At 38.2% G+C, this 144,179-nt stretch overlaps 9 protein-coding genes and 3 pseudogenes across 11 annotated transcripts; 4 read left to right on the top strand and 8 right to left on the bottom strand.

Annotated features, from left to right (window-relative positions):
• Positions 1 to 853: 853 nt before the first annotated feature.
• On the bottom strand, positions 854 to 42,138 carry LOC131975401 (NACHT, LRR and PYD domains-containing protein 12-like). The gene is made up of 4 exons (XM_059338065.1): positions 41,995 to 42,138; positions 3,069 to 3,242; positions 2,335 to 2,508; positions 854 to 1,587 (listed from the first exon to the last, which is right to left on the bottom strand). The coding sequence occupies exons 2-4, from the start codon at positions 3,197 to 3,199 to the stop codon at positions 1,575 to 1,577; spliced, it is 318 nt and encodes a 105-aa protein (XP_059194048.1). The 5' UTR covers positions 3,200 to 3,242; positions 41,995 to 42,138; the 3' UTR covers positions 854 to 1,574.
• Positions 6,247 to 9,023, bottom strand: LOC131975396 (NLR family CARD domain-containing protein 3-like). The gene is made up of 2 exons (XM_059338061.1): positions 8,806 to 9,023; positions 6,247 to 8,039 (listed from the first exon to the last, which is right to left on the bottom strand). Coding segments are annotated over exons 1-2 (1,794 nt in total). The 5' UTR covers positions 8,807 to 9,023.
• Positions 18,934 to 40,209, bottom strand: LOC131975402 (NACHT, LRR and PYD domains-containing protein 12-like). 2 transcript variants are annotated; one of them, XM_059338066.1, is made up of 3 exons: positions 21,808 to 22,225; positions 21,072 to 21,245; positions 18,934 to 19,689 (listed from the first exon to the last, which is right to left on the bottom strand). In XM_059338066.1, exons 1-3 carry the CDS (start codon positions 21,861 to 21,863, stop codon positions 19,677 to 19,679), a joined length of 243 nt encoding a protein of 80 aa, XP_059194049.1. In that variant the 5' UTR covers positions 21,864 to 22,225; the 3' UTR covers positions 18,934 to 19,676. The 2 variants fall into 2 exon arrangements, with proteins under 2 accessions (XP_059194049.1, XP_059194051.1); XM_059338068.1 differs by lacking the exons at positions 21,072 to 21,245; positions 21,808 to 22,225 and adding an exon at positions 39,859 to 40,209.
• Positions 24,572 to 28,993, bottom strand: LOC131975394 (protein NLRC3-like). Its single transcript, XM_059338060.1, has 3 exons — positions 28,883 to 28,993; positions 27,144 to 27,373; positions 24,572 to 26,361 (listed from the first exon to the last, which is right to left on the bottom strand). The coding sequence occupies exons 1-3, from the start codon at positions 28,948 to 28,950 to the stop codon at positions 24,572 to 24,574; spliced, it is 2,088 nt and encodes a 695-aa protein (XP_059194043.1). The 5' UTR covers positions 28,951 to 28,993.
• Positions 42,139 to 46,259: 4,121 nt separating the features above from the next.
• LOC131974947 (NLR family CARD domain-containing protein 3-like) lies at positions 46,260 to 60,995 on the bottom strand. The gene is made up of 7 exons (XM_059337458.1): positions 60,982 to 60,995; positions 60,696 to 60,826; positions 51,770 to 51,908; positions 49,634 to 49,750; positions 48,810 to 49,073; positions 48,650 to 48,690; positions 46,260 to 48,058 (listed from the first exon to the last, which is right to left on the bottom strand). Exons 1-7 carry the CDS (start codon positions 60,993 to 60,995, stop codon positions 46,260 to 46,262), a joined length of 2,505 nt encoding a protein of 834 aa, XP_059193441.1.
• Positions 60,996 to 63,314: 2,319 nt separating this feature from the next.
• LOC131975393 (NLR family CARD domain-containing protein 3-like) lies at positions 63,315 to 74,332 on the bottom strand. Of its 2 annotated transcripts, XM_059338058.1 has the most exons (4): positions 74,196 to 74,332; positions 67,826 to 67,942; positions 65,894 to 66,123; positions 63,315 to 65,107 (listed from the first exon to the last, which is right to left on the bottom strand). In XM_059338058.1, the coding sequence occupies exons 1-4, from the start codon at positions 74,324 to 74,326 to the stop codon at positions 63,315 to 63,317; spliced, it is 2,271 nt and encodes a 756-aa protein (XP_059194041.1). In that variant the 5' UTR covers positions 74,327 to 74,332. The 2 variants fall into 2 exon arrangements, with proteins under 2 accessions (XP_059194041.1, XP_059194042.1); XM_059338059.1 differs by lacking the exon at positions 67,826 to 67,942.
• A 1,969-nt stretch (positions 74,333 to 76,301) lies between these two features.
• LOC131974948 (C-reactive protein-like) lies at positions 76,302 to 78,020 on the top strand (annotated as a pseudogene).
• Positions 78,021 to 78,941: 921 nt separating this feature from the next.
• On the top strand, positions 78,942 to 82,607 carry LOC131975397 (C-reactive protein-like). The gene is made up of 5 exons (XM_059338062.1): positions 78,942 to 78,997; positions 79,129 to 79,183; positions 80,174 to 80,273; positions 80,898 to 81,195; positions 81,787 to 82,607. The coding sequence occupies exons 2-5, from the start codon at positions 79,129 to 79,131 to the stop codon at positions 82,003 to 82,005; spliced, it is 672 nt and encodes a 223-aa protein (XP_059194045.1). The 5' UTR covers positions 78,942 to 78,997; the 3' UTR covers positions 82,006 to 82,607.
• An 18,415-nt stretch (positions 82,608 to 101,022) lies between these two features.
• LOC131975392 (protein NLRC3-like) lies at positions 101,023 to 110,445 on the bottom strand. Its single transcript, XM_059338057.1, has 5 exons — positions 110,365 to 110,445; positions 106,640 to 106,747; positions 105,530 to 105,646; positions 103,602 to 103,831; positions 101,023 to 102,815 (listed from the first exon to the last, which is right to left on the bottom strand). The coding sequence occupies exons 1-5, from the start codon at positions 110,421 to 110,423 to the stop codon at positions 101,023 to 101,025; spliced, it is 2,307 nt and encodes a 768-aa protein (XP_059194040.1). The 5' UTR covers positions 110,424 to 110,445.
• Positions 110,446 to 114,846: 4,401 nt separating this feature from the next.
• Positions 114,847 to 116,883, top strand: LOC131974949 (C-reactive protein-like; annotated as a pseudogene).
• A 930-nt stretch (positions 116,884 to 117,813) lies between these two features.
• Positions 117,814 to 121,418, top strand: LOC131975398 (C-reactive protein-like). The gene is made up of 5 exons (XM_059338063.1): positions 117,814 to 117,849; positions 117,981 to 118,035; positions 119,027 to 119,126; positions 119,753 to 120,050; positions 120,631 to 121,418. The coding sequence occupies exons 2-5, from the start codon at positions 117,981 to 117,983 to the stop codon at positions 120,847 to 120,849; spliced, it is 672 nt and encodes a 223-aa protein (XP_059194046.1). The 5' UTR covers positions 117,814 to 117,849; the 3' UTR covers positions 120,850 to 121,418.
• A 19,472-nt stretch (positions 121,419 to 140,890) lies between these two features.
• LOC131975395 (protein NLRC3-like) overlaps positions 140,891 to 144,179 on the bottom strand; it is a 6,043-nt pseudogene continuing 2,754 nt past the window's right edge.

Here is a 144,179-nt window from a genome sequence, read left to right on the forward strand (position 1 = left end):
TTCCTTGTATTCCTTGTAAGAAGCTCCTTATAATACTCCAACTATACTAAATATATATTTCTTTGCTGTAATTTCACTCTTTCATTAGCAGTGTGATGAGACGGTCAGCATTTCACAGCACACTTTACTGTTCAGGCTTCAACTGTGTCAACAAGAGGCTGCGTTGAAGTTACAGCAGTTTAATAAAGAAATTCTCTAGTTTTCCTTCAGCTCTCTGCTGCTCTCTGCTGGCTGAACACAACCTGAAATTCACTTCAAACTCCACTTCAGTTCTTTACTTCCCTCTGTGGAAATACACCTGGTTTAACAAATCAGATATCATACAAATATAAATAATTACAATGATAATAACATAACGATATATGATGCATGAAACACCAAGGTTAATGCAAATAATAGATTTGTATTAATTCATTCTGTATTATTTATCAATTTATGATCATTTATAATGTATTCATTTATTGAACACTAATGAAGAAAGGATGTATTATATTTATTCATTTATTTTTTACTTTAATCCTTTTATTATTCAAAGCTACAATAATATAAAACAAAGAAATCAATATTACTTATTTACTAAAATCTGTAAGGAAAAAAGACTTCCAGTTGTGCTGCCTTCACTGACTGTTGAGAAATCATAATTACAAAGAAAACGCACGTGTACGACCCAGTAAAATGGCAACAATATGTAATATATTTTTTACTAAAAAATAAAAAATATTTAAATAGTCAAATAATAGTATAGTAGTTTTTTAATTGTTTGAAGTTGAGAATTTTTGTCTGGGATAGCATAGGGTTTAGAAGTAAAAAAAAAAAAAAAAAAAAATCAGAACCACAATATTTTCACAAGTTTTTATTCATATATAAATAAAAACAAAATTTCTATTTCTTATTTCCAATAAGCAGAGAGACACCAGACAAATGTATAAACAGCCTCCTGGTATCAAACTCTGCACAGTAAAGCTCAAACATCCAACTGTAGCAACTCAAAGAAAATGGTTTCTGAGTAGCACCATTAAAAATGTAGAATAAAAATACAAGCAACATTCTTCAAACTACAGCAAACATAAACTCAGCAGTGTTCAGTAACAGGACAAGAACATTAAACACGATCTGTTTGTTTTCAGTTGAGAAACTTAACTGAAGTTTGTTACAAGCAAATATCTTGTATCTGTTATATATGAGAAACGGCTGATAGTGGTAGTAATAAGGTAAAATCAACTTATTTTACTTAGTAATCTGTGGAAATTAACTGAAATACCGTGTCACTCCACAGGGAGGCGCTGCATCGGAAAACAAAGCAGAAATATCTATTTCCATGTGTTGATGTCCAGTCATGTTGTCATAAACAGAACTAATCTGCAGAAACTCAGATTATATGAATGAATAGAACAACAGACGGAGGTGGAGGAGTCTCAGTGTGTCTGCAGAGACGCTGTAGGAGGACAGAGCAGCAGCAGAGGAGTCCAGAGACTCTGATGGTACTCAGATCCAGAGGGACTCACAGGGAGGACGGGGGACTGGACTTTGTGTCTCATTACATCCACCTTTATGATCACTCACTCTGACAGAGATCAATCCTTCCACCTGATGAGAGAAGACAGACAACAGAAGTGATAAATCAGTGTTAACAGAGACTCTCTTCATTAGAATCAAGTCTGTTTCACTACACAGTGGAAATAAACAGAGAGTCCTGAACGCATCATCACCACAGAAACAGAGATATTCACTGCCCACTTTAATGAGCGATTTACTGCTGTTTGGGTTCAAAGCTGTTAAAAACCAGAGTCTCAGTCACATCTGATGTCATTAACTCTTAAATATTACAAATGTGTCAATATGGAGTCTGTCTGACAGATATATAAATGATGTTAAAGCCTGAGCAGTGAAACATCAACTGTAAACTCTGGACTTCAGCAGGTTCTGCTCTGTAGAGAGACCACATGGTTACTAAATATAATGATGGTTCTATGAAACAAGAGGCTTCAGTCAGACTGATCTCAGAGCTATGACGAAGATGAACTCATCAACTGTTTAATGTTGAAATGAGAGAACAAACACTTTGAGATCAGGTTTGATAATGAGGACAACTGTCTGTACATGTTGTGATGCTGTCAGCTGTAATCCACATTTATTTCCTGGAGACATGAACAAACAACTCAAACACATGATCTCAACAAGCTTCTGGCTGACCTGATTGGCTGACTGTTCTCTCTGTGTGTTTCTGTCACCATTCTCCTCTCACAGCTTCACTGAGAAGGTTTACAGGAAATACTGGATCTTTCTCTGATACTAACTGTGTTCAGTCCAATACTGCTGAAACCCTCTACTGACCTCAGAGTCTCCAGTCTGCAGTGTGGACTCTCCTTCAGATCACACAGCAGCTTCATGTCTGAATCCTGCAGGTTGTTCTCTCTCAGGTCCAGCTCTCTCAGATGGGAGGGGTTGGACTTCAGAGTTGAGGACAGAGACGCACAGCTGATCTCTGACAACATGCTGCCCCTCAATCTGAATAAAGAATATATGATGCAGATAAAAATAAATCTATAACTCTTCAGATGCGTTCAGATGTTTAATATGTAGCTTGAAATGAATGTGTCATAATCAAATATCTTTTCTCTAAAATGAGTAGAGTGACTGTAATTGTGTTATTGAGGATCATCATGATGTCAGCCTTCTACAGACATCATCCAAATGTCACCACAGATTAATAACATGCTGCTGCTCTCAGTCAGGTCTGTCACTAGAGGATCAATATTAGAACGGTAATGATACTTTACTTCAGAAAACATTAAAATGACCTCATCAATTACTTATTAACTGAAAACAAATATTAGTTCAGATGATATTCTGTATACAGATGTGACCATTTTCCAAAAATTATGAACATGAATTTACTTTAACTAACAGCGGACATTTTTACAGTTTATTTAAGAAACACAATATATTTACATAAACAAAAGGGATCTTACAACCCTGATTGTTATGAAATGTTGTTTGTACATGAATAAAGTTCCATTGTTAATGAAACTTATTAGATCTCAAAAAGTAACAGTTAGTGAACTGACCCCAGAGTCTCCAGTCTGCAGTTTGGACTCTGCAGAAAATCACACAGCAGCTTCAATCCTGAATCATACAGGTAGTTCTCACTCAGCTCCAGCTGTCTCAGATGGGAGGGGTTGGACTTCAGAGCTGACATCAGAGAATCACAGCTGATCTCTGACAACCAGCATCTCCTCAATCTGAATAAAGAATAAATGATGTGACTTTAGAAGACAAACTTCCTGCTTGAAATCATTCAGTGTTTAATAATATATTCAGAGCTGAAGAAGGTTTAAAATGAACAACCTGAACTCTTCATGATGGAGGTTAAAACAAGTTGTGTGAGAACACTGACATCAAATCAGACATGTTGGATTAAAATGTGCTGTTGTTACTTTCCTTCTTTTCTGTCTCCCCTTATTCATAACAATCATGTCAAATTATGAAAAATACTAAAGCAGATGTTGTCTTTGGTATTGAAATGAAACAAATAAGACAAAGATAATAATTGAAGTTAATTCACCTTCTGACTGAGTGTGAGCTCTGCTTCATCCTCAGTCCTCTTTAGAACTGGATCAGATGTTCAGAGTAAAGTGAGATACATGTTCTCTTCATCCAACATTTAATTTAGCATCTCCCTGAACAAAGTCACCTGCAGCTCATTATTGATGGTCCTGACAGACAGAGTTTCACAAAGTCTTTGTTTAATTATTGACTATTTACAGTGAAAGCAGCTGTTCAGGGAACCTGACGCTGCCAGACAGTTTGTTCCACAGAACCATCTGAGAAATGGTCTTTGGAAACAGTTTGAAAAAGGTCAGACACTTTCAAAAACTACCTGCCAGGTGATTGGATGAACTATGTGTCTATCAGCGTCTATCACAGGCTGCTGAAGCCAGTTGGGAGAAGAGCTAAAACATCTTCCATCAGGAAAAGCCTTCAGTGTTCTTTGATCTTCCTTTAATGAAGAAAAACTCTGTTTTAATCTAACTGATATTGTGCAGCACCTTCGCTCGCCTCTTTCTCTGTTTCATTGTTTCATACAACAACAATAAAGATTTGACCTGAGCGACATTATTGTTTTCAACAAACTGTTGTCATCACACACATCTAAAGCATCGCCATAGCAACCAGTAGCTCCTCACAGGACACTGACTGGTCCAAACCACTGGTGGTTCAGACCCAAACACATGAGCTGAAGCCTGACAACAAGGATTTCTGTGATATGAGTCCAAGTGAAAGAGAACGGACTGACAAACTGGGTTATAGATCTGTGCTCAGGCAAACTGAGAAAACAAATGAACCAAACTAAATCTGAAACTTCAATCGTGATTTAAATTCAGCAGATATATATTGTGTGTGAGCACAACACAGGAACTGACCTCAGAGTCTCCAGTCTGCAGTTTGGACTCTCCAGTCCAGCACACAGCCGCTTCACTGCTGAATCATCCAGGTAAAGGTTGAGGATCTTGTCTCCTCTCAGGTGCAGCTCTCTCAGATGGGAGGGGTTGGACTTCAGAGCTGAGGCCACGACTTCACAGAGAGTCTCAGAGAGTCCACACTTAGAAAGTCTGTGATTATAGATAATAGAACATATTTAATTGTAACACTTTCACCTTATCTTCCATTGATTTGATTTAATGAATCCTGTTGTATTTATATGATAACTATCTATAGTTTAATGTATTTACAAAGTGTTTTCCTCAAGTGGAGTTAAACAGGCTGTAGTTCATGTTTTGGAGCTAAAAATCTGACCACTGAACTGAAGCTCTGGAGCTCTGGTTCACTAGCAGAGTGAACCTGGAGGTCCCAGCAGCTGACTGTGTGATGAGCTGCTGTCTGAGGAAATCAGCTGATAAATACACAGGCAGACCACATGTATAGGTTCTTTAAATAACCCCAAAGTCACTATTATGTAGAGATTATAACAGACTTTCCTATAATGAAATGCCACATCAACTGCTGTATTAGCCTTGACTTAATGATTTGTTTATTTGCATACAGAGCAGATGTGGAGATGTGACACATGTGGAGACATATTCTAATGCCAGGTGTACACAAATCTGTTTGGAGCAGTCCACTTGTGATCAGATCACCCTCAGACACACGTTAATGCAGGTCTGAACAGGACAAAGACTGCAGCTGCAAATTCAATGAAAACAGCTTTTTAGAGTTGTGTTGATTCTTGGTTTTGCCAGTCCATTCAGATAAACTGGTTTGATTCCGTGACCAACTGGCTGAAGCTAGATTTGTCATTTACACACGTTCTGGCAAATTAAAAATGATCAAACATCAAACAACCTGTGCCAACATCGTCACGCCACTAAACACAACTTGTATTTTCAGTGTTTTCCAAACATGAACTAAACCTGGGCGGGCTGCCGGGGTTTATTGGCACCATGAAGGTTTATCTAAAATAGGGACACGCTTTAAAAAACGCTCTCTATCAGTGAACCTTACTGAAGTAGTTCTGGAATAAACCACTGTTTACAAACCGGTCCATTCAAATACTAAAAGAGAGATTCCTGAATGTTTAAATCAAACAACATTTATAATGCTGGAAAACCTGTGAAAATAAATTCATTGTTGGGAACTAAATATAAAGTTGGACCTTCTATTAAAGAGAGAAAGATGTTTTGTTCTAAAACATGGAGGATGGCATCCCTTCACATCCTCTCAAAACAAGCAATAATTATAGATTCTGTATAAACTGTGAAACATTTCTTCATACAAAATAGTTCAGAAACTGTTGAAAAGAAATATGATGGAAACAATTGAATGAAAGCTCAAGTGACAATTTCCAGAAGAGGACAAGTATTCAGGTCTGTGTGTCTATAAAACAATAATAAATAGACATGTTATAGAAACATGATGCAGACACTGTATACAATGTAAAACAGGCTGTGTGTTGTGATTAAATGATGAGTGTGAAAACATTTTTAGCACACACTCTTTAGTTTTCTGGGCTAGATTTGTATGAAGCCTCCATCACTCCAACAGAGACTGATAGTAGATGATGACATCGGCAGTTTAATGTAGTTTAATATAGATTTATTTTCCAACACGCAGATTTAATGGCAGTTCAAGAAAATGTTTGTATTCTGCAAGTTTTATACTGTGCATGTGTGTAAAGTGTGTATCTTTACTCTCACACTGATGCTTCAGCTTTACATTGCTGTATAATGTTGATGATCACATCTGGACTTACACAGCTTTCCTGCAGTTCCTCACAGCTGGAATCAGTCTCCGTTTTCCCTCCTCTGATGTGTTGTAGTTATTCGGGTTAAACTCATCCAGAACCTCCTCTGATATCTGCAGCATGTAGGCCAGAGCTGAGCAGTGGATCATAGAGAGTTTCTTCCTTGATCTGTTCTTTGACTTCAGGAACTTCTCGATCACCTGATGGACTGAGAGGTCGTTCATCTCCAACAGACAGTGGAAGATGTTGATGCTTCTGTCAGGAGAGACATTGATCTTCTTTTGCTTCAGGTTCTTGATGACTCTCTGGATGACTTCTGGACTGTTGTCTGTGTGACCCAGCAGGCCTCCTAACAGTCTCTGGTTGGACTCCAGAGAGAGGCCATGAAGGAAGCGAACAAACAGGTCCAGGTGGCCATTTTTACTCCTCAAGGCTTTCATCAGTGCTCCCATCAGGAAGTCATCCAGGGATGAAGCAACAAATTTCTTTCCCAGAAAAGCCTTCAGTACCTCTGTGTTCCTGTTGGTGTAACAGTGGAACAGGTAGACTGCAGCCAGAAACTCCTGAATGCTCAGATGAACGAAGCAGTAGACTGTTTTCTGGAAGATCACACTCTCTCTTTTGAAGATCTCTGTACAAACTCCTGAGTACACCGAGGCCTCTGTGACATCCAGACCACAGCGCTCCAGGTCTTCTTGGTAGAACATGATGTTTCCTTCCTGCAGCTGTTCAAACGCCAGCCTCCCCAGCTTCAGAAGAACTTCTCTGTCAGCCTCCATCAGCTCCTGTGGACTCGTCTCATGTCCCTCAGCATACTTCTGCTTCTTCTTCTTGGTCTGAACCAGCAGGAAGTGTGAGTACAGGTCAGTCAGGGTCTTGGGCAGCTCTCCTCTCTGCTCCGTAGTCAACATGTGGTCCAGAACTGTAGCAGTGATCCAGCAGAAGACTGGGATCAGACACATGATGTAGAGGCTCCTCGATGTCTGGATGTGTGAGATGATTGTGCTGGAGCGCTCTTCATCACTGACCCTCCTCCTGAAGTACTCCTCCTTCTGGGCGTCAGTGAAGCCTCGTACTTCTGTCACCCTGTCAACACATGCAGGAGGGATCTGATTGGCCGCTGCAGGTCGGGAAGTTATCCAGACGAGAGCCGAGGGAAGCAGATTCCCCTCGATGAGGTTTGTCAGCAGCACGTTGACCGATGACTTCTGTGTCACATCAGAGACAATTTTCTTCTTGTTGAAATCCAGAGAAAGTCTGCTTTCATCCAGGCCGTCAAAGATGAACAGAAGTTTACAGACGGCGAGCTTCTCTGCTGGGACCTTCTGTAATGTTGGATGGAAAACATGGAGCAGCTCCAGAAGACTGTACTGCTCATCTCTGATCAAGTTCAGCTCCCTGAACGAAAGCAGAATCACCACACTGACATCTTGGTTCTCCAAACCCTCTGCCCAGTCCAGACTGAACTTCTGCACCGAGAAGGTTTTTCCAACGCCAGCGACGCCGTTCGTCAGAACCACTCTGATGTGTCCCTGTTGGTCAGGTAAGGCTTTAAAGATGTCCTGGCACTTGATTGGAGCGTCGTGGACAGTCTTCTTCTTGGAAGCTGTCTCCAGCTGCCTCACCTCATGTTGGGTATTAACCTCTTCACTCTGTCCCTCTGTGATGTAGAGCTCAGTGTAGATCCTGTTGAGGAGGGTTCCACTTCCTGTTGCATCACTTCCTTCAGTCACACGTTCACATCTCCTCCTCAGACTGATCTTATGTTCATCTAAAACCTCCTGCAGACCGCCAGACACTAAAAAATGGAACAAGATGAAAAGCAATGAGTCAAAATCATTATATTTATTACCAATATGAAGAATCCATATAAGAACATATAAAGTAGTAAAGTTTATTAAGTAATCATCTGTTCTTGAGCAACAGAATAACATCAAAGTGATTTTTACATTTATTGAAAAAGATGTTTTGTGGGGGAACATTAGAAATGCTCCTTTTCCTCTCAGCCTCTGACTGTGTGTTGGTTGTTTGATTGACAGCAGGAGGCTGAGCCTCAGCAGCTCAGCAGCTTTTGTCAGTAGAAAACTTTTATGTGAAGCAGCAGCAACACAAGATGTTTGTTTAAATCAGTAGTAAGTTAACAAGGCTCTGGAATGCTTCATTTCACATATTACTGAGTGGTTTAAATCAGTAAAACGTAAAATAAATCTGATATCTTGAAGTATAAACTGGGACACACGAGGAGAAATAAACTCCAAACCACAAAGATTCAGTGAGAAGCTCCTAAAGCACTGAGAGTTCAACACAGAGAACTTTCTCTCTGGTTGGAGCAGAGACACACGTGTTGATCCAGTCAGTTTAGTTACAGACATGGCTTTGGTTTAAGGGAGGAGATCATCTCAGGCCGGACCCTGTTACATGTAAAACCAGCAAGAGACAAGCATGCTGAAAGCTGCAGCTTCTAACCTGAAGCAGAGAATGTTTGTTAGCAGAGGTTGTTGCAGTGAGAGGAGCCTGTTAAACATGTGACATGAAGACATCAGCAGACAGAGGGACAGTCTCACTTTGTTCAGTGCTGCTCTGACTGGCTGTCTGCAGTCCCAGTCTCCTTCTGGATCTCTGTCCACACTGGGGACAGGAGGAGTCTCCTGGTGAAGCAGACTGGTCCCAGTATGAGCTGATGCACGCTCTGCAGAACCAGTGTCCACAGCTGGTAGAGACGGGATCCTTCAGGACGTCCTGACAGGAAGCACAGCAGGACGGCTGCTCCTCCTCATCACTCCTCTTCCTCTTTCTGTCAACACATTTCTTTATCACTAAAGTGAAAACACTTTCTCCCATACTGCTGCAATTTAATACAAAACACTGTGAGTGTTACATTTATTAGTTACGGTTATCATATCTATCTATCATACTGACACTCCTTTCAAAATAAACTTTATCGGATATACTAAATAAAAAGCCATTTACAAAACACAATAAAGAAGAAAAACTTTAGACTTGTTCACATTTCAAGATCATTCAGTATTTTTTTTTAAAAATTTTTCCAGATAGGAGATGTTAAACTATTGTAGCCACAAAAACAGGGTTGGGAATAATGCAATACAAGTCAAGACTAGACAGAAGTCTGGACAGAAAACCACAAAGAACACCTTTCTGTTTTAGAAAACAATTTATTGTTTATTGTTGATGTTATTTGTTCAGTTAATTTTTATGCTCTGTTAACATTGTTGGCCGACATTCAAGTTTATTTTTGTTTCAATTGCTCCCAAATTCACATGAGGCATGCACTTCCCATAATCAGATTATTTTATTAATGATGAGTTTGTAGCAGTTCTTACTCTGTGTCTGAGGGTCCAGGTTCATTACTGAAGGTCAGAGGTTGAATCATGGACCCGTCACTCTTCATAGACAGACAGCCTGAAAATAGAGACTCTGCTCCGTCCTCCTCTTCCTCCACACAATTATTCATCTTCTGATCTGAAGTCTGAAGAGGTGAAACAGTAACACTGACTGTTAACAGAACATTAAAAGAGATTCACACCAGGACTTAGAGAATAAGAACACACACACACACACACACACACACACACACACACACAGACACCCACACACACACACACACACACACTCAGCACTCCTCTTTAATTACCTCTGTGCTTGTTTTCTTTGTTTACAGCAGGTCTACTGTGTTTTTTTCAGCCATCATGACTTTGTGTGCTGGATTAAAACTCACCTCGCCTCAGCTTCAAGTTGTCCTCCTCCCTGTTCTGTTGTGTCGACTCAAAATGGAGTCTGAGCTGACTGATACTTTCACTTACAGGTAGTCAGTCTTGCTCCTCCCCTCTCCATTTACAAGTATGTGTGTGTGTGTGTGTTTGTGCCTGATAAGCACTCACACACACAGTGTGAGTGCTTATCAGGCGACACTCCTGGTCTGAGCAGGGAGACAAACCAGGAAGTGCCTTAAACTGTTTTATTCATTTCAATGCAAAATTTGAAATTTCTCACTTGATTTACTACCTCAGAAAAACACTATGTGGGAGTATAGAATGTTTTAAATGCCATATTAATTTCACCAGGTTCAGTTAAAGTGCGATGGTGTGATTTAATGGTCATAATGTTAGAATATTTTTCATTATGTGTCAGTCTTAAAGCTAACAGGTGACTTGGTCTAGACCCATTGAAATAATACGTTCTCCTAGTTCTATGCATTATGTGTGTTACTCTTAAGAACACAAACTTAATTCATAACACTACTTTCATGACCATGTGCAATTTTACTTTCCAATATCAGGCACAGTATTACTTTTCTTTTCTGAGCAGTAGAATATTCTACTTTCTATTCTGTGAGCATGGAAGCTCATTTTGAGAAGTCACTGAAGCAAAGGGTTCAGTGTGCGTTGGTATCAAACTCAACAAGAATACATTGGCATGTTTTACCCATACCATGCCCAATAATCTTTATTAGTGTTTATTCCATCAGAATTCAAAATTCAGATGACACAACAATCACTATTATTTAAGGTGCAAATGCTTTTGTACTTTGCAATAGGGATGTGTTTCTTTCTGATCTGTGTCTGTATGTACATTATATGTGTGTGTGAGAGTTTCTGGCTTGACGGTGGGAGTGACTACAGGAGGCACAGGGGCACTGACAGAGATGACTCTGGTGGCCAGCAGGATGAGGATGATGATAAAGATGAGGATGAGGATGAGGATGAGGAAGACCACAGTCAGTTTGACGATCTTCCACCAGCAGGTCTTTATATCCTGAGTTGTATGTGTGAAGCCCTGAGCCTGAGCAGGGAGGGAGACAAGATAATACACTGAAGTAAGTAAGACAGTGTGTATTCCTGACACAAGAACAGACCTCAAAGTCATCAATGTGCCACTGAAAGTTCATAAGCTCCATCCTCTCAAAATACCTGAATCAAATGTCACTGAGAGCAGCTTTGTACAGAAATGATATAACAACATGTTGACAGAGGAACGGAAAAACACACACTGAATATTAAAACCACAAGCACAGTTTCCTAGTGATGGGCTGCACTACCTAGTTGATGTTTGTGTCATTTATGGTCTGATAAACAGTAATTCATATCACTATTTTGTACTGTAACATAAAATGATGAAATGACATTTAGATTAATATTAAGATTTAGATTTAAGATTTAGCTTTAACTGTTTTTTTAACTACATTTGTTTATTTATTTATTTATTCATTCATTCATTCATTTATTTCTATAGCACCTTTCAAAACCAGGGTTACAAGGTGCTTTACAAAATACAATATCATTGAGGCAATACAACAGTTAAAACAAAAATAAGAGAACATCATCAAAACAGTGAACAAGAATTAGATAAAATAATATAATCAAAACTTAAAATATGTGTTAAAACATTAGTATTATTGCACAAATGCCAGTCTGTACATGTGGGTTTTTAAAAGCTATTTAAAGTGATACACAGGCTCAGCTGTTGTGATACTGAGGGGGAGCTTGTTCCACAGCGTTGGAGCTACAACAGTCATATAGTAGTATAAGGTGTGATCTCCCTTTGTCTTGAGCCTCAACCGTGGGACGCTTAACAGCATGTGGTTTCACATCTGAGGGATCTCGGTGCAGAGTAGGAGGTTAAGAGTTCTGAAATATAGAGTGGAGCTAGAGCATGGAGAGATTTATAGGTGATTAAGAGGATTTTAAACTGAATTCTGTAACAGACAGGGAGCCAGTGTAATGCTGCGAGGACTGGAGCGATGTGTTCTCTGCGCCGGGTGTTTGTGAGAAGTCTTGCTGCTGCATTCTGTACCAACTGTAATCTAGTAATTGCTGCATCATTTATACTAGTGAACAATGAATTGCAATAGTCCAAGCAGGAAAAAATAAGAGTGTGGATGAGCTGTTTAAGTATGTTTCTGTGGAGCTTGGTTTGACTTTGGTGATGTTTCTAATTTGTATATTGTTAACAATGACATTTTTAACATTAATTTCTGTCTTAAATGTGAGGACATTTTGCAATATTTCCTGCTATGATGAAACAAAATGTAAGCCTGAGACAACAGGAGGTTGACACTTCCATCAAGTGCTTCACAAATTGTAAGGTAGAAGATGCATGTCTTATGCTCTGTCTTATTAACGATCTCCCCAGTCCCAGACTAAAAACTGAAAGTCTTTAGTAAATCTAGGAGTTTTACTGGAGTCACGGCGCTCCCGTCATCTCCATGGTTCAGTTTAAGGTAGTAATCTGCTCTGTTTCATATCAGTCTTTTCCTAGTCTTGGTTTGGATCATATCAAACGTGTTTGATATTATCTCAAGTCTCAGTGACGTAACACAATCACCAACCAATAGATGAGCGGGGGAAAGGTCCCCGGTTCAGACTGGCCAGTAAAACCACTTCCACAGGAAAAAGTCACATCACAATAATGCCTCAATAAAAATATAGTGATGTCATATATTTAGATGTTTCTTAGTAAAGAGAACAGTAAGGAGACCCAGTTAAAATGCATAAATAAATATCTACATAATAAGTAATAAATAATGTATGATTAATGTATGATTGACTAAATGAAAGTTGATAGAGCTGATAAATATAATTATTCAATTGAACACATTATAATTAAATAGGACATAAATGTATATCATGAATTCATTTCAAAATGTTCCTTTCCTTTATTCTTCCTTATATCTATTTTTACTGTAAAATAGTCAACTTTTCATGTGATGAAAACAGAAACCCTTTTCCAGCTTTGTGAGGGGGATTTTGTAGCGTCTTCTCTTCTTCTTCTTTTTTTTTTCTTTTTTTCAAACACAAAACACTGCACACACTAGAGCAGCTGGAGCCAAAAGCTGCTTCTCCTCCATTTGTAAGTTTTTACTAAGAGCATGATGGGAAAAAATTGCATGGTAGGTAAAAACTGCTAAAAGAATCTAGTTGTAGTCTTGTAAATAGTGACCCTGAAAGATTGACAGTCTGTCTAAAATCTCAGTGTGAGACTAAAAACTCTAAACACTTGTCTTTAGATGTGAGCAGGTGTGAGCTGATAGTCTTCAGGAGTCTTTTCCAAATCTTTTCAAACTCTTCTGGTGTATAGGGAGCAATAGTATAGGATGGGCTCTTTTCCAGGTTTTCCTGCTGATGGTGAAAACTGAGATCATTGTTTAACAATCTCTTTATTTGATTGACATCTCACTGCATAATGAACTTTGCAGCACACCAAAAATGCAATATTACAATCATGTGAATAAAACTTTCACACAAATCAGAGAAGATAAACTACTGCCTTAAGACTCACATTTTCCATTTCCTCTGACTCCTTGAGAAGGGCTCCAACCTTTGGTCTTTGTTCCATATTGTTCTTCATTATGACTCTGACTTCATCTACTTCATCCCTCAAGGCCTGCATGACATCCTGTGGCTCTGGTTCTGACTCTTCTCTCTGCTCCTGATGCTGTATGAGGAATCAGCATCACTCACTGCTTCTCAATACAATGATTTTGTGCATCTCTTCTAGACTTTCTAAATGTTATTGGACTGAATGAATCAAATGTGTGTGAGATATTGTGAGGGCAGTTTAAGTTGAAGCACTAAGAGAAGTTGATCTGTCACTTGAAGTTAAAGCACTAAAGTGGGTTGAAGTATCTGCTAAAATGTTTTTTTTTACAAGTGACCCTGGCAGGCAGATGAATTTCAGTTTGTAGTGTAACTAACCGTTGAAAAGTGAGAGGTGAAAGCAGCTGAAATGTCAAGTGAAGATTAAACAATCAAAGCAGTGCACTTTTCTGGTCTTTGTGACCACTTAAAGTGCTTTACAGTACAGACGGCGCTCATCTGCCCATTCATTCACACACTGGTGGCCGAGGCTACCCTACATGGTGCCACTCTGGGCTGAAATGTGTCTCATTAATACCTGTAAAGGCACAGAGGCTGATCTACAGATAGTCCTTGATTTGCACACGTGTTTTGTTATCCACAAATACTAATTTCTAATTTGTAACTTGTATTTTGGTTTTTAGAAACAAGTATTTATTTGTAAATTCATTGTGTAAATATACATACATGCATTTATAAATACCCAATTTTCCATTTCCTTATGTACCATGGCTTTAGTTAAGTTAAGTTAAGTCCACCTTAAACAGAGTCCAAACAATCGCTCCATCAATGCATATAACAACACTGCCACCTACTGTTGAGGAGGGCGGCCATTTGTGAATCACCAGCTGTTTCTTTGTGATTCTGTGGATCTCGACAAGAACGTCTCAAAAATACGTAATTGAGGAAAGAGATGCGTGTGTGTGATTAGTGATCCACAGATGCTGAATCACACTTCACAAGCAGAATTTTCAACTTTACAAATGCCCTTTTTTCACAAATACAGATTTATTTGTAAAAACCAACACAGAAGTTAAAAATCCTATGGCGGACCATTTGTGAACCACCAGCTGTTTCTTTGTGAATCTGTGTGGATCTTGTCAAGAACGTCTCTAAAATGTGTCTTTGAGGAAAGAGATGATGTGTGTGATGGATGATTCACAAATGCAGAGTCACACTTCACAAACTGAATTTTCAGTTTTACAAATGTCTTTTTTCTTTTTACAAATGGAAATTTGTGTATTTGCATATACACAATATATTGACAAATAGACACTTATTTGTAAAAACAAAAATACAAGTTACAAATTAGAAATTAGTATTTGCGGATAGCAAAACACCTATTTGTAGATCACACTCTGTGGCTTTACAGGTATTAATGAGACAAATTTAAGCCCATATGCCACCTGCCAGAATCCGGAGCAATGTAAGGTTCAGTATCTTGCCCAAGGATACTTTAACATGTAGGCTGCCATGGTCAGGGATCGAACCACCGACCCTCTGATCAGTGATCAAATAGACGATGTGTCAGTGACAACAGTTGAAGAGTCGGCTGAAGTGTTTGAATTGTCAGTTTAAGAGTAATAATTAGTTGTTAGTTGATATTTAGAGGCTGAAAGAAGGTGGATTATATGATGCAGTTTACATGTTGACATATCTGTAGTGATGAAAAAATTATTGAAGCATTTATATGTTAATAAGTTTAAGTCTGAATAGAGGACTTTCATTTGTAATACAATAGCTTTTATGTTGTTTTTCATAGCATTGCTACTTCTACAACCTCAGTAATATTTTCTCATTAAAGTGTAGTCAAAGTGAATGTCCTGCACAAGTTTCAAGCTGTATCCAGCCTTCATTTATCCCACAAGATCATTGAGTTGTCTTCTTTCAGTCAAGCCTTACCTTTGATCATTTCTATGAACTTTAATTTTCTAATGCATGTGTCCACAGTCTGAACACCTTTATCCTGGTTATATGAAAGTGACCTAAACTTGGAAATAATCGTTGTGAGGGACTAACACAATTTTACATGGAGGGAAAATCCTCCCTAAATGTAAACTTTAAAACATATTCTAGCCTTTACAGATGGCAGTTATTGATGGGCAAATTTAGTCAAATCATGTCAGTTCATTGTAAAATTATTGTTCCTCTGATTTTGGGAACCCTGCTACAGTGTGTCTGCATTTAACTCACTTGGTGAGTGGACCCATGATGCCACTTATGTTGCGTCACTACTTGGATGTTTAAAATCCAGACGTCCGTTGATTAAAATCCTTTTCCAGTCCAAGTTAAATGTTAAAACAGTCATTGCATTGAAGCCTTAAAGCATCAGAATCAAATGTTAAAATGATCTTTGCATTTAAAACGTTAAAACATTAAAAACAAATGTTAAAACGATCTTTGCATTTAAAACGTTAAAACATCAGAATCAAATGTTAAAACGATCTTTGCATTTAAAACGTTAAAACATTAAAAACAAATGTTGAAACGATCTTTGCAATTAAAACGTTAAAATATTAAAAACAAATGTTAAAACGATCTTTGCAATTAAAACGTTAAAACTTCAAAAACAAATGTTCAATCGATCTTTGTATTTAAAACATTAAAGCATCAGAATCATGTTAAAACGATCTTTGCATTTAAAACGTTAAAACATTAAAATCAAATGTTAAAACGAACCTTTCATTAAAACGTTAAAGCATCAAAATCAAATGTTAAAACGATCTTCGCATTTAAAACGTTAAAAAATTAAAAACAAATGTTAAAACGATCTTTGCAATAAAACGTTAAAATTTCAAAATCAAATGTTAAAACGAACCTTTCATTAAAATGTTAAAGCATCAAAATCAAATGTTAAAACGATCTTTGCATTGAAAACGTTAAAACATTAAACTAGGCTCTGGAAAGTCTGTACTGATGTGGTTTCTCTACCAGTGGTATGGTTTCCTCCAGGTTTGCTCGGTTTGCTTAAAATCCACAAGTCGGATGTCTAAAAGCCTTTAATGCACGGTCATCTCATCTCACAGACAGCAGGACCCGGTGCATAAGGCAAATAAAATCATCTGGCCAGCAGTTAAGTTGCTGTTAAAATTGATGTTTTACAGGATTTTCCCACGCTGTCAAGATGTTTGTCAGTAGCTGTGGCTCGATGTCGACCGGCGGACGTGACGTCAGTATTTATCTGGCCTGGGAACACCTGATACTTGTAATACTTCTCTTCTTTTAGTTCAGTAACATGTTGAATTCAGGACTTCACAGCAGTGGAAACTTCTTCTGCTCTGAATGTTTGGCTGCACAGTGGGGAAGAATTATACAGCAGCTGAAAAGCAGAACACTCAGTATAAAAACCTCTACAGTGTACTTGCAGTGCAGTGAATATATTGAATCATGTTCCACCACTGTTCTCATGTGTTTCAAAGCAGCTAGAATTGTTGACAGTGATTGCAGCAGTTCTTTACGCAGCAGTTAAAGTCCAGAGAGAATCAAAACATGTTGCTGAAGCTTCTGAATGGTCTGCGTCACTCAGCTGAAAGTAAAGGATAAGGAGACACTTTAACCTGCAGGACGAGACAAACAGTCCGTATGTGCAGCAGTGATACAGGTGAGAGGTGACGGGGCGGACGCTCTGATCAATAACCAACAACAGGTGCAACACAATCACTCTGCTGCTGTGTTCTTCCTGAGAGGAAAAGGTGCAGTTAACGGTTGGATTGTGGAGCTTTTATGGCTGTTGTTTGGACAGACTGCTGACAAACACCATGTTTTTATCATTAATGCTTCACTTTGTCTTTGAATCACAACATTTCACAACCAAAAAAATATGTTTTCTGAAGCTGACAGAGTTTCTTAAGTTTCACAAAAGTAAATCAGAGAAACTAGTTCAAATGGTGGAAGAATCATTCAGATCTTCATCATCAGTCATCAAGTGACGAATCACTAAACTGATCATTGATTATCAAGTTTTTTGATCTCTTATTTAAAAAATCATGATAATGTCAAGCATGACTTTATTAATGTAGCCCACAAAATCATTATTACAAAGTTTCCCTGATGTGTTTTCCTCTTTTAATAAACTTGACTTGTTTATTGTTTGTACAAAGTTTGATCTCTACTTTTGTCTTTGGGTCAATTATTACCAAATCACTTGTAACTACTTCCTCTGTATATGTTTAATGTCACTCTGCACAGTTTGAATTAATTCATTTAAAAAACGCTATTTGTGATTTTTTTTATTGTCATTGAATTAATAAAATGACAACCTTAGAAAAAAGAAAGAGGGAGCATTCTGTACTTTCAGCAATAGAAAAACAGGGACCATGACGGGAAACAATATCCAGCCGTAGTAAAAATAAAATAAAATAAAAAAAACAATAAAAAAACACATTAAAAAACATGAATTAATACACTAACATGGTGGATCCTGAGTTGATACTTTGACCATACTCGTATGTGCTAAACATGTCTCACTTTTCCTTGTATTCCTGTTTTCTTTTGCTTAAAGAAACTCCTTATAATACTCCAACTATACAAAATATATATTTCTTTGCTGTAATTTTACTCTTTCATTAGCAGTGTGATGAGACGGTCAGCATTTCACAGCACACTTTACTGTTCAGGCTTCAACTGTGTCAACAAGAGGCTGCGTTGACGTTCCAGCAGTTTAATAAAGAAACTGTCTAGTTTTCCTTTAGCTCTCTGCTGCTCTCTGCTGGCTGAACACAACCTGAAATTCACTTCAAACTCCACTTCAGTTCTTTACTTCCATCTGTGGAAATACACCTGGTTTAACAAATCAGATATCATATAAATATAAATAATTACAATGAAAATAACATAACAATATATGATGCATGAAACACCAAGGTTGATGCAAATAATAGATTTGTATTAATTCATTCTGTATTATTTATCAATTTATGATCATTCATAATGCATTCATTTATTGAACACTAATGAAGAAAGGATGTATTATATTTTTTCGTTTATTTTTACTTTAATGCTTTTACTATTCAAAGCTACAATAATATAAAACAAAGAAATCAATATTACTTATTTACTAAAATCTGTAAGGAAAAAAAGACTTCCAGTTGTGCTGCCTTCACTGACTGTTGAGAAATCATAATTACAAAGAAAACGCACGTGAACGACCCAGTAAAATGGTAACAATATGTAATATAATTTTTATTTAAAAATAAAATATTTTAATAGTCTAATAATAGTATAATAGTTTTTTAATTGTTTGAAGTTATGGTATAGGTGGTTATAGCTGGTATAGCATAGGGTTTAGAAGTTAAAAAACATAAAAAAGCAAACCCACAATATTTTCAGAAGTTTTTATTCATATATGAATAAAAACAAAATTTCCGAATTAAAGTCTTATTTCCAATAAGCAGAGAGACACCAGACAAATGCATAAACAGCCTCCTGGTATCAAACTCTGCACAGTAAAGCTCAAACATCCAACTGTAGCAACTCAAAGAAAACGGTTTCTGAGTAGCACCATTAAAAATGTTGAATAAAAATACAAGCAACATTCTTCAAACTACAGCAAACATAAACTGAGGAGTATTCAGTAACAGGACAAGAACATTAAACACGATCTGTTTGTTTTCAGTTGAGAAACTTAACTGAAGTTTGTTACAAGCAAATATCTTGTATCTGTTATATATGAGAAACGGCTGATAGTGGTAGTAATAAGGTAAGATCAACTTCTTTTACTTAGTAATCTGTGGAAATTAACTGAAATACCCTGTCACTCCACAGGGTGGCGCTGCATCGGAAAACAAAGCAGAAATATCTTTTTCCATGTGTTGATGTCCAGTCATGTTGTCATAAACAGAACTAATCTGCAGAGGCCCGGATTATATGAATGAATAAAAAAAACAGACGGAGGTGGAGGAGTCTCAGTGTGTCTGCAGAGACGCTGTAGGAGGACAGAGCAGCAGCAGAGGAGTCCAGAGACTCTGATGGTACTCAGATCCAGAGGGACTCACAGGGAGGACGGGGGACTGGACTTTGTGTCTCATCACATCCACCTTTATGATCACTCACTCTGACAGAGATCAATCCTTCCACCTGATGAGAGAAGACAGACAACAGTAGTGATAAATCAGTGTTAACAGAGACTCTCTTCATTAGAATCAAGTCTGTTTCACTACACAGTGGAAATAAACAGAGAACACTGAACGCATCATCGCCACAGAAACAGAGATATTCACTGCCCACTTTAATGAGCGATTTACTGCTGTTTGGGTTCAAAGCTGTTAAAAACCAGAGTCTCAATCACATCTGATGTCATCAACTCTTAAATATTACAAATGTGTCAATATGGAGTCTGTCTGACAGATATATAAATGATGTTAAAGCCTGAGCAGTGAAACATCAGCTGTAAACTCTGGACTTCAGCAGGTTTTCATCAGGTTTGATAATGACGACAACTGTCTGTACATGTTGTGATGCTGTCAGCTGTAATCCACATTTATTTCCTGGAGACATGAACACAACAACTCAAACACATGATCTCAACAAGCCTCTGGCTGATCTGATTGGCTGACTGTTCTCTCTCTGTGTTTCTGTCACCATTCTCCTCTCACAGCTTCACTGAGAAGGTTTACAGGAAATACTGGATCTTTCTCTGATACTAAAGCCTGATTTCCACCGGGCGCGTTACTGCAGCGTAACGTCAGCGTCGCGTATGACGTTGCAAATAGGTAACACTCTAATCAATGAGAGCATTTCCACCGGGCGCGTAGCGTAACGTTACTGCAGCGTCGCGTCAGTGTCTCTACGCGAGCATTAGGTAGGACTTCTATTTCTCCGCGAGACGCTGCCAAATCGCGTGAATCTCAACAGAGCAGATCGCACCAGAAAGGAAGTCCGACTCAGATTCAGCGTAAAACACTTCCGCCCCTTTCAAAATAAAACACAATACGCAGTTCATGCAGCCTAAAACTACTTCACATCAACGTTATGTTATGACCGGGGCACCAGATCGGCAATCAATCAATCAAAGGGTCTCAGAGGATCGGCGACACGGAAGACAAGAGACTGATTGTTGAAGTGGAACATCATACAATCATTTATGACATAACATATTGTTTTTATAAGGATAGATGGTCAGATCAACATATCTTTCACCTCAGAGAAGCAAAGTAAGTTGGTTTTTGTTGTTGTTGTTTACTTTATACACACAGTTTATCCATAGACTGTATAAATAGAGTTTAAAGTTTATCACGGGAGCTTGTGGTCTCCCGTATGGTCAGGATTATCGCGTGATCTCGTTATCTCGCGTGTATACGGCCGGCTCGCTAAACTGACGTGCTGCTGCAGTAACGCGTCCGGTGTGAATTGACAAGACGCAGCAAAAACGCTGTGGAGACGTGCTGCTGCAGTAACGCGTCCGGTGGAAATCCCCAGTAACTGTGTTCAGTCCAATACTGCTGAAACCCCCTACTGACCTCAGAGTCTCCAGTCTGCAGTGTGGACTCTCCTTCAAATCACACAGCAGCTTCATGTCTGAATCCTTCAGCTTGTTGCCTATCAGGTCCAGCTCTCTCAGATGGGAGGGGTTGGACTTCAGAGTTGAGGACAGAGACGCACAGCTGATCTCTGATAACCAGGAGTTCCTCAATCTGAATAAAGAATATATGATGCAGATAAAAATAAATCTATAACTCTTCAGATGCGTTCAGATGTTTAATATGTAGCTTGAAATAAATGTGTCATAATCAAAGAACTTTTCTCTAAAATGAGTAGAGTGACTGTAATTGTGTTATTGAGGATCATCATGATGTCAGCCTTCTACAGACATCATCCAAATGTCACCACAGATTAATAACATGCTGCTGCTCTCAGTCAGGTCTGTCACTAGAGGATCAATACTAGAATGGTAATGATACTTTACTTTAGAAAACATGAAAATGACCTCATCAATTACTTCATTAACTGAAAAAGAATATTAGTTCAGATGATATTCTGTATACAGATGTGACCATTTTCCAGAAATTATGAACATGAATTTACTTTAACTAACAGCGGACATTTTCTACAGTTTATTTAAGAAACACAATATATTTACATAAACAAAAGGGATCTTACAACTCTGAATGTTATGAAATGTTGTTTGTACATAAATAAGGTTCCATTGTTGATGAAACATATTAGATCTATAAAAGTAACAGTTAGTGAACTGACCTCAGAGTCTCCAGTCTGCAGTTTGGACTCAGCAGAAAATCACACAGCAGCTTCATGTCTGAATCCTTCAGCTTGTTCTCACTCAGCTCCAGCTCTCTCAGATGGGAGGGGTTGGACTTCAGAGCTGAGATCAGAGAAGCACAGCTGGTCTCTGACAAAATGCAGCCCCTCAATCTGAATAAAGAATAAATGATGTGACTTTAGAAGACAAACTTCCTGCTTGAAATCATTCAGTGTTTGATAATATATTCAGAGCTGAAGAAGGTTTAAAATGAACAACCTGAACTCTTCATGATGGAGGTTAAAACAAGTTGTGTTAGAACACTGACATCAAATCAGACATGTTGGATTAAAATGTGCTGTTGTTACTTTCTTTCTTTTCTGTCTCCCCTTATTCATAACAATCATGTCAAATTATGAAAAATACTAAAGCAGATGTTGTCTTTGGTATTGAATTGAAACAAATAAGACAAACATAATAATTTAGGTTAATTCACCTTCTGATTGTCTCATTTCAACCCACAGATTGAGTCTTTTCTCACCAACACACAGCTGACTGAGTGTGAGCTCTGCTTCATCCTCAGTCCTCTTTAGAACTGGATCAGATGTTCAGAGTAAAGTGAGATACATGTTCTCTTCATCCAACATTTCATCTAGTATCTCCCTGAACAAACTCACCTGCAGCTCATTATTGATGTTCCTGACAGACAGAGTTTCACAAAGTCTTTGTTTAATTATTGACTATTTACAGTGAAAGCAGCTGTTCAGGGAACCTGACGCTGCCAGACAGTTTGTTCCACAGAACCATCTGAGAAATGGTCTTTGGAAACAGTTTGAAAAAGGTCAGACGCTTTCAAAAACTACCTGCCAGGTGATTGGATGAACTATGTGTCTATCAGCGTCTATCACAGGCTGCTGAAGCCAGTTGGGAGAAGAGCTAAAACATCTTCCATCAGGAAAAGCCTTCAGTGTTCTTTGATCTTCCTTTAATGAAGAAAAACTCTGTTTTAATCTAACTGATACTATTGCAGCATCTTCGCTCGCCTCTTTCTCTGTTTCATTGTTTCATACAACAACAATAAAGATTTGACCTGAGCGACATTATTGTTTTTAACAAACTGTTGTCATCACACACATCTAAAGCATCGCCATAGCAACCAGTAGCTCCTCACAGGACACTGATTGGTCCAAACCACTGGTGGTTCAGACCCAAACACATGAGCTGAAGCCTGACAACAAGGATTTCTGTGATATGAGTCCAAGTGAAAGAGAACGGACTGACAAACTGGGTTATAGATCTGTGCTCAGGCAACCTGAGAAAACAAATGAACCAAACTGAATCTGAAACTTCAATCATGATTTAAATTCAGCAGATATACATTGTGTATGAGCACAACACAGGAACTGACCTCAGAGTCTCCAGTCTGCAGTTTGGACTCTCCAGTCCAGCACACAACCACTTCACTCTTGAATCATTCAGGTAAAGGTTCTCACCCATGACCAGCTCTCTCAGATGGGAGGGGTTGGACTTCAGAGCTGAGGCCACGACTTCACAGAGAGTCTCAGAGAGTCCACAGCCAGAAAGTCTGTGATTATAGATAATAGAACATATCAAATTGTAACACTTTCACCTTATCTTCCATTGATTTAATTTAATGAATCTGGTTGTATTTATATGATCACTATCTATATTTTAATTTATGTACAAAGTGTTTTCCTCAAGTGGAGTTAAACAGGGTCTAGTTCACGTTTTGGAGCTAAAAATCTGACCACTGAACTGAAGCTCTGGAGCTCTGGTTCACTAGCAGAGTGAACCTGGAGGTCCCAGCTGACTGTGTGATGAGCTGCTGTCTGAGGAAATCAGCTGATAAATACACAGGCAGACCACATGTATGGGTTCTTTAAATAACCCCAAAGTAACTATTATGTAGAGATTATAACAGACTTTCCTATAATGAAATGCCACATCAACTGCTGTATTAGCCTTGACTTAATGATTTGTTTATTTGCATACAGAGCAGATGTGGAGATGTGACACATGTGGAGACATATTCTAATGCCAGGTGTACACTAATCTGTTTGGAGCAGTCCACTTGTGATCAGATCACCCTCAGACACACATTAATGCAGGTCTGAACAGGACAAAGACTGTAGATGCAAATTCAATGAAAACAGCTTTTTAGAGTTATGTTGATTCTTGGTTTTGCCAGTCCATTCAGATAAACAGGTTTGAATCCGTGACCAACCGGCTGAAGCTAGATTTGTCATTTACAGACGTTCTGGCAAATTAAAAATGATCAAACATCAAACAACCTGTGCCAACATCATCACACCACTAAACACAACTTGTATTTTCAGTGTTCAGTGACAATTTCCAGAAGAGGACAAGTATTCAGGTCTGTGTGTCTATAAAACAATAATAAATAGACATGTTATAGAAACATGATGCAGACACTGTATACGATGTAAAACAGGCTGTGTGTTGTGATTAAATGATGAGTGTGAAAACATTTTTAGCACACACTCATTTTTTTCTGGGCTAGATTTGTATGAAGCCTCCATCACTCCAACAGAGACTGATAGGAGATGATGACATCAGCAGTTTAACATGTAGAATGTTTTCAATACGTATGTTTGATGGTAGTTTCAGAAAAGGTTTGTGTTTTCCGAGTTTTATCTTGTGCATGTGTGTAAAGTGTGTATCTTTACTCTCACACTGATGCTTCAGCTTTACATTGCTGTATAATGTTGATCACATCTGGACTTACACAGCTTTCCTGCAGTTCCTCACAGCTGGAATCAGTCTCTGTCTTCCCTCATCTGATGTGTTGTACTTCTTCAGGTCCAACTCATCCAGAACCTCCTCTGACATCTGCAGCATGTAGGACAGAGCTGAGCAGTGGATCTCAGAGATATACTTTGATCTGTTCTCTGACTTCAGGAACTCTTGGATCTCCTGATGGACTGAGAGGTCGTTCATCTCCATCAGACAGTGGAAGATGTTGATGCTTCTGTCAGGAGAGATCTTGGTCCTCTTTTCCTTCAGGTTCTTGATGACTCTCTGGATGACTTCTGGACTGTTGTCTGTGTGACCCAGCAGGCCTCCTAACAGTCTCTGGTTGGACTCCAGAGAGAGGCCATGAAGGAAGCGAACAAACAGGTCCAGGTGGCCATTTTTACTGCTCAAGGCTTTCATCAGTGCTCCCCTCAGGAAGTCATCCAGGGATGAAATTACATATTTCTTTCCCAGAAAAGCCTCCAGCACCTCTGTGTTCCTGTTGGTGTAACAGTGGAACAGGTAGACTGCAGCCAGAAACTCCTGAATGCTCAGATGAACGAAGCAGTAGACTGTTTTCCGGAAGATCACACTCTCTCTTTTGAAGATCTCTGTACAAACTCCTGAGTACACCGAGGCCTCTGTGACATCCAGACCACAGCGCTCCAGGTCTTCTTGGTAGAACATGATGTTTCCTTCCCGCAGCTGTTCAAACGCCAGCCTCCCCAGCTTCAGAAGAACTTCTCTGTCAGCCTCCATCAGCTCCTGTGGACTCGTCTCATGTCCCTCAGCATACTTCTGCTTCTTCTTCTTGGTCTGAACCAGCAGGAAGTGTGAGTACAGGTCAGTCAGGGTCTTGGGCAGCTCTCCTCTCTGCTCCGTAGTCAACATGTGGTCCAGAACCGTAGCAGTGATCCAGCAGAAGACTGGGATCAGACACATGATGTGGAGGCTCCTGGATGTCTGGATGTGTGAGATGATTGTGCTGGAGCGCTCTTCATCACTGACCCTCCTCCTGAAGTACTCCTCCTTCTGGGCGTCAGTGAAGCCTCGTACTTCTGTCACCCTGTCAACACATGCAGGAGGGATCTGATTGGCCGTTGCAGGTCGGGAAGTTACCCAGACGAGAGCCGAGGGAAGCAGATTCCCCTCGATGAGGTTTGTCAGCAGCACGTTGACCGATGACTTCTGTGTGACATCAGAGACAATTTTCTTCTTGTTGAAATCCAGAGAAAGTCTGCTTTCATCCAGGCCGTCAAAGATGAACAGAAGTTTACAGACGGCGAGCTTCTCTGCTGGGACCTTCTGTAATGTTGGATGGAAAACATGGAGCAGCTCCAGAAGACTGTACTGCTCATCTCTGATCAAGTTCAGCTCCCTGAACGAAAGCAGAATCACCACACTGACATCTTGGTTCTCCAAACCCTCTGCCCAGTCCAGACTGAACTTCTGCACCGAGAAGGTTTTTCCAACGCCAGCGACGCCGTTCGTCAGAACCACTCTGATGTGTCCCTGTTGGTCAGGTAAGGCTTTAAAGATGTCCTGGCACTTGATTGGAGCGTCGTGGACGGTCTTCTTCTTGGAAGCTGTCTCCAGCTGCCTCACCTCATGTTGGGTATTAACCTCTTCACTCTGTCCCTCTGTGATGTAGAGCTCAGTGTAGATCCTGTTGAGGAGGGTTCCACTTCCTGTTGCATCACTTCCTTCAGTCACACGTTCACATCTCCTCCTCAGACTGATCTTATATTCATCTAAAACCTCCTGCAGACCGCCAGACACTAAAAAAAGGAACAAGATTGAAAAGCAATGAGTCAAAGTCATTATATTTATTACCAATATGAAGAATCCATATAAGAACATATAAAGTAGTAAAGTTTATTAAGTAATGCTCTGTTCTTGAGCAACACAATAACATCAAAGTGATTTTTACATTTATTGTTTTTTTATATATTTAAGAAAAGATGTTTTCTGGGGGAACATTAGAAATACTCCTTTTCCTCTCAGCCTCTGACTGTGTGTTGGTTGTTTGATTGACAGCAGGAGGCTGAGCCTCAGCAGCTCAGCAGCTTTTGTCAGTAGAAAACTTTTATGTGAAGCAGCAACAACACAAGATGTTTGTTTAAATCAGCAGTAAGTTAACAAGGCTCTGGAATGCTTCATTTCACATATTACTGAGTGGTTTAAATCAGTAAAATGTAAAATAAAGCTGATATCTTGAAGTATAAACTGGGACACAGGAGGAGAAATAAACTCCAAACCACAAAGATTCAGTGAGAAGCTCCTAAAGCACTGAGAGTTCAACACAGAGAACTTTCTCTCTGGTTGGAGCAGAGACACACGTGTTGATCCAGTCAGTTTAGTTACAGACATGGCTTTGGTTTAAGGGAGGAGATCATCTCAGGCCGGACCCTGTTACATGTAAAACCAGCAAGAGACAAGCATGCTGAAAGCTGCAGCTTCTAACCTGAAGCAGAGAATGTTTGTTAGGAGGTTGTTGCAGTGAGAGGAGACTGTTAAACATGTGACATGAAGACATCAGCAGACAGAGGGACAGTCTCACTTTGTTCAGTGCTGCTCTGACTGGCTGTCTGCAGTCCCAGTCTGCTTCTGGATCTCTGTCCACACTGGGGACAGGAGGAGTCTCCTGGTGAAGCAGACTGGTCCCAGTATGAGCTGATGCACGCTCTGCAGAACCAGTGTCCACAGCTGGTAGAGACGGGATCCTTCAGGACGTCCTGACAGGAAGCACAGCAGGACGGCTGCTCCTCCTCATCACTCCTCTTCCTCTTTCTGTCAACACATTTCTTTATCACTAAAGTGAAAACACTTTCTGCCATACTGCTGCAATTTAATACAAAACACTGTGAGTGTTACATTTATTAGTTACGGTTATCATATTTACTGACACTCCTTTCAAAATAAACTGAACAGATATACTAACGAAAAAAGCTATTTCCAAAACATAATAAAGAAGAAAAATGGAATATGGATGTAAATATGTAACTGTAGGTGTTCAGTTTCACATCATTGAGAATGTAGCAGTCAGTCAGTATTTTCTTCAACATTTCCAGATGGGATATGTTAAACTATTGTAGCCACAAAAACAAGGTTGGACATTAACAGAATACAAGTAATAGGACTATACATTAAAATATTAAATATCAGTTACTGTGTTCCATTACAGTTGCAGTTTAAATTTGTGGTATTCTGAAAACAGTTTGTTGAACTCATTACTTTATTTCTTACACAAGGAGGTTATGTTTTTGGTTTGTTTGTCTGTTTATCAGCAGGATTATAACAAAAACGCCCAATTTTTCATTTACCCTAGTTGAAGGGTGTTGGAAGGGCTCTGTTACATGTTGGGGCAGATCACAATCACAGGGTTGATGTACAGATTCATTTTCAGCTCCTGTTAACATTGTGGGACGGCCTTGTTGGCCGACCTTACAATTTTTTGTTTTATTTGCTCCCAAATTCACACGAGGCATGGATTTCCCATAAACAGATTATTTTATTTAAAAGTCCAGACAGGTTTTTTTGTTTTCTTTCCATCTCGATTGTAAACAATCAAATGATTACATACGTATAATTCAGATTTTCTAAAAAGAGACGTGGTTTAAATATACATGAGTGTCTCATTAATGAGCTGATAACATTTACATCAGCACTGCCCATGGATGTTCCTGTTCCTTCTTGAGCTTCACCAACAATAAATGGTGAAGAGAATCTAAGCTCAAAGTTCCACTTACTAATAATTCAAAACTTTTGACGACAACCTCTGATTTGTTAGTAATGGAACATTTAGCTTAAATTTTATTCACCTTATTCTACACAAGTACTTTGTGAAAAAAACTCTCAACACATATTAAGGAGAGCAAAGATTTCATATGATTGTTTTTTCACCACGTTTCACAATTATGATGTGCACTGATTCTAGATTGCACCTGCTGGTCATTACAGCTGATCTGAGAAGCGGTACCAATAAAATATTAGGAAATTAATTGTATATTTCGAGCGCACACGTGGCAGATTCTGATGAGTTACAAATCTTAACAACAACTTCAACATCTCGTCAAAAAGATTAACATTTTCTTGAAGGGTAAATTCTGTGTGATTTGTTTAAAAAAAAATCAGTATGTTGTGGCTTTAAAACCCAGACTAATATCCATGTTGTTTAAAACAGTTACTGTATAAAGTATTAAGTCTGCATCATGAACATAAAACTTTCGGCAAATAATTTTATCTCCATCCTCAATGCATCACCTTCCATCAGGTCAGCGAGCAGTAAAACTCTCTTACTTTGTGTCTGAGGGTCCAGGTTCATTATTGAAGGATGGAGGGTCAAACATGGACTGGTCACTCTTCATAGACTGACAGCCGGACACTAGAGACTCTGCCCTCTGTCTGTACGAAACTCTGCAAACAGAAATAATTTCAGTCATTTTCTTATTTAAAGAAATTCCTAAATACACAAACTACAGTTACTGCAGATCATAAGGAGGGTTAATAGTTTGTATTAGTCCTCTTAGATTGGATTACAGGTTTTATAAGTCAGTGGTTCTTAACTGGTTCTAAATGACTAAATGTAAATGTAGTTTGCTTTTACTCTTCCTGTAAGTCACTTTGGATAAAAGCGTCTGCTATATGACTAAATGTAAATGTAAATGTAAATGTAACTGGTCGGCCACAGGACCCTCCTTTTTCCTCAGACATAAAGTTGCAACACAAGCAACATCCAAATTTATTTTGCAAGAAAACTGGAGCAATACACAACGCCTTCATGCACTGTTTAAAACATGAAATAAACACACACAAAGTGCAACAAGGGTGCAACTAAGCTAAAGGCAGACTTAATTTTAGAGTGAGCTTACAAGGTTTCTATCTGTACACAGGTACACATGCTTTTTAAACAAGTTAACTGCTGATACTCTTCAAGCTTCAATAATATATATTTAACTTTATGACGACTTTTGTTTTCTTTCGGAGAACAAAAAGCCATGCTTATCAAGCTTCAATAATACACATTTAACTGTATGCAAATAAAAAGCCAAACTTATCTTGAATTAAAGATTTATGCTTTATCTTGTAAGTGTAGCAGAGATGACCCTATCAGGGGAAACAGAACTTACTGAACAGCATTCTGTTATCAACCAACAGGCTATTCAGAGACACTGTGTAATGGGAAATATATGCCCTTCAAAGTAAAAGTGCAGCAACAGAAATGTTGGTAACACTTTATATTAAGGAACACATATTCAACATTAATTAGTGCCTTATTAGCATGCAAATTAGCAACATATCGGCTCTTAATTAGTCATAATTAAGTTCTTATTAATGCCTTATTCTGCATGGCCTTATTATACAACTAGTAAGCCATTAACTACAAGTTTTCCCCTTTCCCAGAATTATTGCTTATTAATAGTAAGTAAGAAAGTTATTGCATGTGAGTTATGATCTTAATGTGCTTTGCTTTGTATGGACTTTATAAGGTGGTAGCACCACAAGAATAGTTATTCTCCCTTAATAACACTCAATGAATATGGTCTGTTCTTAGATAAGAAAACACAAAACCACGTGTTAATAGAGTCCAAATAACTCTAAATTAAGTCTTTGTTACTTAGAATATTTCCCCCATATTAAAGTGACATCTTGATCATTACTAATTCACTAGTAGTTGAACACTTATTACCAACACATGTTCCCTTATCTAAAGTTGCCTCTTTTTCACACTTAGTTAATTTATTATAGCACATAACAACTGCAGTGAACAAGTGATGAGTTACACCTTTGAACAAAACTGATCTATCTTTGGTCCCCCTCATTCAGTGGTAGAATAACAGAGGCAGCACAAGTACAAATATCTCATTTAATGAACCACTGGCAAGTATCAGTGTCTATAAACATGTCATACAATATGGTATCAAACGTATTAGCAGCTCATACTGTATGATAATACAGGTACTCTATTGTTGAAAATATGTGTGATCCTTTAAACAAATTCTGCCTGCTTACAAAAAAACAGCCCAATATAAAATCACTACACTATAGTGTGCAGCTAATACGTTTGATACCAGTGTTTGTGGGGTCTGTAAATACCTTCAGAACAGCTGGAAGTGTGACTAGAGGACCTTCTGGGTTCTCAAAGATCAGAAAATTGTCTGTTTAGCTCAGTGACTTGAAGTTAAAGGTAGACCTGCCCCTGTACTTACTGCAACATGTTTGTTAACATGCAGTTTTCTCTCCCTGCTGAGAAATATGATGAATTATTATGTATTGTGTGATATGTTGAGGACTCATGTGGGATGTAGCTGACATCAGTTGTTGAATACTAGACTGAAAACATAACTGATAGTCTTATCTTTACTACAATGATGAGTTCAGATTTTACTTTCCAGTGCTGTATTAGATATCTGTTTATCTCAGACTGTGGACAGAAAACCACAAAGAACACATTTCAGTTTAAGAAACAATTTGTTGTTGATGTTATTTGTTCAGTTAATTTTTATGCTCTGTTAACATTGTTGGCCGACATTCAAGTTTATTGTGTTTTAATTGCTCCCAAATTCACATGAGGCATTCATTTCCCATAATCAGATTATTTAATTAATGATGAGTTAGTAGCAGCTCTTACTTTGTGTCTGAGGGTCCAGGTTCATTACTGAAGTATGGAGGTTCAATCATGGACCAGTCACTCTTCATAGACAGACAGCCTGAAAATAGAGACTCTGCTCTGTCCTCCTCTTCCTCCACACAATTATTCATCTTCTGATCTGAAGTCAGTCTGAGAGGTGAAACTGTAACACTGACTGTTAACAGAACATTAAAAGACAACAAGTTTGTTCATGCGTCACGCCAGGACTTGGAGAAGAGGAAGTAACACACACACATGCGCGCACACACACACACACACACACACACACACAGTACAATAAAACCACTCAGCTCTCCACTTTCAGCAGGTCTACTGTGTTTTTTTCAGCCATCATGACTTTGTGTGCTGGATTAAAACTCACCTCGCCTCAGCTTCAAGTTGTCCTCCTCCCTGTTCTGTTGTGTCGACTCAAAATGGAGTCTGAGCTGACTGATACTTTCACTACAGGTAGTCAGTGTTGCTCCTCCCCTCTCCATTTACAGGTGTGTGTGTGTGTGTTTGTGTGTGTGTGTATTTAGTTTTTACATTAGATATAATCAAACAATATATGATAGTCTTAATATTTGTAAATTAGTCATATTTGTATTTTGTGTTTAACAAGAAGAGCGAGGATATCTGATTTCCAACGACCTGGATTTGGAAATACAGTCACATGTTTGGAACCTGGTTAATTTTGTAACAGACTGAACAGACATTTTGTCATTTTGTCATGAGTGTTTGTGGGGTCTGGAAATACCTTCAGAACAGCTGGAAGTGTGACGAGAGGACCTTCTGGGTTCTCAAAGATCAGAAAATTGTCAGTTTAGCTCAGTGACTTGAAGTTAAAGGTAGACCTGCCCCTGTACTTACTGCAACATGTTTGTTAACATGTTTTCTCTCCCTGCTGAGAAATATGATGAATTATTATGTATTGTGTGATATGTTGAGGACTCATGTGGGATGTAGCTGACATCAGTTGTTGAATACTAGACTGAAAACATAACTGATAGTCTTATCTTATCTTCACAAACACAAAATCAACAAAAACATTTGCAGACAAAACTCAAAATGAGTCATTAAAATGTGTTGGTAGCAGTTCTTACTTTGTGTCTGAGGGTCCAGGTTCATCACTGAATGGAGGCTGACTCATGGACCGGTCACTCTTCACAGACAGACAGCCAGACAGAGACCCTGCTCTTTCCTCGTCTTCCTCCACAAAATCACTCATCTTCTGATCTGAAGTCTGAGAGGGAAAACAGTAACACTGAATGTTAACAGAACATTAAAAGAGAACAGGTTTGTTCAAGAGTCACACCAGGACTAAGAGAACAGGTTTGTTCAAGATTCACACCAGGACTAAGAGAACATGTTTGTTCAAGAGTCACACCCAGGACTTAGAGAACAGGAACACACACATAAGCACACACACACAGCATACAGTACAATAAAACCACTCAGTCAGCACTCAATCAATCAATCAAACTTTATTTATATAGTGATTTTCATACATAGAAACGTAACACAAAATGCTTTACATAAAAAAAATAACAATAAAAACAGACAATAAAAATGACAAACCCACATCTGCACATAGACATACACATACATGCACACACATGCACATAGACACGTATGCACACAAACACACTCAGACTCACACACAGCACATATTGATTGACAGTGTAGAGACATGGCAAGGCAGCGAGGATCCAGATGAGGAAAAAGCAACCTGTGGGAGCATCCACACTGAGAGGTGACAGAGCCCACAGCCATAGAGGACGCCGTCACAGAGACCACCACGACCCGGGTAGACCGGGATCGACTCCACACATGGTGCAGAGCCGCCTAGTCCCCCAGGCCCAGGGAATCTCCAAGACCACATCCCCACGGGCAGACCCAACACACACCCCAGTGAGGAGACCCTCATGAGGGAACACTGGAGCTAAAAACTAAAAGACTAAAAGACAACAGGACAGGATAAAAACTAAAAGTAAAACTAAAATACAACAGGAAAGGAAATGCATATGATGAACAACTAAATCAATAGAGTACAAATGAGTCTTGAGCCTCCTTTTAAAAACATCAACAGTCCCTGCGGTCCTGATGCCCTCTGGCAGGCTGTTCAATAGGCACGGGCCATAATGGCTGAATGCTGCCTCCCCGTAGGTTTTAGTTTCAACTCTTGGAATAATTAAAAGGCCGCTGCCAGAGGACCTCAGGACCCGCGAGGATTGATATGATAAAAGCATATCAGATAGATAAGATGGCCAAAGACCATTAAAGCATTTAAAAACTAATAAAAGAACCTTAAAATCGATCCTGAAACACAAGGAGCCAATGCAGCGATTCTAAAACCGGTGTAATGTGCTCCCGCCCTCTGGTCCTCGTCAGCAAGCGTGCGGCTGAGTTTTGTAGTAATTGTAAATTGTGGATGCTCTTTTTGCGAAGACCAGAGAGCAGGGCATTACAGTAGTCTAAACGATGTTGGCCTGAGAGAGAAACAGGCAGACTCTGGCTATGTTCTTAAGATGGTAAAAACCTATCTTTGTTATATTTTTGATGGTGGAATAAAATTGAGCTCAGAGTCGAAAATGACGCCCAGGTTCTTTACACATTGTGAAGTTTTAAAATCTTGTAGTTTTGGTAAAAGTTTCTTTCTCTTGCCTTCAGGACCGATGACTAAAACCTCTGTTTTATCCTGGTTGAGCAGTAGGAAGTTCACTGCCATCCATGACTTGATATCCAGAATGCAGTTTAAAAGGGAATCAATTGGCCCTGTGTCATCTGGAGACACGGCGATGTACAGCTGTGTGTCATCAGCGTAGCTGTGGAAGCTGATGCCATGTCTCCTGATGACGTCCCCAAGGGGAAGCATATAGAGATAAAAAAGAATTGGACCTAAAATTGACCCTTGTGGAACCCCACACTTGATTTCATGTGTTCTGGAGGAGCATGTATCCATACTTACAAAGAAAATTTGATCTGAGAGATAAGAACTGAACCAGTTAAAAACAGTACCAGAGAGGCTGACCAGGGTTCGGAGTCTGTTTAATAAAATGTGATGGTCTACTGTATCAAAGGCGGCGCTGAGATCCAGTAGAACCAAGACTGTTCATTTTTGTGAATCTAAATTACACCTGAAGTAATTTAAAATCTTTAAAAGAGCTGTCTCGGTACTGTGGTTCATTCTAAAACCAAATTGATATTTCTCTAAAATGTTGTTTCTATTTAAAAAATAATTTAGCTGGTTAAAAACCAGTTTTTCTAAAATTTTACTTAAAAATGGTAAGTTGGATACAGGCCGGTAGTTATTTAAAATGTTGGGGTCTAAATTACTCTTCTTCAGAAGGGGCTTCACCACTGCCGTTTTGTAGGCAGTGGGGAAGACACCCGTCTGAAGAGAGTAATTCACAACATTTAAAATCTGTTCCTCAAAGAAAGACTAAAATGATTTTAAGAGCAATGTGGGAATAGGATCTAAAAGGCAGGTTGTTGGGTTTACTTGGGAGAAATCTCAACCAAGTGTCCTTGCATCAACCAGGGCAAAACTCTCCAGTGTTTCCTCAGATAAGAGCGATGGTTCAGGTGTGTAAAAAAATACATTCTGGGATAAAAGACTGGATCTGATACCATCGATCTTACTTCTGAAGTGGTCTGCAAAGTCCTCGCAGAGGGCTTCTGATGGTGTCATGTGAGCTTTATTAAAACTGGTGTTGGTTAAAAGATCGAAGGTGGAGAAAAGAAACCTGGGGTTGTTTTTATTGCCTGTGATGAGTTTTGAGAAATGGGAAATTCTTGCCTGTTTGACTGCGTTATTGTAAGTTTTGAGTTGTTCACGCAGTATTTCATGGTGAACTGTCAATTTAGTTTTGTTTTTATCGTTTTAGTTAAAAGTGGAGCCACTGAGTCCAGTGTTGATCTCAGTTTGGAGTTATTATTGTCAACAATAAAATCACAGGGTTCAGGTAAAACCTCAGCAGGGGTGCTCTGTAAAATCTCAATAAAATTTGGAGCCACTTCAGAAGTCAGGTAACGTTTCATCACCGTTCTCACCGGGGCCTCCTGAGGGTTAAAACTGGCGATATTAAAATACACACAGTAGTGGTCAGACACAGCCAGGTCCACAACAGAGGACACACCAGAGGACAGGCTGGTTCTGTTGTGAGTTTGCTTCACGACGTGCTGTTTAAAATCTAGGCAGCATAAAAGGTTTAAAAAATCTCTGGACATCGTGTCCGAGATGTTATCAACATGTAGATTAAAATCACCATCTATTAAAGGGGTGAAGAGCAGTATGGAGAGGCGACATCCCGGGTAAGAGCTACGCCGAGACATGGCTGGAGGAAAGGCCGGAGGTGACGAGGAGCCGTGGGATCCTCGGGACGGCAGAGCAGGTGGAGGCACTGCCTGCGAGTCCTCGGGCAGCGGAAGTCATGCTGAGAGAAAATGTCAAACCTGTTTTTTAACAAGGTGTCGCAGCTCGGTGGCACGAGGGAAGAGCGCCTCCCTCTCCTGCCGCAGGCACCGGCCAGAGTCCAGGGCTCAGAGTGGGCTGGAGTGGAGCTACCCAGGGCTTTAGGTTTAGCTCCAAACCTTGTCCAGGAGTCATCCGGGAGAGAGCCTAGAAAGAGGGCTTCAGCAGTGATGTCCACCTCCAGAGGTGAGGACGCTTCCGAGGCCAGCTCAGCGGGGACTAGAGCGCTGGTGGAGCAGGTCAGCGCTGCCGGGAGAGTGACTGTGTCCATCAGCTCCTCTGCTTCCCGGATTTCATACAGCGTAGAGATCCTACCTTCCAGCTCGGAGATCTTATCAGCCAGACGGGCACAGCTGCCACAGCCGGGCGACGAGGTGAGTGGAGCCATGATGCCACTTATGTTGCGTCACTACTTGGATGTTTAAAATCCAGACGTCCGTTGATTAAAATCCCTTTCCAGTCCAAGTTAAATGTTTAAACTATTTTTGCATTGAAACGTTCAAACATCAGAATCAAATGTTAAAACCATCTTTGCATTTAAAACGTTAAAACATTAAACCAGGCTCTGGAAAGTCTGTACTGATGTGGTTTCTTTACCAGTGGTATGGTTTCCTCCAGGTTTGCTCGGTTTGCTTAAAATCCACAAGTCTGATGTCTAAAAGCCTTTAATGCACGGTCATCTCATCTCACAGACAGCAGGACCCGGTGCATAAGGCAAATAAAATCATCTGGCCAGCAGTTAAGTGTCGCTTAAAATCGATGTTTTACAGGATTTTCCCACGCTGTCAAGATGTTTGTCAGTAGCTGTGGCTCGATGGCGACCGGCGGACGTGACGTCAGTATGTATCTGGCCTGGGAACACCTGATACTTCTAAAACTTATCTTCTTGTAGTTCAGTAACATGTTGAATTCAGGACTTCACAGCAGTGGAAACTTCTTCTGCTCTGAATGTTTGGCTGCACAGTGGGGAAGAATTATACAGCAGCTGAAAAGCAGAACACTCAGTATAAAAACCTCTACAGTGTACTTGCAGTGCAGTGAATATATTGAATCATGTTCCACCACTGTTCTCATGTGTTTTAAAGCAGCTAGAATTGTTGACAGTGATTGCAGCAGTTCTTTACGCAGCAGTTAAAGTCCAGAGAGAATCAAAACATGTTGCTGAAGCTTCTGAATTGTCTGCGTCACTCAGCTGAAAGTAAAGGATAAGGAGACACTTTAACCTGCAGGACGAGACAAACAGTCCGTATGTGCAGCAGTGATACAGGTGAGAGGTGACGGGGCGGACGCTCTGATCAATAACCAACAACAGGTGCAACCCAATCACTCTGCTGCTGTGTTGTTCCTGAGAGGAAAAGGTGCAGTTAACGGTTGGATTGTGGAGCTTTTATGGCTGTTGTTTGGACAGACTGCTGACAAACACCATGTTTTTATCATTAATGCTTCACTTTGTCTTTGAATCACAACATTTCACAACCAAAAAAACATGTTTTCTGAAGCTGACAGAGATTCTTAAGTTTCACAAAAGTAAATCAGAGAAACTAGTTCAAATGGTGGAAGAATCATTCAGATCTTCATCATCAGTCATCAAGTGACGAATCACTAAACTGATCATTGTTTATCAAGTTTTTTGATCTCTTATTTAAAAAATCATGATAATGTCAAGCATGACTTTATTAATGTAGCCCACAAAATCATTATTGCAAAGTTTTCCTGATGTGTTTTCCTCTTTTAATAAACTTGACTTGTTTATTGTTTATACAAAGTTTGATCTCTACTTTTGTCTTTGGGCCAATTATTACCAAATCACTTGTAACTAGTTCCTCTGTATATGTTTAATGTCACTCTGCACAGTTTGAATTAATTCATTTAAAAAACGCTATTTGTGATTATTTTTATTGTCATTGAATTAATAAAATGACAACCTTAGAACAAAGAAAGAGGGAGCATGATGTACTTTCAGCAATAGAAAAACAGGGACCATGACGGGAAACAATATCCAGCCATAGTAAAATAAATAAAAATAATTACAAAAAACACCAATTAATGCACTAAGATACAGCGTTGATACTCCTATGTGCTAAACATGTCTCACTTTTCCTTGTATTCCTGTTTTCTTTTGCTTAAAGAAGCTCCTTATAATACTCCCACTATACTAAATATATATTTCTTTGCTGTAATTATACTCTTTCATTAGCAGTGTGATGAGACGGTCAGCATTTCACAGCACACTTTACTGTTCAGGCTTCAACTGTGTCAACAAGAGGCTGCGTTGAATTTACAGCAGTTTAATAAAGAAACTCTCTAGTTTTCCTTCAGCTCTCTGCTGCTCTCTGCTGGCTGAACACAACCTGAAATTCACTTCAAACTCCACTTCAGTTCTTTACTTCCTTCTGTGGAAATAGACCTGGTTTAACAAATCAGATATCATATGAATATAAATAATTACAATGAAAATAACATAACGATATATGATGCATGAAACACCAAGGTTAATGCAAATAATAGATTTGTATTAATTCATTCTGTATTATTTATCAATTTATGATCATTCATAATGCATTCATTTATTGAACACTAATGAAGAAACAGTGTATTATAATTATTCGTTTATTTTTACTTTAATCATTTTATTATTAAAAGCTACAATAATACAAAACAAAGAAATCAATATTACTTATTTACTAAAATCTGTAAGGAAAAAAGACTTCCAGTTGTGCTGCCTTCACTGACTGTTGAGAAATCATTATTACAAAGAAAACGCACGTTAACGACACAGTAAAATGGTAACAATATGTAATATATTTTTTATTTACAAATAAAAAAATATTTTAATCGTCTAATAATTGTATAATATTTTTTTAATTGTTTGCTGTTGTGAATTTTTGTCTTTTTATTCATATCTGAATGAAAACAAAAATTCAGAATTAAAGTCTTATTTCCAATAAGCAGAGAGACAGTTCAGTTGAGAAACTTAAGTGAAGTTTGTTACAAATATCTTGTATCTGTTATATATGAGAAACGGCTGATAGTGGTAGTAATACGGTAAGATCAACTTCTTTTACTTAGTAATCTGTGGAAATTAACTGAAATACCCGGTCACTCCACAGGGTAGCGCTGCATCGGAAAACAAAGCAGAAATATCTATTTCCATGTGTTGATGTCCAGTCATGTTGTCATAAACCGAACTAATCTGCAGAGGCTCAGATTATATGAATGAATAAAACAACAGACGGAGGTGGAGGAGTCTCAGTGTGTCTGCAGAGACGCTGTAGGAGGACAGAGCAGCAGCAGAGGAGTCCAGAGACTCTGATGGTACTCAGATCCAGAGGGACTCACAGGGAGGACAGGGGGACTGGACTTTGTGTCTCATCACATCCACCTTTATGATCACTCACTCTGACAGAGATCAATCCTTCAACCTGATGAGAGAAGACAGACAAGAGAAGTGATAAATCAGTGTTAACAGAGACTCTCTTCATTAGAATCAAGTCTGTTTCACTACACAGTGGAAAAAAACAGAGAGCCCTGAATGCATCATCACCACAGTAACAGAGATATTCACTGCCCACTTTAATTAATGATTTATTGCTGTTTGGGTTAAAAGCTGTTAAAAACCAGAGTCTTAGTCACATCTGATGTCATCAACTCTTAAATATTACAAATGTGTCAATATGGAGTCTGTCTGACAGATATATAAATTACATTAAAGCCTGAGCAGTGAAACATCAGCTGTAAACTCTGGACTTCAGCAGGTTCTGCTCTGTAGAGAGACCACATGGTTACTAAATATAATGATGGTTCTATGAAACAAGAGGCTTCAGTCAGACTGATCTCAGAGCTGTGACAAAGATGAACTCAATAACTGTTTAATGTTGAAATGAGAGAACAAACACTTTGAGATCAGGTTTGATAATGAGGACAACTGTCTGTACATGTTTTGATGCTGTCAGCTGTAATCCACATTTATTTCCTGGAGACATGAACGCAACAATTCAAAGACATGATCTCAACAAGCTTCTGGCTGATCTGATTGGCTGACTGTTCTCTCTCTGTGTTTCTGTCACCATTCTCCTCTCACAGCTTCACTGAGAAGGTTTACAGGAAATATTGGATCTTTCTCTGATACTAACTGTGTTCAGTCCAATACTGCTGAAACCCTCTACTGACCTCAGAGTCTCCAGTCTGCAGTGTGGACTCTCCTTCAGACCACACAGCAGCTTCATGTCAGAATCCTTCAGGTTGTTCTCTCTCAGGTCCAGCTCTCTCAGATGGGAGGGGTTGGACTTCAGAGTTGAGGCCAGAGAAGCACAGCTGATCTCTGACAACCTGCACTTCCTCAATCTGAATAAAGTATATATGATGCAGATAAAAATAAATCTATAACCCATCAGATGCGTTCAGATGATTAATATGTAGCTTGAAATAAATGTGTCATAATCTAAGAACTTTTCTCTAAAATGAGTAGAGTGACTGTAATTGTGTTATTGAGGATCATCATGATGTCAGCCTTCTACAGACATCATCCAAATGTCACCACAGATTAATAACATGCTGCTGCTCTCAGTCAGGTCTGTCACTAGAGGATCAATACTAGAACGGGAATGGTACTTTACTTCAGAAAACATTAAAATTACCTCATCAATTACTTCATTAACTGAAAACAAATATTAGTTCAGATGACATTCTGTATACAGATGTGACCATTTACTAAAAATGATGAACATGATTTAACTAACTAACAGCGGACATTTTCCACAGTTTATTTAAGAAACAAAATATGTTTACATAAACAAAAGGGATCTTACAACTCTGAATGTTATGAAATGTTGATTGTACATAAATAAGGTTCCATTATTGATGAAACATATTAGATCTATAAAAGTAACAGTTAGTGAACTGACCTCAGAGTCTCCAGTCTGCAGTTTGGACTCAGCAGAAAATCACACAGCAGCTTCACTCCTGAATCCTGCAGGATGTTGGAGCTCAGCTCCAGCTCTCTCAGATGGGAGGGGTTTGACTTCAGAGCTGAGATCAGAGAAGCATAGCTGATCTCTGACAAAATGCAGCCCCTCCATCTGAATAAAGAATAAATGATGTGACTTTAGAAGACAAACTTCCTGCTTGAAATCATTCAGTGTTTAATAATATATTCAGAGCTGAAGAAGGTTTAAAATGAACAACCTGAACTCTTCATGATGGAGGTTAAAACAAGTTGTGTTAGAACACTGACATCAAATCAGACATGTTGGATTAAAATGTGCTGTTGTTACTTTCTTTCTTTTCTGTCTCCCCTTATTCATAACAATCATGTCAAATTATGAAAAATACTAAAGCAGATGTTGTCTTTGGTATTGAAATGACACAAATAAGATAAAGATAATAATTGAGGTTAATTCACCTTCTGATTGCCTCATTTCAACCCACAGATTGAGGCTTTTCTCACCAACACACAGCTGACTGAGTGTGAGCTCTGCTTCATCCTCAGTCCTCTTTAGAACTGGATCAGATGTTCAGAGTAAAGTGAGATACATGTTCTCTTCATCCAACATTTCATCTAGTATCTCCCTGAACAAACTCACCTGCAGCTCATTATTGATGTTCCTGACAGACAGAGTTTCACAATGTCTTTGTTTAATTATTTACAGTGAAAGCAGCTGTTCAGGGAACCTGACGCTGCCAGACAGTTTGTTCCACAGAACCATCTGAGAAATGGTCTTTGGAAATAGTTTGAAAAAGGTCAGACGCTTTCAAAAACTACCTGCCAGGTGATCGGATGAACTATGTGTCTATCAGCGTCTATCACAGGCTGCTGAAGCCAGTTGGGAGAAGAGCTAAAACATCTTCCATCAGGAAAAGCCTTCAGTGTTCTTTGATCTTCCTTTAATGAAGAAAAACTCTGTTTTAATGTAACTGATATTATTGCAGCACCTTTGCTCACCTCTTTCTCTGTTTCATTGTTTCATACAACAACAATAAAGATTTGACCTGAGCGACATTATTGTTTTCAACAAACTGTTGTCATCACACACACCTAAAGCATCGCCATAGCAACCAGTAGCTCCTCACAGGACACTGATTGGTCCAAACCACTGGTGGTTCAGACCCAAACACATGAGCTGAAGCCTGACAACAAGGATTTCTATGATATGAGTCCAAGTGAAAGAGAACGGACTGACAAACTGGGTTATAGATCTGTGCTCAGGCAACCTGAGAAAACAAATGAACCAAACTAAATCTGAAACTTCAATCATGTTTTAAATTTAGCAGATATACATTGTGTGTGAGCACAACACAGGAACTGACCTCAGAGTCTCCAGTCTGCAGTTTGGACTCTCCAGTCCAGAACACAGCCGCTTCACTCCTGAATCCTTCAGGTGGTTCAGGCTCACGTCCAGCTCTCTCAGATGGGAGGGGTTGGACTTCAGAGTTGAGGCCTCGTCTTCACAGTCAGTCTCAGAGAGTTCACACTTAGAAAGTCTGTGATTATAGATAATAGAACATATTTAATTGTAACACTTTCACCTTATCGTCCATTGATTTAATTTAATGAATCCTGTTGTATTTATATGATCACTATCTATATTTTAATTTATTTACAAAGTGTTTTCCTCAAGTGGAGTTAAACAGGCTGTAGTTCACGTTTTGGAGCTAAAAATCTGACCACTGAACTGAAGCTCTGGAGCTCTGGTTCACTAGCAGAGTGAACCTGGAGGTCCCAGCAGCTGACTATGTGATGAGCTGCTGTCTGAGGAAATCAGCTGATAAATACACAGGCAGAACACATGTATAGGTTCATTAAATAACCCCAAAGTCACTATTATGTAGAGATTATAACAGACTTTCCTATAATGAAATGCCACATCAACTGCTGTATTAGCCTTGACTTATTGATTTGTTTATTTGCATACAGAGCAGGTGTAGAGATGTGACACATGTGGAGACATATTCTAATGCCAGGTGTACACAAATCTGTTTGGAGCAGTCCACTTGGGATCATATCACCCTCAGACACACGTTAATGCAGGTCTGAACAGGACAAGGACTGCAGCTGCAAATTCAATGAAAACTGCTTTTTAGAGTTGTGTTGATTGTTGGTTTTGCCAGTCCATTCAGATAAACTGGTTTGATTCCGTGACCAACTGGCTGAACCTAGATTTGTCATTTACACACACGATCTGGCAAATTAAAAACGATCAAAATCGAACAACCTGTGCCAACATCATCACACCACTAAACACAACTTGTATTTTCAGTGTTTTCCAAACATGAACTAAACCTGGGCGGACTGCCGGGGTTTATTGACACCATGAAGGTTTATCTAAAATAGATTATTAGAGGAAAAAATGGGACACGCTTTAAAAAACGCTCTCTATCAGTGAACCTTACTGAAGTAGTTCTGGAATAAAACACTGTTAACAAACCAGTCCATTCAAATACTAAAAGAGAGATTCCTGAATGTTATATCAAAACATTGTAAACATTAAAATGACTTCATCAATTACTTCATTAATTGAAAACAAATATTAGTTCAGATGATATTCTGTATACAGATGTGACCATTTACTAAAAATGATGATGATAATTTCACTTTAACTAACAGCAGACATTTTCTACAGTTTATTTAAGAAACACAATATATTTACATGAACAACTGTTCATGATGTAGGTTAAAACAAGTTGTGTTAGAACACTGACATCAAATCAGACATGTTGGATTAAAATGTGCTGTTGTTACTTTCTTTCTTTTCTGTCTCCCCTTATTCATAACAATCATGTCAAATTATGAAAAATACTAAAGCAGATGTTGTCTTTGGTATTGAAATGAAACAAATAAGACAAAGATAATAATTGATGTAAATTCTCCTTCTGATTGTCTCATTTCAACCCACAGATTGAGGCTTTTCTCACCAACACACAGCTGACTGAGTGTGAGCTCTGCTTCATCCTCAGTCCTCTTTACAACTGGATCAGATGTTCAGAGTAAAGTGAGATACATGTTCTCTTCATCCAACATTTAATCTAGTATCTCCCTGAATAAACTCACATGCAGCTCATTATTTATGTTCCATACAGACAGAGTTTCACAAAGTCTTTGTTTAATGATTGACTATTTACAGTGAAAGCAGCTGTTCAGGGAACCTGACGCTGCCAGACAGTTTGTTCCACAGAACCATCTGAGAAATGGTCTTTGGAAACAGTTTGAAAAAGGTCAGACGCTTTCAAAAACTACCTGCCAGGTGATTGGATGAACTATGTGTCTATCAGCGTCTATCACAGGCTGCTGAAGCCAGTTGGGAGAAGAGCTAAAACATCTTCCATCAGGAAAAGCCTTCAGTGTTCTTTGATCTTCCTTTAATGAAGAAAAACTCTGTTTTAATCTAACTGATATTATTGCAGCACCTTCGCTCGCCTCTTTCTCTGTTTCATTGTTTCATACAACAACAATAAAGATTTGACCTGAGCGACATTATTGTTTTCAACAAACTGTTGTCATCACACACATCTAAAGCATCGCCATAGCAACCAGTAGCTCCTCACAGGACACTGATTGGTGCAAACCACTGGTGGTTCGGACCCAAACACATGAGCTGAAGCCTGACAACAAGGATTTCTGTTATGTGAGTCCAAGTGAAAGAGAACGGACTGACAAACTGGGTTATAGATCTGTGCTCAGGCAAACTGAGGAAACAAATGAACCAAACTAAATCTGAAACTTCAATCATGATTTAAATTCAGCAGATATACATTGTGTGTGAGCACAACACAGGAACTGACCTCAGAGTCTCCAGTCTGCAGTTTGGACTCTCCAGTCCAGCAAACAGCCGCTTCGCTCCTGAATCATACAGGTAATGGGTCTCACTCAGGTCCAGCTCTCTCAGATGGGAGGGGTTGGACTTCAGAGCTGAGGCTACGACTTCACAGTCAGTCTCCGAGAGTTCACGGCCAGAAAGTCTGTGATTATAGATAATAGAACATGTCAAATTGTAACACTTTCACCTCATCTTCCATTGATTTAATTTAATGAATCTTGTTGTATTTATAAGATAACTATCTATATTTTAATTTATTTACAAAGTGTTTTCCTCAAGTGGAGTTAAACAGGCTGTAGTTCACGTTTTGGAGCTAAAAATCTGACCACTGAACTGAAGCTCTGGAGCTCTGGTTCACTAGCAGAGTGAACCTGGAGGTCCCAGCAGCTGACTGTGTGATGAGCTGCTGTCTGAGGAAATCAGCTGATAAATACACAAGCAGAACACATGTATAGGTTCATAATATAATCCCAAAGTCACTATTATGTAAAGATTATAACAGACTATTCTATAATGAAATGCCACATCAACTGCTGTATTAGCCTTGACTTAATGATTTGTTTATTTGCATACAGAGCAGATGTGGAGATGTGACACGTGTGGAGACATATTCTAATGCCAGGTGAACATTAATCTGTTTGGAGCAGTCCACTTGTGATCAGATCACCCTCAGACACACGTTAATGCAGGTCTGAACAGGACAAAGACTGCAGCTGCAAATTCAATGAAAACAGCTTTTTAGAGTTGTGTTGATTCTTGGTTTTGCCAGTCCATTCAGATAAACTGGTTTGTTCCGTGACCAACCGGCTGAACCTAGATTTGTCATTTACACACATTCTGGCAAATTAAAAATGATCAAACATCAAACAACCTGTGCCAACATCATCACACCACTAAACACAACTTGTATTTTCAGTGTTTTCTAAACATGAACTAAACCTGGGCGGGCTGCTGGGGTTTATTGGCACCGTGAAGGTTTAACTAAAATAGGGACATGCTTTAAAAAACGCTCTCTATCAGTGAACTTTACTGAAGTAGTTCTGGAATAAGCCACTGTTAACAAACCGGTCCATTCAAATAGATTCCTGAATGTTTAAATCAAACAACATTTATAATGCTCGAAAACCTGTGAAAATAAATTCATTGTTGGGAACTAAATATAAAGTTGGACCTTCTACTTAAGAGAGAGAGAGATGTTTTGTTCTATAACATGGAGGATGGCATCCCTTCACATCCTCTCAAAACAAGCAATAATTATAGATTCTGTATAAACTGTGAAACATTTCTTCATACAAAATAGTTCAGAAACTGCTGAATAGAAATATGATGGAAACAATTGAATGAAAGCTCAAGTGACAATTTCCAGAAGAGGACAAGTATTCAGGTCTGTGTGTCTATTAAAACAATAATAACTAGACATGTTATAGAAACATGATGCAGACACTGTATACCATGTAAAACAGGCTGTGTGTTGTGATTAAATGATGAGTGTGAAAACATTTTTAGCACACACTCTTTAGTTTTCTGGGCTAGACTTGTATGAAGCCTCCATCACTCCAACAGAGACTGATAGGAGATGATGACATCGGCAGTTTAACATGTAGAATGTTTTCAATTATGCAGGTTTGATGGTAGTTTTAGAAAAGGTTTGTATTATCCAAGTTTTATATTGTACATGTGTGTAAAGTGTGTATCTTTACTCTCACACTGATGCTTCAGCTTTACATTGCTGTATAATGTTGATGATCACATCTGGACTTACACAGCTTTCCTGCAGTTCCTCACAGCTGGAATCAGTCTCTGTCTTCCCTCCTCTGATGTGTTGTACTTCTTCAGGTCCAACTCATCCAGAACCTCCTCTGACATCTGCAGCATGTAGGACAGAGCTGAGCACTGGATCATAGAGAGTTTCTTCTTTGAACTGTTCTCTGACTTCAGGAACTCTTGGATCTCCTGATGGACTGAGAGGTCGTTCATCTCCAACAGACAGTGGAAGATGTTGATGCTTCTGTCAGGAGAGACATTGATCCTCTTTTCCTTCAGGTTCTTGATGACTCTCTGGATGACTTCTGGACTGTTGTCTGTGTGACCCAGCAGGCCTCCTAACAGTCTCTGGTTGGACTCCAGAGAGAGGCCATGAAGGAAGCGAACAAACAGGTCCAGGTGGCCATTTTCACTACTCAAGGCTTTTGTCAGTGCTCCCCACAAGAAGTCATCCAGGGATGAACCAACAAATTTCTTTCCCAGAAAAGCCTTCAGTACCTCTGTGTTCCTGTTCCTGTTGGTGTAACAGTGGAACAGGTAGACTGCAGCCAGAAACTCCTGAATGCTCAGATGAACGAAGCAGTAGACTGTTTTCTGGAAGATCACACTCTCTCTTTTGAAGATCTCTGTACAAACTCCTGAGTACACCGAGGCCTCTGTGACATCCAGACCACAGCGCTCCAGGTCTTCTTGGTAGAACATGATGTTTCCTTCCTGCAGCTGTTCAAACGCCAGCCTCCCCAGCTTCAGAAGAACTTCTCTGTCAGCCTCCATCAGCTCCTGTGGACTCGTCTCATGTCCCTCAGCATACTTCTGCTTCTTCTTCTTGGTCTGAACCAGCAGGAAGTGTGAGTACAGGTCAGTCAGGGTCTTGGGCAGCTCTCCTCTCTGCTCCATAGTCAACATGTGGTCCAGAACTGTAGCAGTGATCCAGCAGAAGACTGGGATCAGACACATGATGTGGAGGCTCCTGGATGTCTGGATGTGTGAGATGATTGTGCTGGAGCGCTCTTCATCACTGACCCTCCTCCTGAAGTACTCCTCCTTCTGGGCGTCAGTGAAGCCTCGTACTTCTGTCACCCTGTCAACACATGCAGGAGGGATCTGATTGGCCGCTGCAGGTCGGGAAGTTATCCAGACGAGAGCCGAGGGAAGCAGATTCCCCTCGATGAGGTTTGTCAGCAGCACGTTGACCGATGACTTCTGTGTGACATCAGAGATAATTTTCTTCTTGTTGAAATCCAGAGAAAGTCTGCTTTCATCCAGGCCGTCAAAGATGAACAGAAGTTTACAGACGGCGAGCTTCTCTGCTGGGACCTTCTGTAATGTTGGATGGAAAACATGGAGCAGCTCCAGAAGACTGTACTGCTCATCTCTGATCAAGTTCAGCTCCCTGAACGAAAGCAGAATCACCACACTGACATCTTGGTTCTCCAAACCCTCTGCCCAGTCCAGACTGAACTTCTGCACCGAGAAGGTTTTTCCAACGCCAGCGACGCCGTTCGTCAGAACCACTCTGATGTGTCCCTGTTGGTCAGGTAAGGCTTTAAAGATGTCCTGGCACTTGATTGGAGCGTCGTGGACGGTCTTCTTCTTGGAAGCTGTCTCCAGCTGCCTCACCTCATGTTGGGTATTAACTTCTTCACTCTGTCCCTCTGTGATGTAGAGCTCAGTGTAGATCCTGTTGAGGAGGGTTCCACTTCCTGTTGCATCACTTCCTTCAGTCACATGTTCACATCTCCTCCTCAGACTGATCTTATATTCATCTAAAACCTCCTGCAGACCGCCAGGCACTAAAAAAAGGAACAAGATTGAAAAGCAATGAGTCAAAGTCATTATATTTATTACCAAAATGAAGAATCCATATAAGAACATATAAAGTAGAAAAGTTTATGAAGTAATCATCTGTTCTTGAGCTTAAAAATAACATCAAAGTGATTTTTACATTTATTGTTTTGTTTTTATATTTAAGAAAAGATGTTTTCTGGGGGAACATTAGAAATGCTCCTTTTCCTCTCAGCCTCTGACTGTGTGTTGGTTGTTTGATTGACAGCAGGAGGCTGGGCCTCAGCAGCTCAGCAGCTTTTGTCAGTAGAAAACTTTTATGTGAAGCAGCAGCAACACAAGATGTTTGTTTAAATCAGCAGTAAGTTAACAAGGCTCTGGAATGCTTTATTTCACATATTACTGAGTGGTTTAAATCAGTAAAATGTAAAATAAAGCTGATATCTTGAAGTATAAACTGGGACACAGGAGGAGAAATAAACTCCAAACCACAAAGATTCAGTGAGAAGCTCCTAAAGCACTGAGAGTTCAACACAGAGAACTTTCTCTCTGGTTGGAGCAGAGACACACGTGTTGATCCAGTCAGTTTAGTTACAGACATGGCTTTGGTTTAAGGGAGGAGATCATCTCAGGCCGGACCCTGTTACATGTAAAACCAGCAAGAGACAAGCATGCTGAAAGCTGCAGCTTCTAACCTGAAGCAGAGAATGTTTGTTAGCAGAGGTTGTTGCAGTGAGAGGAGCCTGTTAAACATGTGACATGAAGACATCAGCAGACAGAGGGACAGTCTCACTTTGTTCAGTGCTGCTCTGACTGGCTGTCTGCAGTCCCAGTCTGCTTCTGGATCTCTGTCCACACTGGGGACAGGAGGAGTCTCCTGGTGAAGCAGACTGGTCCCAGTATGAGCTGATGCACGCTCTGCAGAACCAGTGTCCACAGCTGGTAGAGACGGGATCCTTCAGGACGTCCTGACAGGAAGCACAGCAGGACGGCTGCTCCTCCTCATCACTCCTCTTCCTCTTTCTGTCAACACATTTCTTTATCACTAAAGTGAAAACACTTTCTCCCATACTGCTGCAATTTAATACAAAACAGTGTGAGTGTTACATTAACAGTTAAAGTCAATTAACGGTTATCATATCTATCTATCTATCTATCTATCTATCTATCTATCTATCTATCTATCTATCTATCCATCCATCCATCCATCCATCCATCCATCCATCCATCCATCCATCCATCCATCCATCCATCTATCTATCTATCTATCTATCTATCTATCTATCTATCTATCCATCCATCCATCCATCCATCCATCCATCCATCCATCCATCCATCTATCATACTGACACTCCTTTCAAAATAAACTTTACCGGACATACTAAATAAAAAGCCATTTACAAAACACAATAAATAAATCAGTATTTTGCGGTTTTAAAACCCAGAGTAAGATCCATGTTGTTTAGAACAGTTACTGCAGTAATAAGTCTGCATCATGAACACAAATCGTTCAGCAAAGAATTTCATCTTCATCCTCAATGCATCACCCTCCATCAGGTCAGCGAGCAGTAAAACTCTCTTACTTTGTGTCTGAGGGTCCAGGTTCATTGCTGAAGTTCAAAGATCGATACATGGACGAGTCACTCTTCATAGACTGACAGCCGGACACGACAGACTCTGCTCTTTGTCTGTACTGAAATCTCCAAACACAAAAACAGTTTCACTCCCATGAATCATTGATGAATTATCTTATTTGACGGAAGCTTTAAATACAAAAACTACTGTTACTATTTCCTCAGACATGAAGTTGCAACACAAATTTCTGAAAATTGTTTAACATCCAAATTTATATTGCAAGAAAACTGGAGCAATACACAATGCCTTCATGCAATGTTAAAAAACATGAAACAAACACACACAAAGTGCAACAAGGGTGCAACTAAGCTAAAGGCAGACTTAACTTTAGAGTGAGCTTACAAGGTTTATATCTTTACACAGGTACACATGCTTTTTAAACAAGTTAACTCTTGATGCTCATCAAGCTTCAATAATAAATATTTCACTTTATGATGACTTTTGTTTTCTTTAGGTGAACAAAAAGCCCAAATTATTTTGGATTACAGATAAACACTTTTAAACAAGTTGACTCTTGGTGCTTATCAAGCTTCAATAATACACATTTAACAGTATGTAAATAAAAATCCAAATTTATCTTGAATTACTGATTTATGTTTTATCTTGTAAGTGTAGCAGAGATGACCCTATCAGGGGAAACAGAACTTACTAAACAGCATTCTGTTATCAACCAACAGGCTATTAAGAGACACAGCATAATGGGATATATATGCCCTTCAAAGTAAAATTGCAGAAACAGAAATGGTAACACTTCATATTAAGGTACACATATTCAACATTAATTAGTGCCTTATGAGCATGCAAATTAGTAACATATTGGCTCTTAATTAGTCATTATTAAGTACTTATTAATGCCTTATTCTGCATGGCCTTATTATACAACCAGCAATCCCATTAACTAAGAGTTTTCCCTCAGTAACCTCATAATTATTGCTTATTAGTAGTAAGTAAGGGAGTTGTTGAGTTACGATCTTAATGTGCTTTACTTTGTTTGGACTTTATAAGGTGGTAGCATCACAAGAATAGTTATTCTCCCTTAATAACACTCAATGAATATGGTCTGTTCTTACATAACAAAACACAAAACCACAAGTGTTAATAGAGTCCAAATAACTCCAAATTAAGTCTTTGTTACTTAGAATATGTTCCCCATTCAAAAGTGACATCTTGATCATTACTAATTCACTAGTAGTTGAACACTTATTAGCCAACACATGTTCCCTTATCTAAAGTTGCCTCCTTTTCACACTTAACTACTGCAATGAACAAGTGATGAGTTACACCTTTGAACAAAACTGATCTATCTTTGGTCCCCCTCCCCAGAATAACAAAGACAGCACAAGTACAAATATCTCATTTAATGAACCACTGGCAAATATTAGTGTCTATAAACATGTCATACAATATGGTATCAAACGTATTAGCAGGTCATACGGTATGATAATACAGGTACTCTATTGTTGAAAATATGTGTGATCCATAAAACAAAATCTGCCTGCTTACAAAAAACATCCCAGTATAAAATACTGCACAATATATAATATTTAAAAAATCAGTTCACTACACAGCTAATACGTTTGATACCAGTGTTTGTGGGGTCTGTAAATACCTTCAGAACAGCTGGAAGTGTGACTAGAGGACCTTCTGGGTTCTCAAAGATCAGAAAATTGTCTGTTTAGCTCAGTGACTTGAAGTTAAAGGTAGACCTGCCCCTGTACTTACTGCAACATGTTTGTTAACATGCAGTTTTCTCTCCCTGCTGAGAAATATGATGAATTATTATGTATTGTGTAGCTAACATCAGTTGTTGAATACTAGACTGAAAACATAACTGATAGTCTTATCTTTACTACAATGATGAGTTCAGATTTTACTTTCCAGTGCTGTATCAGATATCTGTTTATCTCAGACTGTGGACAGAAAACCACAAAGAACACGTTTGTTCTGTTAATTTTTATGCTCCTGTTAACATTGTTGGCCGACATTCAAGTTTTTTTTGTTTTAATTGATCCCAAATGCACATGAGGCATGCATTTCCCATAATCAGATTATTTAATTAATGATGAGTTAGTAGCAGTTCTTACTTTGTGTCTGAGGGTCCAGGTTCATTACTGAAGGTCAGAGGGTCAATCATGGACCGGTCACTCTTCATAGACAGACAGCCTGAAAATAGAGACTCTGCTCCGTCCTCCTCTTCCTCCACACAATTATTCATCTTCTTATCTGAAGATTAAAAGAGATTCACACCAGGACTTAGAGAATAAGAACACACACACACACACACACACACACACACACACACACACACACAGAGTACAATAAAACCACTCAGCACTCCACTTTCATTACCTCTGTGCTTGTTTTCTTTGTTTACAGCAGGTCTACTGTGTTTTTTTCAGCCATCATGACTTTGTGTGCTGGATTAAAACTCACCTCGCCTCAGCTTCAAGTTGTCCTCCTCCCTGTTCTGTTGTGTCGACTCAAAATGGAGTCTGAACTGACTGATACTTTCACTTACAGGTAGTCAGTGTTGCTCCTCCCCTCTCCAATAACAGGTGTTACAGGTGTTGCAGGTGTGTGTGTGTGTGTGTGTGTGTGTGTGTGTGTGTGTGAGTGCTTATCAGGCGACACTCCTGGTCTGAGCAGGGAGACAAACCAGAAAGTGCCTTAAACTGCATTCCACCGAAAATTCCAGCAGGGGGCGTTAAATTTGGCTGCAAAAAAATCTGTCCATTCATTTCAATGCAAAATTTGAAATTTCTCACTTGATTTACTACCTCAGAAAAACACAATGTGCGAGTATAGAATGTTTTAAATGCCATATTAATTTCACCAGGTTCAGTTAAAGTGTGATGGTGTGATTTAATGGTCATAATGTTAATATTTTTCATTATGTGTCAGTCTTAAAGCTAACAGGTCACTTGGTCTAGACCCATTGAAATAATACGTTCTCCTAGTTCTAGCAAACATAATTCATACCACTACTTTCATGATATGTGCAATATTACTTTTCAAGATCAGGCACAGTATTACTTTTCTTTTCTAAGCAGTAGAATATTCTACTTTCTATTCTGTGAGCATGGAAATCTAGTAAATCTATGAGTTTTACTGGAGTCACGGCGCTCCCGTCATCTCCATGGTTCAGTTTAAGGTAGTAATCTGCTCTGTTTCTTATCAGTCTTTTCCTAGTCTTGGTTTGGATCATATCAAACGTGTTTGATATTATCTCAAGTCTCAGTGACGTAACACAATCACCAACCAATAGATGAGCGGGGGAAAGGTCCCCGGTTCAGACCGGCCAGTAAAACCAGTAAAACCACTTCCACAGGAAAAAGGAACATCACAATAATGCCTCAATAAAAATATAGTGATGTCATATATTTAGATGTTTCTTAGTAAAGACAACAGTAAGGAGACCCAGTTAAAATGTATCAATAAATGTAGGCCTATACATAAATAAGTAATAAATAATTGATTATTAATGTATGATTAACTAAATGAAAGTTGATAGAGCTGATGAATATACTTTTTCAATTAAACACATTATAATGAAATAGGACAAAAATGTATATCATATATTCATTTCTAAATGTTCCTTTCCTTTATTCTTCCTTATATCTATTTTTACTGTAAAATAGTAAACTTTTCATGTGATAAAAACAGAAACCCCCTTTTCAGCTTTGTGAGAGGCATTTTGGCTCTTTTACAGGTTTTCCTGCTGATGGTGAAAACTGAGATCATTGTTTAACAATCTCTTTATTTGATTGACATCTCACTGCATAATGAACTGTGCAGCACACCAAAATGCAATGTTACAATCATGTGAATAAAACTTTCACACAAATCAGAGAAGATAAACTACTGCCTTAAGACTCACATTTTCCATTTCCTCTGACTCCTTGAGAAGGGCTCCAACCTTTGGTCTTTGTTCCATATTGTTCTTCATTATGACTCTGACTTCATCTACTTCATCCCTCAAGGCCTGCATGACATCCTGTGGCTCTGGTTCTGACTCTTCTCTCTGCTCCTGATGCTGGATGAGGAATCAGCATCACTCACTGCTTCTCAATACAATGATTTTGTGCATCTCTTCTAGACTTTCTAAATGTTATTGGACTGAATGAATCAAATGTGTGTGAGATATTGTGAGGGCAGTTTAAGTTGAAGCACTAAGAGAAGTTGATCTGTCACTTGAAGTTAAAGCACTAAAGTGGGTTGAAGTATCTGCTAAAATGTTTTTTTTTTACAAGTGACCCTGGCAGGCAGATGAATTTCAGTTTGTAGTGTAACTAACCGTTGAAAAGTGAGAGCTGAAAGCAGCTGAAATGTCAAGTGAAGATTAAACAATAAAAGCAGTGCACTTTTCTGGTCTTTGTGACCACTTAAAGTGCTTTACAGTACAGACGGCGCTCATCTGCCCATTCATTCACACACTGGTGGCCGAGGCTACCCTACATGGTGCCACTCTGGGCTGAAATGTGTCTCATTAATACCTGTAAAGGCACAGAGGCTGATCTACAGATAGTCCTTGATTTGCACACGTGTTTTGTTATCCACAAATACTAATTTCTAATTTGTAACTTGTATTTTGGTTTTTAGAAACAAGTATTTATTTGTAAATTCATTGTGTAAATATACATACATGCATTTATAAATACCCAATTTTCCATTTCCTTATGTCCCATGGCTTTAGTTAAGTTAAGTTAAGTCCACCTTAAACAGAGTCCAAACAATCGCTCCATCAATGCATATAACAACACTGCCACCTACTGTTGAGGAGGGCGGCCATTTGTGAATCACTAGCTGTTTCTTTGTGATTCTGTGGATCTCGACAAGAACGTCTCAAAAATACGTAATTGAGGAAAGAGATGCGTGTGTGTGATTAGTGATCCACAGATGCTGAATCACACTTCACAAGCTGAATTTTCAGTTTTACAAATGCCCTTTTTTCACAAATACACATTTATTTGTAAAAACCAACACACAAGTTAAAAATCCTCTGGCGGACCATTTGTGAACCACCAGCTGTTTCTTTGTGAATCTGTCTGGATCTTGTCAAGAACGTCTCTAAAATGCGTCTTTGAGGAAAGAGATGATGTGTGTGATGGATGATTCACAAATGCAGAGTCACACTTCACAAACAGAATTTTGTCTTTTTTGTTTTTACAAATAAAAAATTGGGTATTTGCAAATACACAATATATTTACAAATACACACTTATTTGTAAAAACCAAAATACAAGTTACAAATTAGAAATTGTTTGCGGATAGCAAAACATCTATTTGTAGATCACACTCTGTGCCTTTACAGGTATTTAATGAGACAAATTTAAGCCCATATGCCACCTGCCAGAATCAGGAGCAATGTAAGGTTCAGTATCTTGCCCAAGGATACTTTAACATGTAGGCTGCCATGGTCAGGGATCGAACCACCGACCCTCTGATCAGTGATCAAATAGACGATGTGTCAGTGACAACAGTTGAAGAGTCGGCTGAAGTGTTTGAATTGTCATTTTAAGAGTAATAATTAGTTGTTAGTTGATATTTAGAGGCTGAAAGAAGGTGGATTATATGATGCAGTTTACATGTTGACATATCTGTAGTGATGAAAAAATTATTGAAGCATTTATATGTTAATAAGTTTAAGTCTGAATAGAGGACTTTCATTTGTAATACAATAGCTTTTATGTTGTTTTTCATAGCATTGCTACTTCTACAACCTCAGTAATATTTTCTCATTAAAGTGTAGTCAAAGTGAATGTCCTGCACAAGTTTCAAGCTGTATCCAGCCTTCATTTATCCCACAAGATCATTGAGTTGTCTTCTTTCAGTCAAGCCTTACCTTTGATCATTTCTATGAACTTTAATTTTCTAATGCATGTGTCCACAGTCTGAACACCTTTATCCTGGTTATATGAAAGTGACCAAAACTTGGAAATAATCGTTGTGAGGGACTAACACAATTTTACATGGAGGGAAAATCCTCCCTAAATGTAAACTTTAAAACATATTCTAGACTTGACAGATGGCAGTTATTGACGGGTAAATTTAGTCCCTTGTCAAATCATGTCAGTTCATTGTAAAATTATTGTTCCTCTGATTTTGGGAACCCTGCTACAGTGTGTCTGCATTTAACTCACTTGGTGAGTGGACTCATGATGCCACTTATGTTGCGTCACTACTTGGATGTTTAAAATCCAGACGTCCGTTGATTAAAATCCTTTTCCAGTCCAAGTTAAATGTTAAAACAGTCATTGCATTGAAGCCTTAAAGCATCAGAATCAAATGTTAAAACGATCTTTGCAATAAAACGTTAAAATTTCAAAATCAAATGTTAAAACGATCTTTGCATTTAAAACGTTAAAACATTAAACCAGGCTCTGGAAAGTCTGTACTGATGTGGTTTCTCTATCAGTGGTATGGTTTCCTCCAGGTTTGCTCGGTTTGCTTAAAATCCACAAGTCGGATGTCTAAAAGCCTTTAATGCACGGTCATCTCATCTCACAGACAGCAGGACCCGGTGCATAAGGCAAATAGAATCATCTGGCCAGCAGTTAAGTGGCAGTTAAAATTGATGTTTTACAGGATTTTCCCACGCTGTCAAGATGTTTGTCAGTAGCTGTGGCTCGATGTCGACCGGCGGACGTGACGTCAGTATGTTTCTGGCCTGGGAACACCTGATACTTCTAATACTTCTCTTCTTTTAGTTCAGTAACATGTTGAATTCAGGACTTCACAGCAGTGGAAACTTCTTCTGCTCTGAATGTTTGGCTGCACAGTGGGGAAGAATTATAAAGCAGCTGAAAAGCAGAACACTCAGTATAAAAACCTCTACAGTGTACTTGCAGTGCAGTGAATATATTGAATCATGTTCCACCACTGTTCTCATGTGTTTTAAAGCAGCTAGAATTGTTGACAGTGATTGCAGCAGTTCTTTACGCAGCAGTTAAAGTCCAGAGAGAATCAAAACATGTTGCTGAAGCTTCTGAATGGTCTGCGTCACTCAGCTGAAAGTAAAGGATAAGGAGACACTTTAACCTGCAGGACGAGACAAACAGTCCGTATGTGCAGCAGTGATACAGGTGAGAGGTGACGGGGCGGACGCTCTGATCAATAACCAACAACAGGTGCAACACAATCACTCTGCTGCTGTGTTCTTCCTGAGAGGAAAAGGTGCAGTTAACGGTTGGATTGTGGAGCTTTTATGGCTGTTGTTTGGACAGACTGCTGACAAACACCATGTTTTTATCATTAATGCTTCACTTTGTCTTTGAATCACAACATTTCACAACCAAAAAAACATGTTTTCTGAAGCTGACAGAGATTCTTAAGTTTCACAAAAGTAAATCAGAGAAACTAGTTAAAATGTTGGAAGAATCATTCAGATATTCATCATCAGTCATCAAGTGACGAATCACTAAACTGATCATTGATTATCAAGTTTTTTGATCTCTTATTTAAAAAATCATGATAATGTCAAGCATGACTTTATTAATGTAGCCCACAAAATCATTATTGCAAAGTTTTCCTGATGTGTTTTACTCTTTTAATAAACTTGACTTGTTTATTGTTTTTCTACAACGTTTGATCTCTACTTTTGTCTTTGGGCCAATTATTACCAAATCACTTGTAACTAAACTTCCTCTGTATATGTTTAATGTCACTCTGCACAGTTTGAATTAATTCATTTAAAAAACGCTATTTGTGATTTTTTTTTATTGTCATTGAATTAATAAAATGACAACCTTAGAACAAGGAAAGAGGGAGCATGATGTACTTTCAACAATAGAAAAACAGAGACAATGATGGGAAACAATATCCAGCCATAGTAAAATAAAAAAAAATAATAAAAACAATAAAAAACACATTTAAAAACACAAATTAATACACTAACATGGTGGATCCTGAGTTGATACTTTGACCATACTCGTATGTGCTAAACATGTCTCACTTTTCCTTGTATTCCTGTTTTCTTTTGCTTAAAGAAGCTCCTTATAATACTCCAACTATACAAAATATATATTTCTTTGCTGTAATTTCACTCTTTCATTAGCAGTGTGATGAGACGGTCAGCATTTCACAGCACACTTTACTGTTCAGGCTTCAACTGTGTCAACAAGAGGCTGTGTTGAAGTTACAGCAGTTTAAAAAAGAAACTCTCTAGTTTTCCTTCAGCTCTCTGCTGCTCTCTGCTGGCTGAACCCAACCTGAAATTCACTTAAAACTCCACTTCAGTTCTTTACTTCCATCTGTGGAAATACACCTGGTTTAACAAATCAGATATCATATAAATATGAATAATTACAATGATAATAACATAACGATATATGATGCATGAAACACCGAGGTAAATGCAAATAATAGATTTGTATTAATTAATTCTGTATTATTTATCAATTTATGATCATTTATAATGTATTCATGTTTTGAACACTAATGAAGAAAGGGTGTATCATAATTATTAGTTTATTTTTACTTTGATCCTTTTATCATACAAAGCTACAATAATATAGAATAAAGAAATCAATATTACTTATTTACTAAAATTCACTGACTTTGAGAAATCATTATTACAAAGAAAACGCACGTGAGCGACCCAGTAAAATGGTTACAATATGTAATATATTTTTTAATAAAAAATAAAAAATATTTAAATAGTCTAATAATAGTATAATAATTTTTTAATTGTTTGAAGTTGAGAATTTTTGTCTGGGATAGCATAGGGTTTAGAAGTTAAAAAACATAAAAAATCAGAACCACAATATTTTCACAAGTTTTTGTTCATATATAAATAAAAAACAAAATTTCTATTTCTTATTTCCAATAAGCAGAGAGACACCAGACAAATGTATAAACAGCCTCCTGGTATCAAACTCTGCAGAGTAAAGCTTAAACATCCAACTGTAGCAACTCAAACAAAAACGGTTTCTGAGTAGCACCATTAAAAATTTAGAATAAAAATACAAGCAACATCCTTCAAACTACAGCAAACATAAACTCAGCAGTGTTCAGTAACATGACAAGAACATTAAACATGATCTGTTTGTTTTCAGTTGAGAAACTTAACTGAAGTTTGTTACAAGCAAATATCTTGTATCTGTTATATATGAGAAACGACTGATAGTGGTAGTAATAAGATAAGATCAACTTCTTTTCTAAAGAAATCTGTTGAAATTAACTGCAATACCCTGTCACTCCACAGGGTGGCGCTGCATCGGAAAACAAATCAGAAATATCTATTTCCATGTGTTGATGTCCAGTCATGTTGTCATAAACAGAACTAATCTGCAGAGGCTCAGATTATATGAATGAATAGAACAACAGACGGAGGTGGAGGAGTCTCAGTGTGTCTGCAGAGACGCTGTAGGAGGACAGAGCAGCAGCAGAGGAGTCCAGAGACTCTGATGGTACTCAGATCCAGAGGGACTCACAGGGAGGACGGGGGACTGGACTTTGTGTCTCATCACATCCACCTTTATGATCACTCACTCTGACAGAGATCAATCCTACCACCTGATGAGAGAAGACAGACAACAGTAGTGATAAATCAGTGTTAACAGAGACTCTCTTCATTAGAATCAAGTCTGTTTCACTACACAGTGGAAATAAACAGAGAGCCCTGAACGCATCATCACCACAGAAACAGAGATATTCACTGCCCACTTTAATGAATGATTTACTGCTGTTTGGGTTAAAAGCTGTTAAAAACCAGAGTCTCAATCACATCTGATGTCATCGACTCTTAAATATTACAAATGTGTCAATATGGAGTCTGTCTGACAGATATATAAATGATGTTAAAGCCTGAGCAGTGAAACATCAGCTGTAAACTCTGGACTTCAGCAGGTTCTGCTCTGGAGAGAGACCACATGGTTACTAAATATAATGATGGTTCTATGAAACAAGAGGCTTCAGTCAGACTGATCTCAGAGCTGTGACAAAGATGAACTCAATAACTGTTTAATGCTGAAATGAGAGAACAAACACTTTGAGATCAGGTTTGATAATGAGGACAACTGTCTGTACATGTTGTGATGCAGTCAGCTGTAATCCACATTTATTTCCTGGAGACCTGAACACAACTCAAACACATGATCTCAACAAGCTTCTGGCTGATCTGATTGGCTGACTGTTCTCTCTCTGTGTTTCTGCCACCATTCTCCTCTCACAGCTTCACTGAGAAGGTTTACAGGAGATACTGGATCTTTCTCTGATACTAACTGTGTTCAGTCCAATACTGCTGAAACCCTCTACTGACCTCAGAGTCTCCAGTCTGCAGTGTGGACTCTCCTTCAGATCACACAGCAGCTTCATGTCTGAATCCTCCAGGTAGTTCTCTCTCAGGTCCAGCTCTCTCAGATCGGAGGGGTTGGACTTCAGAGTTGAGGCCAGAGAAGCACAGCTGATCTCTGACAAATTGCAGTTCCTCAGTCTGAATAAAGAATATATGATGCAGATAAAAATAAATCTATAACCCATCAGATGCGATCAGATTTTTAATATGTAGCTTGAAATGAATTAATCTAAGAACTTTTCTCTAAAATGAGTAGAGTGACTGTAATTGTGTTATTGAGGATCATCATGATGTCAGCCTTCTACAGACATCATCCAAATGTCACCACAGATTAATAACATGCTGCTGCTCTCAGTCAGGTCTGTCACTAGAGGATCAATACTAGAATGGTAATGATACTTTACTTCAGAAAACATTAAAATGACCTCATCAATTACTTCATTAAGATGATATTCTGTATACAGATGTGACTATTTACTTAAAATGATGAACATGATTTTACTTTAACTAACAGCGGACATTTTCTACAGTTTATTTAAGAAACACAATATATTTACATAAACAAAAGGGATCTTACAACTCTGAATGTTATGAAATGTTGTTTGTACATACATTAGGTTCCATTGTTAATTAAACTTATTAGATCTAGAAAAGTTACAGTTAGTGAACTGACCTCAGAGTCTCCAGTCTGCAGTTTGGACTCTGCAGAAAATCACACAGCAGAGTGATGTCTGAATCCTTCAGCTCATTGTCTCTCATCTCCAGCTCTCTCAGATGGGAGGGGTTGGACTTCAGAGCTGAGATCAGAGAAGCATAGCTGATCTCTGACAAATAGCAGTTCCTCAATCTGAATAAAGAATAAATGATGTGACTTTAGAATACAAACTTCCTGCTTGAAATCATTCAGTGTTTAATAATGTGTTCAGAGCTGAAGAAGGTTTAAAATGAACAACCTGAACTCTTCATGATGGAGGTTAAAACAAGTTGTGTTAGAACACTGACATCAAATCAGACATGTTGGATTAAAATGTGCTGTTGTTACTTTCTTTCTTTTCTGTCTCCCCTTATTCATAACAATCATGTCAAATTATGAGAAAATACTAGAGCAGATGTTGTCTTTGGTATTGAATTGAAACAAATGAGACAAAGATAATAATTGAGGTTAATTTTCTTTCTGATTGTCTCATTTCAACCCACAGATTGAGGCTTTTCTCACCAACACACAGCTGACTGAGTGTGAGCTCTGCTTCATCCTCAGTCCTCTTTAGAACTGGATCAGATGTTCAGAGTAAAGTGAGATACATGTTCTCTTCATCCAACATTTAATTTAGTATCTCCCTGAACAAACTCACCTGCAGCTCATTATTGATGTTCCTGACAGACAGAGTTTCACAAAGTCTTTGTTTAATTATTGACTATTTACAGTGAAAGCAGCTGTTCAGGGAACCTGACGCTGCCAGACAGTTTGTTCCACAGAACCATCTGAGAAATGGTCTTTGGAAACAGTTTGAAAAAGGTCAGACGCTTTCAAAACCTACCTGCCAGGTGATTGGATGAACTAAAAAATCTGTTTTAATCTAACTGATATTATTGCAGCACCTTCGCTCGCCTCTTTCTCTGTTTCATTGTTTCATACAACAACAATAAAGATTTGACCTGAGCGACATTATTGTTTTCAACAAACTGTTGTCATCACACACATCTAAAGCATCGCCATAGCAACCAGTAGCTCCTCACAGGACACTGATTGGTCCAAACCACTGGTGGTTCAGACCCAAACACATGAGCTGAAGCCTGACAACAAGGATTTCTGTGATATGAGTCCAAGTGAAAGAGAACGGACTGACAAACTGGGTTATAGATCTGTGCTCAGGCAAACTGAGAAAACAAATGAACCAAACTAAATCTGAAACTTCAATCATGATTTAAATTCAGCAGATATACATTGTGTGTGAGCACAACACAGGAACTGACCTCAGAGTCTCCAGTCTGCAGTTTGGACTCTCCAGTCCAGCACACAGCCGCTTCACTCTTGAATCATTCTGGTAAAGGTTCCCACTCACGTCCAGCTCTCTCAGATGGGAGGGGTTGGACTTCAGAGCTGAGGCCACGACTTCACAGTCAGTCTCAGAGAGTCGACAGCCAGAAAGTCTGTGATTATAGATAATAGAACATGTCAAATTGTAACACTTTCACCTTGTCTTCCATTGATTTAATTTAATGAATCCTGTTGTGTTTATATGATAACTATCTATATTTTAATTTATTTACAAAGTGTTTTCCTCAAGTGGAGTTAAACAGGCTGTAGTTCACGTTTTGGAGCTAAAAATCTGACCACTGAACTGAAGCTCTGGAGCTCTGGTTCACTAGCAGAGTGAACCTGGAGGTCCCAGCAGCTGACTGTGTGATGAGCTGCTGTCTGAGGAAATCAGCTGATAAATACACAGGCAGACCACATGTATAGGTTCATTATATAACCCCAAAGTCACTATTATGTAGAGATTATAACAGACTTTCCTATAATGAAATGCCACATCAACTGCTGTATTAGCCTTGACTTAATGATTTGTTTATTTGCATACAGAGCAGATGTGGAGATGTGACACATGTGGAGACATATTCTAATGCCAGGTGTACACAAATCTGTTTGGAGCAGTCCACTTGTGATCAGATCACCCTCAGACACACGTTAATGCAGGTCTGAACAGGACAAAGACTGCAGATGCAAATTCAATGAAAACAGCTTTTTAGAGTTGTGTTGATTCTTGGTTTTGCCAGTCCATTCAGATAAACTGGTTTGATTCTGTGACCAACTGGCTGGAGCTAGATTTGTCATTTACACACATTCTGGCAAATTAAATATGATCAAACATCAAACAACCTGTGCCAACATCATCACACCACTAAACACAACTTGTATTTTCAGTGCTCAGTGACGATTTCCAGAAGAGGACAAGTATTCAGGTCTGTGTGTCTATAAAACAATAATAAATAGACATGTTATAGAAACATGATGCAGACACTGTATACGATGTAAAACAGGCTGTGTGTTGTGATTAAATGATGAGTGTGAAAACATTTTTAGCACACACTCATTTTTTTCTGGGCTAGATTTGTATGAAGCCTCCATCACTCCAACAGAGACTGATAGGAGATGATGACATCAGCAGTTTAACATGTAGAATGTTTTCAATACGTATGTTTGATGGTAGTTTCAGAAAAGGTTTGTGTTTTCCAAGTTTTATATTGTGCATGTGTGTAAAGTGTGTATCTTAACTCTCACACTGATGCTTCAGCTTTACATTGCTGTATAATGTTGATGATCACATCTGGACTTACACAGCTTTCCTGCAGTTCCTCACAGCTGGAATCAGTCTCCGTTTTCCCTCCCCTGACGTGTTGTACTTGCTCATGTGAAACTCATCCAGAACCTCCTCTGACATCTGCAGCATGTACGACAGAGCTGAGCAGTGGATCAGAGAGAGTTTCTTCCTTGATCTGTTCTCTGACTTCAGGAACTCTTGGATCTCCTGATGGACTGAGAGGTCGTTCATCTCCAACAGACAGTGGAAGATGTTGATGCTTCTGTCAGGAGAGACTTTGATCCTCTTTTGCTTCAGGTTCTTGATGACTCTCTGGATGACTTCTGGACTGGTGTCTGTGTGACCCAGCAGGCCTCCTAACAGTCTCTGGTTGGACTCCAGAGAGAGGCCATGAAGGAAGCGAACAAACAGGTCCAGGTGGCCATTTTCACTCCTCAAGGCTTTCATCAGTGCTCCCATCAGGAAGTCATCCAGGGATGAACCAACAAATTTCTTTCCCAGAAAAGCCTTCAGTACCTCTGTGTTCCTGTTGGTGTAACAGTGGAACAGGTAGACTGCAGCCAGAAACTCCTGAATGCTCAGATGAACGAAGCAGTAGACTGTTTTCTGGAAGATCACACTCTCTCTTTTGAAGATCTCTGTACAAACTCCTGAGTACACCGAGGCCTCTGTGACATCCAGACCACAGCGCTCCAGGTCTTCTTGGTAGAACATGATGTTTCCTTCCTGCAGCTGTTCAAACGCCAGCCTCCCCAGCTTCAGAAGAACTTCTCTGTCAGCCTCCATCAGCTCCTGTGGACTCGTCTCATGTCCCTCAGCATACTTCTGCTTCTTCTTCTTGGTCTGAACCAGCAGGAAGTGTGAGTACAGGTCAGTCAGGGTCTTGGGCAGCTCTCCTCTCTGCTCCGTAGTCAACATGTGGTCCAGAACTGTAGCAGTGATCCAGCAGAAGACTGGGATCAGACACATGATGTGGAGGCTCCTGGATGTCTGGATGTGTGAGATGATTGTGCTGGAGCGCTCTTCATCACTGACCCTCCTCCTGAAGTACTCCTCCTTCTGGGCGTCAGTGAAGCCTCGTACTTCTGTCACCCTGTCAACACATGCAGGAGGGATCTGATTGGCCACTGCAGGTCGGGAAGTTATCCAGACGAGAGCCGAGGGAAGCAGATTCCCCTCGATGAGGTTTGTCAGCAGCACGTTGACCGATGACTTCTGTGTGACATCAGAGACAATTTTCTTCTTGTTGAAATCCAGAGAAAGTCTGCTTTCATCCAGGCCGTCAAAGATGAACAGAAGTTTACAGACGGCGAGCTTCTCTGCTGGGACCTTCTGTAATGTTGGATGGAAAACCTGGAGCAGCTCCAGAAGACTGTACTGCTCATCTCTGATCAAGTTCAGCTCCCTGAACGAAAGAAGAATCACCACACTGACATCTTGGTTCTCCAAACCCTCTGCCCAGTCCAGACTGAACTTCTGCACCGAGAAGGTTTTTCCAACGCCAGCGACGCCGTTCGTCAGAACCACTCTGATGTGTCCCTGTTGGTCAGGTAAGGCTTTAAAGATGTCCTGGCACTTGATTGGAGCGTCGTGGACGGTCTTCTTCTTGGAAGCTGTCTCCAGCTGCCTCACCTCATGTTGGATATTAACTTCTTCACTCTGTCCCTCTGTGATGTAGAGCTCAGTGTAGATCCTGTTGAGGAGGGTTCCACTTCCTGTTGCATCACTTCCTTCAGTCACACGTTCACATCTCCTCCTCAGACTGATCTTATATTCATCTAAAACCTCCTGCAGACCGCCAGACACTAAAAAAAGGATGAGAAGATGAAAAGCAATGAGTTAAAGTCATTATATCTATTGCCAACATGAAGAATCCATATAAGAACATATAAAGTAGTAAAGTTTATGAAGTAGTCATCTGTTCTTGAGCTTAAAAATAACATCAAAGTGATTTTTACATTTATTGTTTTGTTTTTATATTTAAGAAAATATGTTTTCTGGGGGAACATTAGAAATGCTCCTTTTCCTCTCAGCCTCTGACTGTGTGTTGGTTGTTTGATTGACAGCAGGAGGCTGAGCCTTAGCAGCTCAGCAGCTTTTGTCATTAGAAAACTTTTATGTGAAGCAGCAGCAACACGAGATGTTTGTTTAAATCTGCAGTAAGTTAACAAGGCTCTGAAATGCTTTATTTCACATATTACTGAGTGGTTTAAATCAGTAAAATGTCAAATAAAGCTGATATCTTGAAGTATAAACTGGGACACAGGAGGAGAAATAAACTCCAAACCACGAAGATTCAGTAAGAAGCTCCTAAAGCACTGAGAGTTCAACACAGAGAACTTTCTCTCTGGTTGGAGCAGAGACACACGTGTTGATCCAGTCAGTTTAGTTACAGACATGGCTTTGGTTTAAGGGAGGAGATCATCTCAGGCCGGACCCTGTTACATGTAAAACCAGCAAGAGACAAGCATGCTGAAAGCTGCAGCTTCTAAACTGAAGCAGAGAATGTTTGTTAGCAGAGGTTGTTGCAGTGAGAGGAGCCTGTTAAACATGTGACATGAAGACATCAGCAGACAGAGGGACAGTCTCACTTTGTTCAGTGCTGCTCTGACTGGCTGTCTGCAGTCCCAGTCTGCTTCTGGATCTCTGTCCACACTGGGGACAGGAGGAGTCTCCTGGTGAAGCAGACTGGTCCCAGTATGAGCTGATGCACGCTCTGCAGAACCAGTGTCCACAGCTGGTAGAGACGGGATCCTTCAGGACGTCCTGACAGGAAGCACAGCAGGACGGCTGCTCCTCCTCATCACTCCTCTTCCTCTTTCTGTCAACACATTTCTTTATCACTAAAGTGAAAACACTTTCTGCCATACTGCTGCAATTTAATCCAAAACACTGTGCGTGTTACATTTATTAGTTACGGTTATCATATCTACTGACACTCCTTTCAAAATAAACTTAACAGATATACTAACGAAAAAAGTTATTTCCAAAACATAATAAATAAGAAAAACTTTACACCTGTTCACATTTCATGTTAAAAGAATGGATGTAAATATGTAACTGTAGGTGTTCAGTTTCACATCATTGGGAATGTAGCAGTCAGTGAGTATTTTCTTCAACATTTCCAGATGGGAAATGTTAAACTATTGTAGCCACAAAAACAAGGTTGGACATTAACAGAATACAAGTAATAGGACTATACATTAAAATATTAAATATCAGTTACTGTGTTCCATTACAGTTGCAGTTTAAATTTGTGGTATTCTGAAAACAGTTTGTTGAACTCATTACTTTATTTCTTACACAAGGAGATTATGTTTTTGTTGTCTGTTTATCAGCAGGATTATAACAAAAACGCCCAATTTTTCATTTACCCTGGTTGAAGGGTGTTGGAAGGGCTCTGTTACATGTTGGGGCAGATCACAATCACAGGGTTGATGTACAGATTCATTTTTAGCTCCTGTTAACATTGTGGGACGGCCTTGTTGGACAATTTTTTGTTTTAATTGCTCCCAAATTCACACGAGGCATGGATTTCCCATAAATAGATTATTTTATTTAAAAGTCCAGACAGGTTTTTTTTGTTTTCTTTCTGTCTCGATTGTAAACTATCAAATGATGACATGACACGTATAATTCAGATTTTCTAGAAAGAGACATGGTTTAAATATACACAAGTGTCTCATTAATGAGCTGATAACATTTACATCAACACTGCCCATGGATGTTCCTGTTCCTTCTTGAGCTTCACCAACAATAAATGGTGAAGAGAATCTAAGCTCAAAGTTCCACTTATTAATAATTCAAAACTTTTGATGACAACCTCTGATTTGTTAGTATAAGTGGAACATTTAGCTTAAATTTTATTCACCATATTCTACACAAGTACATTGTGAAAAAACTATCAACACATATTGAGGAGAGCAAAGATTTCATATGATTGTTTTTTCACCACGTTTCACAATTATGATGTGCACTGATTCTAGATTGCACCTGCTGGTCATTACAGCTGATCTGAGAAGCGGTACCAAAAAAATATTGGGAAATGAATTGTATACAATAGTGTTCAAAATAAGAACAGTCCAATGTGACTAACCAGATTAGTCCAGGTTTTTAGTATATTTTTTTATTGCTACATGGCAATCAAGGTACCAGTAGGTGCAGTAGATTCTCAGAAAACCAACAAGACCCAGCATTCATGATATGCACGCTGTTAAGGCTGTGCAATTGGGCAATTAGTTGAAAGGGGTGTGTTGAAAAATATAGCAGTGTCTGCCGTTGACTTTACAAACTCAAAACTATTTTGTACAAACTTTTGTTTCTAGGATTTAGCAATCCTGAGAATCACTAAACTAATATTTAGTTGTATGACCACAGTTTTTTTTATAACTGCTTCACATCTGTGTGGCATGGAGTCAACCAACTTGTGTCACCTTTCAGCTGTTATTCCACTCCAAGATTCTCTAACAACATTCCACAATTCATTAACATTTCTTGGTCAGCGAGTAGTAAAACTCTCTTACTTTGTGTCTGAGGGTCCAGGTTGATTACTGAAGTATGGAGGGTCAAACATGGACCAGTCACTCTTCATAGACTGACAGCCAGACACTAGAGACTCTGCTCTCTGTTTGTACGAAACTCTGCAAACACAAAAATAATTTCAGTCATTTTCTTATTTAAAGAAAGCTCTAAATACACAAACTACTGTTACTGCAGATCATGAGGAGGGTTAATAGTTTGTATTAGTCCTCTTAGATTGGATTACAGGTTTTATAAGTCAGTGGTTCTCAACTGGTCGGTCTCAGGACCCTCCTTTTTCCTCAGACATGAAGTTGCAACACAAATTTCTGAAAATTGTTAAACATCCAAATTTATTTAGCAAGAAAACTGGAGCAATACACAATGCCTTCATGCACTGTTTAAAACATGAAATAAACACACACAAAGTGCAACAAGGGTGCAACTAAGCTAAAGGCAGACTTAACTTTAGAGTGAGCTTACAAGGTTTCTATCTGTACACAGGTACACACGCTTTTTAAACAAGTTAACTATTGATGTTCATCAAGTTTCAATAATATATAATTAACTTTATGATGACTTTTGTTGTCTTTAGGAGAACAAAAAGCCAAAATTATTTTGGATTACAGATAAACACTTTTAAACAAGTTAACTCTTGGTGCTTATCAAGCTTCAATAATACACATTTAACTGTATGTAAATAAAAATCCAAACTTATCTTGAATTACAGATTCATGTTTTATCTTGTAAGTGTAGCAGAGATGACCCTATCAGGGGAAACAGAACTTACTGAACCACATTCTGTTATCAACCAACAGGCTATTCAGAGGCACTGTGTAATGGGAAATATATGCCCTTCAAAGGCCTTCTATTTGTTTTGGAGACTTTTACCAATCAACTTTTTATAACTCACACATCTCAGAATGGGCAGCGACCCCCCAGTTGAGAATCACTGTTCTAGGTGAGGAACAGTTGTCATTGATATAAAGCGGAAGAAGGAACAAATTATTTCTCTTGTCTGTGTTACAAAAGGTTCACAAACACGAAATCAACAAAACATTGGCAGACAAAACTGAAAAAGAGTCATAAAAAAATGAGTTAGTAGCAGTTCTTACTTTGTGTCTGAGGTATTACTGAAGTATGGAGGGTCAAACATGGACCAGTCACTCTTCATAGACTGACAGCCTGGAAATACAGACTCTGCTCTCTGTCTGTACTGAAATCTGCGAACATAAAAATAGTTTCAGTCGTATCACATGAATATGACATTTATAGGGTTGGGTTATTTGAAGAAAGATCTAAATACACAAACTACAGTTACTGCAGATCATAAGGAGGGTTAATAGTTTGGATTAGTCCTCTTAGATTGGATTACAGGTTGTCTAAATCAGTGGTTCTAAACTGGTCGGTCTCAGGACCCTGCTTTTTCCTCAGACATGAAGTTGCAACACAAATTTCTGAAAATTGTTAAACATTCAAATTTATTTAGCAAGAAAACTGGAGCAATACACAATGCCTTCACGCACTGTTTAAAACATGAAATAAACACACACAAAGTGCAACAAAGGTGCAACTAAGCTAAAGGCAGACTTAACTTTAGAGTGAACTTACAAGGTTTCTATCTGTACACAGGTACACATGCTTTTTAAACAAGTTAACTGTTGATGTTCATCAAGTTTCAATAATATATATTTAACTTTATGATGACTTTTGTTGTCTTTAGGAGAACAAAAAGCCAAAATTATTTTGGATTACAGATAAACACTTTTAAACAAGTTAACTCTTGGTGCTTATCAAGCTTCAATAATACACATTTAACTGTATGTAAATAAAAATCCAAACTTATCTTGAATTACAGATTCATGTTTTATCTTGTAAGTGTAGCAGAGATGACCCTATCAGGGGAAACAGAACTTACTGAACCACATTCTGTTATCAACCAACAGGCTATTCAGAGGCACTGTGTAATGGGAAATATATGCCCTTCAAAGGCCTTCTATTTGTTTTGGAGACTTTTACCAATCAACTTTTTATAACTCACACATCTCAGAATGGGCAGCGACCCCCCAGTTGAGAATCACTGTTCTAGGTGAGGAACAGTTGTCATTGATATAAAGAGGAAGAAGGAACAAATTATTTCTCTTGTCTGTGTTACAAAAGGTTCACAAACACGAAATCAACAAAACATTGGCAGACAAAACTGAAAAAGAGTCATAAAAAAATGAGTTAGTAGCAGTTCTTACTTTGTGTCTGAGGTATTACTGAAGTATGGAGGGTCAAACATGGACCAGTCACTCTTCATAGACTGACAGCCTGGAAATACAGACTCTGCTCTCTGTCTGTACTGAAATCTGCGAACATAAAAATAGTTTCAGTCGTATCACATGAATATGACATTTATAGGGTTGGGTTATTTGAAGAAAGATCTAAATACACAAACTACAGTTACTGCAGATCATAAGGAGGGTTAATAGTTTGGATTAGTCCTCTTAGATTGGATTACAGGTTGTCTAAATCAGTGGTTCTAAACTGGTCAGTCTCAGGACCCTGCTTTTTCCTCAGACATGAAGTTGCAACACAAATTTCTGAAAATTGTTAAACATCCAAATTTATTTAGCAAGAAAACTGGAGCAATACACAATGCCTTCATGCACTGTTTAAAAGATGAAATAAACACACACAAGGTGCAACAAGGGTGCAACTAAGCTAAAGGCAGACTTAACTTTAGAGTGAGCTTACAAGGTTTCTATCTGTACACAGGTACACATGCTTTTTAAACAAGTTAACTGGTTATGCTCATCAAGTTTCAATAATATATATTTAACTTGATGACGACTTTTGTTATCTTTAGGAGAACAAAAAGCGAAAATTATTTTGGATTACAGATAAACACTTGTTACCTCTTCGTGCTTATTAGGGGTGTGCATTGGCACTGCCCTCACAATTCGATTCGATTACGATTCACCAGGTAACGATTCGATTCAATTCGATTCTACGATGCATTGCGATGCATCACAATTCTACTGCACACAACAAGGGACATTTTTCGTCAGTCATGAGGCAATACAAGCAGTCAGATAGGCCTAATAACAATAGATTTTACTGGCTGCTATGTGTGTATCATCCACTCTGCTCTGTCACTAGTTTGGAGTTTAACACAGTTTTAAACTGGAGTTGTAGTTTGGAGTTGGAGTTTAAAGCCGTGTTAAACTCCAAACTAGCGTCAGAGCAATTGCCCCCACCAGGCTTGGAATTTCGTCATTTTAGGGGCAAGGCCATTTGGCCTTCCTGTTCACACTTATTTTAAGGGCACAAAGGCCACATGACAGGGCATAAAGGCTGTTTGGTTAAATTACGCTGGTTTTACCTTTCAGATTAATACCTTAACATTCTCATTCACCAAGAAACATTAATGCACAATATATTAAATATATTAGAAAGGACCTTTTTGGAAAATGACAAATGAACCTGTTTTGAAAAGACGGCAAATGCATATATTTTGGAAAGATGGCAAGATGAATCTCCTGCCTGAGTTCAGAAACTCAAGAGTAAAGAAAGAGAAATTCCTCCTCCTGCCATAAGAAAGGAACCTGCTGAGGTGAAATTACATCAGCTAAATGTCGACCCCTTGTCCCTGAGGTAGGGAAGAAGTTAGCGCTATCCCACCTAGCTAGCTATCGCTAGTTTTCATGACGCAAAAATGTAACGTTAACGAGTCGACTTTAAATAGGAAAATACAATGGTAATTACCTATCAATAGTACTTTCTATAAAAACGTAAATGTTAAGTTCTGTCAAATACTACCACATACTTCAGTCACAACATATCAAAACAGCTTGTCCCGCTAGCTTACCTGTGCTGCATCAACACATGGCTCATTGAATATTCAAATTAGCCATGTGTTGATGCGCACCCGTCTTGAAGGACGGGCAGTGGGTCGGGTTAGCGTTGTGTTTACTGGAACTTTGACAGGGGCGCAAAGGCCACCTTGGCCGTAAATTGAACATTTTTTCACAGGGCATCAAGGCCAGAATGTGAAATTCCCACCCTGTACCCCAAAACTTTCCACTGGAGGCCAGGAAATAAACATAATCGATTATGGCACTTTGCCGCATCATGCTGAATCGTGCATGCCCCGCATTGCGATGCATCGCCGAATCGATTATTGTTGACACCACTAGTGCTTATCAAGTTTTAATAATACACATTTAACTGCATGTAAATAAAAAGCCAAACTTATCTTGAATTACAGATTTATGCTTTATCTTGTAAGTGTAGCAGAGATGACCCTGTAGGGGTCACAGGCATCCCACAAGTTTCATTTGGATTTATGGACTGAATGCATTAAGAATTGTGGCAGCAATTTCTTGATTCCATGATTCTCAAGATGCGTGCCTTTCTTTGTTCACCCCAAACCAAGACAAACGACCCCCACCCCCTCAGGTATCTGCATCTACACTCTCATTGGCTAGCCCTGCCAGGAAGTACAACACCTAGGTAGAGACATAAAAGTCTCCTGCGGCTATTCTCTCACTCTCTTCTCCTCGGCCCCTCAGAGGGTCAGCACGGCTGCTGTCCTGGTCTGCACTCCAGAAGGTAGACCAGACAATCTCCCTCTCTCCAGCTCTAAGGGAAGGCCGGCAAGGCCCCAAACCAAGCTTGGGCCCACCACCACGCTTCTAAGTTTCCTGCCTGTGATCTATACTGGATATAATCACAGAGACCTTCACCAAGCTTTTGAAGCCAATAACAGCAAATAACTCTGGAAACACCAAAACCCAACCAGGAGCTGATTCTAGCTTAGTACTGGGCAGTTAGTACAAGCAAGAACAAGTTTGTTAAGCTTTAATCAATGGTGTTGATCTGTTGTGTGTTTAAGTATATTTGTTGTGATATTTTGTGTAGCCAGATCATTTGAAGTTGTATGAATAATCTTGCTCTACATACCTTAAATTGTACATGTAAACTGTGAACTATAACTCATTTGATTTGCTCACACACGAATCTACATAAAATATACTTTTAATCTGGCTTCCTACAAACACATATACTTTCAAGGCCTCATGGTCTATTGTTCTCCAAGAAATAAGGGGTTCTGCCATTTTGATTTTCTGAAATGACCGCCCTTGGTCTGCCATTTTGTTACACATAATCTTTCACCCACATTTCCACTTTAAATAGTCTTTTAGATTAGTTATTGTGTGTTTGCTTGCTTTACTTTGTTTTAGAATAAATATCTTATTGGATTAATATGCTTCTCCTTTTAATGTTGCACATGAATGAGTGATTCGCTAAACCTCTGCAATGAAAAGAACTCCAAAATTCCTTCAACTGTTACTAAATATTAATAAGGTAATTTGATTATAATTATATTCATAATTAATAATCAATGTTCCAAATTGATAATTTGTTAACTTTATGAGACTGATTTACTGTGATTTGCTTTCTTTCCTCTTTCTAAGTAAATAACTTTAATTCATTTAAAGTGTTAAATATTAATTTAATCAATTTCTAATAGCAAAATTGAGCTAAATTAGTTTTTACCTCTACATATCTTGGTACCCCCTGCTGGAGGCAATTTGTATCTGCAACCAGATACCCCTACACCCTATCAGGGGAAACAGAACTTACTGAACAGCATTCTGTTATCAACCAACAGGCTATTCAGAGGCACTGTGTAATGGGAAATATATGCCCTTCAAAGTAAAAGTGCAGCGTCAGGAATGTCTATTTGTTTTGTAAACTTTTACCAATCAACTTTTTATAACTCACACATCTCAGGATGGGCCGCGACCCCCTAGTTGAGAATCACTGTTCTAGGTGAGGAACAGTTGTCATTTATATGAAGAGGAAGAAGGAACAAATTATTTCTCTTTTCTGTGTCACAAAAGGTTCACAAACACGAAATCAACAAAACATTGGCAGACAAAACTGAAAAAGAGTCATAAAAAAATGAGTTAGTAGCAGTTCTTACTTTGTGTCTGCGGTATTACTGAAGTATGGAGGGTCAAACATGGACCAGTCACTCTTCATAGACTGACAGCCTGGAAATACAGACTCTGCTCTCTGTCTGTACTGAAATCTGCGAACATAAAAATAGTTTCAGTCGTATCACATGAATATGACATTGATAGGGTTGGGTTATTTGAAGAAAGATCTAAATACACAAACTACAGTTACTGCAGATCATAAGGAGGGTTAATAGTTTGGATCAGTCCTCTTAGATTGGATTACAGGTTTTCTAGTTGACTAACAGCTGTCACTGATTTAAAGAGGAAGATGGAACAAATGATTTCTTTTGTCTCTGTCATGACAAAAACATTTGCAGATAAAACTGAAAATGAGTCATAAAAATGAGTCAGTAGCAGTTCTTACTTTGTGTCTGAGGGTCCAGGTTCATTACTGAAGGTCAGAGGTTGAATCATGGACCGGTCACTCTTCATAGACAGACAGCCTGAAAATAGAGACTCTGCTCCGTCCTCCTCTTCCTCCATAAAATTATTCATCTTCTGATCTGAAGTCAGTCTGAGAGGTAAAACAGTAACACTGACTGTTAACAGAACATTAAAAGAGAACAAGTTTGTTCATGCATCACGCCAGGCCTTGGAGAAGAGGAAGTAACACACACACACACACACACACACACACATACACACACACACACACACACAGCATACAGTACAATAAAACCACTCAGCTCTCCACTCTCATTAACTCTGTGCTTGTTTTCTTTGTTTACAGCAGGTCTACTGTGTTTTTTTCAGCCATCATGACTTTGTGTGCTGGATTAAAACTCACCTCGCCTCAGCTTCAAGTTGTCCTCCTTCCTGTTCTGTTGTGTCAGTCAAAATGGAGTCTGAGCTGACTGAAACTTTCAGTTTCACTTTGACGTAGTTAGTGTTGCTCCTCCCCTCTCCATTTACATCAGTGTGTGTGTGTGTTTGTGTGCGTGTGCGCTCACACAGATCAGCTTTTGAACATGATACGTTCCTCTTGTCCTGAACAGGTTTAATTAAAACAACTTTTAAAATGGAAATGTTGTTTTCTCATCTTAATGTGTAAATCATGTTATATCACATTTACTTAGTCTACGACTTAAACACCTTTTCTATATTGTTCTCATTTAGAGAACTGGAATGATTCTGTTTGTTGCATTATGAAAGATTTTAAGTTTCCTGAGTCAAAACTCTTTTTCATGATCCTAACAAAAACAGTAGCCAGAAATTTCACGTCTCATTGTTTAGTTTGTACATTAAATATAATCAAAAAATATAATAGTATTATATTATAGTAGTATTCTAGTCATATTTTCATTTTGTGTTTAACAAAAAGAGTGACGATATCTGATTTCCAGCGACCTGGATTTGGAAAGAAGCTGGTTAATTTAGCAACAGACTGAATATTTTGTCTCCAGATGTTCAGCAGAGTGTTTGTGGGGTCTGTAAATACCTTCAGAACAGCTGGAAGTGTGACTAGAGGACCTTCTGGGTTCTCAAAGATCAGAAAATTGTCTGTTTAGCTCAGTGACTTGAAGTTAAAGGTAGACCTGACCCTGTACTTACTGCAACATGTTTACTAACATGCAGTTTTCTCTCCCTGCTGAGAAATATGATGAATGATTATGTATTGTGTGATATGTTTAGTTTAGTTTAGTTTATTATTAAGATCCCCATTAGCTGCAGCAAAGCCACAGCTATTCTTCCTGGGGTCCAACAGCATCAAATATACAGTTGAAAACACAAAACATAATAAAAAATTAAAAACAAAACAAAAATTATTCACATATTAATCCATATTACACACATTTCTACATATCATATATGTATACATCATTATAAAATCTACTAACACATAATACATATGTTGTATATACACATTAGTTCTACAGCATATACATTATAATAACACATATCATATATCTATAGAAATATACTACATACATATAAATATACCATGTTTTCTTATTTTGATAAATGCTGTTTTATTAATATTTTGAATTGCTTTATGTTAGTGGTGAGTTTGATATTTCTAGGCAGTGAATTCCACTCTTTCATACCTCTATACAGAACTGTGCGCTTGATGGCGTTAGATCTTGCTTTAGGTAATGTAAAGTTTCCTACAGCTGCATGTCTGCTGATATATTTATGACTCTCTGCACTAAAAGCAAGGTTTTTAAACAAAATAAAAGGTGCTTTTAGGACGCATATATTTCTAATAACAATTAGCAGTGAGTACACTAGTCTGTCTTTGACCAATAACAAATTAAGTTCCTTGTGCATAGAGATAATATTTGTCCTGTAGTCACACTTTAGTATTGTGCGGGCAGCTCTATTCTGTATACATTGTAGTTTATTTAACCCATTGAGGCCTGAAAAATAGCTGGGCGATTTTAAAATAAGCCTCTAATTTTCTGGAAATTCTGGAAAATTCTGGGAAAAAAAGTGTCAATTCTTCTACTAAATAATAGATTTTTCAGCCTCAATGGAGTGGAGAGCCACGGATTTCTGTGAGACCAGGTTGGTATCCACCACTGTGAAAGGGCAAAACACATAACAACTGATTTTCACTGCCAACAGGTTTTTCACAGACCTCAAGAGAGATCACATCCTTTTCTCTCTGGCCACTCCCTCTAAAGACAATGACTTCATGATCTTCAGACATGCTCCAAAGGATGCGATCAACGTCTTTGCCAGAAACAGTTATGTAGAATATACAGAGCATGAATACAAGTTGAACATGTGGCACTCTCTTTGTTCCACATGGGACTCTGAGTCTGGGCTGGTGCAGCTGTGGTTTGATGGACAAACTTCAATTAGGAAATATACCAAGGCTGATCAAACATCCAAGGACACACTATCATTATCTTAGGACAGGTACAGCTTATTGCACTGTTTATGTCACTGTTAATTAGGGATGGGTACCTTTCACATTTGCACCGATACGGTACCGATACCCGGTACCTGGGAATCGGTACCGGTACTCAACGGTACCAATTTTCGGTACTTTTGAGTTTGTTTATGTGGTAATAAATGTTAATTTGTTTAATAATAAAATCTATTTTTTTCAATTCAACATATTTATTTCTCAAAATAATAATAACTTTAAAAAATATATCAAAACAATATAAAATCCAGGATGAGCAGTGCCTTATTGTTGAGTGAACGTGCATTTTGTAACATGAAGGTTGCAGTGTTATCAAAGAATGCAGAGGAGCGCTCTCAGGTGGCAAGTGCACGGAGGAGAAAAAAAAAAGGTTGCAAATGCACGTGTGATTTGTTGTGATGACGTCGTAGCTGTGCGGCGCAGCACCGGTCAGACAGTATTGTGGGCATGGCATGGTTGGAATAAACAAAGTTGAGTCGGGCTGCTCTGTGAACATATCGAGGATGACGCAGGAGTCTGAGGGATTTAATTTCAGCGAGGCAGTTTGGAGTAAAGTGGCAGGTAATATTCCTGAGCGGAGAACCAGAGATGCAGCAGCTAGCTGCTAGCTGTTAATGACTTGTCTACAGAAGAATGGAGAGAGCAAACGGAGTAAGGAAGGTCCAATCTGGAGGCAGACGAAGGCCAAGCCCGGGTAGAGACATTGGAGAGATAGCAGCTGGCGGCTAGCAGGCCTAGAGCCGGCTGTTCGTCTCTGCGCCGGGTTGGAAGAGGGCAGCAGCTAGTGGCTAGTGGCCGCGGTGAGCAGACAGGACCAGACGAGGAGGTAAATAAAAAAATTAAAAATAGTGCGATCGTCAGCACGCTTGTTAATCAAAGACGTTAAATGAAAACAGGTTGAAATCAATGATCAGTTTAAAGTTAACGCCGTTAAGGTACCGAAACATGGTACCGTTTGATTTTACATGAATCGGTACTCAGTAGTACCGACGGAATTCGGTCGGTACCTATAAAAGTACCGAATTCGGTACCCATCCCTACTGTTAATGAAGATAGATGTTGATCAATATTAATATTATGTATCTACCATCTCTACAGGAGCAGGATTCCCATGGTGGAGGATTTGACTCGAATCAGTCTTTCGTTGGCATGCTGTCTGATGTCCACATGTGGGACTTCACCCTTCCCAGTTGTGAGATCCAGAAGTACATGGAAGAACTAAACTTCTGTCCAGGAAATGTGCTCAACTGGAGTGCACTGGAGTTCCAGAAGACAGGCCAAGTGCTGTTGGAAAATAAAGAAATGATCTGTTACTAATCTTAAAAAAAACCCCAACTATAAATGTCTTTCAAAATCAAAAAAACTGTACTATAAAGACAATTCTTTGTATCAAATCATTTCTTATTAATAAAAAAGTGAAATTTTAAGCATCCCTCTCTCTCCCCTCCCTTCTCTGTTTTATGACCGTCTGTTCTGTATCGATTATCAAAATGATGCTTTTGCAACATTGAAATAACTGGTTCTCACTTTAAAGGGTATATTCAGTGCAAGCCTGTTACACATGCAATGCAGCATACAGTTCCATGTTTGTTTGTTTTTTAAATATGTGTTTATTAAATTTTCAAAAGACAAAACAGGAACACATACATGACAAAAACAAAAAACATACATTTGGCTCACATACATATTTAAATTCAGATTTAGGCGAGAGATTCAGGAACAGTTCCATGTTAAAAATATGATATAAATAAAGATAACCTCAGTTTACCCACGTTAGATGAAAGAAAACACCAAAGAAGTGCAAAGAAAGAGACTACTGCCCAGTGAAAACTGTGCTGAGATGGCATCTGTCCTACACTGCACAAAAAAGGCAAGGCAGCTTTACTTATATAGCACATTTCATACACAGGACAACTCTATGTACTTTACATAAAACAGAATTTAAAGCATACAATTAAAAAGAAAACCTATAACATGTTAAAGTGAGACATCAGATCGTAAAGTGTGTGTGTGTGTGCGGTAAGAACACATGATACAAGCTTAATGTTTATGAATCACAAATGCTTGTACAATACAGAATCATTTCAACATAAGGATGGCATTTCACTGTGAATTCTGTTGATTCAGTGAAAAGCAGTGTGTATTGGATAACGGCTTTTTTTACACAACAGGGATCTGAGATCAAAAAATGAAGAAGTGGACAAAGGAAGTTAACAAAGAGACACAGCAGTGAGAGCACAAAACTCACAATCCTATTCACACCACGCACACACAATCCCAACTCCGATTTCAAGGTAAGATCTATGACAAACAGCAATATATATGAATTTATATGTAATTGTGAATTTTATTAGTAGCAACTCAAAAGTATAATTGGAACAAAATCAATGAGTGTTTTAACAGTGTCTTTTTGTCTTTGCATCAGATGAAGTTTTTCCTGCTGTTGGCGATGTTATCAGGATGTGCTGCACATCCTCGAGGTAAAAAATAAAATCCTTATTTAACAAAATAAATGCTGGGGTTTGCAGCAGTCAGCAGCTATTTACCTTTAAATGGGCTTTTATTTCACACCTGTCATGCAATACCCTTTTAGGGAGCTTTTTTAGAAGACTTAAGAATACTTTTGACTTTTTGCCAAAATATGTTACCTGAATGACCAATGCTGTCTATTATCTATAGGCATTTTCTATGGTGCTGGTCCCAATTATTTCATTTTGTCCCTTTTTGCATACTTTTTACATGTTTCCACAGAATAACAATGACTACTAACAAATCTAACAAGCCAAGAGAAAAGTAAACAACAGGGTATTATGTCTAAAAATCAAACTTGAATGATTTTATGATTGAATAACTGACTTATAATTTCATTAATAATACAAATGATTCCATTTGTGGAGGAATTTACCTTCATATAAGCTTGTGCAATATGTATAGATACTGAACTTAACAGTATCAAAAAAGGCTTTCATTAGAGATAAATGGTGCTTAAAAACAACATACAAATATGAACTAATGGTACACTGTAAAAAAATAATCTGTTAAATTTACGGTAAATTACCGGCAGCTGTGGTTGCCAGAACTTCACCGTAAAAAAATACAGTGAGGGGGTTTTCTACTGTAAATTTAAATATCAGCAAAAACTAATTTAGACTGAATATTCTCGTTATTTTTAAAGTAATTGTGTCATTCATTCACACATCATGGCAAATCTCCATTAACTTTACATGAAAATGTTATATTTTTACAGCAAAACTGTGCGTTTCCTACAGTTCATGACAGTAAAAGTAAAAATTGTGCTATTCCTTGATTTACGGTACAATTTTTAATTTTACCCCCCATTCCTGATGCAATTTGACAGTGTTTTACTGTAATTTCTACAAACATTTTTTACAGTGTATGTGAAGCAATGCTTACAATATTAATAATGTTAACAATCAAAGTTATACAATTTTCCCCCTCTCTCTTTTCAGATCTGTCCGGTAAAATGTTCACCTTCCCACAACAAACCTCCACAGCTCGTGTGCAAATGACCTCAACACGGGATTTCAGTGCTGTAACCGTCTGTCACAGGTGACACTGAATGTACAAAATTAATTTTAAAAAACCAATATACACTACCGGTCAAAAGTTTTAGAACACCCCCATTTTTCCAGTTTTTTATTGAAATTCAAGCAGTTCAAGTCAAATGAACAGCTTGAAAGGGTACAAAGGTAAGTGGTGAACTGCCAGAGGTAAATAAAAAAAGGTAAGGTTAACAAAAACTGAAAAATAATGTACATTTCAGAATTATACAAGTAGGCCTTTTTCAGGGAACAAGAAATGGGTTAACAACTTAACTCTATGGAGTCTTGGGCTATTTTGTCCATTTTTTTAAAATTCTTTTCATGTCTTTGTAAGTCATTTTGTGTCTTTTTTTTTGTCATTTTGTGTCTTTTTTTAGTCCTTCAGTCCAACATAAAATGTGATTTTGAATCTTTTTTTTTTTACTTTCAAAACACTATCATGCTCAATAAAGAATTTTAAATGTTGCAAATGTGCATTAATTTCAGAGTACACTGAGACATTAAACTGCATCATTTTCAATTAAATTCTGGAAAAGTTGGTGTGTTCTAAAACTTTTGACCAGTAGTGTATCTCTGACTGTAAAAAAAAAAAAAAGAACTGTGCATGATAATGTCTTTGCAATGTCCACAGGTCCTTTACAGACATCAAAAGAGACCACGTCCTTTTTTCTATGGCCACAACGACTAATGCCAATTCCCTACTGATTTTCTGGGACGAAACAAACAAAGAGATGGAGCCCCATATCAAGGATAAAAAGTCAGAATATGGAGGGCTGGACTACAAGCCCAACATGTGGCACTCCATCTGTACCACATGGGACTCTACAACCGGACTGGTGCAGCTGTGGTTTGACAGTCTACCTTTGATTAGGAAATATGTCACCTCTGGATCAAGCATCAGAGGAAACACTATAATTATCTTAGGACAGGTACAGTTGCATTAATAAGCATCGTATTTAACCCATAAGAACCCAGACGCAGTTATCCTTTTAGAAAAATTATGGGGGATATACCACAGACCAAGTGGACCACATAAAACACATTTCTTTTTTTTTTTTTTTTTTAATACTAACCCTAAATGTCAAAGATCTGTGATGTGACATATACGTTACAATGGCCGTTTATGGTATTTATTTTTACAATATCTCTTATTTTAAAATTTTAATAAATGACACATTTTCTGCTTACAGAAACACAAATCTGCCTTTTTGTTTGCATCTCCATAACATTTATCAAAATTGTGACTTTAATTTGTTCAGGAAATATGGTGAGAACAAGTTAAATGTAACACAGGACATCCTATTAACAGTTAAGAATTGTTAAAAAAAAATTTCAAGTTTTTGAAATTCGCTACTTTTTCACATTTCTGTTTCCAGTCACACCCATATTTTGGAGAAGTCACTTCTTGTCACAGTTCTTATGGGTTAATGGCCTTTTTTGCTGCATATGCTGATTTTTGAGGTATTGTGTGTCTCTAATGTATAGATTTCATTTAACCTTTTTTTCACTTCAATCTACAGGAGCAGGATTCCCACGGTGGGGGGTTTAACCTGAAGCAGTGTTTCGTTGGCATGATGTCTGATCTCCACATGTGGGACTACGCCCTCTCCGGCTGCGAAATCCAGAAGTACATGGATGATCTAAGCTTCACTCCGGGGAACGTGCTCAACTGGAGTGCGCTGGATTTCCAGATTTTTGACAGAGTGCTGATAGAAGATAAACAAACGTCCTGCACCTAAACTTTAAAAACCAAGCCATCCATATAATGAGATTCAAAAATGAAATTTTCTGTGCTTGATGTCCGATGTGAAGTATGAGTTACCAATGTCAGCACTTTATGATTACTGTTTATTAATCTGAACTCCAAACTGTTCTTTTTACATTTTACTCACTGTGTCCTTGTATTTCACTGCAATATATAAGTTCTGCAGCTCTATGGAATCAGCACAATCATGGCTAAAAGGGGGAACAAATCAGAAATGTCTTTTGCGCAGTATAACACCTTTATAATGACTTAAATCATAAAAGAAAAAAAAACGCAAGTTGAATGTCACTGCTATTTTTTTTTTTTAATTGAATGAAATTGAATTTATATATACAACACTTTCCCAAGTGCTCCCGATTTTCCTGAACATTGTGAAAAAAATTAGGTCTCCACATGCTATACATATTGAGGTATTTATATTATTTACACCTCTACTTGCAGTCTCTCCTGTCCTCTCCTCTCTGCTCTGTGTAAACAGAATTTAATGTTTTTAACAGGATCTAGTTATTCCAAACTGTTTATTTTTGTTTTAAATGAGACATAATGAATTAAAATAAAGTGATTTTGACACAAATATCACAATTTTAAGCTTTGTTTGGTAACTTTTTCTAACAGAAACTTTCCATTCAAGGACTGTCTGAAAGTGGAAATCTTGACATGTTAATGTTCTTGATAATGTTCGTATTTACAGTTTCTTTCTACAATATATGTATCTGCCAGAGGGTTGGTGGCGTTCAGGTTAAAGTATTAGTTCTGACTTAAATTAATTCAATATCTTCCTAACATGACTGTGTGGTAGGAGATGAGGGGGGGAAATGATCTTTCCTCCCTCTATGTAAACATTTAAGATTCAGTCATTCATTTAGTCTTGTTTTACCTAAATCAAGTGGGTTTAGACACCATTAAGATTTTTCGACAAAGTTTTCACATCAAAGCCAGTGTGGAGACGAGGAGTGATTATGGTCACCCATCAGTGTTTTAATGTACATGTAAACAGTAATGCCTTAAGTAAGAAAGAGTAAAACTTGAGTAAAAGCTAAGTTTACTTTGTCAAAGAACACTTAACTCTTTGGCCACTGGCAGGCAGTCAACAGTGAGAAAACATGATGGAGATGTCGGGGGGCCAAGTCCGGGAACAGTCCAGATAATGCAATAAAGAGGTGGAGTTTAGGAGGAAACTGGGAGTGGCTGGAGCAAGTAGCTGTGAGTCAGGTGGTGTTGAAATGCATGCAGGGTCACACCCGACGCAAATGCTGAATAAGCAAAGAATCTTTCCTCTGGCTTGTTTTGAGGAAAGTTTTGTGAAAGTGATTCACTTAGATTACTTTGGCAATACTGTGGCTGTAAAACAAAAAAGAGAAATTCAAAACTCAGATTGATTTATCATTAAAACATGACATACAGCAGCATGTTTTAACTTATTTCGACACAACATGGTGGGATAAAAGCTTTTTTCATAACAGGAAACTGAAACCCAAAGAAATACATAAGAAGATAAAGGAAACACAGAAATAGTGGAGCACTGAGTGCACAGATCTTACATTCCTATTCACGCTGAAACTACACTGAAAAATATAGGAATTTAAATTGATATGTCAATAAACTTTAAAACACTTGAAAACAAAACCCAATCTACTGTGTTGTTTGTTTTGAAATGCAATTTTTTTTTTACACCCTATTTCTGATGCTATTGACAGTGTTTTACTGTAATTTCTACAAACATTTTTTACAGTGTAGTTTAATATGAATGTATTATTAGAAACAACTGAGCGAAACATTGTGATTTTATTAGTCCAAATCCATTCATTATCTTTAACCGCTTATCTGAACTTGGGTCGCTGGGGGCTACCCTGTAGTCCTAGACCAAATCTAAATCTGTTATCCTGGAAAGCACAAATGATACGATGGAAACAGATATTTATTCTAGCCTGGGAGTCCTTAATCAGTGCTGGACCAAACCAGAAAAATAATGATAATGAATCAACGGACAGCATGTAATGCCCACTGTGATTATCTGACAGACAATTACCTTCAAGGCTGTTTTCAAGTCCCTCTGCCCCCTAGTGGCCAAACAAACATAAATAAACACAGCTTTAACTGATATCTATATGAAATGCACAGATTGTGGCACTGAAACAAACAATATCTTCATTCTCTATATGTGAATGGGCCTATACTTGGAACATTGGCAGAAAGCTAAAGTTTCTCCATGTTTCATCACTTCTCATGGTTCTTTGATAGTAAATCACACACACTCCCACACAGACTTTTGATTGTTCCTGTGAGTCATTCTGTGCAGACAGATGCTGGCAGTCTCTCAATCAGTGAAACGACTAGTCTGTCCCATGGAGACACAATCATCATGAGAGGGACTACACAGGCTGGTATTTAGAAAAAGGCCTGGTTTGTGGGCACATTATTTACCGTACATGTCTTTGAAGAAGCTGATTCACCTTCAACACACTTGTTGCTTGTAGGGAGGATTAAGGACATGAGAAGAGATGACCCACAGAGTGTTCAGGCTTTTCTCTATATCCTGAAATCCTTAAAAGTCAAGTGATAGCAACAAGCGCTTCCACAGTAAATTAGACTGCACAATAGCAGCTGTAGCAGCAACACTACTCACCATAAACACCTGTCTTTTGATATTTCTGTTGAATAAAGCATTGTAAGCATTATGTGCAGCGTGAGAACCCAAAGGAAACTCTTGTGTTAAGCTAGCAGGTGCCTGATGAAATAAAGGGCAACATGAATTTGCAATTAACCTGACTCTTGTTCAGCGTAACTGCTGTATCTTTACATGCATTGTCAGTGACTTTGAGCCATTGCACAAAAAATTAGGTAACCCTTTCTTTTACAGTCCCCTAATTACTGTGTATTTACTTTGTAATTACACGGTAAAAAGACGGAATTACAAGGTAACTAACACTGGTAAAATGATGGTAACTATAGAGTAAATACTAACTAATTGCCCTGTAATATCTCAACTATTACTAAAAAACAACTCTGCATTAATGGGTAATTACAACCGGCATTATGAAGGTAACTACAGTAAAATACTAACACAATTACTATGAAAAAAGAGAGAAATTACAACACATTTACCTGGTAGTATAATCCAATATATCACCTGTCCATCTAGTTACTAGGTTATAGGGCCGTTTTGGCTGGTAATTACTTTGCTCATTCATTTATCATGCCTGGTTTTATTTAGTACTTACCTGGCAAATATGACATCAGGATCCTCTTGTTATTTAAACTTTCTGTAGTGTTACCAGGTAAAACATGTCTATTTACCAAGTAAATAAGATCAAAGTGTGCCGTAAAAGAAAGCGTGGCTTCTTTCCACAGTATTACCAGTTTCTTACTATGTAACTAAACCAAGACTTCAGTTTTATATATTGTCCATTCTCAACATTACCATGTATTTTCTGTAGTGTTACCAGGTAAAACATGTCTATTTACCAAGTAAATAAGATGAAAGTGTGCTGTAAAAGAAAGTGTGGCTTCTTTCCACAGTATTACCAGTTTCTTACTATGTAACTAAACCAAGACTGTTCAGTTTTACATATTGACCGCTCTCAACATTACCATGTATTTTCTGTAGTGTTACCAGGTAAAACATGTCTATATACCAAGAGAATAAAACAAACTGCTGTTATACAAAGATTTCTTACCAAGGAATTACATCAAAAAGTTCAATTTATTAAGACAAACTAAAAAAGTAACCAAGGTTAAACATGTCTATTAAATAAAATCTCTTAAGTATATAAGACTCACATTACTTAACATTCCTATTTCAGAACAAAAAGTTGATAACTACATCCTATAACACGCCCGTATGTCCTTAAACATGCGCCCCAGTGCCAAAGACTACCTTACGGTAGTCTTTGGCCAACCAGTGGTTCCATTCGATGAACCGCAAGTTCATTTTCAAAGATTTTTCCGTCAAGTTTCTCCTATATCTGTACACATTCTCCTTATAGGTCCTCCATGCCCTCTCAATATGCTGAGTATGTGCACCTGTATCTGGGTGCACATAATGCCGATGGTGATTCACTTGGTAGTGAATATAGCCATTATGCGACAAGTTGTTATAGGCCCTCCAAGAATCGCTGATGACCTTACTTCCAGGTCGGACATATTTTTCGATAATCGGAAGAAGTCGCTCCCTTGATCGATTTTCCACCAATTTCAGGATGGGCCGGCGGCGAGATCTCTTCACCTCTATCATGCCGAATACCCATGAGCGTATCCTCCAGGTGGGACCTCTTCGACCACGTCCATACTTGACAAACAAAACGATAAATATTACATTTGAATACAACCCATCCCACAGTCATGACTGAAAATATTACAATGTTTAAGGTGTTAGTAATTCAGACTTGTAGTCAGAGAAGTTAAGATAAATAAAGAGGGCAGGGATTGGTAACAGACTTGTCACTGATGAGGACTAGTCAGCTACGTAACAGGCCTTACAGAATGGCTTGATAATCAAGCATCTCTCTCAATTTTCACAAGTCCTGCCTTGAGGCCATCCGTTCGTTGCATCAACATTCGTTGTTGCATCTCAAATCATAAGAGATTTTGACCTTTGTCTTTTTCCTAGGGCAGGCCAATGCCAAATCTCATGGGGTTTCAGTATGTAGGTAGTTCATAGAAGCCCTCATATTCATCCACCCTGATTTTGACCTATCATTCATGTACACAGTTACAGCCAATCACATTGTGGCAACCTAGCCTGGAAATCGAGACAGTCAAATTTTCATTTGCTCTGCAGTGGTGTCTGCAACTAATCGTTCAAGCTCTATATATATTCATTAAAATGGCATGATTTTGTCACATCAGTCTATCTGGTATAGCTTTGTGTGCTATCTAATTGTGGGCAGAAGTATTTTGAGACACAGCCGATTGGTCATAGCCTCATTATAAGTAAATATTATCAAGGTAATGACTTTACCAACTGATTTTTTCAAGTATTCCCTTAATTTTATGAGCATATGAGCTTGCATGGCAGAAACAACTTTAGGTGAAATGAAAATGAGCCATTTCTAATGCTATAATTGCTATACCTTTCTTTTGTGGCGAAATTTACTTTCGTCGATTGCAACAAATGCTCTCCTCCCTCCAATGTGCATTTTTCCTCTCCTCTCGAGTCTTTTTATCCCCGCATTGCACACATTCCGCAGCTTTGTTGTGACCCTTGTGAGCGTCTTGCTGCTTCCACAAATGCCATCCTCAATCATGTCCACTTGCCTCCTCCGTAAACCTTGAGACAAGCTGAGAAAACACACATACATATAAAGAAATATGTCAATTGTCAGTATGTGATTTTAATGCAGCCTGATTTTAGAACTACAATATATAGGCATAGTAGAAATATAACAGGGGTCTGGATTGATTCACACTGAATTTTTCCTTTCATTCATATTTGAAAATATAGAAATATAAAGTATGAGGATCTAACCTGTGCATAATCGCCATCCATGACCCTAATGGAATGTGAGATCGGGAAAATATCGATCCCTCTCTGATTGTCCTTGTAATTCCCCTCCCACGATGGCTTGCCCTTCTACAGATCCTGCAAAATATTAAATCATCAACAGTATAAATATCCAATACATATCAGGGCCATTTTGGATATATTGCCAAAAGTTATGAGCCACCTGCCTTCCCACACATATGAACTTAAGTGGCATCCCTTTCATAAACTATGATTTACAGTAATATGATGTTGGTCCAACCTTTGCAGCTATAACAACTTCAACTCATTTAGGAGGGCTTTCCCCACGTTTATGAATGTGTTAATGAGAATTTTTGACCATTCTTCAATAAAGGCATTTGTGAGGTCAGACACTAATATTAGATGAGCAGGCCTGGATCACTTCAATTCATTCCTCAGGTGTACACCAACACCAAACTTGCTCATTCATGTCTTTATAGACTTAGCTTGGGAGCATAAATTGTCCAAAATTGTCTATTTTGTGGTATTTAGTTCTTAATACTACATTTTGGTTAATATATGGGGACAAATAAATAAATAAAGCTGTTGCTGTTGAAGTACTTTGTCGGAATAGTTGGAGATGGCCCATTCCTGTTCCAACATGCACAAATCTCAAGGAAAATCCCATTTTAGTGTTCGATAACAAATTGACATAATGACAGATCTAACAAGTAGCATTTTGTTCCTCACTATTACAGTGTACATTTTCACTGGAAATAACATCACTATTTCAGAAGATCCAAAATGAATCCCTCACCACCTGTATCCATCCTTAGTTGTGTTGGGTTTTTTAAATTTCATGTGGTTCTGGCACACTGGGCATCGTTTTTTTCTTGCTAACAGTTTCTCGCGTTGTAGCCACCTTATTAAGCGCCTGCCCCCTTGCGCCGTCTTCAGCAGCATCACTCTTGTCAGTGACATGTTACTAGGAAAGAAAAGAAGTATATTTTGTTGTCAATACTGAGAGGTTTTACCCTAGACATGTTTACATTAAAGGGAATTTTACAGAAAATGTGCTATTTTTTCCAGACCTGTATCTATAATAACTATAAATATCTTAGCCTAAGCAAAGTGCATTAAGATACTTTATTTAAGTAGGCTTGTGCTATCATAATTTATCACCAATGAAATGAACCATAGTTTGTAAACTTTATCTGCCCACTACTGACATAAGAATAACACATGCATATTGGCCATCACAAAGTTACAAGGAGTGCTCTGTGTCAGAGAATGTAATTTATGCCTATGACAGAACACACTTCCACAACAGTAAAGCCAAAACAAGCTACGCTAACATTGCTGACCAGTCAGGTCACGTTACAAGGCTGAGAAACGTTACCCATATTTGCATTTTCAATCGTAACCTATCCAAAAACACACCATCTCTATCATCATCATCAAAGCCAACATGCTGCGCACATTACGGTACACTGCTATAACGTTAGCATACATAGACAGCATAAACATATAATAAATGGTATTGAGGAAAGTCTATCTGATAGTTATCCAGATGTCAGAATCTGCAATCACTGAGAGTGTCCTTCTGAAGTGAAGTGAAGCAACAGTTGGAGAAAGACCGGCGCTATTTTTTAAATTTCCCCGCGCAAACTAGAGGGAAAAAAACAAAAACAGGAAGGACCATCACCGACTCCGCGCGTGAAGTAGACTGAGGAGAGCAGCAGGTCGAATCGGTCGAATCTGGCTAAACTAGCACACTCAACTGCGTTGTTGTTAAGTTATGTCTAAGGTGAAATAGATATGGCACCAACAAGAAAAACTCGAAGAACTAATCTTCAGGGGAAAAAAACTGTGCAAAACCCACCAGCTGACAAGACGCCGAGCGATGTTGAAGGTAAGATTAACGTGGTTTGGCTTTTTTCTTTTAGGCATGAAGGGGGGGGGGGGGGGGGGGGTCGTGGTTAAGAAATTCATGAAAATGTGTTAAAAATGTAATTAGTAACTTATTCTAAGTATCACGAAATTGAAGTAATGTTACTGATTACTTTAAATACGCAAATTAAATAACGCAGTCAGGGGCTCCTGAAGCTGAGAGAACCTCATATATTAGTGGCGTGTCAGGGAGCTGCTATCAACAGTGAAACAACATCAACATTTTTATGACATATAAAGAGACACAAGAGGATGTTTGGTCACCCTACTGCTCTGTGTATTAGTGTCCATTCTTTGTGGATTTTTTAAAGGTCATTCATTTTAATTTACACTGGATTATTAGCAGGAAATTAGTTCCATTTTCCAAGTTGAGTATAGAAATCCTTAAGTTATCTAGCCAATGATTGTCCCATATTTGTATTTTGAATGGAATTATGGGTCTCACCCAGTCTGTAAGTTGGTCATTGACTTCAATCAACAGGACTATAAAATTCCTTAAATATGTTCATGTTAACATTATGGACAAGCATGCTTGCTCTCAAAAAAAAATAAAAAATTGGACATTCTTGGCCTATTCATTTCCCCTTAAAATCCTTTGGTGATATGATCAGGTTAGATGAATTGCAGATAGCTTAAAACTTCATTCTGCCTGTCACCTGTTGTGAAGTTGCTGGCTGTAACATAAACATAACCAAATAGGAGTAAAGGAAAACTGTGATAATACAGGGATGTTAATATTTCTGTTTGCATTTTTTGTAGTTGTTGAGGTCCAATCAAGCGCATCCAATGCTGCAGCAACGCTGGATACAAATCTCCTTAAAGAGGAAATGCGTCTTCTTAAAGAAGAAAACAGAATTCTGAAAGAAGAACGAGATTTTCTAAGAAAGAAAGCCAGTGAGCACACTGTCAACGCCTCTAACAAAAAGGGTATACAAAGATATGCTTGTCATAACCTTTCCTGTGATGATATTTAGTAGCTGGCTGTTTCTTTTCTTTATTTTTAAATCTACTGTACTGCTACACTTTTAGAGTTGAAGAAAAGGGCTTCTGTCATGATGGACTCATCTGACTCCGATGATGATGATACCACGTCTGACACCGATGAGGATTTAGTGGAGGTCAAAGCAAAGATGCCGAAAAAGAAAATCAGAAAGCATCGTTTGGACAAAAATCCAAAAGCATCGTTTGGACGAAGAGGTAACTTGCATGCGCCATCACACATCACACCTAATAAAACGTTGACATATTTATTAATATTTAGAATAATAACAGACACACTGGCCTGGCCTCGAAAAATATTCAGTCAGCAGATTTTATTTTGCTTTAAAGGTGGGGTGGATGATGATTTTCTGGAGCATTTTCTTTTATCATATTGTTTAAAACCCCCTTAATACCCAGATTGCAACCAATTAATTAAATGCTCTGACACACACACACACACACACAATATATATAATATATAATATATATATATATATTATAATTTGTTTAAAATAATTTATTTTAACACAGTGAAAATATTTAAATTTATACTCAGGGCTGCCTATCTACAGTTTCCTATCACTCGTCAAAAGTCTGTCCTGTCGTTCGCTTCCATTTCCATAGCAACCCACCAACATCCCAGAACCAGAGCAGTTGGTCTCTTCCATGTGGCGAAACCGTGCAGTGCATTCTATCATGTTACTACTGTCTAATGAATACTGCAGCCTGAGAGAATCAACAACATTAACCGGAAATAATTGTCAGCTGAATAAACTGAACCAAAACACCAAAATAAAGAATTGACAAAATAAAATAAAAATAAAAAATCCTAATAACATAAACAATCTGTAAAGCCATTGAACAGGGGCAGATGGTGCATTAAGGGTGCAAGATCGCAAGATCACCTCTCCTAAACTATGCAGGATATACCTTGTGTTTCACTTTTACCTTCATTAAACAGCTTAGGACTAATTGTGAGGGTCTCCCTGTTGTGCTAAGCAGCGCATCAGCTAATGGATTGGCTACATTTTTCAAATACCAGATACAGCTATTTTGTCCATATCAGGATCAATATGTGATCCAAATATCATATTGGAGCATCCCTACCATATCAAAGTGTAATACAATCCACTTAGTCACCTCACTTCAGAACATGAAAGTGTACTTTGTTGTTATTTTGAGTCTTGACAATGTATGATTGATTATAAGGTTTGTCTGATTTTTGTGATATTTGTGTGATTTTTTTCTCAATTGTGTTTGATATGTCTCGTAGCTTCAAATCCAGATGATGTACTACACCGATACACCAAGATACTTGCAGAGTTCAGAAAACACAGAAGTGTTGGGCTTGCCTGCCGAAAATTTGGCATCGACAGGAACACCATTGCTCTCACCGGCATCATTGCGGAAATGAAAATTGCAGGTCCAGAGAAAATGCCACCCTTTGACGATGGAGACACTCTTGCAGGCTATTCGAAAAAGTGCAAAGCTGTACTCCAGGAAGATGAGGAGCTAATGAAAAAAATAGACTCAATGAAGAAGACGGCTGACCTGCTGCCCATTGCACACAAGTTCAATAAATAAGTTGGTTAAGTTTAGGCTTTTGGTTTTAAGAGGTCAGTTCATTTAGTTGTCCTTTGTGGCACCATTTACAGTAGCTTTTTTTTGTTCATTATTGCATTATTGCACATTTTTCATTATTACTTGTTTACTTATTACACATGTAATCACGTTTTGATGTAATTGCTTGGTAAGAAGGCTTTGTATAACAGCAATTTGTTTATTCACTTGCAAAATAGTCATGTTTAACCTGGCAACATTGTAGGAAATACATGGGACAATATGTAAAACTGAACAGTCTTGGTTTAGTTACATAGTAAGAAACTGGTAATACTGTGGAAAGAAGCCACACTTTCTTTTACAGCACACTTTCATCTTATTTACTTGGTAAATAGACATGTTTTACCTGGTAACACTACAGAAAATACATGGTAATGTTGAGAATGGACAATATATAAAACTGAAGTCTTGGTTTAGTTACATAGTAAGAAACTGGTAATACTGTGGAAAGAAGCCACACTTTCTTTTACAGCACACTTTCATCTTATTTACTTGGTAAATAGACATGTTTTACCTGGTAACACTACAGAAAGTTTAAATAACAAGAGGATCCTGATGTCATATTTGCCAGGTAGGTACTAAATAAAACCAGGCATGATAAATGAATGAGCAAAGTAATTACCAGCCAAAACGGCCCTATAACCTAGTAACTAGATGGACAGGTGATATATTGGATTATACTACCAGGTAAATGTGTTGTGATTTCTCTCTTTTTACATAGTAATTGTGTTAGTATTTTACTGTAGTTACCTTCATAATGCCGGTTGTAATTACCCATTAATGCAGAGTTGTTTTTTAGTAATAGTTGAGATATTACAAGGCAATTAGTTAGTATTTACTCTATAGTTACATCATTTTACCAGTGTTAGTTACCTTGTAATTCCGTCTTTTTACCGTGTAATTACACAGTAAATACACAGTAATTAGGGGACTGTAAAAGAAAGGGTTGCCAAAAAATCATGATAATGTCAAGCACGACTTTATTAATGTAGCCCACAAAACCATTATTACAAAGTTTCCCAGATGTGTTTTACTCTTTTAATAAACTTGACTTGTTTATTGTTTCTACAAAGCTTCATCTCTACTTTTGTCTTTGGGCCAATTATTACCAAATCACTTGTAACTATACTTCCTCTGTATATGTTTAATGTCACTCTGCACAGTTTGAATTAATTCATTTAAAAAACGCTATTTGTGATTTTTTTTATTGTCATTGAATTCATAAAATGACAACCTTAGAACAAAGAAAGAGGGAGCATGATGTACTTTCAGCAATAGAAAAACGGACCATGACGGGAAACAATATCCAGCCGTAGTAAAAATAAAATAAAATAAAAAACAATAAAAAACACATTAAAAAACATGAATTAACGCACTAACATGGTGGATCCTGAGTTGATACTTTGACCATACTCGTATGTGCTAAACATGTCTCACTTTTCCTTGTATTCCTGTTTTCTTTTGCTTACAGAAGCTCCTTATAATACTCCAAATATACAAAATATATATTTCTTTGCTGTAATTTCACCCTTTCATTAGCAGTGTGATGAGACGGTCAGCATTTCACAGCACACTTTACTGTTCAGGCTTCAACTGTGTCAACAAGAGGCTGCGTTGAAGTTACAGCAGTTTAATAAAGAAACTGTCTCGTTTTCCTTCAGCTCTCTGCTGCTCTCTGCTGGCTGAACACAACCTGAAATTCACTTCAAACTCCACTTCAGTTCTTTACTTCCCTCTGTGGAAATACACCTGGTTTAACAAATTAGATATCATATAAATATAAATAATTACAATGATAATAACATAACGATATATGATGCATGAAACACCAAGGTTGATGCAAATAATAGATTTGTATTAATTAATTCTGTATTATTTATCAATTTATGATAATTTATAATGTATTCATTTATTGAACACTAATGAAGAAAGGATGTATTATATTTATTCATTTATTTTTTACTTTAATCCTTTTATTATTCAAAGCTACAATAATATAAAACAAAGAAATCAATATTACTTATTTACTAAAATCTGTAAGGAAAAAGGACTTCCAGTTGCTGCCTTCACTGACTAAGAAATCCTAATTACAAAGAAAACGCACGTGAACGACCCAGTGAAATGGTAACAATATGTAATATATTTTTTAATGAAACAGAAAAAAGATTTAAATAGTCTAATAGTAGTATAATAGTTTTTTAATTGTTTGAAGTTGAGAATTTTTGTCTGGGATAGCATAGGGTTTAGAAGTTAAAACAAATAAAAAATCAGAACCACAATATTTTCACAAGTTTTTATTCATATATAAATTTTAAAAAAAATTCTATTTCTTATTTCCAATAAGCAGAGAGACACCAGACGAATGTATAAACAGCCTCCTGGTATCAAACTCTGCACAGTAAAGCTCAAACATCCAACTGTAGCAACTCAAAGAAAACGGTTTCTGAGTAGAGGGCGACTTTACCACCTATTGTAGCAGAATATATCAAAGTCTGGTTATCAAGGGCAAAGGTAGCAGCATAAAAAGTTTAGAATAAAAATACAAGCAACATTCTCCAAACTACAGCAAACATAAACTCAGCAGTGTTCAGTAACAGGACAAGAAGATTAAACACGATCTGTTTGTTTTCAGTTGAGAAATTTAACTGAAGTTTGTTACAAGCAAATATCTTGTATCTGTTATATATGAGAAACGGCTGATAGTGGTAGTAATAAGATAAGATCAACTTCTTTTCTAAAGAAATCTGTTGAAATTAACTGAAATACCCTGTCACTCCACAGGGTGGCGCTGCATCGGAAAACAAAGCAGAAATATCTATTTCCATGTGCTGATGTCCAGTCATGTTGTCATAAACAGAACTAATCAGCAGAGGCTCAGATTATATGAATGAATAGAACAACAGACAGAGGTAGAGGAGTCTCAGTGTGTCTGCAGAGACGCTGTAGGAGGACAGAGCAGCAGCAGAGGAGTCCAGAGACTCTCATGGTACTCAGATCCAGAGGGACTCACAGGGAGGACGGGGGACTGGACTTTGTGTCTCATCACATCCACCTTTATGATCACTCACTGTGACAGAGATCAATCCTTCCACCTGATGAGAGAAGACAGACAACAGAAGTGATAAATCAGTGTTAACAGAGACTCCCTTCATCAGCATCAAGTCTGTTTCACTACACAGTTGAAATAAACAGAGAGCCCTGAACGCATCATCACCACAGAAACAGAGATATTCACTGCCAACTTTATGGAGCAATTTACTGCTGTTTGGGTTAAAAGCTGTTAAAAACCAGAGTCTTAGTCACATCTGATGTCATCAACTCTTAAATATACAAATGTGTCAATATGGAGTCTGTCTGACAGATATATAAATTACATTAAAGCCTGAGCAGTGAAACATCAGCTGTAAACTCTGGACTTCAGCAGGTTCTGCTCTGTAGAGAGACCACATGGTTACTAAATATAATGATGGTTCTATGAAACAAGAGGCTTCAGTCAGACGGATCTCAGAGCTGTGACAAAGATGAACTCATCAACTGTTTAATGTTGAAATGAGAGAACAAACACTTTGAGATCAGGTTTGATAATGAGGACAACTGTCTGTACATGTTTTGATGCTGTCAGCTGTATTCCACATTTATTTCCTGGAGACATGAACACAACAATTCAAAGACATGATCTCAACAAGCTTCTGGCTGATCTGATTGGCTGACTGTTCTCTCTCTGTGTTTCTGTCACCATTCTCCTCTCACAGCTTCACTGAGAAGGTTTACAGGAAATATTGGATCTTTCTCTGATACTAACTGTGTTCAGTCCAATACTGCTGAAACCCTCTACTGACCTCAGAGTCTCCAGTCTGCAGTGTGGACTCTCCTTCAGATCACACAGCAGCTTCATGTCAGAATCCTTCAGCTTGTTCTCTCTCAGGTCCAGCTTTCTCAGATGGGAGGGGTTGGACTTCAGAGTTGAGGCCAGAGAAGCACAGCTGATCTCTGACAACATGCAGTTCCTCAATCTGAATAAAGAATATATGATGCAGATAAAAATAAATCTATAACCCATCAGATGCTTTCAGATTTTAAATGTGAAGCTTGAAATGAATGTTTCATAATCAAAGAACTTTTCTCTAAAATGAGTAGAGTGACTGTAATTGTGTTATTGAGGATCATCATGATGTCAGCCTTCTAAAGACATCATCCAAATGTCACCACAGATTAATAACATGCTGCTGCTCTCAGTCAGGTCTGTCACTAGAGGATCAATACTAGAATGGTGATGATACTTTACTTTAGAAAACATTAAAATTACCTCATCAATTACTTCATTAACTGAAAAAGAATATTAGTTTAGATGAAATTCTGTATAGAGATGTGACCATTTTCCAAAAATGATATACATGAATTTACTTTAACTAACAGCAGACATTTTCTACAGTGTATTTAAGAAACACAATATATTTATATAAACAAAAGGGATCTTACAACTCTGAATGTTATGAAATGTTGTTTGTACATACATCACGTTCCATTGTTGATGAAACAAATTAGATCTATAAAAGTAACAGTTAGTGAACTGACCTCAGAGTCTCCAGTCTGCAGTTTGGACTCTGCAGAAAATCACACAGCCACTTCACTCCTGAATCTTTTAGCTCATTGTCTCTCAGCTCCAGCTCTCTCAGATGGGAGGGGTTGGACTTCAGAGCTGAGATCAGAGGAGCACACCTGTTCTCTGACAACCAGCATTTCCTCAATCTGAATAAAGAATAAATGATGTGACTTTAAAAGACAAACTTCGTGCTTGAAATCATTCAGTGTTTAAAAATATATTCAGAGCTGAAGAAGGTTTAAAATGAACAACCTGAACTCTTCATCATGGAGGTTAAAACAAGTTGTGTTAGAACACTGACATCAAATCAGACATATTGGATTAAAATGTGCTGTTGTTACTTTCTTTCTTTTCTGTCTCCCCTTATTCATAACAATCATGTCAAATTATGAAAAATAATAAAGCAGATGTTGTCTTTGGTATTGAATTGAAACAAATAAGACAAAGATAATAATTGAGGTTAATTCACCTTTTGATTGTCTCATTTCAACCCACAGATTGAGGCTTTTCTCACCAACACACAGCTGACTAAGTGTGAGCTCTGCTTCATCCTCAGTCCTCTTTAGAACTGGATCAGATGTTCAGAGTAAAGTGAGATACATGTTCTCTTCATCCAACATTTCATCTAGTATCTCCCTGAACAAACTCACCTGCAGCTCATTATTGATGTTCCTGACAGACAGAGTTTCACAAAGTCTTTGTTTAATTATTGACTATTTACAGTGAAAGCAGCTGTTCAGGGAACCTGACGCTGCCAGACAGTTTGTTCCACAGAACCATCTGAGAAATGGTCTTTGGAAACAGTTTGAAAAAGGTCAGACGCTTTCAAAAACTACCTGCCAGGTGATTGGATGAACTATGTGTCTATCAGCGTCTATCACAGGCTGCTGAAGCCAGTTGGGAGAAGAGCTAAAACATCTTCAATCAGGAAAAGCCTTCAGTGTTCTTTGATCTTCCTTTAATGAAGAAAAACTCTGTTTTAATCTAACTGATATTATTGCAGCACCTTCGCTCGCCTCTTTCTCTGTTTCATTGTTTCATACAACAACAATAAAGATTTGACCTGAGCGATATTATTGTTTTCAACAAACTGTTGTCATCACACACATCTAAAGCATCGCCATAGCAACCAGTAGCTCCTCACAGGACACTGATTGGTCCAAACCACTGGTGGTTCAGACCCAAACACATGAGCTGAAGCCTGACAACAAGGATTTCTGTGATATGAGTCCAAGTGAAAGAGAACGGACTGACAGACTGGGTTATAGATCTGTGCTCAGGCAAACTGAGAAAACAAATGAACCAAACTAAATCTGAAACTTCAATCATGATTTAAATTCAGCAGATATAGTACATTGTGTGTGAGCACAACACAGGAACTGACCTCAGAGTCTCCAGTCTGCAGTTTGGACTCTCCAGTCCAGCACCGAGCCGCTTCAGTCCTGAATCCTTCAGGTAAAAGCTGCCACTCACGTCCAGCTCTCTCAGATGGGAGGGGTTGGACTTCAGAGCTGAGGCCACGACTTCACAGTCAGTCTCAGAGAGTTGACAGTTAGAAAGTCTGTGATTATAGATAATAAAACATGTCAAATTGTAACACTTTCACCTTGTCTTCCATTGATTTATTTAATGATTCCTGTTGTATTTATATGATCACTATCTATATTTTAATGTATTTATAAAGTGTTTTCCTCAAGTGGAGTTAAACAGGCTGTAGTTCACGTTTTGGAGCTAAAAATCTGACCACTGAACTGAAGCTCTGGAGCTCTGGTTCACTAGCAGAGTGAACCTGGAGGTCCCAGCAGTTGACTGTGTGATGAGCTGCTGTCTGAGGAAATCAGCTGATAAATACACAGGCAGACCACATGTATAGGTTCATTATATAACCCCAAAGTCACTATTATGTAGAGATTATAACAGACTTTCCTATAATGAAATGCCACATCAACTGCTGTATTAGCCTTGACTTAATGATTTGTTTATTTGCATACAGAGCAGATGTGGAGATGTGACACATGTGGAGATACATTCTAGTGCCAGGTGTACAGAAATCTGTTTGGAGCAGTCCACTTGTGATCAGATCACCCTCAGACACACGTTAATGCAGGTCTGAACAGGACAAAGACTGCAGCTGCAAATTCAATGAAAACAGCTTTTTAGAGTTGTGTTGATTCTTGGTTTTGCCAGTCCATTCAGATAAACTGGTTTGATTCCATGACCAACTGGCTGAAGCTAGATTTGTCATTTACAAACGTTCTGGCAAATTAAATATGATCAAACATCAAACAACCTGTGCCAACATCGTCACGCCACTAAACACAACTTGTATTTTCAGTGTTTTCTAAACATGAACTAAATCTTGGCGGGCTGCCGGGGTTTATCGGCACCATGAAGGTTTATCTAAAATAGGTTATTAGAGGAAAAAATGGGACACACTTTAAAAAACGCTCTCTATCAGTGAACCTTACTGAAGTAGTTCTGGAATAAACCACTGTTTACAAACCGGTCCATTCAAATACTAAAAGAGAGATTCCTGAATGTTATATCAAAACATTGTAAACATTAAAATTACTTCATCAATTACTTCATTAACTGAAAAAAAATATTAGTTCAGATGATATACTATATACAGATGTGACCATTTACTAAAAAAAATGAACATGATTTCAATTTAACTAACAGCGGAAATTTTCTACAGTTTATTTAAGAAACACGATATATTTACGTTAACAGCTCTTCATGATGGAGGTTAAAACAAGTTGTATTAGACCACTGACATCAAATCAGACATGTTGGATTAAAATGTGCTGTTGTTACTTTCATTCTTTTCTGTCTCCCCTTATTCATAACAATCATGTCAAATTATGAAAAATACTAAAGCAGACGTTGTCTTTGGTATTGAAATGACACACATAAGACAAAGATAATAATTGAGGTTAATTCACCTTCTGATTGTCTCATTTCAACCCACAGATTGAGGCTTTTCTCACCAACACACAGCTGACTGAGTGTGAGCTCTGCTTCATCCTCAGTCCTCTTTAGAACTGGATCAGATGTTCAGAGTAAAGTGAGATACATTTTCTCTTCATCCAACATTTAATCTAGTATCTCCCTGAACAAACTCACCTGCAGCTCATTATTGATGGTCCTGACAGACAGAGTTTCACAAAATCTTTGTTTAATTATTGACTATTTACAGTGAAAGCAGCTGTTCAAGGAACCTGACGCTGCCAGACAGTTTGTTCCACAGAACCATCTGAGAAATGGTCTTTGGAAACAGTTTGAAAAAGGTCAGACGCTTTCAAAATCTACCTGCCAGGTGAATGGATGAACTATGTGTCTATCAGTGTCTATTACAGGCTGCTGGAGCCAGTCGGGAGAAGAGCTAAAACATCTTCCATCAGGAAAAGCCTTCAGTGTTCTTTGATCTTCCTTTAATGAAGAAAAACTCTGTTTTAATCTAACTGATATTATTGCAGCACCTTCGCTCGCCTCTTTCTCTGTTTCATTGTTTCATACAACAACAATAAAGATTTGACCTGAGCGACATTATTGTTTTCAACAAACTGTTGTCATCACACACATCTAAAGCATCGCCATAGCAACCAGTAGCCTCTCACAGGACACTGATTGGTCCAAACCACTGGTGGTTCAGACCCAAACACATGAGCTGAAGCCTGACAACAAGGATTTCTGTGATATGAGTCCAAGTGAAAGAGAACGGACTGACAAACTGGGTTATAGATCTGTGCTCAGGCAAACTGAGAAAACAAATGAACCAAACTAAATCTGAAACTTCAATCATGATTTAAATTCAGCAGATATACATTGTGTGTGTGAGCACAACACAGGAACTGACCTCAGAGTCTCCAGTCTGCAGTTTGGACTCTCCAGTCCAGGACACAGCCGCTTCAGTCCTGAATCCTCCAGATTAAAGCCGAGGCTAATGTCCAGCTCTCTCAGATGGGAGGGGTTGGACTTCAGAGCTGAGGCCACGACTTCACAGTGAGTCTCAGAGAGAAGACAGTCAGAAAGTCTGCAAAATATAAATAGACATGTTATAGAAAACATGATGCAGACACTGTTTACGATGTAAAACAGGCTGTGTGTCGTGATTAAATGATGAGTGTGAAAACATTTTTAGCACACACTCATTTTTTTCTGGGCTAGATTTGTATGAAGCCTCCATCACTCCAACAGAGACTGATAGGAGATGATGACATCAGCAGTTTAACATGTAGAATGTTTTCAATACGTATGTTTGATGGTAGTTTCAGAAAAGGTTTGTGTTTTCCAAGTTTTATATTGTGCATGTGTGTAAAGTGTGTATCTTTACTCTCACACTGATGCTTCAGCTTTACATTGCTGTATAATGTTGATGATCACATCTGGACTTACACAGCTTTCCTGCAGTTCCTCACAGCTGGAATCAGTCTCTGTCTTCCCTCCTGTGACGTCTTGTACTTCTTCAGGTCCAACTCATCCAGAACCTCCTCTGACATCTGCAGCATGTAGGCCAGAGCTGAGCAGTGGATCACAGAGAGTTGCTTCTTTGATCTGTTCTCTGACTTCAGGAACTCTTGGATCTCCTGATGGACTGAGAGGTCGTTCATCTCCAACAGACAGTGGAAGATGTTGATGCTTCTGTCAGGAGAGATCTCGGTCTTCTTTCCCTTCAGGTTCTTGATGACTCTCTGGATGACTTCTGTACTGTTGTCTGTGTGACCCAGCAGGCCTCCTAACAGTCTCTGGTTGGACTCCAGAGAGAGGCCATGAAGGAAGCGAACAAACAGGTCCAGGTGGCCATTTTTACTCCTCAAGGCTTTCTTCAGTGCTCCCCTCAGGAAGTCATCCAGGGATGAAATTACATATTTTTTTCCCAGAAAAGTCTTCAGTACCTCTGTGTTCCTGTTGGTGTAACAGTGGAACAGGTAGACTGCAGCCAGAAACTCCTGAATGCTCAGATGAACGAAGCAGTAGACTGTTTTCTGGAAGATCACACTCTCTCTTTTGAAGATCTCTGTACAAACTCCTGAGTACACCGAGGCCTCTGTGACATCCAGACCACAGCGCTCCAGGTCTTCTTGGTAGAACATGATGTTTCCTTCCTGCAGCTGTTCAAACGCCAGCCTCCCCAGCTTCAGAAGAACTTCTCTGTCAGCCTCCATCAGCTCCTGTGGACTCGTCTCATGTCCCTCAGCATACTTCTGCTTCTTCTTCTTGGTCTGAACCAGCAGGAAGTGTGAGTACAGGTCAGTCAGGGTCTTGGGCAGCTCTCCTCTCTGCTCCGTAGTCAACATGTGGTCCAGAACTGTAGCAGTGATCCAGCAGAAGACTGGGATCAGACACATGATGTGGAGGCTCCTGGATGTCTGGATGTGTGAGATGATTGTGCTGGAGCGCTCTTCATCACTGACCCTCCTCCTGAAGTACTCCTCCTTCTGGGCGTCAGTGAAGCCTCGTACTTCTGTCACCCTGTCAACACATGCAGGAGGGATCTGATTGGCCGCTGCAGGTCGGGAAGTTATCCAGACGAGAGCCGAGGGAAGCAGATTCCCCTCAATGAGGTTTGTCAGCAGCACGTTGACCGATGACTTCTGTGTGACATCAGAGACAATTTTCTTCTTGTTGAAATCCAGAGAAAGTCTGCTTTCATCCAGGCCGTCAAAGATGAACAGAGGTTTACAGACGGCGAGCTTCTCTGCTGGGACCTTCTGTAATGTTGGATGGAAAACCTGGAGCAGCTCCAGAAGACTGTACTGCTCATCTCTGATCAAGTTCAGCTCCCTGAACGAAAGAAGAATCACCACACTGACATCTTGGTTCTCCAAACCCTCTGCCCAGTCCAGACTGAACTTCTGCACCGAGAAGGTTTTTCCAACGCCAGCGACGCCGTTCGTCAGAACCACTCTGATGGGTCCCTGTTGGTCAGGTAAGGCTTTAAAGATGTCCTGGCACTTGATTGGAGCGTCGTGGACGGTCTTCTTCTTGGAAGCTGTCTCCAGCTGCCTCACCTCATGTTGGATATTAACTTCTTCACTCTGTCCCTCTGTGATGTAGAGCTCAGTGTAGATCCTGTTGAGGAGGGTTCCACTTCCTGTTGCATCACTTCCTTCAGTCACACGTTCACATCTCCTCCTCAGAATGATCTTATATTCATCTAAAACCTCCTGCAGACCGCCAGACACTAAAAAAAGGATGAGAAGATGAAAAGCAATGAGTTAAAGTCATTATATCTATTGCCAACATGAAGAATCCATATAAGAACATATAAAGTAGTAAAGTTTATGAAGTAGTCATCTGTTCTTGAGCTTAAAAATAACATCAAAGTGATTTTTACATTTATTGTTTTGTTTTTATATTTAAGAAAAGATGTTTTCTGGGGGAACATTAGAAATGCTCCTTTTCCTCTCAGCCTCTGACTGTGTGTTGGTTGTTTGATTGACAGCAGGAGGCTGAGCCTTAGCAGCTCAGCAGCTTTTGTCATTAGAAAACTTTTATGTGAAGCAGCAGCAACACGAGATGTTTGTTTAAATCTGCAGTAAGTTAACAAGGCTCTGAAATGCTTTATTTCACATATTACTGAGTGGTTTAAATCAGTAAAATGTCAAATAAAGCTGATATCTTGAAGTATAAACTGGGACACAGGAGGAGAAATAAACTCCAAACCACGAAGATTCAGTAAGAAGCTCCTAAAGCACTGAGAGTTCAACACAGAGAACTTTCTCTCTGGTTGGAGCAGAGACACACGTGTTGATCCAGTCAGTTTAGTTACAGACATGGCTTTGGTTTAAGGGAGGAGATCATCTCAGGCCGGACCCTGTTACATGTAAAACCAGCAAGAGACAAGCATGCTGAAAGCTGCAGCTTCTAACCTGAAGCAGAGAATGTTTGTTAGCAGAGGTTGTTGCAGTGAGAGGAGCCTGTTAAACATGTGACATGAAGACATCAGCAGACAGAGGGACAGTCTCACTTTGTTCAGTGCTGCTCTGACTGGCTGTCTGCAGTCCCAGTCTGCTTCTGCATCTCTGTCCACACTGGGGACAGGAGGAGTCTCCTGGTGAAGCAGACTGGTCCCAGTATGAGCTGATGCACGCTCTGCAGAACCAGTGTCCACAGCTGGTAGAGACGGGATCCTTCAGGACGTCCTGACAGGAAGCACAGCAGGACGGCTGCTCCTCCTCATCACTCCTCTTCCTCTTTCTGTCAACACATTTCTTTATCACTAAAGTGAAAACACTTTCTGCCATACTGCTGCAATTTAATCCAAAACACTGTGCGTGTTACATTTATTAGTTACGGTTATCATATCTACTGACACTCCTTTCAAAATAAACTTAACAGATATACTAACGAAAAAAGTTATTTCCAAAACATAATAAATAAGAAAAACTTTACACCTGTTCACATTTCATGTTAAAAGAATGGATGTAAATATGTAACAGGTGTTCAGTTTCACATCATTGGGAATGTAGCAGTCAGTGAGTATTTTCTTCAACATTTCCAGATGGGAAATGTTAAACTATTGTAGCCACAAAAACAAGGTTGGACATTAACAGAATACAAGTAATAGGACTATACATTAAAATATTAAATATCAGTTACTGTGTTCCATTACAGTTGCAGTTTAAATTTGTGGTATTCTGAAAACAGTTTGTTGAACTCATTACTTTATTTCTTACACAAGGAGATTATGTTTTTGTTGTCTGTTTATCAGCAGGATTATAACAAAAACGCCCAATTTTTCATTTACCCTGGTTGAAGGGTGTTGGAAGGGCTCTGTTACATGTTGGGGCAGATCACAATCACAGGGTTGATGTACAGATTCATTTTTAGCTCCTGTTAACATTGTGGGACGGCCTTGTTGGACAATTTTTTGTTTTAATTGCTCCCAAATTCACACGAGGCATGGATTTCCCATAAATAGATTATTTTATTTAAAAGTCCAGACAGGTTTTTTTTGTTTTCTTTCTGTCTCGATTGTAAACTATCAAATGATGACATGACACGTATAATTCAGATTTTCTAGAAAGAGACATGGTTTAAATATACACAAGTGTCTCATTAATGAGCTGATAACATTTACATCAACACTGCCCATGGATGTTCCTGTTCCTTCTTGAGCTTCACCAACAATAAATGGTGAAGAGAATCTAAGCTCAAAGTTCCACTTATTAATAATTCAAAACTTTTGATGACAACCTCTGATTTGTTAGTATAAGTGGAACATTTAGCTTAAATTTTATTCACCATATTCTACACAAGTACATTGTGAAAAAACTATCAACACATATTGAGGAGAGCAAAGATTTCATATGATTGTTTTTTCACCACGTTTCACAATTATGATGTGCACTGATTCTAGATTGCACCTGCTGGTCATTACAGCTGATCTGAGAAGCGGTACCAAAAAAATATTGGGAAATGAATTGTATACAATAGTGTTCAAAATAAGAACAGTCCAATGTGACTAACCAGATTAGTCCAGGTTTTTAGTATATTTTTTATTGCTACATGGCAATCAAGGTACCAGTAGGTGCAGTAGATTCTCAGAAAACCAACAAGACCCAGCATTCATGATATGCACGCTGTTAAGGCTGTGCAATTGGGCAATTAGTTGAAAGGGGTGTGTTGAAAAATATAGCAGTGTCTGCCGTTGACTTTACAAACTCAAAACTATTTTGTACAAACTTTTGTTTCTAGGATTTAGCAATCCTGAGAATCACTAAACTAATATTTAGTTGTATGACCACAGTTTTTTTTATAACTGCTTCACATCTGTGTGGCATGGAGTCAACCAACTTGTGTCACCTTTCAGCTGTTATTCCACTCCAAGATTCTCTAACAACATTCCACAATTCATTAACATTTCTTGGTCAGCGAGTAGTAAAACTCTCTTACTTTGTGTCTGAGGGTCCAGGTTGATTACTGAAGTATGGAGGGTCAAACATGGACCAGTCACTCTTCATAGACTGACAGCCAGACACTAGAGACTCTGCTCTCTGTTTGTACGAAACTCTGCAAACACAAAAATAATTTCAGTCATTTTCTTATTTAAAGAAAGCTCTAAATACACAAACTACTGTTACTGCAGATCATGAGGAGGGTTAATAGTTTGTATTAGTCCTCTTAGATTGGATTACAGGTTTTATAAGTCAGTGGTTCTCAACTGGTCGGTCTCAGGACCCTCCTTTTTCCTCAGACATGAAGTTGCAACACAAATTTCTGAAAATTGTTAAACATCCAAATTTATTTAGCAAGAAAACTGGAGCAATACACAATGCCTTCATGCACTGTTTAAAACATGAAATAAACACACACAAAGTGCAACAAGGGTGCAACTAAGCTAAAGGCAGACTTAACTTTAGAGTGAGCTTACAAGGTTTCTATCTGTACACAGGTACACACGCTTTTTAAACAAGTTAACTATTGATGTTCATCAAGTTTCAATAATATATAATTAACTTTATGATGACTTTTGTTGTTTTTAGGAGAACAAAAAGCCAAAATTATTTTGGATTACAGATAAACACTTTTAAACAAGTTAACTCTTGGTGCTTATCAAGCTTCAATAATACACATTTAACTGTATGTAAATAAAAATCCAAACTTATCTTGAATTACAGATTCATGTTTTATCTTGTAAGTGTAGCAGAGATGACCCTATCAGGCGAAACAGAACTTACTGAACCACATTCTGTTATCAACCAACAGGCTATTCAGAGGCACTGTGTAATGGGAAATATATGCCCTTCAAAGGCCTTCTATTTGTTTTGGAGACTTTTACCAATCAACTTTTTATAACTCACACATCTCAGAATGGGCAGCGACCCCCCAGTTGAGAATCACTGTTCTAGGTGAGGAACAGTTGTCATTGATATAAAGAGGAAGAAGGAACAAATTATTTCTCTTGTCTGTGTTACAAAAGGTTCACAAACACGAAATCAACAAAACATTGGCAGACAAAACTGAAAAAGAGTCATAAAAAAATGAGTTAGTAGCAGTTCTTACTTTGTGTCTGAGGTATTACTGAAGTATGGAGGGTCAAACATGGACCAGTCACTCTTCATAGACTGACAGCCTGGAAATACAGACTCTGCTCTCTGTCTGTACTGAAATCTGCGAACATAAAAATAGTTTCAGTCGTATCACATGAATATGACATTTATAGGGTTGGGTTATTTGAAGAAAGATCTAAATACACAAACTACAGTTACTGCAGATCATAAGGAGGGTTAATAGTTTGGATTAGTCCTCTTAGATTGGATTACAGGTTGTCTAAATCAGTGGTTCTAAACTGGTCAGTCTCAGGACCCTGCTTTTTCCTCAGACATGAAGTTGCAACACAAATTTCTGAAAATTGTTAAACATCCAAATTTATTTTGCAAGAAAACTGGAGCAATACACAATGCCTTCATGCACTGTTTAAAAGATGAAATAAACACACACAAGGTGCAACAAGGGTGCAACTAAGCTAAAGGCAGACTTTAGAGTGAGCTTACAAGGTTTCTATCTGTACACAGGTACACATGCTTTTTAAACAAGTTAACTGGTTATGCTCATCAAGTTTCAATAATATATATTTAACTTGATGACGACTTTTGTTATCTTTAGGAGAACAAAAAGCGAAAATTATTTTGGATTACAGATAAACACTTGTTACCTCTTCGTGCTTATTAGGGGTGTGCATTGGCACTGCCCTCACAATTCGATTCGATTACGATTCACCAGGTAACGATTCGATTCAATTCGATTCTACGATGCATTGCGATGCATCACAATTCTACTGCACACAACAAGGGACATTTTTCGTCAGTCATGAGGCAATACAAGCAGTCAGATAGGCCTAATAACAATAGATTTTACTGGCTGCTATGTGTGTATCATCCACTCTGCTCTGTCACTAGTTTGGAGTTTAACACAGTTTTAAACTGGAGTTGTAGTTTGGAGTTGGAGTTTAAAGCCGTGTTAAACTCCAAACTAGCGTCAGAGCAATTGCCCCCACCAGGCTTGGAATTTCGTCATTTTAGGGGCAAGGCCATTTGGCCTTCCTGTTCACACTTATTTTAAGGGCACAAAGGCCACATGACAGGGCATAAAGGCTGTTTGGTTAAATTACGCTGGTTTTACCTTTCAGATTAATACCTTAACATTCTCATTCACCAAGAAACATTAATGCACAATATATTAAATATATTAGAAAGGACCTTTTTGGAAAATGACAAATGAACCTGTTTTGAAAAGACGGCAAATGCATATATTTTGGAAAGATGGCAAGATGAATCTCCTGCCTGAGTTCAGAAACTCAAGAGTAAAGAAAGAGAAATTCCTCCTCCTGCCATAAGAAAGGAACCTGCTGAGGTGAAATTACATCAGCTAAATGTCGACCCCTCGTCCCTGAGGTAGGGAAGAAGTTAGCGCTATCCCACCTAGCTAGCTATCGCTAGTTTTCATGACGCAAAAATGTAACGTTAACGAGTCGACTTTAAATAGGAAAATACAATGGTAATTACCTATCAATAGTACTTTCTATAAAAACGTAAATGTTAAGTTCTGTCAAATACTACCACATACTTCAGTCACAACATATCAAAACAGCTTGTCCCGCTAGCTTACCTGTGCTGCATCAACACATGGTTCATTAGAATATTCAAATGAGCCATGTGTTGATGCGCACCCGTCTTGAAGGACGGGCAGTGGGTCGGGTTAGCGTTGTGTTTACTGGAACTTTGACAGGGGCGCAAAGGCCACCTTGGCCGTAAATTGAACATTTTTTCACAGGGCATCAAGGCCAGAATGTGAAATTCCCACCCTGTACCCCAAAACTTTCCACTGGAGGCCAGGAAATAAACATAATCGATTATGGCACTTTGCCGCATCATGCTGAATCGTGCATGCCCCGCATTGCGATGCATCGCCGAATCGATTATTGTTGACACCACTAGTGCTTATCAAGTTTTAATAATACACATTTAACTGCATGTAAATAAAAAGCCAAACTTATCTTGAATTACAGATTTATGCTTTATCTTGTAAGTGTAGCAGAGATGACCCTGTAGGGGTCACAGGCATCCCACAAGTTTCATTTGGATTTATGGACTGAATGCATTAAGAATTGTGGCAGCAATTTCTTGATTCCATGATTCTCAAGATGCGTGCCTTTCTTTGTTCACCCCAAACCAAGACAAACGACCCCCACCCCCTCAGGTATCTGCATCTACACTCTCATTGGCTAGCCCTGCCAGGAAGTACAACACCTAGGTAGAGACATAAAAGTCTCCTGCGGCCATTCTCTCACTCTCTTCTCCTCGGCCCCTCAGAGGGTCAGCACGGCTGCTGTCCTGGTCTGCACTCCAGAAGGTAGACCAGACAATCTCCCTCTCTCCAGCTCTAAGGGAAGGCCGGCAAGGCCCCAAACCAAGCTTGGGCCCACCACCACGCTTCTAAGTTTCCTGCCTGTGATCTATACTGGATATAATCACAGAGACCTTCACCAAGCTTTTGAAGCCAATAACAGCAAATAACTCTGGAAACACCAAAACCCAACCAGGAGTTGATTCTAGCTTAGTACTGGGCAGTTAGTAAGCAAGAACAAGTTTGTTAAGCTTTAATCAATGGTGTTGATCTGTTGTGTGTTTAAGTATATTTGTTGTGATATTTTGTGTAGCCAGATCATTTGAAGTTGTATGAATAATCTTGCTCTACATACCTTAAATTGTACATGTAAACTGTGAACTATAACTCATTTGATTTGCTCACACACGAATCTACATAAAATATACTTTTAATCTGGCTTCCTACAAACACATATACTTTCAAGGCCTCATGGTCTATTGTTCTCCAAGAAATAAGGGGTTCTGCCATTTTGATTTTCTGAAATGACCGCCCTTGGTCTGCCATTTTGTTACACATAATCTTTCACCCACATTTCCACTTTAAATAGTCTTTTAGATTAGTTATTGTGTGTTTGCTTGCTTTACTTTGTTTTAGAATAAATATCTTATTGGATTAATATGCTTCTCCTTTTAATGTTGCACATGAATGAGTGATTCGCTAAACCTCTGCAATGAAAAGAACTCCAAAATTCCTTCAACTGTTACTAAATATTAATAAGGTAATTTGATTATAATTATATTCATAATTAATAATCAATGTTCCAAATTGATAATTTGTTAACTTTATGAGACTGATTTACTGTGATTTGCTTTCTTTCCTCTTTCTAAGTAAATAACTTTAATTCATTTAAAGTGTTAAATATTAATTTAATCAATTTCTGATAGCAAAATTGACCTAAATTAGTTTTTACCTCTACATATCTTGGTACCCCCTGCTGGAGGCAATTTGTATCTGCAACCAGATACCCCTACACCCTATCAGGGGAAACAGAACTTACTGAACAGCATTCTGTTATCAACCAACAGGCTATTCAGAGGCACTGTGTAATGGGAAATATATGCCCTTCAAAGTAAAAGTGCAGCGTCAGGAATGTCTATTTGTTTTGTAAACTTTTACCAATCAACTTTTTATAACTCACACATCTCAGAATGGGCCGCGACCCCCTAGTTGAGAATCACTGTTCTAGGTGAGGAACAGTTGTCATTTATATGAAGAGGAAGAAGGAACAAATTATTTCTCTTTTCTGTGTCACAAAAGGTTCACAAACACGAAATCAACAAAACATTGTCAGACAAAACTGAAAAAGAGTCATAAAAAAATGAGTTAGTAGCAGTTCTTACTTTGTGTCTGCGGTATTACTGAAGTATGGAGGGTCAAACATGGACCAGTCACTCTTCATAGACTGACAGCCTGGAAATACAGACTCTGCTCTCTGTCTGTACTGAAATCTGCGAACATAAAAATAGTTTCAGTCGTATCACATGAATATGACATTGATAGGGTTGAGTTATTTGAAGAAAGATCTAAATACACAAACTACAGTTACTGCAGATCATGAGGAGGGTTAATAGTTTGGATCAGTCCTCTTAGATTGGATTACAGGTTTTCTAGTTGACTAACAGCTGCCACTGATTTAAAGAGGAAGATGGAACAAATGATTTCTTTTGTCTCTGTCATGACAAAAACATTTGCAGACAAAACTGAAAATGAGTCATAAAAATGAGTCAGTAGCAGTTCTTACTTTGTGTCTGAGGGTCCAGGTTGATTACTGAAGTACAGAGGTTCAAACATGGACCAGTCACTCTTCACAGACAGACAGCCTGAAAATAGAGACTCTGCTCCGTCCGCCTCTTCCTCCACACAATTATTCATCTTCTGATCTGAAGTCAGTCTGAGAGGTGAAACAGTAACACTGACTGTTAACAGAACATTAACAGAGAACAAGTTTGTTCATGCATCACGCCAGGCCTTGGAGAAGAGGAAGTAACACACATACACACACACACACACACACACACACACACACACAGCATACAGTGCAATAAAACCACTCAGCTCTCCACTCTCATTAACTCTGTGCTTGTTTTCTTTGTTTACAGCAGGTCTACTGTGTTTTTTCAGCCATCATGACTTTGTGTGCTGGATTAAAACTCACCTCGCCTCAGCTTCAAGTTGTACTCCTCCCTGTTCTGTTGTGTCAGTCAAAATGGAGTCTGAGCTGACTGAAACTTCCACTTTCGCTTTGAGGTAGTTAGTGTTGCTCCTCCCCTCTCCTCTCCATTCCGTTTCATTAAAACAACTTTTAAAATGGAAATGTTGGTTTCTCATCTTAATGTGTAAATCATGTTATATCACATTTACTTAGTCTACGACTTAAGCACCTTTTCTATATTGTTCTCATTTAGAGAACTGGATAAAAATCTGGAATCTGGATTAAAAAAATGATTCTGTCTGAGAAAAATTCTGCATTATGAAAGATTTTAAGCCTGTTTCCTGAGTCAAAACTCTTTTTCATGATCCTAACAAAAACAGTAGCCAGAAATTTCACGTCTCATTGTTTAGTTTGTACATTAAATATAATAAAAAAATATAATAGTATTATATTATAGTAGTATTCTAGTCATATTTGCATTTTGTGTTTAACAAAAAGAGTGAGGATATCTGATTTCCAGCGACCTGGATTTGGAAAGAACCTGGTTAATTTAGCAACAGACTGAATATTTTGTCTCCAGATGTTCAGCAGGGTGTTTGTGGGGTCTGTAAATACCTTCAGAACAGCTGGAAGTGTGACTAGAGGACCTTCTGGGTTCTCAAAGATCAGAAAATTGTCTGTTTAGCTCAGTGACTTGAAGTTAAAGGTAGACCTGACCCTGTACTTACTGCAACATGTTTGCTAACATGCAGTTTTCTCTCCCTGCTGAAAAATATGATGAATTATTATGTATTGTGTGATATGTTTAGTTTAGTTTAGTTTATTATTAAGATCCCCATTAGCTGCAGCAAAGCCACAGCTATTCTTCCTGGGGTCCAACAGCATCAAATATACAGTTGAAAACACAAAACATAATAAAAAATTAAAAACAAAACAAAACAGAAATTATTCACATATTAATCCATATTACACACATTTCTACATATCATATATGTATACATCATTATAAAATCTACTAACACATAATACATATGTTGTATATACACATTAGTTCTACAGCATATACATTATAATAACACATATCATATATCTATAGAAATATACTACATACATATAAATATACCATGTTTTCGTATTTTGATAAATACTGTTTTATTAATATTTTGAATTGCTTTATGTTAGTGGTGAGTTTGATATTTCTAGGACACATATATTTCTAATAACAATTAGCAGTGAGTACACTAGTCTGTCTTTGACCAATAACAAATGAAGTTCCTTGTGCATAGAGATAATATTTGTCCTGTAGTCACACTTTAGTATTGTGCGGGCAGCTCTATTCTGTATACATTGTAGTTTATTTAACATGTCTCCAGTGGCATTTGACCAAACTCAAATCAAATCAAATAGTCTTTATTGTCATTATATAGTTCACTATACAACGAAATTGAAAGTGCCACTGCATAAGGTGCATAGTGATGACAATCATAACACAAAACTGCTGGGCAATAGTCGAGATGTGCTAATATTATCGATTGGACTGCTGTTTTCAAGATTTTTGGATTCATAAAAGTTGCATGTCTTCTTAGAATTGATATAGCTCTGCCCATCTTTGCAATCATATTATTGATGTGTTTTTTCCATGATAATTTGTTACCAACTGTCACTCCCAGCAATTTGGTCTCATGTACCTGGTCTATAGAAATATCATTCAATTTAATATTTAATACAGGGTTTCTATCAATATTATAATTTGAGCCTACAATCATGCAGTTAGTTTTAGATATCGTCAGGACAAGCTTGTTTACTTTAATCCATTCAGCCACACCTTCTAGTTCCTTATCTATAATAATTTCTAAGTCATTATTAGTAGATGCTGATGTATATATGGTTGCGTCATCCGCATACATAACTGTGTTAGCTTTCTCTAATATATATGGTAAATCATTTTTGAAAATTACACGGATTTCGCTACAATGCAAGTTAATGACAGTCATAACCCAACCTGGTATTTTTTCCTATTGGTTTGTGTCCAAGTCACGTGACTTTCAAGGTTCCGGCGGTCGGAACGAAAAACATGGCGGACAGATATCTCATTTTTAGGGAAAAAAAATCAATATTTTGACTTTGTTTCTGCATAAAAATTGATTTTGATTACATTTCTAGCGAGAAATACATGTTTTATTTTCTAAATATTCACTCAGTGAATGTACATAATCACTTTGTGGCGAAGATCTCGCCAGAAAAAGACGATCCGCTGTGTTTTATTTTGAAATCTGTTTTATTTTGTAATCTACCGCAATCCTACCGGATGTGGTCCGATCCTCCCGGATGTGCTGTGTCTCATTGAATCGCGCTTCTCTGTAAATGGTCCGGACTCTGCTCTCCTGTTTTAGTTAAAATATCTTCATTAAACAAACATTGTTGTCTTTTTTTAGCATAGATAATATACATACAGTATAATTATTTATTAGACAGCGTGTGATATTGGATATATTGGGTAGAAAAAGGTTTTCACAACCCTAATACGGAAGAACTACAAAACGAGAGGTCTAGGGAGTTGTAGTTTTTTTAATAAAACAGGGTTTCCCCGAAAATTGGAAGTTGGAAATACTTAATTAGTGGCTTTCCAGGGGTTTGAGGGGATGTCAATCACATTTTTGGCATCAGAATTTAAATATTGTCTTGTTCAATGGGGGATTTTTTTTTTTTTCAGCATATCCTAAAGCCCCCCCACTCCCACCCCTTAGTGACTATGCTCACATTATAGTCCATGTCAACACCTTTCTATAACAGTAGGTCTCATGTCTGTAACCCTTTTTGTCTCTTAGTTATAATCATTTAAATATGCCCCAGGGTTAAGGTTCAAAGGTCAATATCTCAAAGCAAGAATATTATAGAACCTTGAAATTGATATATGTTATGTTATGTGATATATGATATATGGTTTAGCTCTATGACAAAGTTTTATTTTTTTTCAAATCTTGGAAATCTGCCCTAACAGACTTAGATTCCCACAGCCCTTTGAGTGCTCTCAGTGCGAGATGTGAAAAAATAAAACTTTGTCCTACAACTAAACCAAATACATCACCGGAAAGGTCTTGGCCTGGAGAGTAACATGTATCAATTTGAAGGTTCTATAATATTCTTGCTTTGAGATATTGACCTTTGAACCTTAACCCTGGGGCATATTTAAATGATTATAACTAAGAGACAAAAAGGGTTACAGACATGAGACCTACTGTTATAGAAAGGTGTTGACATGGACTATAATGTGAGCATAGTCACTAAGGGGTGGGAGTGGGGGGGCTTTAGGATATGCTGAAAAAATAAAAAATCCCCCATTGAACAAGACAATATTTAAATTCTGATGCCAAAAATGTGATTGACATCCCCTCAAACCCCTGGAAAGCCACTAATTAAGTATTTCCAACTTCCAATTTTAGGGGAAACCCTGTTTTATTAAAAAAAAACTACAACTCCTGAGACCTCTCGTTTTGTAGTTCTTCCGTATTAGGGCTGTGAAAACCTATTTCTACCCAATATATCGAATATCACACACTGTCTAATAAATAATTATACTGTATGTATATTATCTATGCTAAAAAAAGACAGATATTTTAACTAAAACAGGAGAGCAGAGTCCGGACCATTTACAGTGAAGCGCGATTCAATGAGATCGCACAGCACATCCGGGAGGATCGGACCACATCCGATAGGATCGGGGTAGATTACAAAATAAAACAGATTTCAAAATAAAACACAGCGGATCGTCTTTTTCTGGCGAGATCTTTGCCACAAAGTGATTATGTACATTCACTGAGTAAATATTTAGAAAATAAAACATATATTTCTCGCTAGAAATGTAATCAAAATCCATTTTTATGCAGAAACAAAGTCAAAATATTGATTTTTTCACTAAAAATGAGATAACTGTCCGCCATGTTTTTCGTTCCGACCGCCGGAACCGTGGCTATTCCACAGATTTTGAGTTAAGAGCCACGGATTTCTGTGAGACCAGGTTGGTATCCACCACTGTGAAAGGGCAAAACACATAACAACTGATTTTCACTGCCAACAGGTTTTTCACAGACCTCAAGAGAGATCACATCCTTTTCTCTCTGGCCACTCCCTCTAAAGACAATGACTTCATGATCTTCAGACATGCTCCAAAGGATGCGATCAACGTCTTTGCCAGAAACAGTTATGTAGAATATACAGAGCATGAATACAAGTTGAACATGTGGCACTCTCTTTGTTCCACATGGGACTCTGAGTCTGGGCTGGTGCAGCTGTGGTTTGATGGACAACCTTCAATTAGGAAATATACCAAGGCTGATCAAACATCCAAGGACACACTATCATTATCTTAGGACAGGTACAGCTTATTGCACTGTTTATGTCACTGTTAATTAGGGATGGGTACCTTTGACATTTGCACCGATACGGTACCGATACCCGGTACCTGGGAATCGGTACCGGTACTCAACGGTACCAATTTTCGGTACTTTTGAGTTTGTTTATGTGGTAATAAATGTTAATTTGTTTAATAATAAAATCTATTTTTTTCAATTCAACATATTTATTTCTCAAAATAATAATAACTTTAAAAAATATATCAAAACAATATAAAATCCAGGATGAGCAGTGCCTTATTGTTGAGTGAACGTGCATTTTGTAACATGAAGGTTGCAGTGTTATCAAAGGATGCAGAGGAGCGCTCTCAGGTGGCAAGTGCACGGAGGAGAAAAAAAAAAAAGGTTGCAAGTGCACGTGTGATTTGTTGTGATGACGTCGTAGCTGTGCGGCGCAGCACCGGTCAGACAGTATTGTGGGCATGGCATGGTTGGAATAAACAAAGTTGAGTCGGGCTGCTCTGTGAACATATCGAGGATGACGCAGGAGTCCGAGGGATTTAATTTCAGCGAGGCAGTTTGGAGTAAAGTGGCAGGTCAATATTCCTGAGCGGAGAACCAGAGATGCAGCAGCTAGCTGCTAGCTGTTAATGACTGGTCTACAGAAGAATGGAGAGAGCAAACGGAGTAAGGAAGGTCCGATCTCGAGGCAGACGAAGGCCAAGCCCGGGTAGAGACATTGGAGAGATAGCAGCTGGCGGCTAGCAGGCCTAGAGCCGGCTGTTCGTCTCTGCGCCGGGTTGGAAGAGGGCAGCAGCTAGTGGCTAGTGGCCGCGGTGAGCAGACAGGACCAGACGAGGAGGTAAATAAAAAAATAAAAAATAGTGCGATCGTCAGCACGCTTGTTAATCAAAGACGTTAAATGAAAACAGGTTGAAATCAATGATCAGTTTAAAGTTAACACCGTTAAGGTACCGAAACATATGGTACCGTTTGATTTTACATGAATCGGTACTCGGTAGTACCGACGGAATTCGGTCGGTACCTATAAAAGTACCGAATTCGGTACCCATCCCTACTGTTAATGAAGATAGATGTTGATCAATATTAATATTATGTATCTACCATCTCTACAGGAGCAGGATTCCCATGGTGGAGGATTTGACTCGAATCAGTCTTTCGTTGGCATGCTGTCTGATGTTCACATGTGGGACTTCACCCTTCCCAGTTGTGAGATCCAGAAGTACATGGAAGAACTAAACTTCTGTCCAGGAAATGTGCTCAACTGGAGTGCACTGGAGTTCCAGAAGACAGGCCAAGTGCTGTTGGAAAATAAAGAAATGATCTGTTACTAATCTTAAAAAAACCCCCAACTATAAATGTCTTTCAAAATCAAAAAACCTGTACTATAAAGACAATTCTTTGTATCAAATCATTTCTTATTAATAAAAAAGTGAAATTTTAAGCATCCCTCTCTTCTCTGTTTTATGACCGTCTGTTCTGTATCGATTATAAAAATGATGCTTTTGCAACATTGAAATAACTGGTTCTCACTTTAAAGGGTATATTCAGTGCAAGCCTGTTACACATGCAATGCAGCATACAGTTCCATGTTTGTTTGTTTTTTAAATATGTGTTTATTAAATTTTCAAAAGACAAAACAGGAACACATACATGACAAAAACAAAAAACATACATTTGGCTCACATACATATTTAAATTCAGATTTAGGCGAGAGATTCAGGAACAGTTCCATGTTAAAAATATGATATAAATAAAGATAACCTCAGTTTACCCACGTTAGATGAAAGAAAACACCAAAGAAGTGCAAAGAAAGAGACTACTGCCCAGTGAAAACTGTGCTGAGATGGCATCTGTCCTACACTGCACAAAAAAGGCAAGGCAGCTTTACTTATATAGCACATTTCATAAACAGGACAACTCTATGTACTTTACATAAAACAGAATTTAAAGCATACAATTAAAAAGAAAACCTATAAAATGTTAAAGTGAGACATCAGATCGTAAAGTGTGTGTGTGTGTGCGGTAAGAACACATGATACAAGCTTAATGTTTATGAATCACAAATGCTTGTACAATACAGAATCATTTCAACATAAGGATGGCATTTCACTGTGAATTCTGTTGATTCAGTGAAAAGCAGTGTGTATTGGATAACGGCTTTTTTTACACAACAGGGATCTGAGATCAAAAAATGAAGAAGTGGACAAAGGAAGTTAACAAAGAGACACAGCAGTGAGAGCACAAAACTCACAATCCTATTCACACCACGCGCACACAATCCCAACTCCGATTTCAAGGTAAGATCTATGACAAACAGCAATATATATGAATTTATATGTAATTGTGAATTTTATTAGTAGCAACTCAAAAGTATAATTGGAACAAAATCAATGAGTGTTTTAACAGTGTCTTTTTGTCTTTGCATCAGATGAAGTTTTTCCTGCTGTTGGCGATGTTATCAGGATGTGCTGCACATCCTCGAGGTAAAAAATAAAATCCTTATTTAACAAAATAAATGCTGGGGTTTGCAGCAGTCAGCAGCTATTTACCTTTAAATGGGCTTTTATTTCACACCTGTCATGCAATACCCTTTTAGGGAGCTTTTTTAGAAGACTTAAGAATACTTTTGACTTTTTGCCAAAATATGTTACCTGAATGACCAATGCTGTCTATTATCTATAGGCATTTTCTATGGTGCTGGTCCCAATTTTTTCATTTTGTCCCTTTTTGCATACTTTTTACATGTTTCCACAGAATAACAATGACTACTAACAAATCTAACAAGCCAAGAGAAAAGTAAACAACAGGGTATTATGTCTAAAAATCAAACTTGAATGATTTTATGATTGAATAACTGACTTATAATTTCATTAATAATACAAATTATTCCATTTGTGGAGGAATTTACCTTCATATAAGCTTGTGCAATATATATATAGATACTGAACTTAACAGTATCAAAAAGGCTTTCATTAGAGATAAATGGTGCTTAAAAACAACATACAAATATGAACTAATGGTACACTGTAAAAAAAATAATCTGTTAAATTTACGGTAAATTACCGGCAGCTGTGGTTGCCAGAACTTCACCGTAAAAAAATACAGTGAGGGGGTTTTCTACTGTAAATTTAAATATCAGCAAAAACTAATTTAGACTGAATATTCTCGTTATTTTTAAAGTAATTGTGTCATTCATTCACACATCATGGCAAATCTCCATTAACTTTACATGAAAATGTTATATTTTTACAGCAAAACTGTGCGTTTCCTACAGTTCATGACAGTAAAAGTAAAAATTGTGCTATTCCTTGATTTACGGTACAATTTTTAATTTTACCCCCCATTCCTGATGCAATTTGACAGTGTTTTACTGTAATTTCTACAAACATTTTTACAGTGTATGTGGAGCAATGCTTACAATATTAATAATGTTAACAATCAAAGTTATACAATTTTCCCCCTCTCTCTTTTCAGATCTGTCCGGTAAAATGTTCACCTTCCCACAACAAACCTCCACAGCTCGTGTGCAAATGACCTCAACACGGGATTTCAGTGCTGTAACCGTCTGTCACAGGTGACACTGAATGTGCAAAATTTATTTAAAAAAAAACAATATACACTACCGGTCAAAAGTTTTAGAACACCCCCATTTTTCCAGTTTTTTATTGAAATTCAAGCAGTTCAAGTCAAATGAACAGCTTGAAAGGGTACAAAGGTAAGTGGTGAACTGCCAGAGGTAAATAAAAAAAGGTAAGCTTAACCAAAACTGAAAAATAATGTACATTTCAGAATTATACAAGTAGGCCTTTTTCAGGGAAAAAGAAATGGGTTAACAACTTAACTCTATGGAGTCTTGGGCTATTTTGTCCATTTTTGAATTCTTTTCATGTCTTTGTTAGTCATTTTGTGTCTTTTTTTTTGTCATTTTGTGTCTTTTTTTAGTGCTTTAGTCCAACATAAAATGTGATTTTGAATCTTTTTTTTTAACTTTCAAAACACTATCATGCTCAATAAAGAATTTTAAATGTTGCAAATGTGCATTAATTTCAGAGTACACTGAGACATTAAACTGCATCATTTTCAATTAAATTCTGGAAAAGTTGGTATGTTCTAAAACTTTTGACCAGTAGTGTATCTCTGACTGTAAAAAAAGAAAAGAAAAAAGAACTGTTTATGATAATGTCTTTGCAATGTCCACAGGTCCTTTACAGACATCAAAAGAGACCACGTCCTTTTTTCTATGGCCACAACGACTAATGCCAATTCCCTACTGATTTTCTGGGACGAAACAAACAAAGAGATGGAGCCCCATATCAAGGATAAAAAGTCAGAATATGGAGGGCTGGACTACAAGCCCAACATGTGGCACTCCATCTGTACCACATGGGACTCTACAACCGGACTGGTGCAGCTGTGGTTTGACAGTCTACCTTTGATTAGGAAATATGTCACCTCTGGATCAAGCATCAGAGGAAACACTATAATTATCTTAGGACAGGTACAGTTGCATTAATAAGCATCGTATTTAACCCATAAGAACCCAGACGCAGTTATCCTTTTAGGAAAATTATGGGGGATATACCACAGACCAAGTGGACCACATAAAACACATTTCTTTTTTTTATTTTTATTTTTAATACTAACCCTAAATGTCAAAGATCTGTGATGTGACATATACGTTACAATGGCCGTTTATGGTATTTATTTTTACAATATTTCTTATTTTAAAATTTTAAAAAATGACACATTTTCTGCTTACAGAAACACAAATTTGCCTTTTTGTTTGCATCTCCATAACATTTATCAAAATTGTGACTTTAATTTGTTCAGGAAATATGGTGAGAACAAGTTAAATGTAACACAGGACATCCTATTAACAGTTTAAAATTTTCCGGTTTTTGAAATTCGCTACTTTTTCACATTTCTGTTTCCAGTCACACCCATATTTTGGAGAAGTCACTTCTTGTCACAGTTCTTATGGGTTAATGGCCTTTTTTGCTGCATATGCTGATTTTTGAGGTATTGTGTGTCTCTAATGTATAGATTTAATTTAACCTTTTTTTCACTTCAATCTACAGGAGCAGGATTCCCACGGTGGGGGGTTTAACCTGAAGCAGTGTTTCGTTGGCATGATGTCTGATCTCCACATGTGGGACTACGCCCTCTCCGGCTGCGAAATCCAGAAGTACATGGATGATCTAAACTTCACTCCGGGGAACGTGCTCAACTGGAGTGCACTGGATTTCCAGATTTTTGACAGAGTGCTGATAGAAGATAAACAAACGTCCTGCACCTAAACTTTAAAAACCAAGCCATCCATATGATGAGATTCAAAAATGAAATTTTCTGTGCTTGATGTCCGATGTGAAGTATGAGTTACCAATGTCAGCACTTTATGATTACTGTTTATTAATCTGAACTCCAAGCTGTTCTTTTTACATTTTACTCACTGTGTCCTTGTATTTCACTGCAATATATAAGTTCTGCAGCTCTATGGAATCAGCACAATCATGGCTAAAAGGGGGAACAAATCAGAAATGTGTTTTGCGCAGTATAACACATTTATAATGACTTAAATCATAAAAGAAAAAAAAACGCAAGTTGAATGTCACTGCTATTTTTTTTTTTTAATTGAATGAAATTGAATTTATATATACAACACTTTCCCAAGTGCTCACGATTTTCATGAACATTGTGAAAAAAATTAGGTCTCCACATGCTATACATATTGAGGTATTTATATTATTTACACCTCTACTTGCAGCCTCTCCTGTCCTCTCCTCTCTGCTCTGTGTAAACAGAATTTAATGTTTTTAACAGGATCTAGTTATTCCAAACGGTTTATTTTTGTTTTAAATGAGAAATGAGACATAATGCATTAAAATAAAGTGATTTTGACACAAATATCACAATTTTAAGCTTTGTTTGGTTACTTTTTCTAAACTTTCCATTCAAGGACTGTCTGAAAGTGGAAATCTTGACGATAATGTTCGTATTTACAGTTTCTTTCTACAATATATGTATCTGCCAGAGGGTTGGTGGCGTTCAGGTTAAAGTATTAGTTCTGACTTAAATTAATTCAATATCTTCCTAACATGACTGTGTGGTAGGAGATGAGGGGGGGAAATGATCTTTCCTCCCTCTATGTAAACATTTAAGATTCAGTCATTCATTTAGTCTTGTTTTACCTAAATCAAGTGGGTTTAGACACCATTAAGATTTTTCGACAAAGTTTTCACATCAAAGCCAGTGTGGAGACGAGGAGTGATTATGGTCACCCATCAGTGTTTTAATGTACATGTAAACAGTAATGCCTTAAGTAAGAAAGAGTAAAACTTAGTTTAAGCTAAGTTTACTTTGTCAAAGAACACTTAACTCTTTGGCCACTGGCAGGCAGTCAACAGTGAGAAAACATGATGGAGATGTCGGGGGGCCAAGTCCGGGAACAGTCCAGATAATGCAATAAAGAGGTGGAGTTTAGGAGGAAACTGGGAGTGGCTGGAGCAAGTAGCTGTGAGTCAGGTGGTGTTGAAATGCATGCAGGGCCACACCCGACGCAAATGCTGAATAAGCAAAGAATCTTTCCTCTGGCTTGTTTTGAGGAAAGTTTTGTGAAAGTGATTCACTTAGATTACTTTGGCAATACTGTGGCTGTAAAACAAAAAAGAGAAATTCAAAACTCAGATTGATTTATCATTAAAACATGACATACAGCAGCATGTTTTAACTTATTTCGACACAACATGGTGGGATAAAAGCTTTTTTCATAACAGGAAACTGAAACCCAAAGAAATACATAAGAAGATAAAGGAAACACAGAAATAGTGGAGCACTGAGTGCACAGATCTTACATTCCTATTCACGCTGAAACTACACTGAAAAATATAGGAATTTAAATTGATATGTCAATAAACTTTAAAACACTTGAAAACACTTGAAAACAAAACCCAATCTACTGTGTTGTTTGTTTTGAAATGTTGTATAGTGACTAAGCACCTCAAAGTCTGTTTTGATAAGTGCAATAATCATCATAAGAGCATGCTAAAGAGCCCTCAGTTAATATTCTACATTTATAGTTTAGTGGAAGCTGAAGTCATAAATTGACAACATGAAAGAAGACAAGAAGAAAACACACAGCTCATAATAAGAAAGCAGTCAAAGTATAAAACTCACAATCCAAAACACAAGATCATCAAAGCCTCATACTACATTGCAAAAAAAATATTTTAAACATATATACCTTATTCTTCTTTTACCTGTATTGTTTATTGTAGTATAACAGCAAATAAGTCTATTGCACTTACATTATTATTACTATTAACATTATAATTGCATTAACTCTCATTTGATGCAGTGTGTATCTGCTTCTGCTAGTGATGCTGCCAGTATGTGGTGCCATTCCTCAATGTTGAAAGTATTTTTCCTGATTTCTGATTGGATGAAACAAATATGAGCCTTAATATTCATTCATTATTCAGACTCGAGCCGCTGTAGGCTGGAGCCAATCCCAGCTGACATTGGGCAAAAGGTGGGGGTACACCATGGACAGATCACCTCTATCACAGGGCTGACACATAGAGACAGACAACCATTCACGCTCCCATTCACTTCTACGGGTAATTTAGAGTCTCCAATTAAACCTAAGTTGCATGTCTTTGGATGGTGGGAGGATCCAGAGCAAACACGCTGACATGGGGAGATCATGCAAACTCCACATAGAAAAGCCTACACTGTAAAAAAAATCTGTTTAATTTACGGTAAAATACTGGCAGCTGTGGTTGCCAGAATTTCACCGTCAAAAATACAGCGAGTGGGTTTTCTACTTTAAATTTTAATATAAATATCAGCAAAAATTTGTAATTTAGACTGAATAATCCTGTTATTTTTAGGGTAATTGTGTCTTTGTGACATTATGGTATTTCTCAATTAATTTTACATATATGTTTTTATTATATATATTTTTACAATTTAAGTTTTGTACTATTCCTTGATTTACGGTAATTAAGTGTCTACTACGGTGATATGCAATTTTTTTTTTACACCCTATTTCTGATGCTATTTGACAGTGTTTTACTGTAATTTCTACAAACATTTTTTACAGTGTAGTTTAATATGAATGTATTATTAGAAACAACTGAGCGAAACATTGTGATTTTATTAGTCCAAATCCATTCATTATCTTTAACCGCTTATCTGAACTTGGGTCGCTGGGGGCTACCCTGTAGTCCTAGACCAAATCTAAATCTGTTATCCTGGAAAGCACAAATGATATGATGGAAACAGATATTTATTCTAGCCTGGGAGTCCTTAATCAGTGCTGGACCAAACCAGAAAAATAATGATAATGAATCAACGGACAGCATGTAATGCCCACTGTGATTATCTGACAGACAATTACCTTCAAGGCTGTTTTCAAGTCCCTCTGCCCCCTAGTGGCCAAACAAACATAAATAAACACAGCTTTAACTGATATCTATATGAAATGCACAGATTGTGGCACTGAAACAAACAATATCTTCATTCTCTATATGTGAATGGGCCTATACTTGGAACATTGGCAGAAAGCTAAAGTTTCTCCATGTTTCATCACTTCTCATGGTTCTTTGATAGTAAATCACACACACTCCCACACAGACTTTTGATTGTTCATGTGAGTCATTCTGTGCAGACAGATGCTGGCAGTCTCTCAATCAGTGAAACGACTAGTCTGTCCCATGGAGACACAATCATCATGAGAGGGACTACACAGGCTGGTATTTAGAAAAAGGCCTGGTTTGTGGGCACATTATTTACCGTACATGTCTTTGAAGAAGCTGATTCACCTTCAACACACTTGTTGCTTGTAGGGAGGATTAAGGACATGAGAAGAGATGACCCACAGAGTGTTCAGGCTTTTCTCTATATCCTGAAATCCTTAAAAGTCAAGTGATAGCAACAAGCGCTTCCACAGTAAATTAGACTGCACAATAGCAGCTGTAGCAGCAACACTACTCACCATAAACACCTGTCTTTTGATATTTCTGTTGAATAAAGCATTGTAAGCATTATGTGCAGCGTGAGAACCCAAAGGAAACTCTTGTGTTAAGCTAGCAGGTGCCTGATGAAATAAAGGGCAACATGAATTTGCAATTAACCTGACTCTTGTTCAGCGTAACTGCTGTATCTTTACATGCATTGTCAGTGACTTTGAGCCATTGCACAAAAAATTAGGTAACCCTTTCTTTTACAGTCCCCTAATTACTGTGTATTTACTTTGTAATTACACGGTAAAAAGACGGAATTACAAGGTAACTAACACTGGTAAAATGATGGTAACTATAGAGTAAATACTAACTAATTGCCCTGTAATATCTCAACTATTACTAAAAAACAACTCTGCATTAATGGGTAATTACAACCGGCATTATGAAGGTAACTACAGTAAAATACTAACACAATTACTATGAAAAAAGAGAGAAATTACAACACATTTACCTGGTAGTATAATCCAATATATCACCTGTCCATCTAGTTACTAGGTTATAGGGCCGTTTTGGCTGGTAATTACTTTGCTCATTCATTTATCATGCCTGGTTTTATTTAGTACTTACCTGGCAAATATGACATCAGGATCCTCTTGTTATTTAAACTTTCTGTAGTGTTACCAGGTAAAACATGTCTATTTACCAAGTAAATAAGATCAAAGTGTGCCGTAAAAGAAAGCGTGGCTTCTTTCCACAGTATTACCAGTTTCTTACTATGTAACTAAACCAAGACTTCAGTTTTATATATTGTCCATTCTCAACATTACCATGTATTTTCTGTAGTGTTACCAGGTAAAACATGTCTATTTACCAAGTAAATAAGATGAAAGTGTGCTGTAAAAGAAAGTGTGGCTTCTTTCCACAGTATTACCAGTTTCTTACTATGTAACTAAACCAAGACTGTTCAGTTTTACATATTGACCGCTCTCAACATTACCATGTATTTTCTGTAGTGTTACCAGGTAAAACATGTCTATATACCAAGAGAATAAAACAAACTGCTGTTATACAAAGATTTCTTACCAAGGAATTACATCAAAAAGTTCAATTTATTAAGACAAACTAAAAAAGTAACCAAGGTTAAACATGTCTATTAAATAAAATCTCTTAAGTATATAAGACTCACATTACTTAACATTCCTATTTCAGAACAAAAAGTTGATAACTACATCCTATAACACGCCCGTATGTCCTTAAACATGCGCCCCAGTGCCAAAGACTACCTTACGGTAGTCTTTGGCCAACCAGTGGTTCCATTCGATGAACCGCAAGTTCATTTTCAAAGATTTTTCCGTCAAGTTTCTCCTATATCTGTACACATTCTCCTTATAGGTCCTCCATGCCCTCTCAATATGCTGAGTATGTGCACCTGTATCTGGGTGCACATAATGCCGATGGTGATTCACTTGGTAGTGAATATAGCCATTATGCGACAAGTTGTTATAGGCCCTCCAAGAATCGCTGATGACCTTACTTCCAGGTCGGACATATTTTTCGATAATCGGAAGAAGTCGCTCCCTTGATCGATTTTCCACCAATTTCAGGATGGGCCGGCGGCGAGATCTCTTCACCTCTATCATGCCGAATACCCATGAGTGTATCCTCCAGGTGGGACCTCTTCGACCACGTCCATACTTGACAAACAAAACGATAAATATTACATTTGAATACAACCCATCCCACAGTCATGACTGAAAATATTACAATGTTTAAGGTGTTAGTAATTCAGACTTGTAGTCAGAGAAGTTAAGATAAATAAAGAGGGCAGGGATTGGTAACAGACTTGTCACTGATGAGGACTAGTCAGCTACGTAACAGGCCTTACAGAATGGCTTGATAATCAAGCATCTCTCTCAATTTTCACAAGTCCTGCCTTGAGGCCATCCGTTCGTTGCATCAACATTCGTTGTTGCATCTCAAATCATAAGAGATTTTGACCTTTGTCTTTTTCCTAGGGCAGGCCAATGCCAAATCTCATGGGGTTTCAGTATGTAGGTAGTTCATAGAAGCCCTCATATTCATCCACCCTGATTTTGACCTATCATTCATGTACACAGTTACAGCCAATCACATTGTGGCAACCTAGCCTGGAAATCGAGACAGTCAAATTTTCATTTGCTCTGCAGTGGTGTCTGCAACTAATCGTTCAAGCTCTATATATATTCATTAAAATGGCATGATTTTGTCACATCAGTCTATCTGGTATAGCTTTGTGTGCTATCTAATTGTGGGCAGAAGTATTTTGAGACACAGCCGATTGGTCATAGCCTCATTATAAGTAAATATTATCAAGGTAATGACTTTACCAACTGATTTTTTCAAGTATTCCCTTAATTTTATGAGCATATGAGCTTGCATGGCAGAAACAACTTTAGGTGAAATGAAAATGAGCCATTTCTAATGCTATAATTGCTATACCTTTCTTTTGTGGCGAAATTTACTTTCGTCGATTGCAACAAATGCTCTCCTCCCTCCAATGTGCATTTTTCCTCTCCTCTCGAGTCTTTTTATCCCCGCATTGCACACATTCCGCAGCTTTGTTGTGACCCTTGTGAGCGTCTTGCTGCTTCCACAAATGCCATCCTCAATCATGTCCACTTGCCTCCTCCGTAAACCTTGAGACAAGCTGAGAAAACACACATACATATAAAGAAATATGTCAATTGTCAGTATGTGATTTTAATGCAGCCTGATTTTAGAACTACAATATATAGGCATAGTAGAAATATAACAGGGGTCTGGATTGATTCACACTGAATTTTTCCTTTCATTCATATTTGAAAATATAGAAATATAAAGTATGAGGATCTAACCTGTGCATAATCGCCATCCATGACCCTAATGGAATGTGAGATCGGGAAAATATCGATCCCTCTCTGATTGTCCTTGTAATTCCCCTCCCACGATGGCTTGCCCTTCTACAGATCCTGCAAAATATTAAATCATCAACAGTATAAATATCCAATACATATCAGGGCCATTTTGGATATATTGCCAAAAGTTATGAGCCACCTGCCTTCCCACACATATGAACTTAAGTGGCATCCCTTTCATAAACTATGATTTACAGTAATATGATGTTGGTCCAACCTTTGCAGCTATAACAACTTCAACTCATTTAGGAGGGCTTTCCCCACGTTTATGAATGTGTTAATGAGAATTTTTGACCATTCTTCAATAAAGGCATTTGTGAGGTCAGACACTAATATTAGATGAGCAGGCCTGGATCACTTCAATTCATTCCTCAGGTGTACACCAACACCAAACTTGCTCATTCATGTCTTTATAGACTTAGCTTGGGAGCATAAATTGTCCAAAATTGTCTATTTTGTGGTATTTAGTTCTTAATACTACATTTTGGTTAATATATGGGGACAAATAAATAAATAAAGCTGTTGCTGTTGAAGTACTTTGTCGGAATAGTTGGAGATGGCCCATTCCTGTTCCAACATGCACAAATCTCAAGGAAAATCCCATTTTAGTGTTCGATAACAAATAGACATAATGACAGATCTAACAAGTAGCATTTTGTTCCTCACTATTACAGTGTACATTTTCACTGGAAATAACATCACTATTTCAGAAGATCCAAAATGAATCCCTCACCACCTGTATCCATCCTTAGTTGTGTTGGGTTTTTTAAATTTCATGTGGTTCTGGCACACTGGGCATCGTTTTTTTCTTGCTAACAGTTTCTCGCGTTGTAGCCAGCTTATTAAGCGCCTGCCCCCTTGCGCCGTCTTCAGCAGCATCACTCTTGTCAGTGACATGTTACTAGGAAAGAAAAGAAGTATATTTTGTTGTCAATAGTGAGAGGTTTTACCCTAGACATGTTTACATTAAAGGGAATTTTACAGAAAATGTGCTATTTTTTCCAGACCTGTATCTATAATAACTATAAATATCTTAGCCTAAGCAAAGTGCATTAAGATACTTTATTTAAGTAGGCTTGTGCTATCATAATTTATCACCAATGAAATGAACCATAGTTTGTAAACTTTATCTGCCCACTACTGACATAAGAATAACACATGCATATTGGCCATCACAAAGTTACAAGGAGTGCTCTGTGTCAGAGAATGTAATTTATGCCTATGACAGAACACACTTCCACAACAGTAAAGCCAAAACAAGCTACGCTAACATTGCTGACCAGTCAGGTCACGTTACAAGGCTGAGAAACGTTACCCATATTTGCATTTTCAATCGTAACCTATCCAAAAACACACCATCTCTATCATCATCATCAAAGCCAACATGCTGCGCACATTACGGTACACTGCTATAACGTTAGCAACAAATAATAAATGGTATTGAGGAAAGTCTATCTGATAGTTATCCAGATGTCAGAATCTGCAATCACTGAGAGTGTCCTTCTGAAGTGAAGTGAAGCAACAGTTGGAGAAAGACCGGCGCTATTTTTTAAATTTCCCCGCGCAAACTAGAGGGAAAAACACAAAACCAGGAAGGACCATCACCGACTCCGCGCGTGAAGTAGACTGAGGAGAGCAGCAGGTCGAATCGGTCGAATCTGGCTAAACTAGCACACTCAACTGCGTTGTTGTTAAGTTATATCTAAAGTTAAATAGATATGGCACCAACAAGAAAAACTCGAAGAACTAATCTTCAGGGGAAAAAAACTGTGCAAAACCCACCAGCTGACAAGACGCCGAGCGATTTTGAAGGTAAGATTAACGTGGTTTGGCTTTTTTCTTTTAGGCATGAAGGGGGGGGGGGGGGGTCGTGGTTAAGAAATTCATGAAAATGTGTTAAAAATGTAATTAGTAACTTATTCTAAGTATCACGAAATTGAAGTAATGTTTCTGATTACTTTAAATACGCAAATTAAATAACGCAGTCAGGGGCTCCTGAAGCTGAGAGAACCTCATATATTAGTGGCGTGTCAGGGAGCTGCTATCAACAGTGAAACAACATCAACATTTTTATGACATATAAAGAGACACAAGAGGATGTTTGGTCACCCTACTGCTCTGTGTATTAGTGTCCATTCTTTGTGGATTTTTTAAAGGTCATTCATTTTAATTTACACTGGATTATTAGCAGGAAATTAGTTCCATTTTCCAAGTTGAGTATAGAAATCCTTAAGTTATCTAGCCAATGATTGTCCCATATTTGTATTTTGAATGGAATTATGGGTCTCACCCAGTCTGTAAGTTGGTCATTGACTTCAATCAACAGGACTATAAAATTCCTTAAATATGTTCATGTTAACATTATGGACAAGCATGCTTGCTCTCAAAAAAAAAATAAAAAATTGGACATTCTTGGCCTATTCATTTCCCCTTAAAATCCTTTGGTGATATGATCAGGTTAGATGAATTGCAGATAGCTTAAAACTTCATTCTGCCTGTCACCTGTTGTGAAGTTGCTGGCTGTAACATAAACATAACCAAATAGGAGTAAAGGAAAACTGTGATAATACAGGGATGTTAATATTTCTGTTTGCATTTTTTGTAGTTGTTGAGGTCCAATCAAGCGCATCCAATGCTGCAGCAACGCTGGATACTAATCTCCTTAAAGAGGAAATGCGTCTTCTTAAAGAAGAAAACAGAATTCTGAAAGAAGAACGAGATTTTCTAAGAAAGAAAGCCAGTGAGCACACTGTCAACGCCTCTAACAAAAAGGGTATACAAAGATATGCTTGTCATAACCTTTCCTGTGATGATATTTAGTAGCTGGCTGTTTCTTTTCTTTATTTTTAAATCTACTGTACTGCTACACTTTTAGAGTTGAAGAAAAGGGCTTCTGTCATGATGGACTCATCTGACTCCGATGATGATGATACCACGTCTGACACCGATGAGGATTTAGTGGAGGTCAAAGCAAAGATGCCGAAAAAGAAAATCAGAAAGCATCGTTTGGACAAAAATCCAAAAGCATCGTTTGGACGAAGAGGTAACTTGCATGCGCCATCACACATCACACCTAATAAAACGTTGACATATTTATTAATATTTAGAATAATAACAGACACACTGGCCTGGCCTCGAAAAATATTGAGTCAGCAGATTTTATTTTGCTTTAAAGGTGGGGTGGATGATGATTTTCTGGAGCATTTTCTTTTATCATATTGTTTAAAATCCCCTTAATACCCAGATTGCAACCAATTAATTAAATGCTCTGACACACACACACACAATATATATAATATATAATATATATATATATATTATAATTTGTTGAAAATAATTTATTTTAACACAGTGAAAATATTTAAATTTATACTCAGCGCTGCCTATCTACAGTTTCCTATCACTCGTCAAAAGTCTGTCCTGTTGTTCACTTCCATTTCCATAGCAACCCACCAACATCCCAGAACCAGAGCAGTTGGTCTCTTCCATGTGGCGAAACCGTGCAGTGCATTCTATCATGTTACTACTGTCTAATGAATACTGCAGCCTGAGAGAATCAACAACATTAACCGGAAATAATTGTCAGCTGAATAAACTGAACCAAAACACCAAAATAAAGAATTGACAAAATAAAATAAAAATAAAAAATCCTAATAACATAAACAATCTGTAAAGCCATTGAACAGGGGCAGATGGTGCATTAAGGGTGCAAGATCGCAAGATCACCTCTCCTAAACTATGCAGGATATACCTTGTGTTTCACTTTTACCTTCATTAAACAGCTTAGGACTAATTGTGAGGGTCTCCCTGTTGTGCTAAGCAGCGCATCAGCTAATGGATTGGCTACATTTTTCAAATACCAGATACAGCTATTTTGTCCATATCAGGATCAATATGTGATCCAAATATCATATTGGAGCATCCCTACCATATCAAAGTGTAATACAATCCACTTAGTCACCTCACTTCAGAACATGAAAGTGTACTTTGTTGTTATTTTGAGTCTTGACAATGTATGATTGATTATAAGGTTTGTCTGATTTTTGTGATATTTGTGTGATTTTTTTCTCAATTGTGTTTGATATGTCTCGTAGCTTCAAATCCAGATGATGTACTACACCGATACACCAAGATACTTGCAGAGTTCAGAAAACACAGAAGTGTTGGGCTTGCCTGCCGAAAATTTGGCATCGACAGGAACACCATTGCTCTCACCGGCATCATTGCGGAAATGAAAATTGCAGGTCCAGAGAAAATGCCACCCTTTGACGATGGAGACACTCTTGCAGGCTATTCGAAAAAGTGCAAAGCTGTACTCCAGGAAGATGAGGAGCTAATGAAAAAAATAGACTCAATGAAGAAGACGGCTGACCTGCTGCCCATTGCACACAAGTTCAATAAATAAGTTGGTTAAGTTTAGGCTTTTGGTTTTAAGAGGTCAGTTCATTTAGTTGTCCTTTGTGGCACCATTTACAGTAGCTTTTTTTTGTTCATTATTGCATTATTGCACATTTTTCATTATTACTTGTTTACTTATTACACATGTAATCACGTTTTGATGTAATTGCTTGGTAAGAAGGCTTTGTATAACAGCAATTTGTTTATTCACTTGCAAAATAGTCATGTTTAACCTGGCAACATTGTAGGAAATACATGGGACAATATGTAAAACTGAACAGTCTTGGTTTAGTTACATAGTAAGAAATACAGTGGTAATACTGTGGAAAGAAGCCACACTTTCTTTTACAGCACACTTTCATCTTATTTACTTGGTAAATAGACATGTTTTACCTGGTAACACTACAGAAAATACATGGTAATGTTGAGAATGGACAATATATAAAACTGAAGTCTTGGTTTAGTTACATAGTAAGAAACTGGTAATACTGTGGAAAGAAGCCACACTTTCTTTTACAGCACACTTTCATCTTATTTACTTGGTAAATAGACATGTTTTACCTGGTAACACTACAGAAAGTTTAAATAACAAGAGGATCCTGATGTCATATTTGCCAGGTAGGTACTAAATAAAACCAGGCATGATAAATGAATGAGCAAAGTAATTACCAGCCAAAACGGCCCTATAACCTAGTAACTAGATGGACAGGTGATATATTGGATTATACTACCAGGTAAATGTGTTGTGATTTCTCTCTTTTTACATAGTAATTGTGTTAGTATTTTACTGTAGTTACCTTCATAATGCCGGTTGTAATTACCCATTAATGCAGAGTTGTTTTTTAGTAATAGTTGAGATATTACAAGGCAATTAGTTAGTATTTACTCTATAGTTACATCATTTTACCAGTGTTAGTTACCTTGTAATTCCGTCTTTTTACCGTGTAATTACACAGTAAATACACAGTAATTAGGGGACTGTAAAAGAAAGGGTTGCCAAAAAATCATGATAATGTCAAGCACGACTTTATTAATGTAGCCCACAAAACCATTATTACAAAGTTTCCCAGATGTGTTTTACTCTTTTAATAAACTTGACTTGTTTATTGTTTCTACAAAGCTTCATCTCTACTTTTGTCTTTGGGCCAATTATTACCAAATCACTTGTAACTATACTTCCTCTGTATATGTTTAATGTCACTCTGCACAGTTTGAATTAATTCATTTAAAAAACGCTATTTGTGATTTTTTTTATTGTCATTGAATTCATAAAATGACAACCTTAGAACAAAGAAAGAGGGAGCATGATGTACTTTCAGCAATAGAAAAACGGACCATGACGGGAAACAATATCCAGCCGTAGTAAAAATAAAATAAAATAAAAAACAATAAAAAACACATTAAAAAACATGAATTAACGCACTAACATGGTGGATCCTGAGTTGATACTTTGACCATACTCGTATGTGCTAAACATGTCTCACTTTTCCTTGTATTCCTGTTTTCTTTTGCTTACAGAAGCTCCTTATAATACTCCAAATATACAAAATATATATTTCTTTGCTGTAATTTCACCCTTTCATTAGCAGTGTGATGAGACGGTCAGCATTTCACAGCACACTTTACTGTTCAGGCTTCAACTGTGTCAACAAGAGGCTGCGTTGAAGTTACAGCAGTTTAATAAAGAAACTGTCTCGTTTTCCTTCAGCTCTCTGCTGCTCTCTGCTGGCTGAACACAACCTGAAATTCACTTCAAACTCCACTTCAGTTCTTTACTTCCCTCTGTGGAAATACACCTGGTTTAACAAATTAGATATCATATAAATATAAATAATTACAATGATAATAACATAACGATATATGATGCATGAAACACCAAGGTTGATGCAAATAATAGATTTGTATTAATTAATTCTGTATTATTTATCAATTTATGATAATTTATAATGTATTCATTTATTGAACACTAATGAAGAAAGGATGTATTATATTTATTCATTTATTTTTTACTTTAATCCTTTTATTATTCAAAGCTACAATAATATAAAACAAAGAAATCAATATTACTTATTTACTAAAATCTGTAAGGAAAAAGGACTTCCAGTTGCTGCCTTCACTGACTAAGAAATCCTAATTACAAAGAAAACGCACGTGAACGACCCAGTGAAATGGTAACAATATGTAATATATTTTTTAATGAAACAGAAAAAAGATTTAAATAGTCTAATAGTAGTATAATAGTTTTTTAATTGTTTGAAGTTGAGAATTTTTGTCTGGGATAGCATAGGGTTTAGAAGTTAAAACAAATAAAAAATCAGAACCACAATATTTTCACAAGTTTTTATTCATATATAAATTTTAAAAAAAATTCTATTTCTTATTTCCAATAAGCAGAGAGACACCAGACGAATGTATAAACAGCCTCCTGGTATCAAACTCTGCACAGTAAAGCTCAAACATCCAACTGTAGCAACTCAAAGAAAACGGTTTCTGAGTAGAGGGCGACTTTACCACCTATTGTAGCAGAATATATCAAAGTCTGGTTATCAAGGGCAAAGGTAGCAGCATAAAAAGTTTAGAATAAAAATACAAGCAACATTCTCCAAACTACAGCAAACATAAACTCAGCAGTGTTCAGTAACAGGACAAGAAGATTAAACACGATCTGTTTGTTTTCAGTTGAGAAATTTAACTGAAGTTTGTTACAAGCAAATATCTTGTATCTGTTATATATGAGAAACGGCTGATAGTGGTAGTAATAAGATAAGATCAACTTCTTTTCTAAAGAAATCTGTTGAAATTAACTGAAATACCCTGTCACTCCACAGGGTGGCGCTGCATCGGAAAACAAAGCAGAAATATCTATTTCCATGTGTTGATGTCCAGTCATGTTGTCATAAACAGAACTAATCAGCAGAGGCTCAGATTATATGAATGAATAGAACAACAGACAGAGGTAGAGGAGTCTCAGTGTGTCTGCAGAGACGCTGTAGGAGGACAGAGCAGCAGCAGAGGAGTCCAGAGACTCTCATGGTACTCAGATCCAGAGGGACTCACAGGGAGGACGGGGGACTGGACTTTGTGTCTCATCACATCCACCTTTATGATCACTCACTCTGACAGAGATCAATCCTTCCACCTGATGAGAGAAGACAGACAACAGAAGTGATAAATCAGTGTTAACAGAGACTCCCTTCATCAGCATCAAGTCTGTTTCACTACACAGTTGAAATAAACAGAGAGCCCTGAACGCATCATCACCACAGAAACAGAGATATTCACTGCCAACTTTATGGAGCAATTTACTGCTGTTTGGGTTAAAAGCTGTTAAAAACCAGAGTCTTAGTCACATCTGATGTCATCAACTCTTAAATATACAAATGTGTCAATATGGAGTCTGTCTGACAGATATATAAATTACATTAAAGCCTGAGCAGTGAAACATCAACTGTAAACTCTGGACTTCAGCAGGTTCTGCTCTGTAGAGAGACCACATGGTTACTAAATATAATGATGGTTCTATGAAACAAGAGGCTTCAGTCAGACGGATCTCAGAGCTGTGACAAAGATGAACTCATCAACTGTTTAATGTTGAAATGAGAGAACAAACACTTTGAGATCAGGTTTGATAATGAGGACAACTGTCTGTACATGTTTTGATGCTGTCAGCTGTATTCCACATTTATTTCCTGGAGACATGAACACAACAATTCAAAGACATGATCTCAACAAGCTTCTGGCTGATCTGATTGGCTGACTGTTCTCTCTCTGTGTTTCTGTCACCATTCTCCTCTCACAGCTTCACTGAGAAGGTTTACAGGAAATATTGGATCTTTCTCTGATACTAACTGTGTTCAGTCCAATACTGCTGAAACCCTCTACTGACCTCAGAGTCTCCAGTCTGCAGTGTGGACTCTCCTTCAGATCACACAGCAGCTTCATGTCAGAATCCTTCAGCTTGTTCTCTCTCAGGTCCAGCTTTCTCAGATGGGAGGGGTTGGACTTCAGAGTTGAGGCCAGAGAAGCACAGCTGATCTCTGACAACATGCAGTTCCTCAATCTGAATAAAGAATATATGATGCAGATAAAAATAAATCTATAACCCATCAGATGCTTTCAGATTTTAAATGTGAAGCTTGAAATGAATGTTTCATAATCAAAGAACTTTTCTCTAAAATGAGTAGAGTGACTGTAATTGTGTTATTGAGGATCATCATGATGTCAGCCTTCTAAAGACATCATCCAAATGTCACCACAGATTAATAACATGCTGCTGCTCTCAGTCAGGTCTGTCACTAGAGGATCAATACTAGAATGGTGATGATACTTTACTTTAGAAAACATTAAAATTACCTCATCAATTACTTCATTAACTGAAAAAGAATATTAGTTTAGATGAAATTCTGTATAGAGATGTGACCATTTTCCAAAAATGATATACATGAATTTACTTTAACTAACAGCAGACATTTTCTACAGTGTATTTAAGAAACACAATATATTTATATAAACAAAAGGGATCTTACAACTCTGAATGTTATGAAATGTTGTTTGTACATACATCACGTTCCATTGTTGATGAAACAAATTAGATCTATAAAAGTAACAGTTAGTGAACTGACCTCAGAGTCTCCAGTCTGCAGTTTGGACTCTGCAGAAAATCACACAGCCACTTCACTCCTGAATCTTTTAGCTCATTGTCTCTCAGCTCCAGCTCTCTCAGATGGGAGGGGTTGGACTTCAGAGCTGAGATCAGAGGAGCACACCTGTTCTCTGACAACCAGCATTTCCTCAATCTGAATAAAGAATAAATGATGTGACTTTAAAAGACAAACTTCGTGCTTGAAATCATTCAGTGTTTAAAAATATATTCAGAGCTGAAGAAGGTTTAAAATGAACAACCTGAACTCTTCATCATGGAGGTTAAAACAAGTTGTGTTAGAACACTGACATCAAATCAGACATATTGGATTAAAATGTGCTGTTGTTACTTTCTTTCTTTTCTGTCTCCCCTTATTCATAACAATCATGTCAAATTATGAAAAATAATAAAGCAGATGTTGTCTTTGGTATTGAATTGAAACAAATAAGACAAAGATAATAATTGAGGTTAATTCACCTTTTGATTGTCTCATTTCAACCCACAGATTGAGGCTTTTCTCACCAACACACAGCTGACTAAGTGTGAGCTCTGCTTCATCCTCAGTCCTCTTTAGAACTGGATCAGATGTTCAGAGTAAAGTGAGATACATGTTCTCTTCATCCAACATTTCATCTAGTATCTCCCTGAACAAACTCACCTGCAGCTCATTATTGATGTTCCTGACAGACAGAGTTTCACAAAGTCTTTGTTTAATTATTGACTATTTACAGTGAAAGCAGCTGTTCAGGGAACCTGACGCTGCCAGACAGTTTGTTCCACAGAACCATCTGAGAAATGGTCTTTGGAAACAGTTTGAAAAAGGTCAGACGCTTTCAAAAACTACCTGCCAGGTGATTGGATGAACTATGTGTCTATCAGCGTCTATCACAGGCTGCTGAAGCCAGTTGGGAGAAGAGCTAAAACATCTTCAATCAGGAAAAGCCTTCAGTGTTCTTTGATCTTCCTTTAATGAAGAAAAACTCTGTTTTAATCTAACTGATATTATTGCAGCACCTTCGCTCGCCTCTTTCTCTGTTTCATTGTTTCATACAACAACAATAAAGATTTGACCTGAGCGATATTATTGTTTTCAACAAACTGTTGTCATCACACACATCTAAAGCATCGCCATAGCAACCAGTAGCTCCTCACAGGACACTGATTGGTCCAAACCACTGGTGGTTCAGACCCAAACACATGAGCTGAAGCCTGACAACAAGGATTTCTGTGATATGAGTCCAAGTGAAAGAGAACGGACTGACAGACTGGGTTATAGATCTGTGCTCAGGCAAACTGAGAAAACAAATGAACCAAACTAAATCTGAAACTTCAATCATGATTTAAATTCAGCAGATATAGTACATTGTGTGTGAGCACAACACAGGAACTGACCTCAGAGTCTCCAGTCTGCAGTTTGGACTCTCCAGTCCAGCACCGAGCCGCTTCAGTCCTGAATCCTTCAGGTAAAAGCTGCCACTCACGTCCAGCTCTCTCAGATGGGAGGGGTTGGACTTCAGAGCTGAGGCCACGACTTCACAGTCAGTCTCAGAGAGTTGACAGTTAGAAAGTCTGTGATTATAGATAATAAAACATGTCAAATTGTAACACTTTCACCTTGTCTTCCATTGATTTATTTAATGATTCCTGTTGTATTTATATGATCACTATCTATATTTTAATGTATTTATAAAGTGTTTTCCTCAAGTGGAGTTAAACAGGCTGTAGTTCACGTTTTGGAGCTAAAAATCTGACCACTGAACTGAAGCTCTGGAGCTCTGGTTCACTAGCAGAGTGAACCTGGAGGTCCCAGCAGTTGACTGTGTGATGAGCTGCTGTCTGAGGAAATCAGCTGATAAATACACAGGCAGACCACATGTATAGGTTCATTATATAACCCCAAAGTCACTATTATGTAGAGATTATAACAGACTTTCCTATAATGAAATGCCACATCAACTGCTGTATTAGCCTTGACTTAATGATTTGTTTATTTGCATACAGAGCAGATGTGGAGATGTGACACATGTGGAGATACATTCTAGTGCCAGGTGTACAGAAATCTGTTTGGAGCAGTCCACTTGTGATCAGATCACCCTCAGACACACGTTAATGCAGGTCTGAACAGGACAAAGACTGCAGCTGCAAATTCAATGAAAACAGCTTTTTAGAGTTGTGTTGATTCTTGGTTTTGCCAGTCCATTCAGATAAACTGGTTTGATTCCATGACCAACTGGCTGAAGCTAGATTTGTCATTTACAAACGTTCTGGCAAATTAAATATGATCAAACATCAAACAACCTGTGCCAACATCGTCACGCCACTAAACACAACTTGTATTTTCAGTGTTTTCTAAACATGAACTAAATCTTGGCGGGCTGCCGGGGTTTATCGGCACCATGAAGGTTTATCTAAAATAGGTTATTAGAGGAAAAAATGGGACACACTTTAAAAAACGCTCTCTATCAGTGAACCTTACTGAAGTAGTTCTGGAATAAACCACTGTTTACAAACCGGTCCATTCAAATACTAAAAGAGAGATTCCTGAATGTTATATCAAAACATTGTAAACATTAAAATTACTTCATCAATTACTTCATTAACTGAAAAAAAATATTAGTTCAGATGATATACTATATACAGATGTGACCATTTACTAAAAAAAATGAACATGATTTCAATTTAACTAACAGCGGAAATTTTCTACAGTTTATTTAAGAAACACGATATATTTACGTTAACAGCTCTTCATGATGGAGGTTAAAACAAGTTGTATTAGACCACTGACATCAAATCAGACATGTTGGATTAAAATGTGCTGTTGTTACTTTCATTCTTTTCTGTCTCCCCTTATTCATAACAATCATGTCAAATTATGAAAAATACTAAAGCAGACGTTGTCTTTGGTATTGAAATGACACACATAAGACAAAGATAATAATTGAGGTTAATTCACCTTCTGATTGTCTCATTTCAACCCACAGATTGAGGCTTTTCTCACCAACACACAGCTGACTGAGTGTGAGCTCTGCTTCATCCTCAGTCCTCTTTAGAACTGGATCAGATGTTCAGAGTAAAGTGAGATACATTTTCTCTTCATCCAACATTTAATCTAGTATCTCCCTGAACAAACTCACCTGCAGCTCATTATTGATGGTCCTGACAGACAGAGTTTCACAAAATCTTTGTTTAATTATTGACTATTTACAGTGAAAGCAGCTGTTCAAGGAACCTGACGCTGCCAGACAGTTTGTTCCACAGAACCATCTGAGAAATGGTCTTTGGAAACAGTTTGAAAAAGGTCAGACGCTTTCAAAATCTACCTGCCAGGTGAATGGATGAACTATGTGTCTATCAGTGTCTATTACAGGCTGCTGGAGCCAGTCGGGAGAAGAGCTAAAACATCTTCCATCAGGAAAAGCCTTCAGTGTTCTTTGATCTTCCTTTAATGAAGAAAAACTCTGTTTTAATCTAACTGATATTATTGCAGCACCTTCGCTCGCCTCTTTCTCTGTTTCATTGTTTCATACAACAACAATAAAGATTTGACCTGAGCGACATTATTGTTTTCAACAAACTGTTGTCATCACACACATCTAAAGCATCGCCATAGCAACCAGTAGCCTCTCACAGGACACTGATTGGTCCAAACCACTGGTGGTTCAGACCCAAACACATGAGCTGAAGCCTGACAACAAGGATTTCTGTGATATGAGTCCAAGTGAAAGAGAACGGACTGACAAACTGGGTTATAGATCTGTGCTCAGGCAAACTGAGAAAACAAATGAACCAAACTAAATCTGAAACTTCAATCATGATTTAAATTCAGCAGATATACATTGTGTGTGTGAGCACAACACAGGAACTGACCTCAGAGTCTCCAGTCTGCAGTTTGGACTCTCCAGTCCAGGACACAGCCGCTTCAGTCCTGAATCCTCCAGATTAAAGCCGAGGCTAATGTCCAGCTCTCTCAGATGGGAGGGGTTGGACTTCAGAGCTGAGGCCACGACTTCACAGTGAGTCTCAGAGAGAAGACAGTGAGAAAGTCTGCAAAATATAAATAGACATGTTATAGAAAACATGATGCAGACACTGTTTACGATGTAAAACAGGCTGTGTGTTGTGATTAAATGATGAGTGTGAAAACATTTTTAGCACACACTCATTTTTTTCTGGGCTAGATTTGTATGAAGCCTCCATCACTCCAACAGAGACTGATAGGAGATGATGACATCAGCAGTTTAACATGTAGAATGTTTTCAATACGTATGTTTGATGGTAGTTTCAGAAAAGGTTTGTGTTTTCCAAGTTTTATATTGTGCATGTGTGTAAAGTGTGTATCTTTACTCTCACACTGATGCTTCAGCTTTACATTGCTGTATAATGTTGATGATCACATCTGGACTTACACAGCTTTCCTGCAGTTCCTCACAGCTGGAATCAGTCTCTGTCTTCCCTCCTGTGACGTCTTGTACTTCTTCAGGTCCAACTCATCCAGAACCTCCTCTGACATCTGCAGCATGTAGGCCAGAGCTGAGCAGTGGATCACAGAGAGTTGCTTCTTTGATCTGTTCTCTGACTTCAGGAACTCTTGGATCTCCTGATGGACTGAGAGGTCGTTCATCTCCAACAGACAGTGGAAGATGTTGATGCTTCTGTCAGGAGAGATCTCGGTCTTCTTTCCCTTCAGGTTCTTGATGACTCTCTGGATGACTTCTGTACTGTTGTCTGTGTGACCCAGCAGGCCTCCTAACAGTCTCTGGTTGGACTCCAGAGAGAGGCCATGAAGGAAGCGAACAAACAGGTCCAGGTGGCCATTTTTACTCCTCAAGGCTTTCTTCAGTGCTCCCCTCAGGAAGTCATCCAGGGATGAAATTACATATTTTTTTCCCAGAAAAGTCTTCAGTACCTCTGTGTTCCTGTTGGTGTAACAGTGGAACAGGTAGACTGCAGCCAGAAACTCCTGAATGCTCAGATGAACGAAGCAGTAGACTGTTTTCTGGAAGATCACACTCTCTCTTTTGAAGATCTCTGTACAAACTCCTGAGTACACCGAGGCCTCTGTGACATCCAGACCACAGCGCTCCAGGTCTTCTTGGTAGAACATGATGTTTCCTTCCTGCAGCTGTTCAAACGCCAGCCTCCCCAGCTTCAGAAGAACTTCTCTGTCAGCCTCCATCAGCTCCTGTGGACTCGTCTCATGTCCCTCAGCATACTTCTGCTTCTTCTTCTTGGTCTGAACCAGCAGGAAGTGTGAGTACAGGTCAGTCAGGGTCTTGGGCAGCTCTCCTCTCTGCTCCGTAGTCAACATGTGGTCCAGAACTGTAGCAGTGATCCAGCAGAAGACTGGGATCAGACACATGATGTGGAGGCTCCTGGATGTCTGGATGTGTGAGATGATTGTGCTGGAGCGCTCTTCATCACTGACCCTCCTCCTGAAGTACTCCTCCTTCTGGGCGTCAGTGAAGCCTCGTACTTCTGTCACCCTGTCAACACATGCAGGAGGGATCTGATTGGCCGCTGCAGGTCGGGAAGTTATCCAGACGAGAGCCGAGGGAAGCAGATTCCCCTCAATGAGGTTTGTCAGCAGCACGTTGACCGATGACTTCTGTGTGACATCAGAGACAATTTTCTTCTTGTTGAAATCCAGAGAAAGTCTGCTTTCATCCAGGCCGTCAAAGATGAACAGAGGTTTACAGACGGCGAGCTTCTCTGCTGGGACCTTCTGTAATGTTGGATGGAAAACATGGAGCAGCTCCAGAAGACTGTACTGCTCATCTCTGATCAAGTTCAGCTCCCTGAACGAAAGCAGAATCACCACACTGACATCTTGGTTCTCCAAACCCTCTGCCCAGTCCAGACTGAACTTCTGCACCGAGAAGGTTTTTCCAACGCCAGCGACGCCGTTCGTCAGAACCACTCTGATGTGTCCCTGTTGGTCAGGTAAGGCTTTAAAGATGTCCCGGCACTTGATTGGAGCGTCGTGGACGGTCTTCTTCTTGGAAGCTGTCTCCAGCTGCCTCACCTCATGTTGGGTATTAACCTCTTCACTCTGTCCCTCTGTGATGTAGAGCTCAGTGTAGATCTTGTTGAGGAGGGTTCCACTTCCTGTTGCATCACTTCCTTCAGTCACACGTTCACACCTCCTCCTCAGACTGATCTTATGTTCATCTAAAATCTCCTGCAGACAGCCAGACACTAAAAAAAGGAACAAAATGAAAAGCAATGAGTCAAAGTCATTATATTTATTACCAACATGAAGAATCCATATAAGAACATATAAAGTAGTAAAGTTCTCAAGTAATCATCTGTTCTTGAGCTTAAAAATAACATCAAAGTGATTTTTACATTTATCGTTTTGTTTAAGAAAAGATGTTTTCTGGGGGAACATTAGAAATGCTCCTTTTCCTCTCAGCCTCTGACTGTGTGTTGGTTGTTTGATTGACAGCAGGAGGCTGAGCCTCAGCAGCTCAGCAGCTTTTGTCAGTAGAAAACTTTTATGTGAAGCAGCAGCAACACGAGATGTTTGTTTAAATCAGTAGTGAGTTAACAAGGCTCTGGAATGCTTTATATCACATATTACTGAGTGGTTTAAATCAGTAAAATGTTAAATAAAGCTGATATCTTGAAGTATAAACTGGGACACAGGAGGAGAAATAAACTCCAAACCACAAAGATTCAGTAAGAAGCTCCTAAAGCACTGAGAGTTCAACACAGAGAACTTTCTCTCTGGTTGGAGCAGAGACACAAGTGTTGATCCAGTCAGTTTAGTTACAGACATGGCTTTGGTTTAAGGGAGGAGATCATCTCAGGCCGGACCCTGTTACATGTAAAACCAGCAAGAGACAAGCATGCTGAAAGCTGCAGCTTCTAACCTGAAGCAGAGAATGTTTGTTAGCAGAGGTTGTTGCAGTGAGAGGAGCCTGTTAAACATGTGACATGAAGACATCAGCAGACAGAGGGACAGTCTCACTTTGTTCAGTGCTGCTCTGACTGGCTGTCTGCAGTCCCAGTCTGCTTCTGGATCTCTGTCCACACTGGGGACAGGAGGAGTCTCCTGGTGAAGCAGACTGGTCCCAGTATGAGCTGATGCACGCTCTGCAGAACCAGTGTCCACAGCTGGTAGAGACGGGATCCTTCAGGACGTCCTGACAGGAAGCACAGCAGGACGGCTGCTCCTCCTCATCACTCCTCTTCCTCTTTCTGTCAACACATTTCTTTATCACTAAAGTGAAAACACATTCTGCCATACTGCTGCAATTTAATACAAAACACTGTGAGTGTAACATTTATTAGTTACGGTTATCATATCTACTGACACTCCTTTCAAAATAAACTTAACAGATATACTAACGAAAAAAGTTATTTCCAAAACATAATAAAGAAGAAAAACTTTACACCTGTTCACATTTCATGTTAAAAGAATGGATGTAAATATGTAACAGGTGTTCAGTTTCACATCATTGGGATTGTAGCAGTCAGTCAGTATTTTCTTCAACATTTCCAGATGGGAAATGTTAAACTATTGTAGCCACAAAAACAAGGTTGGACATTAACAGAATACAAGTAATAGGACTATACATTAAAATATTAAATATCAGTTACTGTGTTCCATTACAGTTGCAGTTTAAATTTGTGGTATTCTGAAAACAGTTTGTTGAACTCATTACTTTATTTCTTACACAAGGAGATTA

This window comes from Centropristis striata, chromosome 7 (genome assembly GCF_030273125.1).
Source record: "Centropristis striata isolate RG_2023a ecotype Rhode Island chromosome 7, C.striata_1.0, whole genome shotgun sequence".
Taxonomy (NCBI): Eukaryota; Metazoa; Chordata; class Actinopteri; order Perciformes; family Serranidae; genus Centropristis; species Centropristis striata.

Bases quoted from the DNA above. Each gene is read 5' to 3' on its own strand.
- LOC131974947 (XM_059337458.1), bottom strand. The intron at 49,751-51,769 runs GTAAGAACTGCT...TTGTGTTTGGAG, and splicing joins CCTGGACCCTCAGACACAAA to ATTTCAGTACAGACAAAGAG. The intron at 48,059-48,649 runs GTCTGTAACTAA...TCCTTTTTTTAG, and splicing joins CTCCCTTAAACCAAAGCCAT to TGCCTGGCGGTCTGCAGGAG.
- LOC131975394 (XM_059338060.1), bottom strand. From the start codon at position 28,950: ATGAAGAGTGACCAGTCCATGTTTGACCCTCCATCCTTCAATAATGAA. The intron at 27,374-28,882 runs GTAAGAGAGTTT...ATGTGTTGACAG, and splicing joins CCTGGACCCTCAGACACAAA to AAAGAGGAAGAGGAGTGATG. The intron at 26,362-27,143 runs GTGAGACTGTCC...TCCTTTTTTTAG, and splicing joins TCAGAGCAGCACTGAACAAA to TGTCTGGCGGTCTGCAGGAG.
- LOC131975398 (XM_059338063.1), top strand. From the start codon at position 117,981: ATGAAGTTTTTCCTGCTGTTGGCGATGTTATCAGGATGTGCTGCACAT. The intron at 118,036-119,026 runs GTAAAAAATAAA...CTCTCTTTTCAG, and splicing joins ATGTGCTGCACATCCTCGAG to ATCTGTCCGGTAAAATGTTC. The intron at 120,051-120,630 runs GTACAGTTGCAT...TTCAATCTACAG, and splicing joins CTATAATTATCTTAGGACAG to GAGCAGGATTCCCACGGTGG.
- LOC131975402 (XM_059338066.1), bottom strand. From the start codon at position 21,863: ATGAAGCTGCTGTGTGATTTTCTGCTGAGTCCAAACTGCAGACTGGAG. The intron at 21,246-21,807 runs GTCAGTTCACTA...TTCTTTATTCAG, and splicing joins TGCAGACTGGAGACTCTGAG to ATTGAGGAACTCCTGGTTAT.
- LOC131975392 (XM_059338057.1), bottom strand. From the start codon at position 110,423: ATGAAGAGTGACTGGTCCATGTTTGACCCTCCATACTTCAGTAATACC. The intron at 105,647-106,639 runs GTAAGAACTGCT...TTGTGTTTGCAG, and splicing joins AGTAATACCTCAGACACAAA to AGTTTCGTACAAACAGAGAG. The intron at 102,816-103,601 runs GTGAGACTGTCC...TCCTTTTTTTAG, and splicing joins TCAGAGCAGCACTGAACAAA to TGTCTGGCGGTCTGCAGGAG.
- LOC131975401 (XM_059338065.1), bottom strand. From the start codon at position 3,199: ATGTCAGCTCTGAAGTCCAACCCCTCCCATCTGAGACAGCTGGAGCTG. The intron at 2,509-3,068 runs GTCAGTTCACTA...TTCTTTATTCAG, and splicing joins TGCAGACTGGAGACTCTGGG to ATTGAGGGGCAGCATGTTGT.
- LOC131975397 (XM_059338062.1), top strand. From the start codon at position 79,129: ATGAAGTTTTTCCTGCTGTTGGCGATGTTATCAGGATGTGCTGCACAT. The intron at 79,184-80,173 runs GTAAAAAATAAA...CTCTCTTTTCAG, and splicing joins ATGTGCTGCACATCCTCGAG to ATCTGTCCGGTAAAATGTTC. The intron at 81,196-81,786 runs GTACAGTTGCAT...TTCAATCTACAG, and splicing joins CTATAATTATCTTAGGACAG to GAGCAGGATTCCCACGGTGG.
- LOC131975393 (XM_059338058.1), bottom strand. From the start codon at position 74,326: ATGAATAATTTTATGGAGGAAGAGGAGGACGGAGCAGAGTCTCTATTT. The intron at 67,943-74,195 runs GTAAGAACTGCT...TTGTGTTTGCAG, and splicing joins CCTGGACCCTCAGACACAAA to AGTTTCGTACAAACAGAGAG. The intron at 66,124-67,825 runs GTAAGAGAGTTT...ATGTGTTGACAG, and splicing joins CCTGGACCCTCAGACACAAA to AAAGAGGAAGAGGAGTGATG.